The 141,180-nt window shown below is 42.0% G+C and overlaps 3 protein-coding genes and 1 long non-coding RNA gene across 5 annotated transcripts; all 4 read right to left on the bottom strand.

Annotated features, from left to right (window-relative positions):
• Positions 1-20,576: 20,576 nt before the first annotated feature.
• LOC148096859 (stonustoxin subunit alpha-like) lies at positions 20,577-23,170 on the bottom strand. The gene is made up of 3 exons (XM_087834850.1): positions 23,139-23,170; positions 21,315-21,361; positions 20,577-21,166 (listed from the first exon to the last, which is right to left on the bottom strand). Exons 1-3 carry the CDS (start codon positions 23,168-23,170, stop codon positions 20,577-20,579), a joined length of 669 nt encoding a protein of 222 aa, XP_087690976.1.
• Positions 23,171-33,022: 9,852 nt separating this feature from the next.
• On the bottom strand, positions 33,023-34,314 carry LOC148096858 (uncharacterized). Its single transcript, XR_015717071.1, has 2 exons — positions 34,246-34,314; positions 33,023-33,560 (listed from the first exon to the last, which is right to left on the bottom strand). It is a non-coding gene; the product is annotated as an uncharacterized LOC148096858 (long non-coding RNA).
• Positions 34,315-36,585: 2,271 nt separating this feature from the next.
• Positions 36,586-108,438, bottom strand: LOC148096856 (NACHT, LRR and PYD domains-containing protein 12-like). 2 transcript variants are annotated; one of them, XM_087834677.1, is made up of 12 exons: positions 108,376-108,438; positions 107,135-107,270; positions 106,009-106,085; positions 104,038-105,892; positions 102,356-102,532; positions 100,441-100,617; positions 97,902-98,075; positions 89,470-89,646; positions 82,777-82,971; positions 76,908-77,084; positions 47,117-47,293; positions 36,586-36,958 (listed from the first exon to the last, which is right to left on the bottom strand). In XM_087834677.1, the coding sequence occupies exons 2-12, from the start codon at positions 107,242-107,244 to the stop codon at positions 36,763-36,765; spliced, it is 3,492 nt and encodes a 1,163-aa protein (XP_087690803.1). In that variant the 5' UTR covers positions 107,245-107,270; positions 108,376-108,438; the 3' UTR covers positions 36,586-36,762. The 2 variants fall into 2 exon arrangements, with proteins under 2 accessions (XP_087690803.1, XP_087690804.1); XM_087834678.1 differs by lacking the exons at positions 76,908-77,084; positions 82,777-82,971; positions 89,470-89,646; ... (5 more) ...; positions 107,135-107,270; positions 108,376-108,438 and adding exons at positions 49,032-49,208; positions 50,714-52,547; positions 52,664-52,937 and having other exon boundaries at positions 36,606-36,958.
• Positions 61,309-63,808, bottom strand: LOC148096857 (neoverrucotoxin subunit beta-like). Its single transcript, XM_087835448.1, has 3 exons — positions 63,749-63,808; positions 61,909-61,955; positions 61,309-61,760 (listed from the first exon to the last, which is right to left on the bottom strand). Exons 1-3 carry the CDS (start codon positions 63,778-63,780, stop codon positions 61,309-61,311), a joined length of 531 nt encoding a protein of 176 aa, XP_087691574.1. The 5' UTR covers positions 63,781-63,808.
• Positions 108,439-141,180: the final 32,742 nt, after the last annotated feature.

Here is a 141,180-nt window from a genome sequence, read left to right as displayed (position 1 = left end):
AGTGCTCCAGGATGCTAGGGCGCAGTGTTGAGCTTTTGTTACCTCGTGGCTACACAAGCCAGCAAGTACCAACGACCGGATTTGGTGTGTGGTAGTAACAGGTAAATGAACTTTTTAAAAAAAAAATTATTATAATATATATGAGTGCTTGTGTATAAATACACAAACAATACAATATGCTTTCAATTGTGTAATTTAAGTGATCTAGGTAGCTCTGTTTTGAAGTTCAGTTCATGCTAGAAATGTGTTTTGGAGTTTGTACGTGTTTTGTCTTTAGGGGCCACCGCATATATTTATATAAAACACAAATAAAACCACTTTTGTGCATAGTTTTATATTATTGTTGTTAATAAATTAATTAAAGCAACAAAACAAACTGAAGAGCCGGTTCGGAGCCGAAGGACCCGGCTCTTTTTAGTGAGCCGAGCCGAAAGAGCCGGTTCTCTAAAAAGAGCCGGAAATCCCATCACTAGTGTCGCACATAAAGACGCTGTCATAGCCTGTCAGCCACGTTGATTAGCTGCGTATATACGAATGTGAATCGCATCATTGGCTGGACTTTGGGATAAGGTAGCATCGTTCTGATCCCATAATTGTTAAAGTTTTAATTTTTTAATTTTAATTTCAATTCAAGTTAGATTTTCTGTGTGCAGAGACCATGGCAGCAGTGCACAATTGTGCACACACGCAGCTTAGAGGGAACATTGCTCCTGAGTCTACCCTGGGGTGCAGATGGACATTTTTAAATTCAAGTATTGAGTGGCCTTGGAAATTGGTACTTTCCAAAAAATAAATTTTGCAGGGATTCAGCCCACAGATAATTGTATTAAATTGTAATTTTGCTGATACATTTGGTTCGAGTAGTTGCAAACTCAAGTCAGGTTGTAGAGTATAGACTGCACTGCATCTACCTGTCATTAGTACCACATTTAGTCACAATGTCAAAATCACAGGTGAAGTGAATAATCTTGATTATCTTGTCACAATGTTATGTTGTATATTGCTGAAGACAAAGCACATCACCCAAGCATACTCAGTGACGGTGGTCACTTGAACCTGTAAGGAAATACCACTCACCACAAAGAAACATCCCAGGGTTTGGGCCTAGCATCACAATCTGATCATGCAATTGATTTGATTTGATTTATTCATTATTCCAGTGAGTAATCAGATAAAAATACTTGAGCAATAATAAATATTCAAAACAAACCCTTTGTATTTACATGCCATATTTGATTTTATCTTTTTAAAGAAAACATTTTCTTAAATTAAAAAAAACAACAATGGATAAATAATTAATTCATTGTCCATCTTAAAATCCTTCAGGTCAGTGGCTCAGAGTATGTGACCTGGCAGGACGTGGACGTGCAGGCCCTGATGCAGGAGCTCGCTGGGTGCCAGCCACCTCCACCCAAGGAAGAAATATTGGTGCGGGAGAGGACTGGGTCACAGCTGCCCTCGCCCTGGACACAGTTGCAGGGACCCACCAGACACCAGCTGCTTCCACCTGAGAAACGGGCACGGGTACTGAGGAGGACTGGCTTACGATTGTCCTCACCTGGGGAGCCGGAAATGACTGAACACCAGCTGTTCCTACCTGAGGAACTGGTACAGGTGCGTCCGAGCTGCCCAGGGATCAGGGATACAGACGGACAGGGAGAAAGTTCAAGTGGGACTTCAGATAAAAGCAAAGTCTCTTGCGAAACAGTTTTTAGATTCCCAGTCCATACATTCATGTCTGTGACTGATTTGAAGAGACAGAGAGAGCTCCTGGAACACGGAGGCACTAAAACCAAGAAACACCAGGACGGCACAGAGACATTAACAAAATGGTGGCTTCCCTTAGCCAAATTAGTATAAGGCACAGTTCATCCTGTATTTAGTGCCCAGAACACCTCTGTTCTTTGCACTGCTGCATTTCTGTGGAGGGTTTATAAACAGCACTCTAGCCTTCCACATCCCAGGACCAATCGGGGCGATCGGAGCACATTCTTGACTTCCAGGCAGATATTGCTTTGGCCTCTCGAGATCTGTGTTCGGCTGCTAGTCTATTCATTACACCGCTACCATATTCCCACGCTGTCCATCTCAATACTGTCATCGTTACTCTAGTCCAATCATCTTCCTGCCTTCTTCTTTGAGTCACAGCCTCCGTTCTGCATGGTTTAAATCTGTGCTCTCTCTTATTCTCCTTTGAGATTCACATGTGTGTTTAGAGAGCGGTACTAAGAGTCCATGACGAATACAAACAGAGGAACATTTTCCTGGGCTTTTGTCCATTGACTGTCTGTGATTCTCGTACCCAGGTCACACTGCCAGGCCTCTCTCAGATAGTCAAGTGTGGTCGTTCCATCCAGTTGTGACAATGCATTGTGAACTTTTGTTATTAGTCCTTTCTTGAGTGGATCAAACTGAAATAAGTTATCTAAGGCAGAGTCTGGGGGCTGATCTGGAAAAGATGGAAAATGCCTCCTTACAAAGCTTCTGATCTGTAAGTATTTGAAGAAGTCATTACTGTGCAAGTCAAATTTTTCTTGCAGTTTCTGGAATGTGGGAAAACCCTTGTTGATGAATAAATCCTTTATTGAGTGCAGCCCTGTGTGGTTCCATTGGAGAAATGAGATGTTTGAAAGTGATGGTGTGAATGTTGAGTTATTCATGAGTGGAGTTAGTATGGAAGCTTCCTTCCACCCGTAATGTTTCCTTATCTGTTTCCAGATTTTAATTGTATGAGAGACTACAGGATTTTTAAAGCCATGTTTAGGGATAGGGAGAGCTGAATAGATCATAGCCTCTAATGAGGAGGGGTAACAGCTTTCATTCTCCATCATTGTCCAGTCGGCCCCCTTAGTGCACAACCACAACGACACGGAACGAACATTACATGACCAATAATACAGACGGAAGCATGGTAACCCCATCCCTCCCTGACATGTCGGTCTCTGCAGGTAACCTTTCTTGATTCTGGGATTCTTTCTGTTCCATATGAAACAGGATATTAAGGAGTCTAATTTATTAAAAAAGGCTTTATTAATCACATTAGGAATACACTGAAATAAAAATAAGAATTTGGGAAGAATATTCATTCTAACAATGTTTATCCTCCCTGCTAGTGGAATCGGTAGATTGATCCATTTGTCTGTTATTTTTGGTTTCATCATATAATTTAGAGAGATTATGTTCGAATAAACCATAATTATCCTGAGTGATATTTATTCCAAGATATTGGAACTGATTAGAAACCCGAAATGGTAAGGTATTGAAACAACTTGGGTTACCTATTGCTTTAGAGTTGACTGGGAACACCACACTTTTAGATAAATTCAATTTGTATCCTGACACTTCTCCAAAATTCTACAAAATTTCCATGATGACTGGGACTGATTTTGCAGGGTTAGAGATATACAGTAGTAAATCATCTGCATAAAGCGAGACTTTATGTTCTGCTTTTCCCCTTCTGATCCCTGTATATTCGTCTGTTGAGCGCAGTAGAAGAGCTAAAGGTTCAATAACTAATGCAAAAAGCAGAGGTGAGAGAGGACAGCCTTGTCTTGTTGAGCGATTCAGATCGAAATAGTCGGAGTGGACATTGTTTGTTTGTACGACACTTTTGGTTGGATGTAGTTTAACCAGAGAAATAAATTTAGGGCCAAATCCGAACCTCGACCCTGTCGAAGGCCTTCTCCGCGTTCAAAGAAAGCAAAATTTCAGGACTAGGATAATGCTTGTCTTGCGTATAGATAATGTTTAATAGTCTTCTAATATTAAAAAACAGCTGCCTGTTTTTAATAAATCCTGTTTGGTCCTGAGATATAATTGTTAGCAGAACCATTTCCAGGCGTGTTGCCAAAATCTTTGCAAGTATCTTATTATCTACATTAATTAAGCTGATCGGTCTATATGAAGCCGGGTCTAAAGGATCTTTTTCTTTTCTATAGATCAAAGAGAGGCTTGCCTGATATAGAGTCGGCGGTAGGGCTTTTTTGTCCAGCCCCTCATTATATACTTCTAGTAACAGGGGTGAGATATGGTCTTTAAAGGCCTTGTAAAATTCCGAAGTATAACCGTCTGGACCCGGAGCCTTGGAGTTCTGTAAATTATCTATTGCTTGCTGTATCTCTTGTATAGTTATGTGTTTTTCGAGTTGTTCTACTTTCTCTGGTTTGATCACAGGTACACTAAACTTGTTAAAGAACATCTCAAATAGTGCGGGGTTCTTTTTGATTTGATATAAGTCTGCATAGAAACTTTTGAATATGCTATTTAACTCCTTTGGGTCCCTCGTTATTTGTCCCGTATTGGTGAGAATTTCTGTGATCAATCTTGTTGCTGCTTGTCTCTTGATTTGTTGTGCTAGAACTTTACCCATCCTTTCACCCTGTTCATAATATTTATATTTTGCCCTGGTTAGAAGCTTGACTGTTATACATCGATTCTAAATCAGCTTGCAGGGACAGTTTCTTCTTGTGCCGCGCCGTGTGTTGTCTGTCTACTTCCTGTATCTTGTCTTTTATACAACTTTCTTCTTCTCTTTGTTGTTTATTCATTAAACTCTTCCGCGAAATTAACTGCCCCCGAATGTACGCTTTTAGCACTTCCCACAAGGTAGACTTGGTGATATCTGGAGTGTTATTAATTGACAGGTAAAAATCAATTTGGTTCTTAATGTCTTCTATCCCCTGTTTATTTGATAATAAACTATTATCAAATCTCCATATCTTTGTTGTGTGATTGTACCGCATTAGGATTCTGAGCTCTCCACGGGTCAATTATTCCATAATTTCCCATAAATTCCTGGATGGCCTTTGCTGATTTAGATATTTTGGCTGGTCTACTTGATGATCTATCAAGGTTAGTATTTAACACCAAGTTAAAATCACCTCCTATGATTAATTGATGAGTGTCGATATCCGGAAGCTTTGATATTAACAACCGTATAAATTGCTCATCGTCCACATTTGGAGCGTAAATGTTTACTAACATAACTAAATGACCATAAAGTTTGCCAGTTACGATAACATATCTACCCTGAGTGTGTGGTAGTATTTTTGCTGCTGTAAATGCTACTGATTTTTTGATCAGTATGGCTGTGCCTCTGCTTCCTGCATTAAACGTAGAGTGAAATATTTGTATTATCCATTTGCATTGTAATCTGTTGTGGTCTTGTACTTTTAGATGCGTTTCTTGCAAAAAGATTATGTCCGCATTTACTTTTGTTAAGTGAGCTAAAATGTTTCCTCGTTTCACTGGTCCTCTGAATCCCCTACAGTTCCATGTTACAAAGTTGACAAGATTTTGTGGCGCTCTTTCAGCAGAGGTGCCAATAGTTATTAACCGTTACTGAATGGTTGATGGATCTTACTCTGAGCTTTCTAAATGTGATCCTATGAAACTCACAACTTGAACCAAACTAAAGAACAACCTCATGAACTCAAACCAGAACCCTTTCTTCATTTGCAGCAAAACTGAGCTGCAAATGGAAAAGAAAAGAAAAGAAAAACACTTTTTGTCCAGCTTTTCACAGGCTGTAGACATCAGACTTACCGCCAAACTCCTTAAGATTGTTTATTATTATATACTATTCCCTCCCGGGTCATGTTGTTTGTAGAGATGGCACCCACTATCCCTCCTTGTCGGTAGATGTGGCTGGACTCTGGATGTGGGTACTGACAAACTCTGCTTTGCACGGATCTGTGAATGAGTGCTTGGCGTTGTTCACCGTTATAGTCAGCTTCGCGGGGTAGTACAGACTTCCGCAGTTTCCCTTTCACAGGGTTGAATGATGCTCGATGTTTTCTGACCTTGGGATTCATGTCAGGGAAGATGTGTACAGGTATTTCTTTGTAGAAGAGGCGGCCTTTTTCCCTGGACAATCGCAGAATCTTCTCTCTGTCAGTGTAGTAGTGCAGGTGTGATGCCCACAAGTGTATGGTCACAATTGTAAATTTTTTGTGAATTATTTTGATGTAAAAGACCTGATTTTATGGTGGTATTGCACTTTTCATTTAGAGTTAGGGACAATGTAATTGCGTGGCATTGCCACAAGGGGGAGATAGTGGTGAGTGCGATAGGCCGTTGCAACGCTTCTCTGCCTCAGACGAGGAAGAGCCTGCAGACCGAACGCAACTGATGTCTCCTGTCTCTGCTTTTCTGTTAAAAAAACAGGTCAGTAGTTCAAGTTTGCTCGCTGTAATGTACATATAAAGGCAAGAAACCTTTTTCTGACTTAGTTTAAATACCGCGAATGTTGTGTGAGAGTGTGTTTTCACCGATTGAGAGAAAGCTAACTTTACCGCCATTTGTAATGGAAGCCGCCATTTCACTCATAGTCTAAATAGGTAGCTGGTCTTATTACCTGTTTTATTTTGTGACAAATGCAGCTCTTAGACACTTCTTGTATCCTGACATTATTGGAAGTTACAGTTGATTAGGACCTACCCAGTTCTTATGTGTGAAATGTAAATAGTCTGATGTATACTGTTTGTGGATGATTGTAAACTGTTTGTGAGCAATGGAAGAATATTTTTGTTTATTGGTTAAAAATGTAATATATTGTTGAAAAAGTATAAAGAAAGTATAATGGCGACATAAGCAGGTTAATTGCAGTGTTAATGGTGCTGCACAGAAATATTTTTGATGCTAAAATGCAGTAGAATTGGTTACAGATTTACTGTAAAGGACACTCATACAATGATTATTTTGTAAGTTTATTCTTGCGAGAGTGCAAGGTAACCAAAAGGGTTTGAGCTATGGACCTAATTGAATGTGTTTGTGTTGTTAAAAGAGAAAGGTGTGTGTCTGAATGAAAAGAAAAGGACGTTAAATTCTGTTAATAAATCAGACGAGGAAGAGCCTGCAGACCGAACACAACTCATGTCTCCTGTCTCTGCTTTTCTGTTAAAAAACAGTTTAAAAACAGACCCCATCGAAGGCCTGTAACATAATTTTGGTGGCCCGTACGGGGATCAACATGCTACGAGGGCGACTGCTGATCCTTTAATCAACGAACCCGAGACAGCCATCACATGGCAGGCGTGTTGGAACAGCAGACGTGCAACTGAGGCAGCAGCGGGACCTGTGTCGAGGAGGGGAACCCCTGCTGGAGAGGTGACAGGCTGCGTTTTTGAGCTGACTGCACTGTGAGGAGTTGCTAGCCAAAGAACACACAATGGAGGACAGTGAACGAAAAGAACTGGCTTGGCAGATCAGAAAGAGTCTTTATGCACTGACAGCAGAGGAACTCTTCCAGATTGCTACAAACATCACACCAGTACCTGATGTGGACCCCGCAAGTGTAAGACGTGGTGATGAGGAAAGTTGTTTTGATTATGTTTGTGCTTATCTGCGCTGTAAGACATTGCTTGACTTAGAGGATCAGGGGTTTTCACACCTACTGTTGTTGAAAAATGCTATTATTCATCTCATTGATAGTCGTACCGCTGAAGTATCTCACCCTGTAGTCTCAGAGGAAAATGTTGTTACTCTCAAAACACTTAAGCACCCTGAACAGAGTGATGTACTTACCTCAGCTATATTGCCTCATGAGTCTGTTAATCCACAAGTAACAGAGTATGAAATGCTAAAGGCTAACTACGAGGCACTTGGTAAAAAGTTAGCAGATTTACAAGTGACATCCGCAACACAAGACACACCCACCCATCCACAGTCACCCCAGCCTCGAGCTGAGAGCGTGACAAACAGCCGCTCCACCACAGACATGCGACAATCTAAGCCTGATCACATGGTTTCCCTAAGAGACCTGCCATTTTTGCAACGCAGAGAGTTTAAAGTACACGGGGGTCAGGTTGGGGACATTGCATCTGACATTAGCTACCATGGACTGTGTAAGCAGATTGAGGAGGGGCTCAAGGTGAAGCACACAGAGGGAGAGATCATTCAAGGTGTGCTCCGTATTATCAAGCCTGGACAGTTTAAGGACATGTTGATCAGTAAAGATGACTTGACCCTCATTGAACTCAAAAGCTTACTACGTTCACACCTGAGTGAGAGGAGTGGGAGTGAGTTATTTCAGGAATTGTTGAGCACTAAGCAACATGACCATGAAACTCCACAACAGTTCCTCTACAGGATGATTGGACTGAAGCAGAAAGTCATGTTTGCATCCAGGCAGGACAACATGGACGTTGTGTATGAGACACGTACGATCCAAAATGTGTTTCTACGCACCATTCATCAAGGTCTTCTACCAAAATATAGTGACATTCGTAATGAACTCAAGCCACTACTATCAGACTATAGTGTGCCAGATGAAGCCTTGATAAGGCAAGTGAACAAAGTGTCAAGTGAAGAGAGTGAGCGACAGCGAAGACTGGGATATTCCACTCGACAAAAGGTAACACACGCTCATACTGCTCAACTTGAACCTGCTAAAGACACTGAAATGACTGACTGTAAATCTAAGAGTAAGAATAAAGTCATAGAAGAGCTGGCTGCAAAGGTGGAAACCCTGACCAAAGTGGTGGAGTCTCTCACAGCCAGTCAGGCTCGTGAACCTACTTGTCAGTGTGCACACCCAAAGCAGAAGCCCAGACAAACTGCAAAACAGTACGGCTGTCCCAAGTGTATTGAAAGTGGGGCTACTTCATGTACTCATTGTTTTATCTTTGGGGAGACAGGTCACAGGGCAGTGGGATGTCTCAAACGAAGCCAACACAGAAGCTCTAGTTGGCCTCAATTCAATTTTCAATTCAATTTTATTTATATAGCGCCAAATCACAACAAAAGTCGCCTCAAGGCGCTTCATAGATACAGAGAAAAACCCAACAATCATATGACCCCCTATGAGCAAGCACTTTGGCGACAGTGGGAAGGAAAAACTCCCTTTTAACAGGAAGAAACCTCCGGCAGAACCAGGCTCAGGGAGGGGCGGCCATCTGCTGCGACCGGTTGGGGTGAGAGAAGGAAGACAGGATGAAAGACATGCTGTGGAGAGAGACAGAGATTAATAACAGATACGATTCAATACAGAGAGGTCTGTTAACACATAGTGAGTGAGAAAGGTGACTGGAAAGGAAAAACTCAATGCATCATGGGAATCCCCCGGCAGCCTACATCTATTGCAGCATAACTAAGGGAGGATTCAGGGTCACCTGGTCCAGCCCTAACTATATGCCTTAGCAAAAAGGAAAGTTTTAAGCCTAATCTTAAAAGTAGAGATAGTGTCTGTCTCCCGAATCCAAACTGGAAGCTGGTTCCACAGAAGAGGGGCCTGAAAACTGAAGGCTCTCCCTCCCATTCTACTTTTAAATACTCTAGGAACAACAAGTAGGCCTGCAGAGCGGGAGCGAAGTGCTCTAATAGGGTGATATGGTACTACAAGGTCATTAAGATAAGATGGGGCCTGATTATTTAAGACCTTGTATGTGAGGAGCAGGATTTTGAATTCAATTCTGGATTTAACAGGAAGCCAATGAAGGGAAGCCAAAACAGGAGAAATATGCTCTCTCTTTCTAGTCCCTGTCAGTACTCTTGCTGCAGCATTTTGGATTAACTGAAGGCTTTTCAGTGAGTTTTTTGGACATCCTGATAATAATGAATTGCAGTAGTCCAGCCTGGAAGTAATAAATGCATGAACTAGTTTTTCAGCGTCACTCTGAGACAGGATATTTCTAATTTTAGAGATGTTGCGCAAATGGAAGAACGCAGTCTTACATATTTGTTTAATATGTGCGTTGAAGGACATATCCTGGTCAAAAATGACTCCAAGGTTCCTCACAGTGTTACTGGAGGCCAAGGTAATGCCATCCAGAGTAAGAATCTGGTTAGATACCATATTTCTAAGCTTTTCAGCGCCGAGTACAATGACCTCAGTTTTATCTGAGTTAAGAAGCAGAAAGTTAGTGGCCATCCAGGTCTTTATGTCTTTAAGACATTCCTGCAGTTTAACTAATTGGTGTGTGTTATCTGGCTTCATGGACAGATAGAGCTGGGTGTCATCTGCATAGCAGTGAAAATGTATGCTATGTCTTCTCAAGGCTCGCAAAATTTCAAAATCTCTGGTAGCCCTTCGGGCAGGCATTCTTCAGTTTTTGGTAGCCCAAAATAAATATAAGTAGCCCGAATAAAAAAGAAAGCTATTTTTTAATGTTTTGTTTCCTTTACAATATTATACATTAAAGTATAATATTGTAACGGAAACAAAAATTAATCAAAAAAATTGTTAAAATACAAATCACAACAACTGTATAAAAATTACAACCATCAACTCAAATACTTGGTTCAAATTGAACAGAAATTTCTATGAACTGAAAGAACTGTGTAGAACATGAATCAGTCTGTGTCAGATCCTAAATCTGAAATTTCCACTGAAGTCACGGGTAAGAGGTAAGTGGAACCAAGATCTAGGCCATTTGCTTTTTGAAGTTTGCAAAGACTGCTAAATTTTGCCAATATAGTTCACTCTTATAGCACGCTGTTCTAAACAGCTTTTTCAGGAGTTCTTGTTGTGCTTGGTTTATTTTTAGTATGTTTTTTTGCAATTGCTGTTTGTTCTGGGAAAGATACTGCAGACTGAGCATTAATGCATTTCTTGCATTTCTCATGGGTTCTGATGGGGTCTTTCTTAAAATTACTGGTCCCAGTAACAAAGGCGCTTGTCGACTCAGAAATCAAATGAAACTCACAACACACCTGGCAGAACATCATGTTATTTAGCTCGTCATATTCCAGCCACAGAAATTCTTTTGTCCATGAAACCAAAAAACCTGCGCTTTCTTTTTGCCTCATAGTCTGATTTGTCATAATTTTTCCGTTTTGTGGTAAGCTTTTCTTTGGCTTCCCCTTCTTCACCCTGACCTGTCTTATTTGGCTCAGCAGAACTAAAATACCAGCGTAAATCCTGCTGCTTTTACACACATAGTTACATAATGGTCAGCGATTCTTTGCGCACTCAACCTCTCACATGTTTAAGCTTGCTGCGAGAGATTTCACTAGTCGCGTTTGAATAGTAAGCCAATGAGTGATAAGACGACGTCAGAGGAATTGGTGCGCAATTAATCGTCACTCACCAATCAGTACTGCTGCTCCCTACACACCGTTGGCGCGATCGCAAAATGAAAGTGAAAGCAAAAAGCAAGTGCAAATTCAAACGCGATTTCAATATGTCACATATTGACAGTGGCTCATCGATGCCAATGACATAATTACTCAGCTACATTGGCGAAAGAATGCAAAAGCATAGACATATATTTTCCTTCCTACGATAGCCCGACGGGCAGGGCTGAGTTAGATTTTGGTAGCCCGACTGGAAAAATCGCTAGCCCCGGGACGTCGGGCTAGCGATTTTGCGAGCCCTGCTTCTAATGATGCTGCCTAGGGGAAGCATGTATAATGTAAACAGAATTGGTCCTAGCACTGAACCCTGTGGAACTCCATAATTAACCTCAGTGTGTGAAGAGGACTCTCCATTTACATGCACAAATTGGAGTCTATTAGATAGATATGATACAAACCACTGCAGTGCAATACCTGTAATACCTACAGCATGTTCTAATCGCTCTAATAGGATATTATGGGCAACAGTATCGAATGCTGCACTAAGGTCAAGAAGGACAAGCACAGAGATGAGTCCACTGTCAGAGGCCATAAGAAGATCATTTGTAACCTTCACTAAAGCTGTTTCTGTGCTGTGATGAACTCTGAAACCTGACTGAAACTCTTCAAATAAACCATTCCTCTGCAGATGATCTGTTAGCTGTTTGACAACTACTCTTTCAAGGATGTTTGATATGAAAGGAAGGTTGGAGATTGGCCTATAATTAGCTAAGACTGCTGGGTCTAGAGATGGCTTTTTGAGTAAAGGTTTAACTGCAGCCACCTTGAAGGCCTGTGGTACATAGCCGATTATTAGAGATAGGTTGATCATATATAAGATCGAAGAATTAATCAATGGCAGGACTTCTTTGAGCAGTTTTGTAGGAATTGGGTCTAAAAGACACGTTGATGGTTTGGAGGAAGTAATTATTGAAGTTAACTCAGAAAGATCGATTGGAAAAAAAGAGTCTAACTTAACATCAATGGAACTAAGAGTAGCTGTAGATAATATTACATCTGTGGGATGATTATTGGTAATTTTTTCTCTAATGATAAAAATTTTATTTGTGAAGAAGTTCATGAAGTCATCACTAGTTAACGTTAAAGAGATGGTTGGCTCAAAAGAGCTCTGACTTTTTGTCAGCCTGGCTACAGTGCTGAAGAGAAACCTGGGGTTGTTCTTATTTTCTTCAATTAGTGATGAGTAGTAAGCTGTTCTGGCTTTGCGGAGGGCTTTCTTATAAAGCAACAAACTATTTCTCCAGGCTAAATGATGATCCTCTAAATTTGTGACACGCCATTTCCTCTCCAGATTACGAGTCATCTGCTTTAGGGTACGTGTTTGAGAATTATACCACGGGGTCAGGTACTTCTGATTAGAGACCTTAGTTTTCACCGGAGCTACAGTATCCAGAGTCGTACGTAGTGAGGAGGTGAAATTATTAACAAGATAATCGACCTCTGTTGGGGTAGCGTTCAGATAGCTGCTCTGCTCTGTGTTGGTACAGGGCATTGACGATGATAACAGAGGCTGGATTATATTCTTAAACTTAGTTACAGCGCTTTCAGAAAGACATCTACTTTGATAAAGTCCACTCTCCACTGCTGCGTAATCAATTATTGTAAATGTAAATGTTATCAAGAAATGATCAGACAGGAGAGGGTTTTCAGGAAACACTGTTAAATGTTCAGTTTCTATGCCATATGTTAAAACAAGATCTAGAGTGTGATTAAAGTGGTGGGTGGGTTCTTTTACATTTTGAGAGAAACCAATTGAGTCTAACAACAGATTAAATGCCATGTTGAGGCTGTCATTTTTAGCATCAACATGGATGTTAAAATCACCCACAATAATTATTTTATCTGAGCTCAGAACTAAATTAGATATAAAGTCTGAGAAATCAGACAGAAACTCTGTGTAAGGCCCAGGTGGACGATAGATGATAACAAGTAAGACTGGTTTCTGAGTTTCACAGCTGGGGTGGACAATGCTAAGCATCAGGCTTTCAAATGAATTAAAAGTCTGTCTTGGTCTTTCATTAATTAATAGACTGGTGTGAAAAATTGCAGCCACACCGCCCCCTCGACCTGTGCTTCGAGATTTCTGGTAGTTAGAATGACTCGGGGGTGTTGATTCATTTAAACTAACATAATCATCCTGCTGCAACCAGGTTTCTGTAAGGCAGAGTAAATCAATTTGTTGATCAATTATTAAGTCATGTACTAACAGAGACTTGGAGGAGAGAGACCTAATGTTTAATAATCCACATTTCACTGTTTTACTCTTTGGTTCAGATGTGGATACTGTATTGTTCTTTCTTTGTAAATGTTTAAGTTGTTTGTTGCTGGTATTTAGTTTGTTTTTTGTCTTTTTGGAAGCAGACACAGTCTCTATGGAGATGGGTTTTTGGGGGGGTTGCAGGAGGAGAGAAGCTGCAGAGAGGCGTGTAAGACTGCAACTCTGCTTCCTGGTCCCAACTCTGGATAGTCATGTTTTGAGGGGTTTAATAAATTTGTCGATATTTCTAGAAATGAGAGCTGCTCCATCCAAAGTGGGATGGATGCCATCTCTCCTAACAAGACCAGGTTTCCTCCAGAAGGTTTGCCAATTATCTAAGAATCCCACATCGTTTCTGGGACACCACTCAGACAGCCAGCAATTTAAGGAGAACATGCGGCTAAACATGTCACTCCTGGTCTGATTGGGGAGGGGACCAGAGAAAACTACAGAGTCCGACATTGTTTTGGCAAAGTTGCACACCGATTCAATATTGATTTTAGTGACCTCCGATTGGCGTAACCGGGTGTCATTACTGCCGACGTGAATTATGATTTTATTGAATTTACGTTTACCCTTAGCCAGCAGTTTTAAATTTCCTTCAATGTCGCCTGCTCTGGCCCCTGGAAGACAATTGACTATGGTTGCCGGTGTCTCTAGCTTCACAGGTCTGAGAACAGAATCACCAATTACCAGAGTTTGACCCCCAGCGGGTGTGTCACCGAGTGGGGAAAAACGGTTAGACACATGAACGGGTTGGTGGTGTACCTGGGGCTTCTGTTTAGGACTACGCTTCCTCCTCACCGTTACCCAGCCGCCCTCTTTCCCCAGCTGCTTGGGATTTGCCGGGGAACAGCTAGCGGGGCCTACGCTATCTTCGGCTGCACCAGCTACAGGGGCCTGGCTAGCTAAGGGTGAGAGCAGGGTGCAAAGCCGAGTCTCCAGATCAGTAATCCTGGCCTCCAGAGCTGCAAATATGCTACATTTGTTACAGATATCATTACTGCTAAAGGAGGCCGAGGAGTAACTAAACATCTGACACAATGAGCAAGAAAGTGCAGAAGGGACAGGTGAAGTAGCCATGGTGCTAACGGGTCGGCTACGAGCTAAGCTAGCGAAACAGTACAGAGACAGTGAGTGAATACTTGAATACTTGAATACTATAAATTAGGTAGTGAGTACACAGAAAGTGTGCTTCGGATGAAGCACGTGAAGATTATTATACTGTGAAAAAAGAATGTATTTAAAAGTTGTTAATTAAACTGCTAAGCAAATAAGCTACTCAGAAACACCACTGTGTTTGAGCAGGAACAGGAAGCGATACTATACCATAGAGCGAGCGAAAACCAAGTGCCTCCTGCTGATATACACACTCCCAGAACCAGTGGACAGCCAGACCCAAAATCACCAGGTATGTGCTCAGAAGAGTTTGCTCATGTCAGAAGTAGTTGGGCGACCCTTCCAACGAAAAATGCAGACACAGGGGCAAGTGAGAGAGTGGCAGAGCTTGTTGGAAAAAAATGTAAAATCAAGTTTTACATTCATAGCTTTGCAGTGGACTGTTTATTGGAAATGGGTGCACAAGTGAGTCTCATTGATCGCCAGTGGGCAAAAACCTACCTCTCTGACCACAAACTCCGGCCACTGACAGAACTTATTGGAGATAAGGCTCTTAGTGTGCTTGGTGTTAATGGCCAGCCATTCCCCTACGACGGCTGGGTGGGCGTGATGGTGAGTCTCCCAGAGAATAGTGACCCAAACTTGACTGTACAAGTCCCCTTTTTAGTAAGCAGTGTGCCCATGGACTGCCCCCTGATTGGTTTCAATGTAATTGAACAGCTGATACTGGGGCCAAATGCTAGTACAAACCCCATACCCACCATTGTGAGCCTCCTGCACAGCGCAATGAACCTCCAGGATGACACAGCGACGGCACTGGTCAACTTCATCCAGACCAAGCTTACCAGTGATAACGGGGTCAGCCAGAGTGTCCTAAGAGTGGGCCTGCACAATGTAGTAATCCCAGCTGGTCAAGTTAAGTATGTTAAGTTTAAAGTCTCTTCTACAGTTGACATGTCCAACCCCCTCGTGCTCTTTGAACCAACTGAGAGCAACCCACAACTGCAACAGCTTGATGTTGGCAACAGCCTCCTCACAGTTTGTGATGCCAGAGTCCCATATGTCAAAGTACCTATTGGCAAACACACTAAGCACGATGTGACCCTCACCTGCAGAGTAGCCCTTGGAACTATTGAACCAATAGCAGGAGTCATACAAACTGACTTACCAAACCTCGGTGAGCCCAAAGTGACTCAAGATGTCGACTCTGATGTATCTCAAATACCCCAGAAGTGCGGTGAAGATCAAGCAACACAAGAATGGGATCCACCTGTTGATGTTAGCCACCTGACCGAAGACCAAAAAACTGTTGCCAAGAAAATGTTATGGGAAGAGTCAGGGGCTTTTGCACGTGATGAGAATGACATGGGGTGCATTCCCAGCTTGGAAATGACAATAACACTCAAAGACACAACCCCAATCCAGAAATCGTACACCTCAATTCCAAAACCCCTCTATAAGGAGGTTAAAGAGTATATTGAGGACCTCCTAGCAAGAGGATGGATTGTAAAGTCTAGATCTCCTTACTCTGCGCCAATAGTCTGTGTGCGGAAAAAGGATGGCTCCCTAAGGCTCTGTATCGACTACCGTCTCCTGAACCAGCGCACAGTACCTGATCGCCACCCATTACCAAGGATCCAGGACCTCCTTGACACCTTGGGAGGTTACAACTGGTTCTCCATTGTGGACCAGGGAAAAGCCTATCACCAGGGCTTTATAGCAGAAGGATCACGTCATCTGACTGCATTCATCACCTCCTGGGGCCTTTATGAATGGGTGCAAATTCCCTTCGGCCTTACCAACGCACCTGCTGCATTCCAACGCAGTATGGAAGAAATGCTGGCTCCCCTTCGGGATGAGTGCTGCATCCCATACTTGGATGACATCTTGTGCTACGCCAAGACTTTTGAGGAACATGTGGAAGGGCTGAGGAAAGTCTTGAGAGCTCTGCAGAAATACGGAGTCAAACTCCGGCCGACAAAATGTGACCTATTTAAAAGAGAAGTGAGATATGTTGGGCGCTTAGTGTCAGCTGAAGGAGTACGCATTGATCCAAAAGATCTCGAGGCAGTGTACGCCCTGAAAAAGGAGACACCTGCCACAGTGGGAGATGTGAGGAGGATCGCTGGGTTCCTGAGTTACTATCGCTCATATATCCAGGATTTCTCGAGAATAGCAAAACCCATCTATGAGCTTTTGCAACCCAAGAAAACCAAAGAGGAGCATCTTCTGGGGAAGGTTACAGGACAGAAGGGGAAAGGTGCACAGTTACCATCCAAAACACCAGTTGAGTGGGCTGAGAAGCACCAGGGTGCCCTGTGTAAGTTGATTGATATGTTGGTAAACCCCCCTGTACTTGCCTACCCGGATTTTGAGCTTCCCTTTGTCCTTCATACAGACGCATCTGATGAAGGACTTGGAGCCGTTCTCTACCAACATCAGAATGGGAAGCTCAGAGTGATTGGATACGGCTCCCGAACACTGACACCAGCTGAAAAGAATTACAGACTCCACTCGGGCAAGCTTGAGTTTCTTGCTCTCAAGTGGGCTGTCTGCGAGAAGTTCAGGGATTACTTGTTCTATGCCCCGTATTTTACCATCTACACAGACAACAATCCCTTAACTTATGTCATGAGTACCGCCAAGTTGAATGCGGTTGGCTTCAGATGGGTGGGAGAGCTATCAGATTTCAGGTTTGATATAAGGTACAGACCTGGCAAAGTAAATGTTGATGCAGACACCCTGTCGAGGAGTCCCCTTGACATTGACAGATACGTCACTGAATGTACAAAAGAGCTCTCCAAAGAAGCTGTTGCCGCTACTTGGGAGGGATGTGGAGCAGGCAAGCATGGAGATGTTGCATGGATCGCTGCTCTGGCTCTAGCACAAGGTGACCAGCTTGAACCAGTAATCCAAGAAATGGTCACGCCCATTAATTTGGATGAACTACAAAGGGCTCAAAGAGCAGACCCTGCGATAGGTGAGATAATTAAAATGAAAGACTCAGATCAAAAGCTGACAGATGACATGAGACGGAATGTGAGAGGTCCTGCAAGGAAAATGATGCATGAGTGGACAAAGCTGAGCTTAGAAGACGGAGTTCTGTATCATAAGACTGCAGAAAAGCACCAACTAGTCTTACCAGCTAGCTTCAAATCCCTGGTCCTGAAACATCTGCATGATGACATGGGGCATGTCGGGGTAGAAAGAGTTCTCAGCCTGGCGAGGCAACGGTTCTACTGGCCATACATGAGGCAAGACATCGAAGCCTATGTCACGCGGCAGTGCCCGTGCATCAAACAGAAGAAACCGGTGACACATGTCCGAGCTCCCATGTCCGGCATTTCCACAAGCTCACCAATGGAATTGGTTTCAGTCGATTACCTCCACTTAGAGCCAAGCAGGGGCGGATATCAGTATATCCTAGTTGTGGTAGACCACTTTACTAGGTATGCCCAGGCCTATCCAACCCGCAACAAGAGTGGCAAAACTGCAGCTGAAAGGATTTTCAGTAATTATATCCCCAGATTTGGCTACCCTTTAAGGCTGCACCATGATCAGGGGCGGGAGTTCGAGAACGAGCTTTTCCGGACTCTACAACAGTTGAGCAATGTGGGGCACTCTCGAACAACCCCGTACCACCCTCAGGGCAACCCAGCTGAACGCTTTAATCGTACCATCTTGCAGATGCTGAGGACCCTGAGTGAAGAAAAAAAAAGAAAGATGGAGAGAGTATCTCCCACAGATGGTTCATGCGTACAATTGCACGCGTCATGAAGCAACGGGTTACTCACCATTCTTTCTGCTTTTTGGTCGACATCCACGAATGCCAGTAGACCTCCTGTTCAAGTTGGTTACTGATGGAGAGCCAAAAACTGCAAGAGGTTATGCTGAGAAATGGAAAGAACGAATGACTGAAGCTTACAGGATTGCGTCTGGAAACAGCCAAAAGTCAAGTGATCGTGGGAAGAAACACTATGACTGGCACTTGAAAGGAGTGGTACTCCAACCTGGAGACAGAGTGCTAGTGCGGAACCTGACTGAGAGGGGTGTTCCTGGCAAGTTAAGGTCCTACTGGGAGAACACCATTTATGTGGTGAAGGAACAGATCAATGACAGCCCAGTGTACAGAGTGACCTCAGAGGCAAAGGGGAAGAAAGTGCGTGTTCTGCATCGCAATCTATTGCATCTTGTCAATGAGCTTCCTGTGGACTTGCCTGCTGTAAATAAGGGGGACGGGCCATCCGCCGTCAAGAAAAAGAAACCAAAACCAGCTCAAAGAGAGACAGAGTTTCAACCCCACTCTGACACAAGCTCCGATGAGGATGAGAGTTCAATGTATTATGAGTTGAGGTATGATTTGAGGAGTGGAAACAAAGAGGATGCTCTACATACCTGTAACCATACTGTTGGACCCTCAAGGGGAACAGCTGAGTTCAGCAGAGTGGTCAACTGTGGAGCACGTCAGCCAACAGAAGCAACAGTATTGGGGGAACCAGAAGCAACAGATAAATTGAGGGAAACAGGAACGGAACAAGATGGTGGAAACCAAAGCACTGAACTTGACAACGACACGGGAGAGGAGGAACATGAGAGGGTACGGGAATCAGGAGTCACTGAAGTGCCTTTCACAGTCGACGAAGGAGAAGTTGGACTGCCGCTTTCAGAAAGGGCACAGTATACACCTAACGGGACCCCGCCGACTAATGAATCAGTTCTAAGAAGGTCTACTAGAGAACAACGGCCTGTTACACATTTCACATATGACACCCTTGGCCACCCCTCTCTCCGGGTGCATCCATCAGTCAGTTGTGCTGAAGTGCACGAGTCACCAAACACAACACACTACACCATGCCACCATATCCCCTGTTACCTTACTTCCCCCTAGTGCCATATCGCATTCCAACATCTCACTGTGCACACCCAGGCACCTTCCCTGTGTATTATAACTGCCCAATCTATACATGTTAGTACACAAGAAATGTGGGTATGTGGGAAGGGGATGTGATTTGAGTTGTTTGAGTAATGAGTATAATGAGTTTTAAAGGGAAAGAGGTTAAATGTCAGGAGCCATTTTCTTTTTTGTTGGGGAGTGTGTGACGCCCACAAGTGTATGGTCACAATTGTAATTTTTTTGTGAATTGTTTTGATGTAAAAGACCTGATTTTATGGTGGTATTGCACTTTTCATTTAGAGTTATGGACAATGTAATTGCGTGGCATTGCCACAAGGGGGAGATAGTGGTGAGTGCGATAGGCCGTTGCAACGCTTCTCTGCCTCAAGCCTGAGACAGAACGCAACTGATGTCTCCTGTCTCTGCTTTTCTGTTAAAAAAACAGGTCAGTAGTTCAAGTTTGCTCGCTGTAATGTACATATAAAGGCAAGAAACCTTTTTCTGTCTTAGTTTAAAGACCGCGAATGTTGTGTGAGAGTGTGTTTTCACCGATTGAGAGAAAGCTAACTTTACCACCATTTGTAATGGAAGCCGCCATTTCACTTGTAGTGTAAATAGGTAGCTGGTCTTATTACCTGTTTTATTTTGTGACAAATGCAGCTCTTAGACACTTCTTGTATCCTGACATTATTGGAAGTTACAGTTGATTAGGACCTACCCAGTTCTTATGTGTGAAATGTAAATAGTCTGATGTATACTGTTTGTGGATGATTGTAAACTGTTTGTGAGCAATGGAAGAATATTTTTGTTTATTGGTTAAAAATGTAATATATTGTTGAATCTGTTAAAGTATAAAGAAAGTATAACGGCAACATAAGCAGGTTAATTGCAGTGTTAATGGTGCTGCACAGAAATATTTTTGATGCTAAAATGCAGTAGAATTGGTTACAGATTTACTGTAAAGGACACTCATACAATGATCATTTTGTAAGTTTATTCTTGCGAAAGTGCAAGGTAACCAAAAAGGTTTGAGCTATGGACCTAATTGAATGTGTTTGTGTTGTTAAAAGAGAAAGGTGTGTGTCTAAATGAAAAGAAAAGGACGTTAAATTCTGTTAATAAATCAGACGAGGAAGAGCCTGCAGACCGAACACAACTCATGTCTCCTGTCTCTGCTTTTCTGTTAAAAAAACAGTTTAAAAAAAGACCTCATCGAAGGCCTGTAACACTAACTACACAGTCACTGACTCCAAAACTGCCTCTCTACCTGTAAAGTATTTCATTATTTTCAGTTGCATTTGCATATGAAAGGAATAGTGAGCGCAGAACCCAAATCCAGGATAAAGAGGTTCAGTGAATGTGGTGTTGAAGGTGTGGAGGTGGATCAGAGAGTCAGAGGAGACTCTGTAGAAGGACAGAGTGCCAGCAGGACAGTCCACATACACTGCTGCTCTGTTAGAGACAGAGGAGGAGGAGGAGGAGGAGGATGTATTTCTTTTATTGTGCCACACAGAGGAATAATGATCAGAGCAGAAAAGACTCCAGGACTGATCATTTCCACCAAACACACACTCATCACTCCTTCCTTTCCTTTTGATTCCTCTGTAACTCACTGATATCCAAGCCCTCCTCGTCCACTCGACCTCCCAGTAACAGCGACCAGTCAGACCATCTCTACACAGCAGCTGTTCACAAACATCAAATCTGTCTGGATGATCAGGATATGACTGAACCTCCTCCACATGTGTCACCTTCCTGTTGTTGTCAGACAGTTGGAGCTTTGCGTTCACTGTGTTTGTGTCGATTGTGAGTTGACAGGAATCTGATGGAGAGAACAAACACAATCCAGCTGCAGTTATTGATCCATCATCTGTTCATTGATTGACACTTTGATGATGACTCCTGACATGATGAAGATGGTTGAATGTGTGCTGCTTTGTTTTCATGAATCCCATTAAAAACACACTTACACTTCCTCAGACCTGGTCTCAACCATCGGACTTCAGCAGGCTCCACCCTGAAAGGAGGAGGGGGGTCAGAGCAGCACAGTCAGCATGCACACATGGACATTACATGGCTCTCATACACACACTGTTACACACTGATAAAGGAACAGTCCAACATTTTGACACATAAATGTTTCAACTTCAAAAGAGCAAAACTCATAATCACATCACATTTAATCTCCTTTATTAAGCACGATGTCCAGGGAGCATTGACATGTGCCACAGTCAAGGTTCAACACACTGTGACATTCATGCTGTCAGGGAGTGGCTGCATATTAAATGTAAAGACTGGGACTGGCTACAAAAACTGATTCAGTACAGGTAGAGTGCAGCAGCCAGTGCATCAGCAGCGGTCATCACACCACATACTGCTTTCTATGTAAAGGAGCCTTCATTCTCAGATTAGGGCTGTTTGTGACCATAAAGTCTGTCTCACAAGGGCAGCCACTGGTCCAGGCGAGGAGGCCTCCACAGTGGGATGTCTGAGGGTGCAGACATGGGTGAAGTTAGGACCAGGTGCCAGTGGACCTGTGGACCTCTGGAGATAGGAGTTATTGTTTCACTCCATCAAAAGCTGGAGAGAAAGATGTTTATTAATAATCCTTCTAATTAATAAATGCTCTGTAGAGCAAATTTGTTGAAGGTAAACCAACATAAATGATGGAAACAGCATCAACCAATCACAATGCTGCAATCTTGCAGGAGGAGGTTGTGATTTGATGCATGTGATGAATATATTTATTCCTTATTCTCCTAACAGGAAAATTATCTTTTATTTTTGTATATTTATACTAACATAAGTGCATGTAAAGGCTCGTCATCTTGATTTATTTATTCAGAAATGATATCAAACAATAATACAGGGAAACCCTGAATTAAATGACACAATTCTTGGTCATTGATGGTTACAGCTAACAGTGTCTCTGGGACCACTTTTGACAGCATTTGACTGAAGTGCTGGTTGGCTGCAGGGCCACCATGAAGGCTCTTTCTGGAGCTCTCAGTGCTGCAACACATATCCTGCAGTGCAGGCTGCAGGGTAACAGGACCAGTGGTTGTTAGTGCTACATCCACTTTGCAGTCAAAAACACCCACTAGTCTGGGCCTAACACCCAACCGGTGACCCGATTTCCTCCACCAGCTCCATCCCTTTGTTTCTTAATCTCTTCTTTCTGTTGGAATGATTATTTCTTATTATAATTATAATTTTAAGGTTGATCGACCAAAGTTCACTTTGACTGCATTCTATTTTTCTGTTGTTTTCCACTAACTATTATCACAAAGTCCAGAAGATCAATTTGATATTTTAGCACAAACAAGTTTCAGTAGTAAACGCTCAGAAGCAGCAAGCTAGCAGTGCAAAATAGCCCATTTTAGTAGGTGGCCAGTTAAGTTGAGTGACCTAGTAATCCATTTACTTTAAATAATATGTTTTTCTAAGCTGGGGAAACAACTTCCCCCTAATTCTAGTTCATGCTGGGCCAGGCTAAACACGTCCTGGACATGGTCTCTGCACACAGATAAAACTTATAATAAATAATGAGAGTGAAAATGTCAGTTCCTTTCCAGAGATCAGTTTGAACAGGCTGCACCGTTGTTGCTGACAGAGATTTTGTCCTTTGAGACCCCATACAGACATCTACTGTTTAAGTTAGACCAGAAATGGGAAAAATGTTCCTATATGTGTGATTGTTCAAATAACACTGGTTTCCAGCATTAGGTAATCAGACAGAGCCAGTTTCCTCATCTATCAGACACTGTTTGTGGCTGTAACGGCCATCTACATACCTCAGAGTGTCCAGTCTTAGCTGCTCAAGCATCTTCACTGCTGCCTCTCCTGGGTTATTGTAGCTCGGTCCAGCTCTTTCAGATGGGAAGAACTGGAGCTAAAAGCTGAGACCAGAGACTTGCAACCTTCCTCTGTGATCAGGCAGCCTGACAGCCTGCAGACATGACAAATACTCTTAGAGAATAGCAAAATAGCTAAATGCTAACAGGAAATTGCAGCCAAAAATCATGAAGAAACTAAAACAGGAGTTAAAAATAGCCATTAGTCAATCTAAACCTTAGATTGTAAACCTCTAAACCTCATCTACTGAACATTTCAAGAACGCTGACCTGAGTGTTTCCAGTTCACAATATGGACTTTTCAGTCCAGAAGACAAAACTTTCACTCCAGAGTCCTTCAGGTCATTGTTACTCAGGTCAAGCTGTCTCAAACTAGAGGGCTGGGAGCTGAGTAGTGAAGACAGAGTTTCACAGCTTCTCTCTGAGAGATTACAGACACTCAATCTGAAGAGACAATAATGAGAAAAATAATAATGTTAAACTTTCTGGTCTGAACCTTTGAAAAAAACACGATCTAGATAAAATATCATCTCTATAGAGGTTAAATCATGTGGAGGGTTAATTAATCATCAATAATTAATCAATTAGTCATCCATCCATCCATCCATCTTCATCCGCTTTATCCGGGGCCGGGTCGCGGGGGCAGCAGCCTAAGCAAAGAGGCCCAGACCTCCCTCTCCCCAGCCACCTCCTCCAGCTCATCCGGGGGAACACCAAGGCGTTCCCAGGCCAGCCGAGAGATATAATCTCTCCAGCGTGTCCTGGGTCTGCCCCGGGGCCTCCTCCCGGTGGGACATGCCTGGAACACCTCACCCAGGAGGCGCCCAGGGGGCATCCTTATCAGATGCCCAAACCACCTCAGCTGGCTCCTTTCGATGTGGAGCAGCAGCGGCTCTACTCTGAGCCCCTCCCGGATGGCCGAACTTCTCACCCTATCTCTAAGGGAGATGCCAGCCACCCTTCGGAGGAAGCTCATTTCCGCCGCTTGTATCCGCGATCTCGTCCTTTCGGTCACTACCCACAGCTCGTGGCCATAGGTGAGGGTAGGGACGTAGATCGACCGGAAAATTGAGAGCTTCGCTTTTACACTCAGCTCCCTCTTCACCACGACGGACCGGTGCAGCGTCTGCATTACTGCAGCTGCAGCCCCAATCCGTCTGTCGATCTCCGGCTCCCTTCTCCCATCACTCGCGAACAAGACCCCGAGATACTTGAACTCCTCCACTTGGGGCAGGACCTCATCCCCGACCCGGAGTGGGCACTCCACCCTTTTCCGGCTGAGAACCATGGCCTCAGATTTGGAGGTGCTGATCCTCATTCCCGCTGCTTCACACTCGGCTGCGAACCGCTCCAGTGCGAGCTGGAGGCCCTCACCCGATGAAGCCAACAGAACCACATCATCCGCAAAGATCAGAGATGAGATCCTGAGGCCACCAAAGCGAAAGCCCTCCGCCACTTGGCTGCGCCTAGAAATCCTGTCCATAAAAATTATGAACAGAACCGGTGACAAAGGGCAGCCCTGGCGGAGCCCATCACCCACCGGGAACGAGTCCGACTTATTGCCGGCAATGCGAACCAAGCTCTTGCAACGGTTGTATAGGGATCGAATGGCCCGTAGCAATGGGCCAGACACCCCATACTCCCGCAACACCTCCCACAGGACACCCCGAGGGACACAGTCGAATGCCTTCTCCAAGTCCACAAAACACATGTAGACTGGTTGGGCAAACTCCCATGCACCCTCAAGTATCCTCGAGAGGATAAAGAGCTGGTCCAGTGTTCCGCGACCAGGACGAAAACCGCATTGTTCCTCCTGCATCAGAGGTTCGACTAGCGGACGAACTCTCCTTTCCAGCACCCTGGCGTAGACTTTCCCGGGGAGGCTGAGGAGTGTGATCCCCCTGTACTTGGAACACACCCTCCGGTCCCCCTTCTTAAAGATGGGGACCACCACCCCGGTCTGCCAATTAGTCATCATTAAATAATTTATTAAATGTCATTAATGAATTAAGTTCAAAATACTTAATAAATTAAATATATACATCATTGATTTAATGCCATGTAATTTCCAATAAATGAATTTCAAATTGATTGATTTTTAAATATATTTAATTAAACAATTATTGACACATTTAATTAATTATTTAAGAATCCATTTATTTAATTCATTTGGGCCCTTCTAGCCCTGCAGCTGTGCATGTGCTTACATATCCACTGGTATGTATCCTACAGGTATTCTCACAGCAGTGCTGCTGAACATTAAATGACCAGCAGATGTCAGTTCTTCATAATAAGCAGTTAAACGAGGCTTTGTGTGATCTGCCTTTGGGCGAAGCAACTGGCCAGAAAAATTGGACACATTCACAGAGCTTTACCACACCATCACTAGACAACAATGGAATTATTTGAACTAAAAACAAATAATCAGAAAGTCTTCTGCCTGGTCTCGTACCTCTGTGTTTCTGTAACATGAATAATGAGCTGAAATTCTCCTCACGACACCACCGATCAGCTCGAAGGGCCCTCGAGTTTACCTGCATGCATCCTGTTCACCTGTCAGCTGTTTACCACCTGCTGCTTATTCAGGAAACACGCCCACATTACCTGGTGACAGTCACAGTTTAATGTGGGCCGCTGTTTGTCAATATAAAAGAATTTAGTTCCAATATTGTGCACATTGGTATTGCAAACGCACCATATTTTACAGACCATAAGGCTCACTGGATTATAAGGCGCATTAAGCGAAACAAAAATGTTGCATAAGTCAAACTTTACTCAGCTCATTCTTCTTGCTTCCTCCACTTCCGTACCATTGATTCATTAATGTTTAATTCTCTCACAGCTGCTTTATTCCCATGTTGGGAAGGGCGATGGACACTAAGATAACTACAGAATACTTTATAAGTGAACCTGATGCTTTAATAAGGATTTGGGCTATTTGCATTTAAATTAAATAGATTTATTGACAGACATCAATTAAATAAGTAAACGTGTAGCTCAGTAATATAGTTCTGCCACTTATCTGCTCTAATGACTGGAAATCTGATATCCAGTCACCAGCACAGCTTACTCACTTACAGTCACTTACTTCACTGTTTTTGCTCCTGAGCAAATCAGTTTGTTTTAGATTAAAGTTGTTTCATAACTGCATCATTTTACTGAAGTTTAATGTGTCAGCGGAGCACATGTGGAACTGAACCATTCGCTTGTCTTAATTATCTGATGTTTATATGTGTCACACTTTTTTAATCTTTCATTTTAAATTGAAACGAACATTTAAAAACATTTGGTACAATGTGGAAAGAGGAAGAGTATTTCCACCAGGAGCAGAAACGTCTGACTCAGCATGACGATGCTGTTGGTGGATACTGAAGAGCTCAGCCTGTCAAGACAGGATTAGGTCATCGTTTTTAAAAATGTTTATTCAATTATATTCTGAGGCCAGTTATCTGGTATAATTTTTGGAAGTCTATTAAAATAAAAATAAAATCAGATGTGTGGTCTTTTGGTTGTTTTGTTTTTGTTCAATAAGCAGATGTTGATGTTTCAGCAATGCAGTAACTTAAGTTTAAACGGCTTGTTAGAAACTATGAAACACATCATACAGACTTGTGGACATTAGAAGACAACTAATAATCATCATGAATAAGACTAAAGGCAGGAAGGTGTCCTTTATAACTAATAATATTAATAGTGGTTGGCACCTCCAAATTTATATCATAGTCTGTCTGCAGCTGAGACAATACAAACTCAAACTGTGGGGAGAAGATTATATCACTTCAGTTTAAATTGACCTGGAAGCGCCACATTTTCACAGACTTCTTTATTTATAGCATTTTTTAAGTGCTGTATAGATTATACAGTTAGGTCCAGAAATATCTGGACAGAGAGAACTTAATTTCTAATTTTGGTTCTGTACATACACTAAAATCAATTTTAAATGAAACAACTCAGATGTGTTTGAAGTGCAGACTTTCAGCTTTAATTCAGGGGGTTGAACAAAGAAACTGCAGAAAAATGTGAGGAACTAAAGCATGTTTAACACAATCCCTTCATTTCAGGGGAAATGTAGAGGAAAAATTAGAAAAATTAAATAAATTAATTAAATAATAAGATTGTCAGCTGATAACTTGGATGGCATTACCTTGGCCTCCAGTAACACTGTGAGGAAGAGGAGTCTTTTTTGACCAGGATATGTCCTTCAACGCACATATTACACAAATATGTAAGACTGCTTTCTTCCATTTGCGCATCATCTCTAAAGTTAGAAATATCCTGTCTCAGAGTGACGCTGAAAAACTAGTTCATGCATTTATTACTTCCAGGCTGGACTACTGCAATTCATTATTATCAGGATGTCCAAAAAACTCACTGAAAAGCCTTCAGTTAATCCAAAATGCTGCAGCAAGAGTCCTGACAGGGACTAGAAAGAGAGAGCATATTTCTCCTGTTTTGGCTTCCCTTCATTGGCTTCCTGTTAAATCCAGAATTGAATTCAAAATCCTGCTCCTCACATACAAGGTCTTAAATAATCAGGCCCCATCTTATCTTAATGACCTTGTAGTACCATATTACCCTATTAGAGCACTTCGCTCTCGCTCTGCAGGCCTACTTGTTGTTCCTAGAGTATTTAAAAGTAGAATGGGAGGCAGAGCCTTCAGTTTTCAGGCCCCTCTTCTGTGGAACCAGCTTCCAGTTTGGATTCGGGAGACAGACACTATCTCTACTTTTAAGATTAGGCTTAAAACTTTCCTTTTTGCTAAAGCATATAGTTAGGGCTGGACCAGGTGACCCTGAATCCTCCCTTAGCTATGCTGCAATAAATGTAGGCTGCCGGGGGATTCCCATGATGCATTGAGTTTTTCCTTTCCAGTCACCTTTCTCACTCACTATGTGTTAACAGACCTCTCTGTATTGAATCATATCTGTTATTAATCTCTGTCTCTCTTCCACAGCATGTCTTTATCCTGTCTTCCTTCTCTCACCCCAACCAATCACAGCAGATGGCCGCCCCTCCCTGAGCCTGGTTCTGCTGGAGGTTTCTTCCTGTTAAAAGGGAGTTTTTCCTTCCCACTGTCGCCAAAGTGCTGCTCATAGGGGGTCATATGATTGTTGGGTTTTTCTCTGTATCTATGAAGCGCCTTGAGGCGACTTTTGTTGTGATTTGGCGCTATATAAATAAAATTGAATTGAATTGAATTGAATTGAATAACCAGCTTCATGCGACCGCTTATCCTGGTCCCAGTGTTAGGGTCAGTGAATCCAGTTAACAGAAAGATATCCTGGATATACTTGACTGACCTTTTAGACTCAAGATTAATAATCATAACAAAAATTATAGTCTAACATCCAGAAATCTGCACGATGTGTTTCATTATGTCTAACAAGCCTTGTACAGTTAAAGCTAACAGTTACTACATGACTGAAACACCAACATTATCTCTTTTATTAAAACATGCATATTAGGGCTGGGTATCGTCACTCATTTCTAGAATCGATTCGATCCACGATTCCATTCAATTTGATTCAATTTGAATCGGGGAAATTTTGCCTCATACAGTCAGAAATATTATCATTCAGATCATGCATCAGTACATTTCTATATTTTTATATCTATAAAAAGAAATCTGACACTTGCGAGACTTTATCAAAGGTGTGAGCATCACAGCCTTTGTGTCAAAGTAGCTGAAGATAAAACAGAAAAACATGAAGGTTTTCCTGGCCTGGGATTTTATACAAATATTCTGCAGTAGATCAAAAACGAAAGAAAACCATTAATGAACATGTGAACATGACCTGATGCTGCTGACGTGAAGCAGAGCAAAGTTACAGAGGTTTTATTACAGACACAGCTGAACATTTTGCAATTTTGCATCATTTTAAAAAGTTTAAATTTGTTCAGTATTGAACGGCAGAAATGAGGCTTTGTTTTCAGAAGTAAGTAAAAGAAAAAAAAACAGCGGCCGACAGGCTGTAAGAACGGTAGACTTGTGCATAACAAGCAAGCGAATAATGCAGAAAACAGATTTTTAGACGGGAAACTGTTCTTGAAGTACAGAGAGAGAGAGAGAGAGCTGTGCATGAAGTGTGATTTTATCCTGGTGGCAGCAAAACAATCAGAGTGAAGTCATGACGATGTTTATGTGAAGCGTAGTTTGGATCTTCTTTTGCTGCTGGTTCGGTCAATATTGTTTGGAGAGAGATAAACTAACAGCTTTAGAATCGGCGCAAAAAGGGCGTAAACACAAAGCGCCGACCCGCCGAAACATCAGAGTCAGCGAGCTGTCGGCTTTCAGCTCGTGTCCGTGCAGTCAGGTGAGAAAGTCACAGCTCACTGATTCTGATGCGTCAGCGGCTCCGCGCTTTGTGTTTACGTCTCTGTGCAGAATCCGTGTTCCTGCTCTCATTTACTGTTTTAGCTGTTTGGTGGTTGTTGAAATTTTGGGAGGTTTAACCTGAGATTCTGGCGTTTTGGCCAAAATAAATTTATATTAAAAAATCGATTCAGGATTTTAATGAATCGATATCACGTTATCCAAGCCAGAATCGATTTTAATCGATAAATCGATAATCAAAACCCACCCCTGATGCATATACACGGGTCACACTAATTATTGAACCCCCCCCCCCCCCAAAGATCAGATCTAAATCAGACAGGTTTTTGTTTTTTGTTTTCAAAGTTTAGACTTTGCTTCTATTGGACTTTTTATCAGTAACACGTGCTTACTTTTTGCAGGAACAGTTGAAACTAACATAAATAACTCAAGAGCTGATGGTCAGCAGGGGGTTTACAAGTTGTGTGCCACGTTGTCGGCGGTATAAGCTCGACCACTTGCAAGGTGAGCTGGCAGACATCACTGAATTCATCAGAGATGATTAGGTTCATTTTGACAAAGTGAGCAGATATTTAACCTCCTAGGACCTGGCGTCCACATATGTGGACATCACATTTTGGGTTGTTTAGACCAAAATACTCAATTTTGCTCTACAAGGGCCTGATATCCACTTACGAGGATGTTATACTGCCACTGTGCTATCGAAATTTTAGACAAATATCCTCATATGTGGCTCTCATTTTTCTCAGAAACAAAAATTTGGTAAAAAAAGAAAAATCTGGTAATTCTTTGTTTTTACATTCATCAGGTCCCAAACAGCCCAAATATCAAAGAGAAATTAAAAATGAATGCCACGGAGGAGTTCGGGTCTTAGGAGGTTAAAGATGATGCCACTACATTCTTGTCTAGAAGATATTAAAGTGTATTTGGTGACACACAAGAGAGGGTAAAGTGTAAGTATAGTTTGGGTCCACACATGTCCAAACCCTGGTGTGTAGGCCTACTTAGCTTTGAGAAATTGTCATGGGACCGGGGTCTGGGTGACCCAGGGCCTGTAAGAAGTTATGGACATGTGTGTTTTTGGTGCTGCTGTCTCCTGTTTCCATGTTTGTGTATCTAGGTGTGTGTGTGTGGGTGTGTCAGCCAGGAGCCTGGCCACACCTGTGGAGGAGAATTACTCACACCTGCAGCTGATCAAGCCTCGTCAGAGGAGCTACTTAGGAGTGTGGTGGAGCTCTCTCCGATGCTGGATCATTGCGTAACTTCACGTTAGTCTCTTGGCAAGTTAGTTAAGGTTAGTCTGCCGCATTGTGGCGTTGCTGACGGCTGCGTCTTCTTTATTCCCCAGGAGGAGTGTGGAGACGAGAGGGCAGCGAGCACGGGGTGCTCAGACACTGAGGAGCGGAGACAAAGAACACTAACACTGGCAAGAGGACATGTCAGAGTCGGGAACGCACTGGGGATTTATTGTTGTTTGGAATATTTTGCATCACTGTAAATAAATGCACTGACCTCATCAAAGAGTCCAGCATTTGGGTCCTCCTTCCCCTCATCATAGTCTGCCACGCAGGCCGTGACAGAAGAGCCCACTAAAAGAACGCCCACCAGACCAAAGCAATGGTTTTGACTTGATCAGCATTAACCCCGCCCCCTGACTTTGATGGGTGAAGCTGACAAATAAAATGTATTTATGAAAACCGATGCAGGGCCAGGAGTAGCAACGTGAATTAAATAAATACATCATTAAATAATTCATTAAATGTGTCAGTAAAATAATTAAAATAGAAAACAAACCAATAATTGATTAAATATGTAATTAACTCATTTGAATTGTATATAAACAAATAATGAAACATTTTAAATGAAATTAATGGATAATTCATTATTAATACATTTCTTTAATTAATTATGTACATTTTTTTAATTAATTACTGAAATAGTTAATTCATTAGTGATGTCTTTATTTAATACAACCATAAAATTATTGTCTTGTTTACATAAAATCAATTTAGGACATCATTATTAAAGGTTAAATTATGATAATGAATACATGCAACTATAACTGATGACATTTACATAAAAATGAGGATTTCTTGAGCTAAAGCCAAAGTGCTGACTCATTTGGCATGTTACTCTCAAATGTTTTCTCTAATAACAATAACATAATTACACTTTAGCCACAAGAGGGCAGCAGCATTAATATAAGTCGCATGTATATAAAGGTACAGTGATTATATTACAGTGATTTTGACAAAAACAAAACAGAAGTTGATGGCAGTGTGTTTTTCCATGACACGATAATTACGCACACCCCACTTTGCAGTTATTTATTTGTAAAAAATGTTTGGAATCATGTATGATTTTCGTTCCACTTCTCACGTGTTCACCACTTTGTGTTGGTCTTTCACGTGGAATTCCAATAAAACTGATTCATGTTTGTGGCTGTAATGTGACAAAATGTGGGAAAGTTCAAGGGGGCCGAATACTTTTGCAAGCCACTGTAAAGTTCACTATCAGTAGCATCATAGCACCCACCCAGCTGTATAGAAACTCCGTCATGCTAGCTAGCACGCAGTACGAGTTATTGTAACTGACTATAAAAAGTCAGCACAAGGAAAATAAACTCCACCTAAACTTGGTTTATATCTGACCCAGATAGACTGCAGCTCATAACTTCTTACCTGAAGTTCAGCTCACCTGACACTCGAGGCGGCCGCCTCGGGTCTCTGCTCCTCCTACCTCCCCTTTCCCTCATCCACCTGCTGCCTCTGTGGAAGCTCCGCCACGGCCACCACCAAACAACTGACTTATTTTTACACATCGACCAGCATCCGGCCAATCCACCACCTTTCATTGTTTATACCGTTACAAAAAAATAAAAAAACATCATCGGCTCATAAAAACGAAAAATCACCATCGGTATGCCCGATGGCCAGTCCAGCTATGGGCGTGCCATCAGTTAACCCTTCACGTGGCAGCTGTAACACGCGTGCCCAGGGTTGCCGACCCGTGCTCTAAAGCATCTCATTTGGATTCCTGAGATCAAATATATTTTCCTTTGGGTTTGTTTTCTTTCCATTTGTGGCTTTAATGTAGTGTTACATCCTGTTTGTTTGCTTCCATCTGTATACATGTCCAGATTCACTGTTATGTTTCTATTCTTACATTGCTGTGTGATCACTGTTCCCTCTGCTAACTGATTTGACCTTTTGTATCGTACACTGATACTTGTCATATTTGTATCTGCGCCTAAAAGATAAAAATAAAAAAGTTTTCCATGCTGAAACACAGCTCCACCTCCTGCAGTTCTCCCTCTGAACCACTAGATGTCTCTGTTATCTAAATGAAGACGTGCAGCAAAGCAACCACAGCAGCGCTCAGATCACACGTGTCCTGTTATTATGTATAAAAGCATGAAACAGGTGAGACAGGTGGGATCAATATTAATGTTGTGGAAATATATGAAAAAGCAACAGAAGAGACAAAACATTTCGTGTTTCTAGAAAGATCTTTCAGCTCATAGCTGCTCACAGACTGTATTTACAAGTGACAAACTGCAACTCTACAGTACAGCTACAGTATATATCAAATATATTCTGTATTCAAATCTATTGAGTGATGTTTGAAAGTCTTTCCAGGTGAGTTTGATCCAGGAGGGTCTGAAGCCAGAGTCAGACAGAGACTGTGCAGAGACTGTAGAAGGACAGAGCAGCAGCAGAGCAGTCCAGATACACTGATGATCCTCTGTCAGATCCAGAGGGACGCACAGGGATGATGCTGGACTCTACATTGTGTCTGACAGTGGAGCTGTTCTCAGAGCAGTTCACTCTGCAGCACTGACAGTCATCTGCACTTCATTCCTCTGTCAGTCACTGCTGGATGAAGCTCTCCTCTCCACCTCCCAGTAACATGGCCCAGTCAGAGCGTCTCTACACACAAGCTGCTGCTGCTTCAACCTCTCTGGATCATCAGGACACAGCTGCTCCTCTCTCAGCACACACACCGTCCTGTTTACCATCATCACCACCTGCAGAGAGAAGGAGGAAGAGCAGAGGAGATAAACGAGTGTTTCCAGAGACTCTTCATCAGCTGTCAGTCAGTGATGCAGCACATCCAGTATAAAGAGCAGCAGGGACTTCAGGGCTGGGACTGGACTAGGACTCATTGTTGCTTCACTTTCTCTAATCTTTGGATTTTTATTGAAGTTGATGGAAATGTTTTTCCCTCCTAGTTTGAGTTTGGACTTTCATTCATTAGGAGAACCTTGGTGTGTCCACTCTGAGCTCTGTAGGAACCCCAACAACAAGCCCAACAATCCAGATGGACGGTTCCAGCTGTTAACTGGAGGAATTCCATCCAAACATCTGCTCTCACTAAATTCTTCCTCACCTACAGACTGTGTTCTTCACTGCTTTAAACTTGGAAATGAATGCAGTCATTGGTCTGCGTGCTGCTTTGTTCAGAGAGCTGATTGGCTGTTGACAGTGTTTGATCAGAGCGTGTCAGCCGTTTCTATGGTGACCATAAAGGTGACAAAAAGGCAGAAACAGGAAGTGTTTGTGTCCAATCCTGAAGCCTGTCACCGTTCTCCTCTCACAGCTTCACTGAGAAGCTGCAGGTTTACAGGAAACACTGGATCTTTGTTTCATACTGACTGTGTTTAGTACAATACTGCTGACAGCACCACCCACTCACTCCATCACTCTACTGACCTCAGAGTCTCCAGTCTGTAGTCTGGACTCTGCTGAAGATCAGACAGCTGCTTCACATCTGGATACTTCAGGTCGCTTCCTTTCAGCTCCAGCTGTCTCAGATGGGAGGGGTTGGACTTCAGTGTTGCTGCCAGATAATCACAGCTGATCTTTGACAAACCACAGCGCTCCAATCTGTATAAAGAATGAAAGATGTAAGTTTATTAGACAAAGTGCTTGAAATCATTCAGTGTTTCATCATCTGTTCAGAGCTGAAGAAGGTTCAGAATGTAGAAGTTTAGAAAATGGAAACTCCAAACAGCTGAAGCCAACAGGAAGCAGCTTCAAACAGGAAACTGTGCAGAGTTTCAGACTATATGTCCTGATGCAGCCAGTTGGATTTTGGAGATTTGAATCTCTGTTCTGTGACTAAGTCCTTGAATCATTTCTTCCAGTTGGTCCAACAAGACAGACTAAGTATTGGACATGTGTTGTGGCTCCATTAGGGGAGCTTCTAAATGTGATGTGATGGCCCCTCTGGGTCTGTCAGGTCACAGCACTGAAGAGAGCTCAAACTGGGCACACAGTTGTTCCAGTCTGGACCAAAGACTCAATACTGGGACTGAGGGACTGCTTTGACTGCACCCACTGGGACTTTTTAAAGGCTCATGTTCTCACTTAGATCATCGATTTCTACTGACATTTCTTTCTGGGAAAAATGGGGATTACTTTGGAAACAGGAAGTATTTTCCCCAATAAGCAGCCCTGGATTAGTAAATCACTCCAACATGTTCTCAGGCAGAAGAAGCTGTCTTGTTATGAGGGAGAGCGGAAAAAGATTGAGGCAGAGAAACTTGTTGAAAGAGAGATAAAGCAGCTAAAATCAGGTGTAAAAGTAAAGCAGAGGATGAGCTGAATAAAGGACACTCAAGGCTGGCTTGGAAAGGAATGAAGTCCATGGTGGGGATGCAGAACAAGGAGCAAAGATGAATGTGATGCTGAATCAGCAGAAGACTTGGACTCATTTGATTCCAGCTTTGATATCATTGATTTCAATGAAGAGCTTTGTGATTGTAGCAAAGGGCTGGTAGCTCTGAGAGTCCCACTGATGAAGTGTTTGTGTGGAAATCTCTTAGTGGGACCAAAGAGAGAAAAAGCCCTGGTCCTGATGCTGTGGGAGGGAAATGATTGAAGTGTGCTGTGAGGGACTGGGAGATTTTCACACATTTTCCAGTCCTCCTTGGAAAAACAGGAAGTTCCCAGCATATGGAAACAAAGGTTAAGTGTCCGATGGCACTCAGTGATGATGGTGCTGTGGCCCCACCACCTCCACCTCTTTGTAAAGGAACTAACTGTAATCTGAAGCTTCAAATGGAACTAAGACTTCCTCCACTAGGTGGCAGTGTCTGATGAGAAAGTGTTAGTGGAGCTGGCCTGGAGTCAGAAACAGGAAGATGCAGGATTTGGGCTGAAATGGGGAAAAGTGGTTCGCACTAGTGCCTTAAAGCAAGAAGGTTGTAGGTTGAAGCTTGTTGGCCTTTCTGTGGAGGTTGGATGTTCTCCCACAGTCCAATGAAATGCTGCTTAGGTTCATTGGTGCTTCTAAATTGGCTGTAGGTGTGGATGTGAGAGAGTGCTTCTCTGTCTCTCTCTGTTGGCCCTGTGATGGACTGCTCACCTGTGCAGGTGGACCACGCCTCTTGTCCTATGACAGCTAGGGCACAGGCTGCAGCCCTGTGAGCCTAAGCTGAATAAACAGTTAGCAAAAATGATCCATAGATGGCCTGAAATCCCCCAGTTAGCAGTTTGGTAGATAGCTATGACATGCTAATCCCATCCAGCAGCTGTATTCTACCTGTAAGCTGATCCCTGCTGAGCCAAAGCACTTTTTCATATACAAATTACAACCTTTAATAGAAACCTATTGGTCAGCATCTTATTAGCCTGCTGTTAGCTTCATTCCACAGAAAACTGAGAGAAACTAACAGAGTTGATAAAGAATAAAGAGAAATGTGCTGATTTAAAGCCTTTGAAGTGCTTCAGATGATCTCTGTCAACTTCTGTCCACTCATTCATTCATGTAAGCTTTCTAATGCAGCTTTGATCTTCACAGTCTGCTTCATGAAACTCATTCTAACCCTAAATGTCAGAGTGTTCCTCCTTCTCTTTCCCATCATTCATGCTGGCAGTGGAGGAGATTTGGATGTTGGACTGTGTTTTGGATGATGTGTGTATGTTTGTGTTGGACTGCTGTCTGTAAAGCAAACGCACATTTTGCTTTGGATTTCAGTGTCACACAGACTTTAAGGTGGAATGAAGAGTTGGAGAGTTTCAGAGTGAATTATCCAGTGGAGGATTTTTCTTCTTCTTTGAAGGTTTGAAATGTGAACATTGTTCTGCTGCAGTCAATGGACTAAACCAGAGAAGAAGAAAACAGACTTTACCATGAAGATCCTCAGTGTGGATCAGTATAATATCAGCCTGATGTCTGCAGTTTAGTGTCAGCACAACTTTCACATCATATTCATCTCAGCACAACTAAAACATGCTGACTGACCCCAGAGTTTCAAGTCCACATCCTGGACTCTCCAGGAAACCACACAGATGCTTCACTCCTGAATCCTGCAGGTTGTTGTTGGAGCTCAGCTCCAGCTGTCTCAGATGGGAGGGGTTGGACTTCAGTGCTGCTGCCAGATAATCACAGCTGATCTCTGACAAACCACAGTCCATCAATCTGTATAAAGAATGAAAGATGTAAGTTTATTAGACAAAGTGTGAGCTTGAAATCATTCAGTGTTTCATCATCTGTTCAGAGCTGAAGAAGGTTCAGAATGTAGAAGTTTAGAAAATGGAAACTCCAAACAGCTGAAGCCAACAGGAAGCAGCTTCAAACAAACACAACAAGAGAAAAAACTCTGAATGCTTCACATTAAAGTCATACATTTATCATAAAAACAGGACAAAGACTAGAAAAAGTCGTGTTTTTCCTTCCAGGAACCACAAGGCTTCACTTTTAAAGGTGAAGTGTGAAAGAAATGGACTTATTTGAAGTCCAACACCTTTTTCCAGTCACATTATTAAAGCAGACAAACTACAAGCTCATTTTCATTCCAACAAGTCATCTTCTGACCTGGACTAACAACACTGGTCTCTATGTGCAGCTGGCTGTGAGACCAGTGCTCAGGGAGCGTCTACAAAGTGCAACACTGAAAGAACATCACACACTCATTTACTTCCAGCACTTTCACACAAACATCTACTGTCATTATTGTCACCAAACTCTGTGGATCCTTTATTGCAAATTAAAATGGGATCAAATGGTCAGACAAAAGAGGGTTATGAGGAAATATGATGAAATGTTGTGTATTAGCAGAAAGTTATCGAATCATTTTCCTCAGAAACCAAACAAAATGATTGACAAACATGTTTTTACAAACTCAGTGTTGGACTTGGATCAGCAGGATAAGCTGATGTTTAAAGGCATTTGAGTCTCGCTGTATGAGAGTCCAGTTATCACTCAATATTTATGGATGATGTTCTTTCAGTGTTGCACTTTGTAGACGCTCCCTGAGCCTCACAGCCAGCTGCACATGGACCAGCTGACATTACCCAGCATTAGAGGCGGGTGTAAAAAAAATGGATTTTCCTATTTAAATGGTTTTAATTTGAGTTTCCTTCCTGGTTGGCTGTGGTGACCGTAGCATCCGGACAATCAAGTTCTCTCACTAAAAGTCCCACCATTTGCCCTTTATTCTTTTTTTGCATAATGGCAGACCCCGTTTTCGACGTTGCTCGAAAACGTCGAAAACGGGGTCAGGCCGGCGCGGGTGGTTCACAGAACCCGGAGCTGGGTCGCGAATCTCAACGTGATGCGGCTATCACGGAGAGCAGCTACGAGCAGGGCGCGGGCGCACCGCTCGGTGAAGTCACATTTACCAGAGCATTGGAGGTTCTGAAACGGGACATCTGCGACAAGCTTGAATGCAAGATTGATACAGTTACCCATACACTGCAGTCAGAAATATCATCTGTGAAGGCTGAGTTTAAAGCTGCTATAACCACCCTACAGGCCACCGTTAATGCTCAAGGGACCACCATTAAAGATTTGGAGCTTTCAGCTACAACCTGCAGTGACGACCTGACCTCTCTTCAATCTGCTGTAAGTGTCCTAATGGAGGAGGTCAGACAACTGCAAGCTAAATGTGAGGATCTAGGAGGAAGATCAAGGCGCAATAATATTCGCCTAACTGGCATCCCCGAGGGTTTGGAGACTTCTAACCCTAGGGAGTTTATTTCCCATCTCCTGCAAGATCTTCTGAAACTGAATGAAGCAATTCAATTCAATTCAATTTTATTTATATAGCGCCAAATCACAACAAAAGTTGCCTCAAGGCGCTTCATAGATACAGAGAAAAACCCAACAATCATATGACCCCCTATGAGCAGCACTTTGGCGACAGTGGGAAGGAAAAACTTCCTTTTAACAGGAAGAAACCTCCGGCAGAACCAGGCTCAGGGAGGGGCGGGGCCATCTGCTGCGACCGGTTGGGGTGAGAGAAGGAAGACAGGATAAAGACATGCTGTGGAAGAGAGACAGAGGTTAATAACAGATATGATTCAATACAGAGAGGTCTGTTAATTCATAGTGAGTGAGAAAGGTGACTGGAAAGGAAAAACTCAATGCATCATGGGAATCCCCCGGCAGCCTACGTCTATTGCAGCATAACTAAGGGAGGATTCAGGGTCACCTGGTCCAGCCCTAACTATATGCTTTAGCAAAAAGGAAAGTTTGAAGCCTGATCTTAAAAGTAGAGATAGTGTCTGTCTCCTGAATCCAAACTGGAAGCTGGTTCCACAGAAGAGGGGCCTGAAAACTGAAGGCTCTGCCTCCCATTCTACTTTTAAATACTCTAGGAACAACAAGTAGGCCTGCAGAGTGAGAGCGAAGTGCTCTAATAGGGTGATATGGTACATAGGTCATTAAGATAAGATGGGGCCAAATTATTTAAGACCTTGTATGTGAGGAGCAGGATTTTGAATTCTGGATTTAACAGGAAGCCAATGAAGGGAAGCCAAAACAGGAGAAATCTGCTCTCTCTTTCTAGTCCCTGTCAGGACTCTTGCTGCAGCATTTTGGATTAGCTGAAGGCTTTTCAGTGAGTTTTTAGGACATCCTGATAATAATGAATTGCAGTAGTCCAGCCTGGAAGTAATAAATGCATGAACTAGCTTTTCAGCGTCACTCTGAGACAGGATATTTCAAGCACCTCTGTTGGATCGGGTTCACAGGTCCCTTGGACCAAAGCCCAGAGAGGGAGCGCCTCCTCGCCCACTCCTCATTAGAGTCCACTACTTCCATGTCAAGGAACAGCTGCTACGTCTTGCAGGGGCAAACTCTCCTGTACTTTACCAGTGCAGAAGGATCTCCATCTTTCCAAACTTCACACCTGCAGTGGCTAAAAAACGTTCACAATTTACTGGTGTCAAGCGCCTTCTGCACTCTTGTCCTGGGATCAAGTTCGGCCTGTTCTATCCTGCGGAACTGAGGGTGACACTTCCAGATGGAGTTGTACGTAAGTTTACTGATCCTGCGTCTGCCACGGACTTTGCCAATAAGATCCTGGGGGGCCCTGCCTCTCAGGGCACATAAGTGTCTTAGCCCATTGGGCTGATATGTCCATCTTGGTTCATTTCTGTGAAATATTTTATTCTATTTTGTTTTCTCTTTCTTCACTGTTTTTTTTTTATTTTTTATTGTATCTTATTGTATTTTTTTTAAGTAACATACTTTTGTTTATTTGAGGTGAGCTTGATTTATAGGATGTGTCTTGTCCTAATATATTTTCATACAATCCTTGATTTGTCTCTGCCTTGTATTGCAAGGAGCTTGAACTCAACTGGGACTTCGAATGGTTGGGAGGAAGTGCTCAAGGGTGTGTTTGGTGGGGGGTGCGCGCATCTTGTTAGGGAAGATGCTTCAGCATTTAGGGGGAAGTTTGGGTGTTCTCTGTTTTTTATGTTGTACTGTTCTGTACACTGACTTTGTTTTTTCTGTGTTTTTCATCGGTCAGCTTTTGTTTTTTCAATCTATGTTCTAACATGGTATCGCAATTAAATATTAATAATCAACAAGCAGGTCACTCGTTTAAGTTCTGTAGCTGGAATTGTAAAGGTCTGAACCAACCTACTAAAAGGAGCCAGGTCCTCCATCATTTGCAAGTTTTGGGTGCCCAGGTTGTGTTTTTACAAGAAACACACCTAAAAATTTCAGATCCTTTTAGACTTCGTAAGGGGTGGGTGGGCCAACTCTATTACTCTACATTTAAATCCAAAGTTCGTGGTGCTGCTATTTTAACACACAAATCAGTGCCATTTGTTTCTTCTAATGTTATAGTGGACCAGAATGGTAGATTCATTATTGTAAGTGGTAGTATTTTGAACACTAAATTAATTTTTGCCAATGTCTATGCTCCCAATTGGGACGATCCAAATTTTTTTAGCACTTTTTTCACTAGAATTCCTGACTTGTCTTCCCACTATTTGGTTCTTGGTGGCGATTTTAATTGTTGGCTCGGATCGATCCTCAAATAAGCCTGGGAGGCAATCCAACTCTTCCAAAATTATTAATATGTTCCTTGAAGAATTTTCTGTTATTGATGCCTGGCGTTTTCTCAACCCCACACGTAGAAAGTACACCTTTTTCTCCCCTGTTCATCATACATACACTCGTATTGATTACTTTCTACAGTCGACTTACTTCACAGATTCGCTCTTGCTCTCATAGTGCTATTGTCATTTCAGATCATGCTCCGTTGACTCTAGATTTGGCAGTGGAACAAAGTTCTCCACCAGTTCCATGGCATTTGAACACACGCTTGCTGTCAGAAGATAAGTTCATCACATTTGTGACTTCCAAGATAGACTTATTTATAGAGACAAACATTACACCAGAAATATCACCCTCCATTTTGTGGGAAACGTTTAAGGCTTTTATCAGGGGACATATTATATCTTATGCTGGTTTTGAGGCAAATCAAAGGAAAGCAAAGTTATCCGAGCTCATAATACGCATATCGCAATTAGATGAGTTGTGTGCTGTCTGCCCGGCACCAGAGGTCTATAATGACAGGCTGTCTTTGCAAACTGAGTTTGATCACCTGTCCTCTGCTCGGGCTGAAGAGATGTTGTTGAAGTGTCAGTACTCCCAGTATGAGTATGGGGAAAAAGCCAGTAAACTGCTCTCCCATCAGCTTCGTAGTGCAGCAGCTGCACATTCCATTCCTCGGATTCAGACATCAAGCGGTGTTTCTACGGATCCCAGTAACTGTAGAAGAGATCCTGCAAGCTATCAGCAAATTGCAGTGTTCTAAGCGTCCCGGACAGGACGGGTTTCCTGTTGAGTTCTATCGTAAATTTATGCCTAAACTGGCCCTGCTCATGATAAATATGTATAAGCATTCACCAAGGTTATTATCGTTAACGAAAACTAACGAAATAACAAAAACTAGAAGTGAAAAAACATTTTCGTTAACGGAAATAAAAAACAAAAACAAAAAAAGGAAAATTAACTAAAACTGTAATGAGTGTTCACAAAACTAACTAAAATTAACTGAATTTATAGCAAAATGTGTTTAGTTTTCATTGATGTGTGCGTGTCATACAATAGTCTCGGGTGAAAATGAAGTTTAGTTTCCAGATTTTTTTCTTGCTGTCTCATTATGCCAGCAGGTGGCAGTACGTTAGTAGAGTCGTCTGTGTCGCTGCTCCGTCCACGCGCAGAATCATGTCAGGAAAGGTCGGGAGAAAGCGCCACAGTCCAATTTGGGATTACTTTGAATATGACTGTGTTTTGGATAAAGCAAGTGTCTTGTAGTGGAAACAGACAAATTATGAGGGACATTTCTAAAGGGAAAAAAATCCCACAAACCTTAAAGTGCACTTGAAAAGCTCACACAAGAAGGCTAACCTAGCTTACCTTGAGAAGGTAAGGGAGCACACTCAACCCTCATCCCCAGAAAACAGAAGCTAACCCCAGGCAAGGCAGCGTGATGCATCCCGAGACAACAGGACGGGGATATCTACACAACTGTGTGAGTCAATTGCCTCCAAAAAGTTTATCAATTCACTTGAACCAAAATTACGAACACCCGGTGCTGCGAGAGTTAATAGTCTCATTGGGGCCAAGATATACATTTTATAGTTGCCTGGTATCAATGGTTGTTCATCTGCCTTTATTTATTTATTTATTTAAAGAACCCATAGGTGGGAATGTGAGTTGTCTGTCTCTGCGTGTTAGCCCTGCGACAAACAGGCGACCTGTCCAGGGTGCAGTATGGTAGCTGGAATAGCAACATACCCAAGGATGAGCAGAATGACTGATATGATGAAACTGGGATTTTGTTACACTTAATTATTGCAAACACAACTAAAACTATAACTGAAACTAATCAAAACTAAACTGAAACTAAGGATTTTCAAAAAAATAAAAACTAAACTAAACTGGCAAACAATTGGTAAAAACGAATTAAAACTGATATAAAATTGAAAATCTGAAGTCAAAACTACCTAAAAATAAAAACTAATGAAAATTGCAAAACTATTAAAACCCTGGCATTCACTGGAAGTTGGATCCCTCCCACCCTCTCTACTGCAGGCATCTATATCCTTGATCCTAAAAAAGGATAAGGATCCATTACAATGTGGCTCATACCGTCCCATTTCTTTGTTAAATGTGGACTATAAACTCCTTGCTAAACTTTTAGCGATGTGTGTGGAAGCAGTCTTGCCATCTGTAATTAACCCGGATCAAACAGGCTTTATTAAAGGGAGATATGCCTTCTCTAACCTTAGACGTTTGTTTAATGTTCTTTACAATCCCTCAGACTCCAACAGCCCTGAGTTTGGGATCAGTTTAGATGCTGAGAAAGCTTTTGACAGGGTCGAGTGGGGATACCTTTTTTATGTTTTGGATAAATTCAGCTTTGGTAAAATAATCATCTCCTGGTTGAAACTTCTTTATACTTCCCCGCTTGCCGCTGTCAAAACAAATGACACATGTTCTGACTTTTTTCCTCTGTTTAGGGGGATTAGGCAGGGCTGTCCCATGTCGCCGTTGCTCTTTGCAATTGCAATTGAGCCCCTGGCCATATCGCTGAGATCAAACCCAGGTATCACCGGGGTTACTAGAAATGGTATAGAACAAAGGGTCTTCTTATACGCAGATGGTTTGCTTCTTTATATCTCTTTGGTGCTCTCAATACTTGAACAGTTTAGCCTTATTTCTGGCTATAAGCTGAATCTCGCCAAGAGTGAACTGTTCCCTCTGAATGCTGCTGCAGAAATATCAGCACTGCCTTTTCGAGTTGTATCGGACAACTTTACATATTTAGGGGTTAAAATTACAAGACTATTTCATGCTCTTTTCAAGCTTAATTTCGACCCACTTGTGGAGAAAGTTAGGCAGGATTTGGACAGATGGTCTCTACTCCATCTGTCTGTAGCAGGGCGCATAAATACAATTAAAATGAATATCCTCCCAAGATTTTCTTTTCTTTTTCAGTGTGTCCCTGTATTTATCCCAATTTCCTTTTTTGTTAAATTAGACAAGATTCTCTCTGGGTTCATTTGGAACAAAAAAAACCCTAGAATATGCAAGACATATCTTCAAAGACCGAAAAAGATGGGGGGATGGCTTTACCAAACCTTATGTTCTATTATTGGGCATGTAATATTCGTATTCTCAGGTACTGGCTACAGGGGGAAGGCATGAATAATGCCCCGGCGTGGCTGAGCTTGGAGATTTCTTCTTGTGCCTTATCCTCTTTACCAGCCCTGATTTATGCCCAAAAGCAGCCTCTGAGTGCAGGTTTTTATAATAACTCTATTGTCAAAGTCACCTTGAAAATATGGCATCAATTTCGTTGCTATTTTAAGTTGACCTTTTTTTCCCTTCAGTCACCCATTTTGAAAAATCCCTCTTTTCAGCCTTTGTTAGTTGATGGTGCTTTTTATTTGTGGGCCTCCTTGGGTATCAGGTCTTTTTCTGATCTGTATATTCAGAATACATTTGCCTCCTTTGAACAGCTCTCGTTGAAATTTGGCATTCCAAAAAGTCACTTTTTTCTTTTTTTCTTTTTTTTTTTTTTTTTTGCCTGTCCCATTTGGTTCTTTAGCCGTCAGAATTGTTGTCTGAAGACCAACAAGGATACCCAATGGATTTATTTTGCCAAATGGATCACCATGGCATTGCCGTATTGGTCCATTTGATCAACCTTTGTTTTTATTATTTATTTTATTTTATTTTCAGTTGTTACAGACGGGACAGACATGAGTGAAGGATAGGAAAGGGAGAAAGAAAGAGGAAGGAAAAGAAAAACAGAAGGGGAGAGGGACAGTGAGAAAGGGGGGGAAAAAAATATCTCCGGGATCACCTGTTGAGAGAAAAAGAGTAGAAAACAAGCAAAAAAACAAAACAAAACAAAGCAACATACTATACACAACACCATCGCATTAATCTAGCTAAGTGTAAACAGCAGCAAATACCAAATATTGAACGTTGTTGTGCAGCACGCAGGACAGACAGCGCACAATGTGCTTTGAAGTAGCAGCCAAGAAAGGTGTGATTCAAGTCTACGAACAGCGAACACCTGTGTGCACACCTGTGTGGATCGGCACGCTTGTATTCAAATGGTTTCCCCATGTAATGGTCTGCAAGAGGATGTAGAGAGCCATAGCCCTGTCCCCCAGGGCATGAAGCAGGCATGGGGGAGATCCAGGCCCCAGACATCCAGAGGACCCCGAGTGCAAGAGCCCAAGGAGGACCACCGGAGGGGCATCCGTGCCACCTTCATGGGAAGGGCTGAGGATCCCCAGACGAGGGGTCACCCAGTAGCCACCAGGCAGAAACTAGAGGGGGCTGCACCGGCGTGCCCGCCGGCTCCACCAGCAGCCAGCTGTGCCAGAGTGAACCGAGCCGCAGGCACAGAGGCCGGAGGCCCGAGGGCCCTCCGCGCCCCGGAAGAGGCCTGACCGAGCAGCAGGCGCCAGGCCCCGCCAAGTAGCCACCGGGAGTGAGCTGGCACATGACCTGAGCGCCCAGCCCCAGACAAAGTCACTTTTTTCGCTACTTACAAATCCGGAGTTTTGTTAAGGACAAATCCTCCCAGTTCCCATCTAGACCTCCTTGTCATGACTTTGATAACCTTCTATTGCCTCCCCCTTCATCACAGGGCCTGATCTCTTGTCTGCATGGGAGAATATGTTCCTTTGGCAACTCCTCAACCTCGGCTATTAAAATGGCATGAGAGCAGGATTTGGGGTGTGTGATTCAGGATGACTCTTGGGATAAAATTCTTTACCGGGTCCATGGCTCCTCATTATGTGCCAAACAAGGATTGATTCAATGTAAGATTCTGCACCGCGTACACTGGACTAGCCAGACTAGCTCAAATATACCCCAACCTTAGCCCTGATTGCGACCGCTGTCATCAAACACCTGCCTCTCTAATACATATGTTTTGGTCATGTCCATCCCTCAAACAATACTGGATTAATATTTTTCTGACTTTATCAAAGATCATCCAGCTAACCCTCCAACCTGTGCCCTTAACTGCTTTGTTTGGGGTTCTTCCTGATACAGTTGTCTTGCCGACGCCCCAAGCGGATCTGGTAGCATTTCTCACCTTATTGGCAAGATGCAGAATATTGTTATGTTGGAAGTCCCCTTCTCCCCCATCCTGGGAAATCTGGATCAGAGACGCTTTGCATTTTAGCAAACTCGAAAAGATTAAATTCACCCTGCGTGGGTCTATGGCCAAATTTTTTAAGATCTGGCAACCCTTTTTTGACCTTGTTCAGACTTTGCGGTCCCGCAACGCTCCCAATTAGCCAGCTCAGACTTTATTCTATTTTATTTTATCTTATGTTTAAGTATATGGACTCTATTGTGCCTGCGCCTTATGATGGCATTTACTTACCTACTTTATACATATTTCTTTTCTCTTACAGATTTGACTTATCTCTACGACTAAGCTGACCACTCACTATGTTTGTGTTTGTGTGTGTTTTTTTTTTCTTGGTTTGTTTGTTTTGTTTATTCTGTGCCTGTGTGGGGGTGTGGGTCCTGAAACTCTCCACATCTCTCTTGTACACTCAGGAACTGTTATCTTGTACTCCAGGGTTTATTATTCGTATTATTAGATTGGATCCTTTCTTTTTTCTTTTTGTACAAACTGGTACTCCTATAGTTATGAGGTGGGAGTGTATGTTTCATATTGTTTTATGTTCTTCAAAAAGAAAATGGCATATTGTTCAATTTTTCTTTTGTAAAAATGGATGCAGAAAATTTAAAAAAAAAAAAAGCCAGAAGAGGAAAATCTGCTTCATGTGTTTCTGTTTGATCCTCAGTGACTTTGACACAAAGGCCTCTGCTGTGATGATCACACCTCTGATCAAGTCTCACAGTATCAGCTTTGTTTTTATACATATGGATATGTGCTGATAAATGATCAGATTTATAATATTTCCCACTGTCTGCTGTGTGCTGTGACCTTTGACCTGCTAAAGACAGTCAGCTGTGGATTATTCATTGTTGTGTCTGATACTTAGAACTGTGAGGAAGAAGCTACACAGTTAATCAGGGTCCCCTCTCTCTGAATCAGGAAAGGTGGGCAGGCCGCGTGTGGGCCGCGGGCCATACGTTGAGTATCACTGTTTGAAATGTGAACATTGTTCTGCTGCAGTCAATGGACTAAACCAGAGAAGAAGAAAACAGACTTTACCATGAAGATCCTCAGTGTGGATCAGTATAATATCAGCCTGATGTCTGCAGATTAGTGTCAGCACAACTTTCACATCATATTCATCTCAGCACAACTAAAACATGCTGACTGACCTCAGAGTTTCAAGTTTACATCCTGGACTCTCCAGGAAACCACACAGATGCTTCACTCCTGGATACTGCAGCTTGTTGTTGGAGCTCAGCTCCAGCTGTCTCAGATGGGAGGGGTTGGACTTCAGTGCTGCTGCCAGATAATCACAGCTGATCTCTGACAAACCACAGTAAGTCAATCTGTATAAAGAATGAAAGATGTAAGTTTATTAGACAAAGTGCTTGAAATCATTCAGTGTTTCATCATCTGTTCAGAGCTGAAGAAGGTTCAGAATGTAGAAGTTTAGAAAATGGAAACTCCAAACAGCTGAAGCCAACAGGAAGCAGCTTCAAACAAACACAACAAGAGAAAAAACTCTGAATGCTTCACATTAAAGTCGTACATTTATCATAAAAACAGGACAAAGACTTGAAAAAGTCGTGTTTTTCCTTCCAGGAACCACAAGGCTTCACTTTTAAAGGTGAAGTGTGAAAGAAATGGACATATTTGAAGTCCAACACCTTTTTCCAGTCACATTATTAAAGCAGACAAACTACAAGCTCATTTTCATTCCAACAAGTCATCTTCTGACCTGGACTAACAACACTGGTCTCTATGTGCAGCTGGCTGTGAGACCAGTGCTCAGGGAGTGTCTACAAAGTGCAACACTGAAAGAACATCACACACTCATTTGCTTCCATCATCCAACCTGAAGAGGAAACAGAGACGGCTCCCCTTCAAAGTAAAAGCTGCTCCTTTTGGACACAGTATCAAAGAAAGTCTACAGTATAACATAGAAAAGACAGAACAAAGTTTGGGTTGTTTTTAAATTGTGCAGAAATGAAACTACACTAAGCTCAATTATGTGACAGACATTTCATCCCATGTCAGTTTGGCCTCATCCTGGGCCGGATTATCCAGCACACACTCTGACCACAGGCCCAGGGGCCACGCACAGCTGGGCTCCATCCAAGAGACAGGAAACAAACCAACACAATAAGAAAAAGCACCATGTGATCTTCTTACATCTTCAAGACAAACACAGTAAAAACATGAGCATATTTGTTTCCTGATAAAATGATGTGACAGGTAGAACAGAGTAAAGTGGTGGTGTTACAGCCTTTCTCCCCTCTGCTGCCGAGGCTGTTAGTCTCTCCCAAACTCAGCTACAGGACTTCCACATGAATGAAAGCAGCAGAAGTGGCTTTACAAATGAAAGAGGAAGAGGAGAAGAAGAGGAGAGGGAGGCCACCCTGACCATCACTCCAGCTGAAAACATCACACTTCCATTAAAGTTGGTGAGAAAATGTTGAGCAGGATGAGCTGCTGGCTAATCTGGAGGCTGTAGCAGCAGCTCACAGTCACCGTGGATTTCCACTCATGAAAAAGCTCTGGCTGCTTCATTTCTCATCTCATATCAGAGACTTTAAAGCTTCACTGAAGCTGTACTGTGATGCTTCCATATTCCAGTGAGGCCTCCATAATGATTTCAGCTGTTCTGTACACACTGTGTGCCCTGTATGGCTCAAAGTCTCTGCAGCCTGTTTTTATCTGCTATCATCAGATCTTCATCATCCTCATTCACATCCCTCACACACTCTACAGCCTCATCAGCACTGACTTCATCTTCACTGACTGATGGAGCACAACATGAACCTGTGGAGGCTGAAACACTGTCCTGTCAAACATCTCCCCGTCACCACTCCACTTCTGTCAGCCTTTAAATGAACCCTGCTCAAGTCTGTCACTTCTGTTTGGAGCCAAAAGGAAAAACTGTTGTTCAGTCGTTTGGAAAGACAACATTTCTGAAAGCACTCAAACTTCTTCACATTTGTCTTCAGACACATCCTGAACATTTAGGAACTAAAGAAAGTTTCAAACATCAATCAAAGACCTGAAATATAGAAAAACAACAACAGCCGCAGTCAGTGAACGCACCTCAGAGTCTCCAGTCGACAGTTTGGACTCTCCAGTCCAGCACACAGAAGCTTCACACCTGAATCCTGCAGCTTGTAGTTTCCATTCATGTCCAGCTCTGTCAGATGGGAGGGGTTGGACTTCAGAGCTGAGGCCACAACTTCACAGTGAGTCTCTGAGAGTCCACACCAAGTCAGTCTGTGATGATAGAAAATATAAAATGTGTTATTATAAAAGCAGAAAATCTGCATTATAAACACAGACTGAATGTATATGAAGACAAAACAGAGTGAGGTCATAATCTGATGAATCTGCTCTTCACATCTGTGCTTCAGCTCCTCTTACTGTGTTTGACATGACACAACGATTGAGTCTCTCTCAGACCTGCAGACTTTTAATGAGAATCTTTGTTTGGCTTTAATCTGCAGATGAAGGAGGAAGATGGTGTCACATTTAGGCTTCCATAATGTCCACAGTCTGTCACTGAGATCTGATCCAGAGTCAGAGTGAAGACACACATTTGGACTGTTTCCTGTTTTGACTCCAGAACATTTTGAATGAGTTCAGCTCAGTGAAGAGTTCCAGCTGGAAAGATGATCTCTGTTTGCTACCTGCTGTCAGGTACGACTGTTCACGTCCACACGCAGGAAAAACCTGCTGACTGTTACCAAACGGAGCAGAAATCTCATCACTGGACAATAATGATGAATGAACTCAGAGCTGCTGATATCAGATCTGATTTCAGGAACTAAACACAGAAATGATTGGCTCATTTTAGCTTTCTGAGCCATTATCTGCTGGTGTGTCGCTAGTTGGCAGAAAATGATTTGTATTCCTGTTCAGGGCTTCAGTGTTTATGAGTCCAGATCCAGGTGACAGCAAGTCAAAATGATGTCACCTGTCTGTGTCCAGCAGCAGCCTGTATTCACTTTGAATATTGTTATCACCTGACATGGATCAGTTTGTCTTTGATTGGTTTGTAAATGTCACTGTTTCCATTGGACCTGAGTGACGGTACAAAGACAGAGAGGGAGAGAAAGGAGAGAGAGGATGGAGACAGCAAAGAGAGAGCAAACACACACAGGTGAGAGTGGACAGGTGACCAAGGTCAGCAACCAATCAGAGAGCTTCTGTTTGAGCCACAGTCACTGATGATGACTGCACATAAGCATCAGTGTGTTACTCTGATATCAAATATGGATCCTGCTCTTATAATAATGATCATCAGATGATATTATTGTTATTTTGTAGCTGAATACGATGTTTGTGTGATTATCAGTGAAAGCAGCAGTGAGGAGGATGGAGAGAGAGAGAGGACAGAGGGGGAAGTTAGAAACACTAAAAGGATTTTTCATGGATTTTATGGATGATTTGAGTGATTTCCAGCAGGACACTTAAACATGTCAGTGGACGTCCTGAAGAACATATTCACTGATATGAAGCGTGTCACTGAACAGGATCAATATCAGTGGAAACATGGTGGAAACAGCTGTGACTGCATGGATGAGACACACTTCAAATCTGTTCTCCACTCTTGGATTTGGGATCCATGGAGCTGCTGCTGAGTCTGTACGATAAAGGATGGTGTGGAAGGTTGCAGCGTACGGACACAAACACTTTGTGGTTACAATCTGATTTTATTTTCAACATTAAACTACTAACCTACACTGATCAGTGATGTTAATGATCACATCTGGACTCACCCAGCCTTTCTGCAGTTCCTCACAGCTGGAATCAGTCTCTGTTGTCCCCACTCTGATGTTTTGTACTTCTGCAGGTCCAACTCATCCAGAACCTCCTCTGACATCTGCAGCATGAAGGCCAGAGCTGAGCACTGGATCTCAGAGAGTTCCTTTGATTTGTTCTCTGACTTCAGGAACTCTTGGATCTCCTGATGTACTGAGAGGTCGTTCATCTCCATCAGACAGTGGAAGATGTTGATGCTTCTGTCAGGAGAGATTTCATCACTGTTCATCTCCTTCAGGTTGTTGATGACTGTCTGGATGGTTCCTGGACTGATCTCTGTCTGACCCAGCAGACCTACTAAGAGTCTCTGGTTGGACTCCAGACAGAGGCCATGAAGGAAGCGAACAAAAAGGTCCAGGTGGCCATTTTTACTCTGGAGGGATTTCTCCATGACTTTAGCCAAAAAGGCATCCATTGATGGGAAGCTATAAGACTCGAACATGTTTTTGTATTCGTCTCGGAAATTCCCTATAAAACCTTCTACCACCTTTGTCTTCCTGTTGGTGTGACAGTGGAACATGTAGACTGCAGCCAGAAACTCCTGAATGCTCAGATGAACAAAGCAGTAGACTGGTTTCTGGAAGATCACACACTCTCTTTTGAAGATCTCTGTACAAACTCCTGAGTACACCGAGGCCTCTGTCACATCCAGACCACACTGCTTCAGGTCTTCTTGGTAGAACATGATGTTTCCTTTCTCCAGATGTTCAAACGCCAGCCTCCCCAGCTTCAGAAGAACTTCCCTGTCAGCCTCCGTCAGCTCCTGTGGACTCGTCTCATGTCCCTCGTGGTACTTGTTCTTCTTCCTCTTTGTCTGAACCAGCAGGAAGTGTGAGTACATGTCAGTCAGGGTCTTGGGCAGCTCTCCTCTCTGCTCTGTAGTCAACATGTGCTCCAGAACTGTAGCAGTGATCCAGCAGAAGACTGGGATTCTACACATGATGTGGAGGCTCCTGGATGTCTTCATGTGGGAGATGATTCTGCTGGACAGCTCTTCATCACTGAATCTCCTCCTGAAGTACTCCTCCTTCTGGGCGTCAGTGAAGCCTCGTACTTCTGTTAGCCTGTCAACACATGTAGGAGGGATCTGATTGGCTGCTGCAGGTCGGGAAGTTATCCAGACGAGAGCCGAGGGAAGCAGATTCCCCTGGATGAGGTTTGTCAGCAGCTGGCTGACTGATGACTTCTGTGTGACATCAGACAGCAGCTTCCTGTTGGTGAAATCCAATGAAAGTCTGCTTTCATCCAGGCCGTCAAAGATGAACAAAAGCTGAGAGACAGCCAGCTTCTCTGCTGTGACCTTCTGTAATGTTGGATGGAAAACATGGAGCAGCTCCAGAAGACTGTACTGCTCATCTCTGATCAGGTTCAGCTCCCTGAATGAAAGCAGAACCACCACACTGACATGTTGGTTCTCCAAGCCCTCTGCCCAGTCCAGAGTGAACTTCTGCACTGAGAAGGTTTTTCCAACACCAGCCACGCCGTTGGTCAGAACCACTCTGATGGGTCTCTGTTGGTCAGGTAAGGCTTTAAAGATGTCCTGGCACCTGATTGGAGCGTCATGGAGGGCGTCCATCTTGGAAGCTGTCTCCAGCTGCCTCACCTCATGTTGGGTATGAACCTCTTCACTCTGTCCCTCTGTGATGTAGAGCTCAGTGTAGATGGTGTTGAGGAGCGTTCTACTTCCTGTTTCATCACTTCCTGTTTCATCACTTCCTTCAGTCACACGTTCACATCTCCTCCTCAGACTGATCTTATGTTCATCTAAAACCTCCTGCAGACCAACATCTGCTGAAAGAAAGAAAAACAATGAGACTAAAGAGAAAGAAAACTCTTCAATGTCTGAACAACACAAGAAGTCCAGTTTTCAGAAATGAGTCCATCAGCAGACAGATGTTCAGTCTTACTTTGTACACAGCTGCTCTGACTGGCTGTCTGCAGTCCAGCTGTGGTTCTTGATCTTTCTCCACACTGGGGACAGGCCAAGTCTCCTGATGAAGCAGACTGGTCCCAGTATGAGGAGATGCACTGTCTGCAGAACCAGTGTCCACAGCTGGTAGAGAGTGGATCCTTCAGGACGTCCTGACACAAAGCACAGCAGGACAGCTGCTCGTCCTCACAAACACCAATCCTCTTCCTCTTCCTCCCTCTGTGAACACATTTCTTTATCACTAAAATCATTGACTGTTAGTGACAAACATCCAGCTTTGACGACACTGTGCAGAAGCTCTGATGGTGACACAGAAAAGTCAAAGTGGAGATACTTCTGTCCACCTTTGATTAGACTCATTATAAAAAGGAAAACAAAGTTTGAACACAGTCATGTTTCCAGTTCACTGACTTACATTTATTCCATGGACACTCACTCTAACCTGAAGCACAGCTACAACCCAACATTGTTGAGGCCTCATCTCCTCCTTTCCTGACTGTAGAGGTTAAATATGCAACAAGCAACAAATAAAAGAATTTGGTTCATTTCAAAGAAATTCACACGGTGACCAAGTAAAGTAACCGTAGTAAAGGAGACAACATCCCGTTGATGGTGGGATTATTTGAAAGATGTGCTTTAGTCACGTCACCAAATGCAGTTGAAGCACCCGTGGATCCATGTTTGACCATTCTACCACTCTGAGCTCTGCTTTTTAATCATTTTATTATTATCATCATTCATTTATTCATTCTTTGGAGGGGGGCTATTTCCTAATGCCGCCCTAATAAGGTGATGTTCAAGGGGAAATAGAACAGAAACTCTTTCAGTGTTGTTCATTAATAAATTAACAGATAAACTGTGAAGAAGAAAAAAACTGAGATTTAAAGGAGAGAGTGAGAAACTTGATCATCCATCCTCATAATACATGTTTATGAGTATCTGCTGTGACCATACTGCAGTAATAACTACAAGTCTACATTTCTGTGACTGTTGATCAATCACAGCAGGAATCTGAGCTCATCTCTGCACACAGAGCAGCTTCAGCTCTGGGATAAACTGCTCGCTTCACGTCCTTCTCAGCTCACAGACACTCATCCTGATATTTTCCTTTAACATTTGATGGTATGATTCATCTGAGTTTACACTTTACCTGCAGAAATACAGAAAAACAGACCCAAACACCAGAAACCATCAGTTTCACCATGTAGAATATATTGTTGTTTCCTTGCTTTTAATTCAGAGAAAAACTCTGATTTAGATTTTCTCTGTTCTCTTTGCCACAGCCCATCCCAGCAGCAGCTGAAGCAGCTGACTGTCACAACACTGAACAACACTTTAGGAGGAATTTCAGAGGTCAGTAAAGCTCCAGTTTCAACATCAGTTAATTAATCATAGTTCATCATAAATGTTAACCTGGCTGGCACACATGTTAATGTTAGCCATTTAAATATTAGCAGTTAGCTGAGGCCACGAGAAGAAGAGGCCCTAGAAGAACAATGGATGATAACATTAGATTTTCAAGACTAGGCAGAGACGTGTTTTCCTTTACTGTCTCTTACAGAGGAGTGAGCAGATACCAGACGAGGTCACGGAGGTACGGGGAGGATTCGCAGCAGACAGCAAGACTGCCACGTCCATGCGAGAGAGCGATGGCTACGATAATCTCTGTTTTTGTCTCACTATATAATGTTGTACAGCCCATTTGAGGGTTATCCTCTCTGTGAACCAGATGCTTGATTTCACACAGAGGTCCACCAACTCAATTTGATCAGTTATGGGACGATTTACCTCGACAGGCTCCTTCACTCGCTGCTTTTAAACCTCCTTTAAAACACACTTTTACTCCCTGACCTTTGACCCAGTGTGACATGTTGACTCACTACCTCAGACAGCTTAAAAATAGTCTTTTTGTTTTTTGGTGCTGCCTAAAAGAACCGTAAAATATCTGTCCTATATACAGTTATGTTCATATATTTTTGTACTACATCAGGAAACTCAAAAATATAGTTTGTAATATTTTAATCCTTATTTTTAAAACTGTTTTTGTCATTTTTCTTCTCCCATTGCATCAAAAATCATTATTTACACTGAATAAATGAGTCAGCAGCTCTCTTACTTTGTTGCTGCAGGTTCATTACTGAAGTTTGGAAGTAGTTCTTTGGACCGGTCACTCCTCACAGACACACAGCTGGATGCTGCAGATCCTGCTCCATCCTCTTCCTCCATCTTCTTGATGTCAGGGTGCAGTTAGTCTGAGAGGCAAACACACACACTCAGAGGTGCTGTTGTACTGGAAGCATCACACTGACGGGTTTCTAAAGCTCTCATTGATCATTTCATGGAGTTTCTGTGGTAAACACTGTCCTGTGACGTATGTGTTATGGTGAGGGTCATGAGGGCGAACCAGCCCCACTCCTTACTCCTCATATTTCAGCCTGAAGCACAATAACAGCCTAAACCTAACCAGGAGGCTGTAACCTCAAAGGGACTTCATGGTTAGAAATAAAGGTTCAATGAAATGAAGCAGATCATAAAAACACGAGTTCCAACTTTAAAAGAAGCATCCACACGATGACGGCACAGCAGAGGAGCACTTTCTCTAACACACTGATTCAGTTCCACTGACACAAGGACACACACACACACAAGCCTTTATAAGAAACAACACAATCATCTGCGCTTGACTTGTCAATCCAAGTCCTTAGCCCATGAGCCCGCGGTATCACACCACAGATATTCCCTTACTTTGAAAAAATAAAGCCAGTTTTCAGAACAGACCTGATGTTTATGCTACAGCCTGTTTACCAATATAATCAATATCAGATATCAGAGCAACAGAAACCTCGGTGATCAGGACGCTGGGACTGAGAACAGGAAGTGGCTCAAACGTCACAGTTTCATAACGTCACCCTGAACTCCACTCACGGAGTTTCTGTCGCCATTGTAGTTTTTAAAGTCCCGTGATAAAGGCGGGTCTTTCTGTGAATTCGCACGCTCATTGGCTAATAACTTGAGATTGACACATCGTTATCCAATGAGCGTGCGGGAACTTCCGACATAAAGTTGTTTCCTTTGAAAAACCAAAGTCTGATTATTTTTGCCTCCACTGACGGAGCCTGTTGTTCCCGCCACAGAGACAGTAACGTCAGAGCGGTGTTAACACTCACCCTGCCTCAGCACAGCTCTCACTCTCCTCCTGCTCTCTCAGCTAAACGGAGGCTCAGCTAAACTCACTTCCTCTCTACTTACAGGAAACCAGCGCTCAGAGGAGCCGACCGGCCTCACATTTCACCCACAGACACGAACAGCGTGGAATTATTTTATGTCATAAGAAGAAACATATTCATGTTAACACTCACCACCTTCCTGCTGCTGCTGCTCTGAACGGAGGCTCAATACTTTCACTTTCACTGCTGCTCCCTAAACACAGAGGATGCTGGGACTTGTAGTTTTGTCCTTCCGGTGCGGTCTTCCTCTTTGTTTGTTTGTGTTTGTGTTCAAGTTATTTCGATCATGTAAACATCAACAGAACACGTGAAGCCACACAGAGTTTGTATGTCGAGGTGGGTAGGCGGGTTTGAGGGTTTGGGGAGGGGTCAGAGGGAAGAGGTCTCTCAGTCTTGACAATCCACATTGATGGCACAAGAGCATCTGGCTGCAGCCATTAGGCAAGGGTGTGGAAGCTCTCCGTTGTTATTCATAATGGTTGTGGAGATGCTGCAATTCTAATTAAAAACAGCAGCGTTGCCGGAATTGAGATTATGGATAATTTTTTAATAATTAGTCAACTTGCGGATGACACTACTCTTTTCTTAAAAAATGAACATCAGATTCCCCTGGTAAAACAAATAATCACTACATTCTTAAAAGCTTCAGGCTTCAAGTTAAATTTAAATAAATGTGAACTATTGGCATTAAAGGAGTGTCATTCACAATTACTGTACGGTATAAAGGTGAAGAAGGAGGTCAAATATTTGGGCATCACAATTTCAAAAGATCACAAAGTCTTAGAAAAAGTAAATATTTCAGATAATGTTGACAAATGTAAGACAATCCTAAATAAGTGGTTACAAAGAAAAATCACAATTTTTGGAAGAATATTATTAACCAAAATGGATAGTTTATCTAGATTTATATATCCAGCTTACTCTTTATCAATATCAAATAAAGTTATTAAAACAATTAATAGCTTGAATTTTAATTTTATTTGGAGGAATAAGAGCCATTATATATCTAAAGATGATTTGGTTAAACCATACATTGAAGGTGGTGGAAACGCAATTGACTTTGATATAATGAATGGTGTTTTGAAACTTAAATGGTTAAAATCCTTCCTAAATAATCCACACTCCATTTGTTTTTTATACCAAGTAAGGTCTTTAACACACTGGGGGGTATTGATTTTCTCCTAAAGTGTGACTTTGAAATTACTAAGCTACCTGTAAAACTCTCTGAATTCCATAAACAGGTCCTTCTTTATTGGAAAATGTTATTTAAACATAATTTCACTCCACATAATAGCCCAATTTGGAACAATAGATATATACTGGCTGTAGCTCAGGTGGTAGAGCAGGTCATCTACTGATCGGAAGGTTGGTGGTTCGATTCCTGGCTTCCCCTAGTCTGCATGCCAAATATCCTTGGGCAAGATACTAACCCTAAATTGCTCTCCGATGGATCCATCGGAGTATGAATGTGTGTGAATGTTATCTAGAAAGCACCTAGAGAAATGTCCTTGTGCGAATGGGTGTGAGTGGGTGAATGCACAAGTTGTGTAAAGCGCTTTGAGTGCTCAGAAGAGTAGAAAAGCGCTTTTAACCTTCCTTTCATATCAAAAATCCTTGAAAGAGTAGTTGTCAAACAGCTAACAGATCATCTGCAGAGGAATGGTTTATTTGAAGAGTTTCAGTCAGGTTTCAGAGTTCATCACAGCACAGAAACAGCTTTAGTGAAGGTTACAAATGATCTTCTTATGGCCTCTGACAGTGGACTCATCTCTGTGCTTGTCCTTCTTGACCTTAGTGCAGCATTCGATACTGTTGACCATAATATCCTATTAGAGCGATTAGAACATGCTGTAGGTATTACAGGTATTGCACTGCAGTGGTTTGTATCATATCTATCTAATAGACTCCAATTTGTGCATGTAAATGGAGAGTCCTCTTCACACACTGAGGTTAATTATGGAGTTCCACAGGGTTCAGTGCTAGGACCAATTCTGTTTACATTATACATGCTTCCCCTAGGCAGCATCATTAGAAGACATAGCATACATTTTCACTGCTATGCAGATGACACCCAGCTCTATCTGTCCATGAAGCCAGATAACACACACCAATTAGTTAAACTGCAGGAATGTCTTAAAGACATAAAGACTTGGATGGCCACTAACTTTCTGCTTCTTAACTCAGATAAAACTGAGGTCATTGTACTCGGCCCTAAAAAGCTTAGAAATATGGTATCTAACCAGATTCTTACTCTGGACGGCATTACCTTGGCCTCCAGTAACACTGTGAGGAACCTTGGAGTCATTTTTGACCAGGATATGTCCTTCAACGCACATATTAAACAAATATGTAAGACTGCGTTCTTCCATTTGCGCAACATCTCTAAAGTTAGAAATATCCTGTCTCAGAGTGACGCTGAAAAGGTAGTTCATGCATTCATTACTTCCAGGCTGGACTACTGCAATTCATTATTATCAGGATGTCCAAAAAACTCACTGAAAAGCCTTCAGCTAATCCAAAATGCTGCAGCAAGAGTCCTGACAGGGACTAGAAAGAGAGAGCATATTTCTCCTGTTTTGGCTTCCCTTCATTGGCTTCCTGTTAAATCCAGAATTGAATTCAAAATCCTGCTCCTCACATACAAGGTCTTAAATAATCAGGCCCCATCTTATCTTAATGACCTTGTAGTACAATATCACCCTATTAGAGCACTTCGCTCCCGCTCTGCAGGCCTACTTGTTGTTCCTAGAGTATTTAAAAGTAGAATGGGAGGCAGAGCCTTCAGTTTTCAGGCCCCTCTTCTGTGGAACCAGCTTCCAGTTTGGATTCGGGAGACAGACACTATCTCTACTTTTAAGATTAGGCTTAAAACTTTCCTTTTTGCTAAAGCATATAGTTAGGGCTGGACCAGGTGACCCTGAATCCTCCCTTAGTTATGCTGCAATAGATGTAGGCTGCCGGGGGATTCCCATGATGCATTGAGTTTTTCCTTTCCAGTCACCTTTCTCACTCACTATGTATTAACAGACCTCTCTGTATTGAATCATATGTGTTATTAATCTCTGTCTCTCTTCCACAGCATGTCTTTTATCCTGTCTTCCTTCTCTCACCCCAACCGGTCGCAGCAGATGGCCGCCCCTCCCTGAGCCTGGTTCTGCCGGAGGTTTCTTCCTGTTAAAAGGGAGTTTTTCCTTCCCACTGTCGCCAAAGTGCTTGCTCATAGGGGGTCATATGATTGTTGGGTTTTTCTCTGTATCTATGAAGCGCCTTGAGGCGACTTTTGTTGTGATTTGGCGCTATATAAATAAAATTGAATTGAATTGAATTGCTTGTGAGATTCAGGGACACATGGTGCCAAAAACAATTCAGCGAAAAACTTGCCCGAAAATTTACAGTGATGGTAACCGATAACTGGAGGAGAAGATGTCCTTTAAGCTTCTTTTTAGGGTGGGGACAAAGTGAGAGGTCAAGCTGTAAAATTTTGAGCCAGAGCTTGGCCTGTCTGTCGTCCCAATTTTGTTAATCTATCCTTTTGCTGGAGTACTCAGGTTTCCAGGTTGAGAGAAATCCACCTGTATTAAGAGACTAAAACATTCATTTACTATTTTTCTTAAAACATCCATTTGGTTCATCTGCCTAGATTTTACTCTCTCTCATGGTGCATAGTTCACACAGTCAGGCAGTTGCCTTTTATGGGCATGCAGATTTCCAGTCACTCACCCCCAGCAGCTGCAAAGCCGTCTCTCCTATATCAAAACCCAGCCAAACATCAAACATTCACCGTAGTCATTCAAAACTTTATTTGTAATATTATAATCAGCAAAATCAGCGTTTTAATTACAGGCATGTATCATTGTTTGCAAATCATTCTTATAAAACTCAATAACACGCTAAACAGGAAGTCCTCTGTGGGCTTCACAGCAGCCACCTCATTTCCATGTTCACACACCGTGTAAAAATAGCTCGCAGCGCTGCAGCGCGCTGTCGTCACGCACAGCCTCGTTTCACACTCAACTCTATTATTTTATAGCTAATAAAGACGACTTATAATTACAATCACTCTCAGGTCTGAAAGTTTTAGCACCTAACAATTTTGACAAATTTAAGTTAAGGGGTCCAACCGAAGAAAGTCCAACTTTTTTGTAATCAATTAACCAGTATCAGACTCTAACTGTATCTGGCCTCATCTCTAAAGTCCCTAACTCAATTTAAAGTGTCCAAAAAAAAAGCAGATACCGTTCAACACGGTAAGGAGCCTCTAACTCCTAGCTTATTCCAGGATGCCCTGTACCCCACAGTCAAGCCAAACGGAACTAACTCTGTTCGCCGACAGGTCAAGGTCGCGCGTCCGCGGCCAGGAGGGAGCGTAACCTCCGGGCTATGCGCCTCTTGGCTATTGCCATCCTTAGATAATTTATAATACTTTGAAACAACAGTCAACAATCCAAAACAAGAGTATGACTGAAGCAGATGCAACGTTATGGACAATGGAGACTCTAACTCACAACATGACCAATTACCTATCAAACTACCTGGGACTCTAACCCAGTATTATTTTCCTTTATCTTGGGACTCTAACCCAGTATTGTAACTTATAAACTTCAAGTTTCAACACTCATGAGATTTTTCATCAAAATCAAAACAGACACCCATCGGCAACTTTTACTGAATAGACATTTAATTTTATCGTCCAATTCAGCACACTTCGGATAAAATCAACAGGCCTGTGCCTACCTCTTTTATAAAGGCGCCTGTCCACTCAGTTCGATTGCCGGATAATGTCTGCCCGTCTGACCACCTCGGACCGTCCAAGCCTCCAAAACTTCCACCCCAATACCACAGGACCCAAAACTGTTACGGATTCAAATATTGGGGATGGATACAAGAGGAAAACCAAAATAACAACACTGGTCCGGCCGGGTTGAGTCAAACGATGATTTAATGAACACACTCGTGGGAGATGGACACCATACAGCAGACAGCATCAGATCTCAAAATGGTGGAGCCTTGATCAAACTCTTATAGCCTCTAGTGGCCCCCACCTCATCATAAAAGCCTAAACATTCACATTCTTTCTCTCACACAGCGCCTAAGCTACGACCTTGGCTCCCTGTTTATCTGCTCCTGCTGAGATGGGGCAGTATGCTCTGTTCTCTTCCAATCAGACAAATAAGGCGATGACTTTCTGCAAACAGTATTTCTTATAACTCAGCACTATAATGCATCATAAAACAATATCATTCATTCACAATAAATCAGCAGTCTAATGTAATGCAGATCAGTTTAACAAATGTAATAGTTATCACCTTCTTCTAATTCAGGAGAATAATGCAAACTAAAACTACATAATAATTCACAATCTTTAATTAGGGGTCTAACATGGCATAAAATAATATTATAACCCAACAAGGTGGATCAGAGAGTCAGAGGAGACTCTGTAGAAGGACAGAGTGCCAGCAGGACAGTCCACATACACTGCTGCTCTGTTAGAGACAGAGGAGGAGGAGGAGGATGTATTTCGTTTATTGTGCCACACAGAGGAATAATGATCAGAGCAGAAAAGACTCCAGGACTGATCATTTCCACCAAACACACACTCATCACTCCTTCCTTTCCTTTTGATTCCTCTGTAACTCACTGATATCCAAGCCCTCCTCGTCCACTCGACCTCCCAGTAACAGCGACCAGTCAGACCATCTCTACACAGCAGCTGTTCACAAACATCAAATCTGTCTGGATGATCAGGATATGACTGAACCTCCTCCACATGTGTCACCTTCCTGTTGTTTTCAGACAGTTGGAGCTTTGTGTTCACTGTGTTTGTGTCGATTGTGAGTTGACAGGAATCTGATGGAGAGAACAAACACAATCCAGCTGCAGTTATTGATCCATCATCTGTTCATTGATTGACACTTTGATGATGACTCCTGACATGATGAAGATGGTTGAATGTGTGCTGCTTTGTTTTCATGAATCCCATTAAAAACACACTTACACTTCCTCAGACCTGGTCTCAACCATCGGACTCCAGCAGGCTCCACCCTGAAAGGAGGAGGGGGGTCAGAGCAGCACAGTCAGCATGCACACATGGACATTACATGGCTCTCATACACACACTGTTACACACTGATAAAGGAACAGTCCAACATTTTGACACATAAATGTTTAAACTTCAAAAGAGCAAAACTCATAATCACATCACATTTAATCTCCTTTATTAAGCACGATGTCCAGGGAGCATTGACATGTGCCACAGTCAAGGTTCAACACACTGTGACATTCATGCTGTCAGGGAGTGGCTGCATATTAAATGTAAAGACTGGGACTGGCTACAAAAACTGACTCAGTACAGGTAGAGTGCAGCAGCCAGTGCATCACATATTTTGAGCTAATGCAGCGGTCATCACACCACATACTGCTTTCTATGTAAAGGAGCCTTCATTCTCAGATTAGGGCTGTTTGTGACCATAAAGTCTGTCTCACAAGGGCAGCCACTGGTCCAGGCGAGGAGGCCTCCACAGTGGGATGTCTGAGGGTGCAGACATGGGTGAAGTTAGGACCAGGTGCCAGTGGACCTGTGGACCTCTGGAGATAGGAGTTATTGTTTCACTCCACCAAAAGCTGGAGAGAAAGATGTTTATTAATAATCCTTCTAATTAATAAATGCTCTGTAGAGCAAATTTGTTGAAGGTAAACAAACATAAATGATGGAAACAGCATCAACCAATCACAACGCTGCACTCTTGCAGGAGGAGGTTGTGATTTGATGCATGTGATGAATATATTTATTTCTTATTCTCCTAACAGGAAAATTATCTTTTATTTTTGTATATTTATACTAACATAAGTGCATGTAAAGGCTCGTCATCTTGATTTATTTATTCAGAAATGATATCAAACAATAATACAGGGAAACCCTGAATTAAATGACACAATTCTTGGTCATTGATGGTTACAGCTAACAGTGTCTCTGGGACCACTTTTGACAGCATTTGACTGAAGTGCTGGTTGGCTGCAGGGCCACCATGAAGGCTCTTTCTGGAGCTCTCAGTGCTGCAACACATATCCTGCAGTGCAGGCTGCAGGGTAACAGGACCAGTGGTTGTTAGTGCTACATCCACTTTACAGTCAAAAACACCCACTAGTCTGGGCCTAACACCCAACCGGTGACCCGGTTTCCTCCACCAGCTCCATCCCTTTGTTTCTTAATCTCTTCTTTCTGTTGGAATGATTATTTCTTATTATAATTATAATTTTAAGGTTGATCGACCAAAGTTCACTTTGACTGCATTCTATTTTTCTGTTGTTTTCCACTAACTATTATCACAAAGTCCAGAAGATCAATTTGATATTTTAGCACAAACAAGTTTCAGTAGTAAACGCTCAGAAGCAGCAAACTAGCAGTGCAAAATAGCCCATTTTAGTAGGCGGCCAGTTAAGTTGAGTGACCTAGTAATCCATTTACTTTTACTAATATTTTTTTCTAAGCTGGGGAAACAACTTCCCCCTAATTCTAGTTCATGCTGGGCCAGGCTAAACACGTCCTGGACATGGTCTCTGCACACAGATAAAACTTAAAATAAATAAAGAGAGTGAAAATGTCAGTTCCTTTCCAGAGATCAGTTTGAACAGGCTGCACCGTTGTTGCTGACAGAGATTTTGTCCTTTGAGACCCCATACAGACATCTACTGTTTAAGTTAGACCAGAAATGGGAAAAATGTTCCTATATGTGTGATTGTTCAAATAACACTGGTTTCCAGCATTAAGTAATCAGACAGAGCCAGTTTCCTCATCTATCAGACACTGTTTGTGGCTGTAACAGCCATCTACATACCTCAGAGTGTCCAGTCTTAGCTGCTCAAGCATCTTCACTCCTGCCTCTCCTGGGTTATTGTAGCTCGGTCCAGCTCTTTCAGATGGGACGAACTGGAGCTAAACGCTGAGACCAGAGACTTGCAACCTTCCTCTGTGATCAGGCAGCCTGACAGCCTGCAGACATGACAAATACTCTTAGAGAATAGCAAAATAGCTAAATGCTAACAGGAAATTGCAGCCAAAAATCATGAAGAAATGGCATGACTAAAACAGGAGTTAAAAATAGCCATTAGTCAATCTAAACCTTAGATTGTAAACCTCTAAACCTCATCTACTGAACATTTCAAGAACGCTGACCTGAGTGTTTCCAGTTCACAATATGGACTTTTCAGTCCAGAAGACAAAACTTTCACTCCAGAGTCCTTCAGGTCATTGTTACTCAGGTCAAGCTGTCTCAAACTAGAGGGCTGGGAGCTGAGTAGTGAAGACAGAGTTTCACAGCTTCTCTCTGAGAGATTACAGACACTCAATCTGAAGAGACAATAATGAGAAAAATAATAATGTTAAACTTTCTGGTCTGAACCTTTGAAAAAAACACGATCTAGATAAAATATCATCTCTATAGAGGTTAAATCATGTGGAGGGTTAATTAATCATCAATAATTAATCAATTAGTCATCATTAAATAATTTATTAAATGTCATTAATGAATTAAGTTCAAAATACTTAATAAATTAAATATATACATCATTGATTTAATGCCATGTAATTTCCAATAAATGAATTTCAAATTGATTGATTTTTAAATATATTTAATTCAACAATTATTGACACATTTAATTAATTATTTAAGAATCTATTTATTTAATTCATTTGGGCCCTTCTAGCCCTGCAGCTGTGCATGTGCTTACATATCCACTGGTATGTATCCTACAGGTATTCTCACAGCAGTGCTGCTGAACATTAAATGACCAGCAGATGTCAGTTCTTCATAATAAGCAGTTAAACGAGGCTTTGTGTGATCTGCCTTTGGGCGAAGCAACTGGCCAGAAAAATTGGACACATTCACAGAGCTTTACCACACCATCACTAGACAACAATGGAATTATTTGAACTAAAAACAAATAATCAGAAAGTCTTCTGCCTGGTCTCGTACCTCTGTGTTTCTGTAACATGAATAATGAGCTGAAATTCTCCTCACGACACCACCGATCAGCTCGAAGGGCCCTCGAGTTTACCTGCATGCATCCTGTTCACCTGTCAGCTGTTTACCACCTGCTGCTTATTCAGGAAACACGCCCACATTACCTGGTGACAGTCACAGTTTAATGTGGGCCGCTGTTTGTCAATATAAAAGAATTTAGTTCCAATATTGTGCACATTGGTATTGCAAACGCACCATATTTTACAGACCATAAGGCTCACTGGATTATAAGGCGCATTAAGCGAAACAAAAATGTTGCATAAGTCAAACTTTACTCAGCTCATTCTTCTTGCTTCCTCCACTTCCGTACCATTGATTCATTAATGTTTAATTCTCTCACAGCTGCTTTATTCCCATGTTGGGAAGGGCGATGGACACTAAGATAACTACAGAATACTTTATAAGTGAACCTGATGCTTTAATAAGGATTTGGGCTATTTGCATTTAAATTAAATAGATTTATTGACAGACATCAATTAAATAAGTAAACGTGTAGCTCAGTAATATAGTTCTGCCACTTATCTGCTCTAATGACTGGAAATCTGATATCCAGTCACCAGCACAGCTTACTCACTTACAGTCACTTACTTCACTGTTTTTGCTCCTGAGCAAATCAGTTTGTTTTAGATTAAAGTTGTTTCATAACTGCATCATTTTACTGAAGTTTAATGTGTCAGCGGAGCACATGTGGAACTGAACCATTCGCTTGTCTTAATTATCTGATGTTTATATGTGTCACACTTTTTTAATCTTTCATTTTAAATTGAAACTAACATTTAAAAACATTTGGTACAATGTGGAAAGAGGAAGAGTATTTCCACCAGGAGCAGAAACGTCTGACTCAGCATGACGATGCTGTTGGTGGATACTGAAGAGCTCAGCCTGTCAAGACAGGATTAGGTCATCGTTTTTAAAAATGTTTATTCAATTATATTCTGAGGCCAGTTATCTGGTATAATTTTTGGAAGTCTATTAAAATAAAAATAAAATCAGATGTGTGGTCTTTTGGTTGTTTTGTTTTGGTTCAATAAGCAGATGTTGATGTTTCAGCAATGCAGTAACTTAAGTTTAAAAGGCTTGTTAGAAACTATGAAACACATCATACAGACTTGTGGACATTAGAAGACAACTAATAATCATCATGAATAAGACTAAAGGCAGGAAGGTGTCCTTTATAACTAATAATATTAATAGTGGTTGGCACCTCCAAATTTATATCATAGTCTGTCTGCAGCTGAGACAATACAAACTCAAACTGTGGGGAGAAGATTATATCACTTCAGTTTAAATTGACCTGGAAGCGCCACATTTTCACAGACTTCTTTATTTATAGCATTTTTTAAGTGCTGTATAGATTATACAGTTAGGTCCATAAATATCTGGACAGAGAGAACTTAATTTCTAATTTTGGTTCTGTCCAGGGTGTACCCCGCCTCTCGCCCTATGACAGCTGGATTAGGCTCCAGCGCTCCCCGCGACCCTGAAAAGGATAAGCGGAAGCGAATGGATGGATGGATGGTTCTGTACTAGGGGTGCAACGATACACAAAATTCATGGTTCGGTTCAATGCTTTGGTGTCACGGTTCGATATTTATTCGATACAAAAAAAATGTTCATGAGTTTTTAATTTGTAATTTATTAAATTTTCACGGCACATTCTGCACCACATCTCTGTGCATTCATCATTTGTTTGAAGCCAGCTCACCTCCTGCAACCACTTTTCCGAGAATACGCTTCTTTTGTGGTTCGGACTCCTTCTGACATTTCGTTAGAGGTGGAGGAACACCAAAGTAACTGCTTAAAGGAGCTTCTTCGACATCTTTAAGAGTTCTAAACAAATGTCTGTCCTCCTCCTGAAAATCTTATGTACGCAAACACACGTTGCAACTTCTTATCTTGTGCGCGTTTTTTATTTTGACAGCGAATGCGCACCTGCGGACCACTTATGTGCAGCCCTGGTTATTTAGCTCGTCATATTGCAGCCACAGAAATTCTTTTGTCCATGAAACCATAAAGCTGCACTTTCTTTTTGCCTTATAGTCTGATTTGTCATAACTTTTCCGTTTTGTGGTAAGCTTTTCTTTGGCTGTCACTTCTTCACCCTGACCTGTCTTATTTGGCTCAGCAGAACTAAAATATATATCCTGCTGCTTTTACACACGCACTCACATAACGCTCAGCGATTCTCTGCGATCAACCTCTCACATGTTTAAGCTGCGGGAGATTTCACTTGTCATGTTTGCATAGTAAGCTAACGACTGATAAGACGATGTCAGAGGAATTGGTGCAAAAATTATCGTCACTCACCAATCAGTGCTGTTGCTGTCTATACACAGTTCGCGCGATTGCAAAGTGAAAGCAAAAAACAAGCGCAAATTCAAACACGATTTCAATATGTCACATATTGACAGTGGCTCACCGATGCCAATGACATAATTACCCAGCTACATTTCCGAAAGAATGCAAAAGCATTGACATATATTTTTCCTTCCTATGATAGGCCGACGGGCAGGGCAGAGATAGATTTTGGTAGCCCGACTGGAAAAATCGCTAGCTGGGCTAGCGATTTTGCGAGCCCTGTATCTGATTGAGGAATCCCTCATCTTTGGAAAAGAGAGTTTATTACAGAGAAATGTCTCTTTCCAAAATAAAAGCTATACTATACGCTTCTTCTGGGCTATATTCTCAGCAGCATATTAAACATATCAGGTCCCCATAAGGAGAATCATGTGCTAACGGCTGTCTAAATGACTCGGGTAAAGTTTGTAGCATGCGTGCTTGTTGTTTTTGTCTGCTTCCACTTGTCTTTGCACTAGGATGATGTCGGAGTAAATGTGCAGTCATATTCGTTGTGTTCCCACTAGTGCTGTCAGCATTAATCTGAAATGACGTTAACGCCACAACACGGCAAATCTCCATTAACGAGCTACCGCGTGCGTGGGGCTGGACGGCGTCAACACGTTAATGTGCTAACTGCGCTAACGCACTAGTTCCCACCCATGTAATTGAGCATTGCTGGCACATCCGACATACTGTTTTACTTTAGTCCATGACGCGCTTACCTTCAGGGTCATACGTCACATGAGAACCAAAATAGTTCCAAATGCCAGATCTGAATGAGGGTGGGGGAGGTTCAATTTGCCATGTTGCAACGAGAGCTTAGCTTCTGTCTCGCTAGCTTGCCCTGCGCTCAGTGAATCAGCGTTCGACTACTCCGCCTAGGCTGCACTGTCGAACACAGATCCACTGAGTGCTCAACACAGACAGCACCGTCAGAAGGAAAGTTGATAAAATGAATTAAAAATGTTGTATTGTTCGATACATATGCGTACCAAACCAAAAGCACTGTATTGAACGGTTCAATATCGATACGAGTATCGTTGCACCCCTATTCTGTACATACACTAAAATCAATTTTAAATGAAACAACTCAGATGTGTTTGAAGTGCAGACTTTCAGCTTTAATTCAGGGGGTTGAACAAAGAAACTGCAGAAAAATGTGAGGAACTAAAGCATGTTTAACACAATCCTTTCATTTCAGGGGAAATGTAGAGGAAAAATTAGAAAAATTAAATAACTTAATTAAATTAATTAAATAATAAGATTGTCAGCTGATAACCAGCTTCATGCGACCGCTTATCCTGGTCCCAGTGTTAGGGTCAGTGAATCCAGTTAACAGAAAGATATCCTGGATATACTTGACTGACTTTTTAGACTCAAGATTAATAATCATAACAAAAATTATAGTCTAACATCCAGAAATCTGCACGATGTGTTTCATTATGTCTAACAAGCCTTGTACAGTTAAAGCTAACAGTTACTACATGACTGAAACACCAACATTATCTCTTTTATTAAAACATGCATATTAGGGCTGGGTATCGTCACTCATTTCTAGAATCGATTCGATCCACGATTCCATTCAATTTGATTCAATTTGAATCGGGGAAATTTTGCCTCAGACAGTCAGAAATATTATCATTCAGATCATGCATCAGTACATTTCTATATTTTTATATCTATAGAAAGAAATCTGACACTTGCGAGACTTTATCAAAGGTGTGAGCATCACAGCCTTTGTGTCAAAGTAGCTGAAGATAAAACACAGCAAAACATGAAGGTTTTCCTGGCCTGGGATTTTATACAAATATTCTGCAGTAGATCAAAAACGAAAGAAAACCATTAATGAACATATGAACATGACCTGATGCTGCTGACATGAAGCAGAGCAAAGTTACAGAGGTTTTATTAGAGACACAGCTGAACATTTTGCAATTTTGCATCATTTTAAAAAGTTTAAATTTGTTCAGTATTGAACGGCAGAAATGAGACTTTGTTTTCAGAAGTAAGTAAGAGAAAAAAAAAACAGCGGCCGACAGGCTGTAAGAAAGGTAGACTTGTGCATAACAAGCAAGCGAATAATGCAGAAAACAGATTTTTAGACGGGAAACTGTTCTTGAAGTACAGAGAGAGAGAGAGAGAGAGAGCTGTGCATGAAGTGTGATTTTATCCTGGTGGCAGCAAAACAATCAGAGTGAAGTCATGACGATGTTTATGTGAAGCGTAGTTTGGATCTTCTTTTGCTGCTGGTTCGGTCAATATTGTTTGGAGAGAGATAAACTAACAGCTTTAGAATCGGCGCAAAAAGGGCGTAAACACAAAGCGCCGACCCGCCGAAACATCAGAGTCAGCGAGCTGTCGGCTTTCAGCTCGTGTCCGTGCAGTCAGGTGAGAAAGTCACAGCTCACTGATTCTGATGCGTCAGCGGCTCCGCGCTTTGTGTTTACGTCTTTGTGCAGAATCCGTGTTCCTGCTCTCATTTACTGTTTTAGCTGTTTGGTGGTTGTTGAAATTTTGGGAGGTTTAACCTGAGATTCTGGCGTTTTGGCCAAAATAAATTTATATTAAAAAATCGATTCAGGACTTTAATGAATCGATATCACGTTATCCAAGCCAGAATCGATTTTAATCGATAAATCGATAATCAAAACCCACCCCTGATACATATACACGGGTCACACTGCTTATTGAACCCCCCCCCCCAAAGATCAGATCTGAATCAGACAGGTTTTTGTTTTTTGTTTTCAAAGTTTAGACTTTGCTTCTATTGGACTTTTTATCAGTAACACGTGCTTACTTTTTGCAGGAACAGTTGAAATTAACATAAATAACTCAAGAGCTGATCGTCAGCAGGGGGTTTACAAGTTGTGTGCCACGTTGTCGGCGGTATAAGCTCGACCACTTGCAAGGTGAGCTGGCAGACATCACTGAATTCATCAGAGATGATTAGGTTCATTTTGACAAAGTGAGCAGATATTTAACCACCTAGGACCTGGCGTCCACATATGTGGACATCACATTTTGGGTTGTTTAGACCAAAATACTCAATTTTGCTCTACAAGGGCCTGATATCCACTTACGAGGATGTTATACTGCCACTGTGCTATCGAAATTTTAGTCAAATATCCTCATATGTGGCTCTCATTTTTCTCAGAAACAAAAATTTGGTAAAAAAAACAAAAATCTGGTAATTCTTTGTTTTTACATTCATCAGGTCCCAATCAGCCCAAATATCAAAGAGAAATTAAAAATGAATGCCACGGAGGAGTTCGGGTCTTAGGAGGTTAAAGATGATGCCACTACATTCTTGTCTAGAAGATATTAAAGTGTATTTGGTGACACACAAGAAAGGGTAAAGTTTAAGTATAGTTTGGGTCCACACATGTCCAAACCCTGGTGTGTAGGCCTACTTAGCTTTGAGAAATTGTCATGGGACCGGGGTCTGGGTGACCCAGGGCCTGTAAGAAGTTATGGACATGTGTGTTTTTGGTGCTGCTGTCTCCTGTTTCCATGTTTGTGTATCTAGGTGTGTGTGTGTGGGTGTGTCAGCCAGGAGCCTGGCCACACCTGTGGAGGAGAATTACTCACACCTGCAGCTGATCAAGCCTCGTCAGAGGAGCTACTTAGGAGTGTGGTGGAGCTCTCTCCGATGCTGGATCATTGCGTAACTTCACGTTAGTCTCTTGGCAAGTTAGTTAAGGTTAGTCTGCCGCATTGTGGCGTTGCTGACGGCTGCCTCTTCTTTATTCCCCAGGAGGAGTGTGGAGACGAGAGGGCAGCGAGCACGGGGTGCTCAGACACTGAGGAGCGGAGACAAAGAACACTAACACTGGCAAGAGGACATGTCAGAGTCGGGAACGCACTGGGGATTTATTGTTGTTTGGAATATTTTGCATCACTGTAAATAAATGCACTGACCTCATCAAAGAGTCCAGCATTTGGGTCCTCCTTCCCCTCATCGTAGTCTGCCACGCAGGCCGTGACAGAAAAGCCCACTAAAAGAACGCCCACCAGACCAAAGCAATGGTTTTGACTTGATCAGCATTAACCCCGCCCCCTGACTTTGATGGGTGAAGCTGACAAATAAAATGTATTTATGAAAACCGATGCAGGGCCAGGAGTAGCAACGTGAATTAAATAAATACATCATTAAATAATTCATTAAATGTGTCAGTAAAATAATTAAAATAGAAAACAAACCAATAATTGATTAAATATGTAATTAACTCATTTGAATTGTATATAAACAAATAATGAAACATTTTAAATGAAATTAATGGATAATTCATAATTAATATATTTCTTTAATTAATTATGTACATTTTTTTAATTAATTACTGAAATAGTTAATTCATTAGTGATGTCTTTATTTAATACAACCATAAAATTATTGTCTAGTTTACATAAAATCAATTTAAGACATCATTATTAAAGGTTAAATTATGATAATGAATACATGCAACTATAACTGATGACATTTACATAAAAATGAGGATTTCTTGAGCTAAAGCCAAAGTGCTGACTCATTTGGCATGTTACTCTCAAATGTTTTCCCTAATAACAATAACATAATTACACTTTAGCCACAAGAGAGCAGCAGCATTAATATAAGTCGCATGTATATAAAGGTACAGTGATTATATTACAGTGATTTTGACAAAAACAAAACAGAAGTTGATGGCAGTGTGTTTTTCCATGACACGATAATTACGCACACCCCACTTTGCAGTTATTTATTTGTAAAAAATGTTTGGAATCATGTATGATTTTCGTTCCACTTCTCACGTGTACAACACTTTGTGTTGGTCTTTCACGTTCATGTTTGTGGCTGTAATGTGACAAAATGTGGGAAAGTTCAAGGGGGCCGAATACTTTTGCAAGCCACTGAAAAGTTCACTATCAGTAGCATCATAGCACCCACCCAGCTGTATAGAAACTCCGTCATGCTAGCTAGCACGCAGTACGAGTTATTGTAACTGACTGTAAAAAGTCAGCACAAGGAAAATAAACTCCACCTAAACTTGGTTTATATCTGACCCAGATAGACTGCAGGTCATAACTTCTTACCTGAAGTTCAGATCACCTGACACTCGAGGCGGCCGCCTCGGGTCTCTGCTCCTCCTACCTCCCCTTTCCCTCATCCACCTGCTGCCTCTGTGGAAGCTCCGCCATAGCCACCACCAAACAACTGACTTATTTTTACACATCGACCAGCATCCGGCCAATTCACCACCTTTCATTGTTTATACCGTTACAAAAAAATAAAAAAACATCATCGGCTCATAAAAACAAAGAATCACCATCGGTATGCCCGATGGCTAGTCCAGCTATGGGCGTGCCATCAGTTAACCCTTCACGTGGCAGCTGTAACACGCGTGCCCAGGGTTGCCGACCCGTGCTCTAAAGCATCTCATTTGGATTCCTGAGATCAAATATATTTTCCTTTGGGTTTGTTTTCTTTCCATTTGTGGCTTTAATGTAGTGTTACATCCTGTTTGTTTGCTTCCATCTGTATACATGTCCAGATTCACTGTTATGTTTCTATTCTTACATTGCTGTGTGATCACTGTTCCCTCTGCTAACTGATTTGACCTTTTGTATCGTACACTGATACTTGTCATATTTGTATCTGCGCCTAAAAGATAAAAACAAAAAGGTTTTCCATGCTGAAACACAGCTCCACCTCCTGCAGTTCTCCCTCTGAACCACTAGATGTCTCTGTTATCTAAATGAAGACGTGCAGCACAGCAACCACAGCAGCACTCAGATCACACGTGTCCTGTTATTATGTATAAAAGCATGAAACAGGTGAGACAGGTGGGATCAATATTAATGTGGAAATATATGAAAAAGCAACAGAAGAGACAAAACATTTTGTGTTTCTAGAAAGATCTTTCAGCTCATAGCTGCTCACAGACTGTATTTACAAGTGACAAACTGCAACTCTACAGTACATCTACAGTATATATCAAATATATTCTGTATTCAAATCTATTGAGTGATGTTTGAAAGTCTTTCCAGGTGAGTTTGATCCAGGAGGGTCTGAAGCCAGAGTCAGACAGAGACTGTGCAGAGACTGTAGAAGGACAGAGCAGCAGCAGAGCAGTCCAGATACACTGATGATCCTCTGTCAGATCCAGAGGGACACACAGGGGTGATGCTGGACTCTACATTGTGTCTGACAGTGGAGCTGTTCTCAGAGCAGTTCACTCTGCAGCACTGACAGTCATCTGCACTTCATTCCTCTGTCAGTCACTGCTGGATGAAGCTCTCCTCTCCACCTCCCAGTAACATGGCCCAGTCAGAGCGTCTCTACACACAAGCTGCTGCTGCTTCAACCTCTCTGGATCATCAGGACACAGCTGCTCCTCTCTCAGCACACACACCGTCCTGTTTACCATCATCACCACCTGCAGAGAGAAGGAGGAAGAGCAGAGGAGATAAACGAGTGTTTTCAGAGACTCTTCATCAGCTGTCAGTCAGTGATGCAGCACATCCAGTATAAAGAGCAGCAGGGACTTCAGTGCTGGGACTGTACTAGGACTCATTGTTGCTTCACTTTCTCTAATCTTTGGATTTTTATTGAAGTTGATGGAAATGTTTTTCCCTCCTAGTTTGAGTTTGGACTTTCATTCATTAGAAGAACCTTGGTGTGTCCACTCTGAGCTCTGTAGGAACCCCAACAACAAGCCCAACAATCCAGATGGACGTTCCAGCTGTTAACTGGAGGAATTCCATTCAAACATCTACTCTCACTAAATTCTTCCTCACCTACAGACTGTGTTCTTCACTGCTTTAAACTTGGAAATCAATGCAGTCATTGGTCTGCGTGCTGCTTTGTTCAGAGAGCTGATTGGTTGTTGACAGTGTTTGATCAGAGCGTGTCAGCCGTTACTATGGTGACCATAAAGGTGACAAAAAGGCAGAAACAGGAAGTGTTTGTGTCCAATCCTGAAGCCTGTCACCGTTCTCCTCTCACAGCTTAACTGAGAAGCTGCAGCTTTGCAGGAAACACTGGATCTTTGTTTCATACTGACTGTGTTTAGTACAATACTGCTGACAGCACCACCCACTCACTCCATCATTCTACTTACACCAGAGTCTCCAGTCTGTAGTCTGGACTCTGCTGAAGATCAGACAGCTGCTTCACCTCTGGATCCTGCAGGTTGTTTCCATACAGGTTCAGCTCTCTCAGATGGGAGGGGTTGGACTTCAGCGCTGCTGCCAGATAATCACAGCTGAACTCTGACAAACCACAGCTCTGCAATCTGTATAAAGAATGAAAGATGTAAGTTTATTAGACAAAGTGCTTGAAATTATTCAGTGTTTCATCATCTGTTCAGAGCTGAAGAAGGTTCAGAATGTAGAAGTTTAGAAAATGGAAACTCCAAACAGCTGAAGCCAACAGGAAGCAGCTTCAAACAGGAAACTGTGCAGAGTTTCAGACTATATGTCCTGATGCAGCCAGTTGGATTTTGGAGATTTGAATCTCTGTTCTGTGACTAAGTCCTTGAATCATTTCTTCCAGTTGGTCCAACAAGACAGACTAAGTATTGGACATGTGTTGTGGCTCCATTAGGGGAGCTTCTAAATGTGATGTGATGGCCCCTCTGGGTCTGTCAGGTCACAGCACTGAAGAGAGCTCAAACTGGGCACACAGTTGTTCCAGTCTGGACCAAAGACTCTATACTGGGACTAAGGGACTGCTTTGACTGCACCCACTGGGACTTTTTAAAGGCTCATGTTCTCACTTAGATCATCGATTTCTACTGACATTTCTTTCTGGGAAAAATGGGGATTACTTTGGAAACAGGAAGTATTTTCCCCAATAAGCAGCCCTGGATTAGTAAATCACTCCAACATGTTCTCAGGCAGAAGAAGCTGTCTTGTTATGAGGGAGAGAAGAAAAAGATTGAGGCACAGAAACTTGTTGAAAGAGAGATAAAGCAGCTAAAATCAGGTGTAAAAGTAAAGCAGAGGATGAGCTGAATAAAGGACACTCAAGGCTGGCTTGGAAAGGAATGAAGTCCATGGTGGGGATGCAGAACAAGGAGCAAAGATGAATGTGATGCTGAATCAGCAGAAGACTTGGACTCATTTGATTCCAGCTTTGATATCATTGATTTCAATGAAGAGCTTTGTGATTGTAGCAAAGGGCTGGTAGCTCTGAGAGTCCCACTGATGAGGTGTTTGTGTGGAAATCTCTTAGTGGGACCAAAGAGAGAAAAAGCCCTGGTCCTGATGCTGTGGGAGGGAAATGATTGAAGTGTGCTGTGAGGAAGTGACTGGGAGATTTTCACACATTTTCCAGTCCTCCTTGGAACAACAGGAAGTTCCCAGCATATGGAAACAAAGGTTAAGTGTCCTATGGCACTCAGTGATGATGGTGCTGTGGCCCCACCACCTCCACCTCTTTGTAAAGGAACTAACTGTAATCTGAAGCTTCAAATGGAACTAAGACTTCCTCCACTAGGTGGCAGTGTCTGATGAGAAAGTGTTAGTGGAGCTGGCCTGGAGTCAGAAACAGGAAGATGCAGGATTTGGGCTGAAATGGGGAAAAGTGGTTCGCACTAGTGCCTTAAAGCAAGAAGGTTGTAGGTTGAAGCTTGTTGGCCTTTCTGTGGAGGTTGGATGTTCTCCCACAGTCCAATGAAATGCTGCTTAGGTTCATTGGTGCTTCTAAATTGGCTGTAGGTGTGGATGTGAGAGAGTGCTTCTCTGTCTCTCTCTGTTGGCCCTGTGATGGACTGCTCACCTGTGCAGGTGGACCACGCCTCTTGCCCTATGACAGCTAGGGCACAGGCTGCAGCCCTGTGAGCCTAAGCTGAATAAACAGTTAGCAAAAATGATCCATAGATGGCCTGAAATCCCCCAGTTAGCAGTTTGGTAGATAGCTATGACATGCTAATCCCATCCAGCAGCTGTATTCTACCTGTAAGCTGATCCCTGCTGAGCCAAAGCACTTTTTCATATACAAATTACAACCTTTAATAGAAACCTATTGGTCAGCATCTTATTAGTCTGCTGTTAGCTTCATTCCACAGAAAACTGAGAGAAACTAACAGAGTTGATAAAGAATAAAGAGAAATGTGCTGATTTAAAGCCTTTGAAGTGCTTCAGATGATCTCTGTCAACTTCTGTCCACTCATTCATTCATGTAAGCTTTCTAATGCAGCTTTGATCTTCACAGTCTGCTTCATGAAACTCATTCTAACCCTGAATGTCAGAGTGTTCCTCCTTCTCTTTCCCATCATTCATGCTGGCAGTGGAGGAGATTTGGATGTTGGACTGTGTTTTGGATGATGTGTGTATGTTTGTGTTGGACTGCTGTCTGTAAAGCAAACGCACATTTTGCTTTGGATTTCAGTGTCCGACAGACTTTAAGGTGGAATGAAGAGATGGAGAGTTTCACAGTGAATTATCCAGTGGAGGATTTTTCTTCTTCTTTGAAGGTTTGAAATGTGAACATTGTTCTGCTGCAGTCAATGGACTAAACCAGAGAAGAAGAAAACAGACTTTACCATGAAGATCCTCAGTGTGGATCAGTATAATATCAGCCTGATGTCTGCAGTTTAGTGTCAGCACAACTTTCACATCATATTCATCTCAGCACAACTAAAACATGCTGACTGACCTCAGAGTTTCAAGTTTACATCCTGGACTCTCCAGGAAACCACACAGATGCTTCACTCCTGGATCCTGCAGGTTGTTGTTGAAGCTCAGGTCAAGCTGTCTCAGATGGGAGGGGTTGGACTTCAGTGCTGCTGCCAGATAATCACAGCTGATCTCTGACAAACCACAGTCCATCAATCTGTATAAAGAATGAAAGATGTAAGTTTATTAGACAAAGAGCTTGAAATCATTCAGTGTTTCATCATCTGTTCAGAGCTGAAGAAGGTTCAGAATGTAGAAGTTTAGAAAATGGAAACTCCAAACAGCTGAAGCCAACAGGAAGCAGCTTCAAACAAACACAACAAGAGAAAAAACTTTGAATGTTTCACATTAAAGTCGTACATTTATCATAAAAACAGGACAAAGACTTGAAAAAGTCGTGTTTTTCCTTCCAAGAACCACAAGGCTTCACTTTTAAAGGTGAAGTGTGAAAGAAATGGACATATTTGAAGTCCAACACCTTTTTCCAGTCACATTATTAAAGCAGACAAACTACAAGCTCATTTTCATTCCAACAAGTCATCTTCTGACCTGGACTAACAACACTGGTCTCTATGTGCAGCTGGCTGTGAGACCAGTGCTCAGGGAGCGTCTACAAAGTGCAACACTGAAAGAACATCACACACTCATTTGCTTCCATCACACAAACATCTACTGTCATTATTGTCACCAAACTCTGTGGATCCTTTATTGCAAATTAAAATGGGATCAAATGGTCAGACAAAAGAGGGTTATGAGGAAATATGATGAAATGTTGTGTATTAGCAGCAAGTTATTGAATCATTTTCCTCAGAAACCAAACAAAATGATTGACAAACATGTTTTTACAAACTCAGTGTTGGACTTGGATCAGCAGGATAAGCTGATGTTTAAAGGCATTTGAGTCTCGCTGTATGAGAGTCCAGTTATTACTCAATATTTATGGATGATGTTCTTTCAGTGTTGCACTTTGTAGACGCTCCCTGAGCCTCACAGCCAGCTGCACATGGACCAGCTGACATTACCCAGCATTAGAGGCAGCTGTAAAAAAATGGATTTTCCTATTTAAATGGTTTTAATTTGAATTAAGCGATGTTGATTCATTCAATCCTGAATCGAAGTTTAATATAAATGTATTTTGCCAGAATCTCAGGTTAAAGCTCCCAAAAGTATTTCAACAACAACCAAACAGATAAAACAGTAAATGAGAGCAGCTAAACACACAAAGATGGAAACACAGAGCGTGGATCGTTCACTCGACGGCACGTACACGGACACGCCGTCGGGGCTGAAAGTGGACAGCTCACAGATCCTGAAGCTGCAGGTTTCATCTGTCTCCAACCAAAACTGACTGAACCAGCAGCAAAAGAAGATCCAAACTACGCTTTATGTTTGATGAACATCGTCATGAATTCTCTCTGACTTTGACGTTTACTTCCTGCACAGCTCTCTCTCTCTCAGTGTACTTCAAGAACAGTTTACCTTCAAAAATCTGTTTTCTGCATCATTCACTGCTTATTACGCACCAGTCTGCTGTTGTGTTCACTGCTGTCGGCCTCTGAAAACAAAGCCTCATTTCTGCTGTTCAATACTGAAGAAATTTAAACCTTTTAAAATGATGACAGATTACAAACTCTCAGCTGTGTCTGTAATCAAACCTCTGTAACTTTGCTTCACTTCAGCAGCATCAGCTCATGTTCACATGTTGATTCATGGTTTGCTTCAGTTTTTGATCGACTGCAGAAGATTTTGAAGGTTATCTGCTATAAAAAGCCAGAAGAGGAAAATCTGCTTCATGTGTTTCTGTTTGATCCTCAGTGACTTTGACACAAAGGCCTCTGCTGTGATGATCACACCTCTGATCAAGTCTCACAGTGTCAGCTTTGTTTTTATACAATTCAATTCAATTCAATTCAATTCAATTTTATTTATATAGCGCCAAATCACAACAAATGTCGCCTCAAGGCGCTTCATAGATACAGAGAAAAGCCCAACAATCATATGACCCCCTATGAGCAAGCACTTTGGCGACAGTGGGAAGGAAAAACTCCCTTTTAACAGGAAGAAACCTCCGGCAGAACCAGGCTCAGGGAGGGGCGGCCATCTGCTGCGACTGGTTGAGGTGAGAGAAGGAAGACAGGATAAAGACATGCTGTGGAAGAGAGACAGAGATTAATAACAGATATGATTCAATACAGAGAGGTCTGTTAACACATAGTGAGTGAGAAAGGTGACTGGAAAGGAAAAACTCAATGCATCATGGGAATCCCCCGGCAGCCTACGTCTATTGCAGCATAACTAAGGGAGGATTCAGGGTCACCTGGTCCAGCCCTAACTATATGCTTTAGCAAAAAGGAAAGTTTTAAGCCTAATCTTAAAAGTAGAGATAGTGTCTGTCTCCCGAATCCAAACTGGAAGCTGGTTCCACAGAAGAGGGGCCTGAAAACTGAAGGCTCTCCCTCCCATTCTACTTTTAAATACTCTAGGAACAACAAGTAGGCCTGCAGAGCGAGAGCGAAGTGCTCTAATAGGGTGATATGGTACTACAAGGTCATTAAGATAAGATGGGGCCTGATTATTTAAGACCTTGTATGTGAGGAGCAGGATTTTGAATTCAATTCTGGATTTAACAGGAAGCCAATGAAGGGAAGCCAAAACAGGAGAAATATGCTCTCTCTTTCTAGTCCCTGTCAGGACTCTTGCTGCAGCATTTTGGATTAACTGAAGGCTTTTCAGTGAGTTTTTTGGACATCCTGATAATAATGAATTGCAGTAGTCCACCCTGGAAGTAATAAATGCATGAACTAGTTTTTCAGCGTCACTCTGAGACAGAATATTTCTAATTTTAGAGATGTTGCGCAAATGGAAGAACGCAGTCTTACATATTTGTTTAATATGTGCGTTGAAGGACATATCTTGGTCAAAAATGACTCCAAGGTTCCTCACAGTGTTACTGGAGGCCAAGGTAATGCCATCCAGAGTAAGAATCTGGTTAGATACCATATTTCTAAGCTTTTCAGCGCCGAGTACAATGACCTCAGTTTTATCTGCGTTAAGAAGCAGAAAGTTAGTGGCCATCCAAGTCTTTATGTCTTTAAGACATTCCTGCAGTTTAACTAATTGGTGTGTGTTATCTGGCTTCATGGACAGATAGAGCTGGGTGTCATCTGCATAGCAGTGAAAATGTATGCTATGTCTTCTAATGATGCTGCCTAGGGGAAGCATGTATAATGTAAACAGAATTGGTCCTAGCACTGAACCCTGTGGAACTCCATAATTAACCTCAGTGTGTGAAGAGGACTCTCCATTTACATGCACAAATTGGAGTCTATTAGATAGATATGATACAAACCACTGCAGTGCAATACCTGTAATACCTACAGCATGTTCTAATCGCTCTAATAGGATATTATGGTCAACAGTATCGAATGCTGCACTAAGGTCAAGAAGGACAAGCACAGAGATGAGTCCACTGTCAGAGGCCATAAGAAGATCATTTGTAACCTTCACTAAAGCTGTTTCTGTGCTGTGATGAACTCTGAAACCTGACTGAAACTCTTCAAATAAGCCATTCCTCTGCAGATGATCTGTTAGCTGTTTGACAACTACTCTTTCAAGGATTTTTGATATGAAAGGAAGGTTGGAGATTGGCCTATAATTAGCTAAGACTGCTGGGTCTAGAGATGCTTTCTGAGTAAAGGTTTAACTGCAGCCACCTTGAAGGCCTGTGGTACATAGCCGATTATTAGAGATAGGTTGATCATATATAAGATCGAAGAATTAATCAATGGCAGGACTTCTTTGAGCAGTTTTGTAGGAATGGGGTCTAAAAGACACGTTGATGGTTTGGAGGAAGTAATTATTGAAGTTAACTCAGAAAGATCGATTGGAGAAAAAGAGTCTAACTTAACATCAATGAAACTAAGAGTAGCTGTAGATAATATTACATCTGTGGGATGATTATTGGTAATTTTTTCTCTAATGATAAAAATTTTATTTGTGAAGAAGTTCATGAAGTCATCACTAGTTAACGTTAAAGGGATGGTTGGCTCAAAAGAGCTCTGACTTTTTGTCAGCCTGGCTACAGTGCAGAAGAGAAACCTGGGGTTGTTCTTATTTTCTTCAATCAGTGATGAGTAGTAAGCTGTTCTGGCTTTGCGGAGGGCTTTCTTATAAAGCAACAAACTATTTCTCCAGGCTAAATGATGATCCTCTAAATTTGTGACACGCCATTTCCTCTCCAGATTACGAGTCATCTGCTTTAGGGTACGTGTTTGAGAATTATACCACGGGGTCAGGTACTTTTGATTAGAGACCTTAGTTTTCACAGGAGCTACAGTATCCAGAGTCGTACGTAGTGAGGAGGTGAAATTATTAACAAGATAATCGACCTCTGTTGGGGTAGCGTTCAGATAGCTGCTCTGCTCTGTGTTGGTACAGGGCATTGACGATGATAACAGTGGCTGGATTATATTCTTAAACTTAGTTACAGCGCTTTCAGAAAGACATCTACTTTGATAAAGTCCACTCTCCACTGCTGCGTAATCAATTATTGTAAATGTAAATGTTATCAAGAAATGATCAGACAGGAGAGGGTTTTCAGGAAACACTGTTAAATGTTCAGTTTCTATGCCATATGTTAAAACAAGATCTAGAGTGTGATTAAAGTGGTGGGTGGGTTCTTTTACATTTTGAGAGAAACCAATTGAGTCTAACAACAGATTAAATGCCATGTTGAGGCTGTCATTTTTAGCATCAACATGGATGTTAAAATCACCCACAATAATTATTTTATCTGAGCTCAGAACTAAATTAGATATAAAGTCTGAGAAATCAGACAGAAACTCTGTGTAAGGCCCAGGTGGACGATAGATGATAACAAGTAAGACTGGTTTCTGAGTTTCACAGCTGGGGTGGACGAGGCTAAGCATCAGGCTTTCAAATGAATTAAAAGTCTGTCTTGGTCTTTCATTAATTAATAGACTGGTGTGAAAAATTGCTGCCACACCGCCCCCTCGACCTGTGCTTCGAGATTTCTGGTAGTTAGAATGACTCGGGGGTGTTGATTCATTTAAACTAACATAATCATCCTGCTGCAACCAGGTTTCTGTAAGGCAGAGTAAATCAATTTGTTGATCAATTATTAAGTCATGTACTAACAGAGACTTGGAGGAGAGAGACCTAATAAATAATAATCCACATTTCACTGTTTTACTCTTTGGTTCAGATGTGGATACTGTATTATTCTTTCTTTGTAAATGTTTAAGTTGTTTGTTGCTGGTTTTTAGTTTGTTTTTTGTCTTTTTGGAAGCAGACACAGTCTCTATGGAGATGGATTTTTGGGGGGGTAGCAGGAGGAGAGAAGCTGCAGAGAGGCGTGTAAGACTGCAACTCTGCTTCCTGGTCCCAACTCTGGATAGTCATGTTTTGAGGGGTTTATACATATGGATATGTGCTGCTAAATGATCAGAATTATAATATTTCCCACTGTCTGCTGTGTTACGTGACCTTTGACCTGCTAAAGACAGTCAGCTGTGGATTATTCATTGTTGTGTCTGATACTTAGAACTGTGAGGAAGAAGCTACACAGTTAATCAGGGTCCCCTCTCTCTGAATCAGGAAAGGTGGGCAGGCCGCGTGTGGGCCGCGGGCCATACGTTGAGTATCACTGTTTGAAATGTGAACATTGTTCTGCTGCAGTCAATGGACTAAACCAGAGAAGAAGAAAACAGACTTTACCATGAAGATCCTCAGTGTGGATCAGTATAATATCAGCCTGATGGCTGCAGTTTAGTGTCAGCACAACTTTCACATCATATTCATCTCAGCACAACTAAAACATGCTGACTGACCTCAGAGTTTCAAGTCCACATCCTGGACTCTCCAGGAAACCACACAGATGCTTCACTCCTGAATCCTGCAGGTTGTTCTTGGTCGGAGACCAGGATTCAGTACTCAGGTCCAGCTGTCTCAGATGGGAGGGGTTGGACTTCAGTGCTGCTGCCAGATAATCACAGCTGATCTCTGACAAACCACAGCCCATCAATCTGTATAAAGAATGAAAGATGTAAGTTTATTAGAGAAAATGCTTGAAATCATTCAGTGTTTCATCATCTGTTCAGAGCTGAAGAAGGTTCAGAATGTAGAAGTTTAGAAAATGGAAACTCCAAACAGCTGAAGCCAACAGGAAGCAGCTTCAAACAAACACAACAAGAGAAAAAACTCTGAATGTTTCACATTAAAGTCGTACATTTATCATAAAAACACGACAAAGACTTGAAAAAGTCGTGTTTTTCCTTCCAAGAACCACAAGGCTTCACTTTTAAAGGTGAAGTGTGAAAGAAATCAATTCAATTCAATTTTATTTATATAGCGCCAAATCACAACAAAAGTCGCCTCAAGGCGCTTCTTCATAGATACAGAGAAAAACCCAACAATCATATGACCCCCTATGAGAAGCACTTTGGCGACAGTGGGAAGGAAAAACTCCCTTTTAACAGGAAGAAACCTCCGGCAGAACCAGGCTCAGGGAGGGGCGGGGCCATCTGCTGTGATTGGTTGGGGTGAGAGAAGGAAGACAGGATAAAGACATGCTGTGGAAGAGAGACAGAGGTTAATAACAGATATGATTCAATGCAGAGAGGTCTGTTAACACATAGTTAGTGAGAAAGGTGACTGGAAAGGAAAAACTCAATGCATCATGGGAATCCCCCGGCAGCCTACGTCTATTGCAGCATAACTAAGGGAGGATTCAGGGTCACCTGGTCCAGCCCTAACTATATGCTTTAGCAAAAAGGAAAGTTTGAAGCCTAATCTTGAAAGTAGAGATAGTGTCTGTCTCCTGAATCCAAACTGGAAGCTGGTTCCACAGAAGAGGGGCCTGAAAACTGAAGGCTCTCCCTCCCATTCTACTTTTAAATACTCTAGGAACAACAAGTAGGCCTGCAGAGCGAGAGCGAAGTGCTCTAATAGGGTGATATGGTTGGGAGGAAGTGCTCAAGGGTGTGTTTGGTGGGGGGTGCGCGCATCTTGTTAGGGAAGATGCTTCAGCATTTAGGGGGAAGTTTGGGTGTTCTCTGTTTTTTATGTTGTACTGTTCTGTACACTGACTTTGTTTTTTCTGTGTTTTTCATCGGTCAGTTTTTGTTTTTTTCAATCTATGTTCTAACATGGTATCGCAATTAAATATTAATAATCAACAAGCAGGTCACTAGTTTAAGTTCTGTAGCTGGAATTGTAAAGGTCTGAACCAACCTATTAAAAGGAGCAAGGTCCTCCATCATTTGCAAGTTTTGGGCGCCCAGGTTGTGTTTTTACAAGAAACACACCTAAAAATTTCAGATCCTTTTAGACTTCGTAAGGGGTGGGTGAGCCAACTCTATTACTCTACATTTAAATCTAAAGTTTGTGGTGCTGCTATTTTAATACACAAATCAGTGCCATTTGTTTCTTCTAATGTTATAGCGGACCAGAATGGTAGATTCATTATTGTAAGTGGTAGTATTTTGAACACTAAATTCATTTTTGCCAATGTCTATGCTCCCAATTGGGATGATCCAAACTTTTTTTAGCACTTTTTTCACTAAAATTCCTGACTTGTCTTCCCACTATTTGGTTCTTGGTGGCGATTTTAATTGTTGGCTCGGATCGATCCTCAAATAAGCCTGGTAGGCAATCCAACTCTTCCAAAATTATTAATATGTTCCTTGAAGAATTTTCTGTTATTGATGCCTGGCGTTTTCTCAACCCCACACGTAGAGAGTACACCCTTTTCTCCCCTGTTCATCATACATACACTCGTATTGATTACTTTCTACTGGACAGTCGACTTCCTTCACAGATTCGCTCTTGCTCTCATAGTGCTATTGTCATTTCAATTCATGCTCCGTTGACTCTAGATTTGGCAGTGGAACAAAGTTCTCCACCAGTTCCATGGCGTTTGAACACACGCTTGCTGTCAGACGATAAGTTCATCACATTTGTGACTTCCAAGATAGACTTATTTATAGAGACAAACATTACACCAGGAATATCACCCTCCATTGTGTGGAAAACGTTTAAGGCTTTTATCAGGGGACATATTATATCTTATGCTGGTTTTGAGGCAAATCAAAGGAAAGCAAAGTTATCTGAGCTCATAATACGCATATCGCAATTAGATGAGTTGTATGCTGTCTGCCCGGCACCAGAGGTCCATAATGACAGGCTGTCTTTGCAAACTGAGTTTGATCACCTGTCCTCTGCTCAGGCTGAAGAGATATTGTTGAAGTGTCAGTACTCCCAGTATGAGTATGGGGAAAAGGCCAGTAAACTGCTCTCCCATCAGCTTCGTAGTGCAGCAGCTGCACATTCCATTCCTCGGATTCAGACATCAAGCGGTGTTTCTACGGATCCTAAAATAATTAATGACCAATTTCGAGACTTTTGTTCATCTCTTTATGCGTCTGAGTGTGCATTTAGCACTGAGGCTTTGGATTCCTTTTTCAATCATCTCAAGCTCCCATCAATTGATCAGACACACAGTCTTTGGCTGGAGGGACCAGTAACTGTAGAAGAGATCCTGCAAGCTATCAGCAAATTGCAGTGTTCTAAGCGTCCCGGACAGGACGGGTTTCCTGTTGAGTTCTATCGTAAATTTATGCCTAAACTGGCCCCGCTCATGATAAATATGTATAAGCATTCACTGGAAGTTGGATCCCTCCCACCCTCTCTACTGCAGGCATCTATATCCTTGATCTTAAAAAAGGATAAGGATCCATTACAATGTGGCTCATACCGTCCCATTTCTTTGTTAAATGTGGACTATAAACTCCTTGCTAAACTTTTAGCGATGCATGTGGAAGCAGTCTTGCCATCTGTAATTAACCCGGATCAAACAGGCTTTATTAAAGGGAGATATGCCTTCTCTAACCTTAGATGTTTGTTTAATGTTCTTTACAATCCCTCAGACTCCAACAGCCCTGAGTTTGGGATCAGTTTAGATGCTGAGAAGGCTTTTGACAGGGTCGAGTGGGGATACCTTTTTTATGTTTTGGATAAATGCGGCTTTGGTAAAATAATCATCTCCTGGTTGAAACTTCTTTATACTTCCCCGCTTGCCGCTGTCAAAACAAATGGCACATGTTCTGACTTTTTTCCTCTGTTTAGGGGGACTAGGCAGGGCTGTCCCATGTCGCCGTTGCTCTTTGCAATTGCAATTGAGCCCCTGGCCATATCGCTGAGATCAAACCCAGGTATCACCGGGGTTACTAGAAATGGTATAGAACAAAGGGTCTCCTTATACGCAGATGATTTGCTTCTTTATATCTCTTTGGTGCTCTCAATACTTGAACAGTTTAGCCTTATTTCTGGCTATAAGCTGAATCTCGCCAAGAGTGAACTGTTCCCTCTGAATGCTGATGCACAGAAATATCAGTGTACAGCACTGTCTTTTCGAGTTGTATCGGACAACTTTACATATTTAGGGGTTAAAATTACAAGACAATTTCATGCTCTTTTCAAGCTTAATTTCGACCCACTTGTGGAGAAAGTTAGGCAGGATTTGGACAGATGGTCTCTACTCCATCTGTCTGTAGCAGGGCGCATAAATACAATTAAAATGAATATCCTCCCAAGATTTTCTTTTCTTTTTCAGTGTGTCCCTGTATTTATCCCAATTTCCTTTTTTGTTAAATTAGACAAGATTCTCTCTGGGTTCATTTGGAACAAAAAACCCCTAGAATACGCAAGACATATCTTCAAAGACCGAAAAAGATGGGGGGGATGGTTTTACCAAACCTTATGTTCTATTATTGGGCATGTAATATTCGTATTCTCAGGTACTGGCTACAGGGGGAAGGCATGAATAATGCCCCGGCATGGCTGAGCTTGGAGATTTCTTCTTGTGCCTTATCCTCTTTACCAGCCCTGATTTATGCCCAAAAGCAGCCTCCGAGTGCAGGTTTTTATAATAACTCTATTGTCAAAGTCACCTTGAAAATATGGCATCAATTTCGTCGTTATTTTAAGTTGACCTTTTATTTCCTTCAGTAACCCATTTTGAAAAATCCCTCTTTTCAGCCTTCGTTAGTTGATGGTGCTTTTTATTTGTGGGCCTCCTTGGGTATCAGGTCTTTTTCTGATCTGTATATTCAGAATACATTTGCCTCCTTTGAACAGCTCTCATTGAAATTTGGCCTTCCAAAAAGTCACTTTTTTCGCTACTTACAAATCCGGAGTTTTGTTAAGGAGAAATCCTCCCAGTTCCCATCTAGACCTCCTTGTCATGACTTTTTTTTTTTTTTTTTTTTTTTTTTTTTTTCCCGCCTGTCCCATTTGGTTCTTTAGCCGTCAGAATTGTTGTCTGAAGACCAACAAGGATACCCAATGGATTTATTTTGCCAAATGGATCATCATGGCATTGCCGTATTGGTGCATTTGATCGACCTTTGTTTTTATTATTTATTTTATTTTCAGTTGTTACAGACGGGACAGACATGAGTGAGGGATAGGAAAGGGAGAAAGAAAGAGGAAGGAAAAGAAAAACAAAAGGGGAGAGGGACAGTGAGAAAGGGGGGAAGAAAAAATATCTCCGGGATCACCTGTTGAGAGAAAAAGAATAGAAAACAAGCAAAAAAACAAAACAAAGCAACATACTATACACAACACCATCGCATTAATCTAGCTAAGTGTAAACAGCAGTAAATACTAAATATTGAATGTTGTTGTGCAGCACGCAGGACAGACAGCGCACAATGTGCTTTGAAGTAGCAGCCAAGAAAGGTGTGATTTAAGTCTACGAACAGTGAACACCCATGTGCACACCTGTGTGGATCGGCGCGCTTGTATTCAAATGTCATCCTTGTCATGACTTTGATAACCTTCTATCGCCTCCCCCTTCATCACAGGGCCTGATCTTTTGTCTGTATGGGAGAATATGTTCCTTTGGCAACTCCTCAACCTCGGCTATTAAAATGGCATGAGAGCAGGATTTGGGGTGTGTGATTCAGGATGACTCTTGGGATAAAATTCTTTACCGGGTCCATGGCTCCTCATTATGTGCCAAACACGGATTGATTCAATGTAAGATTCTGCACCGCGTACACTGGACTAAAGCCAGACTAACTCAAATATACCCCAACCTTAGCCCTGATTGCGACTGCTGTCATCAAACACATTCCTCTCTAATACATATGTTTTGGTCATGTTCATCCCTCAAACAATACTGGATTAATATTTTTCTGACTTTATCAAAGATCATCCAGCTAACCCTCCAACCTGTGCCCTTAACTGCTTTGTTTGGGGTTCTTCCTGATACAGTTGTCTTGTTGACGCCCCAAGCGGATCTGGTAGCATTTCTCACCTTATTGGCAAGACGCAGATTATTGTTATGTTGGAAGTCCCCTTCTCCCCCATCCTGGGAAATCTGGATCAGAGATGCTTTGCATTTTAGCAAACTCGAAAAGATTAAATTCACCCTGCATGGGTCTATGGCCAAATTTTAAAGATCTGGCAACCCTTTTTTGACCTTGTTCAGACTTTGCGGCCCCGCAACACTCCCAACTAGCCAGCTCAGACTTTATTCTATTTTATTTTATCTTATGTTTAAGTATATGGACTCTATTGTGCCTGCGCCTTATGATGGCAATTACTTACCTACTTTATACATATTTCTTTTCTCTTACAGATTTGACTTATCTCTACAACTAAGCTGACCACTCATTATGTTTGTGTTTTTTTTTTCTTGGTTTGTTTGTTTTGTTTTTTCTGTGCCTGTGTGGGGGTGTGGGTCCTGAAACACTCCACATTTCTCTTGTACACTCAGGAACTGTTATCTTGTACTCCAGGGTTTACTATTCGTATTATTAGATTGGATCCTTTCTTTTTTCTTTTTGTACCCACTGGTACTCCTATAGTTATGAGGTGGGAGTGTATGTTTCATATTGTTTTATGTTCTTCAAAAAGAAAATGGCATATTGTTCAATTTGTCTTTTGTAAAAATGGATGCAGAAAATTAAAAAAAAAAAAAAAGAAGCCAGAACAGGAAAATCTGCTTCATGTGTTTATGTTTGATCCTCAGTGACTTTGACACAAAGGCCTCTGCTGTGATGATCACACCTCTGATCAAGTCTCACAGTGTCAGCTTTGTTTTTATACATATGGATATGTGCTGATAAATGATCAGAATTATAATATTTCCCACTGTCTGCTGTGTTACGTGACCTTTGACCTGCTAAAGACAGTCAGCTGTGGATTATTCATTGTTGTGTCTGATACTTAGAACTGTGAGGAAGAAGCTACACAGTTAATCAGGATCCCCTCTCTCTGAATCAGGAAAGGTGGGCAGGCCGCGTGTGGGCCGCGGGCCATACGTTGAGTATCACTGTTTGAAATGTGAACATTGTTCTGCTGCAGTCAATGGACTAAACCAGAGAAGAAGAAAACAGACTTTACCATGAAGATCCTCAGTGTGGATCAGTATAATATCAGCCTGATGTCTGCAGTTTAGTGTCAGCACAACTTTCACATCATATTCATCTCAGCACAACTAAAACATGCTGACTGACCTCAGAGTTTCAAGTCCACATCCTGGACTCTCCAGGAAACCACACAGATGCTTCACTCCTGAATCCTGCAGGTTGTTGTTTCCTCTCAGGTCCAGCTGTCTCAGATGGGAGGGGTTGGATTTCAGTGCTGCTGCCAGATAATCACAGCTGATCTCTGACAAACCACAGCTCTCCAATCTGTATAAAGAATGAAAGATGTAAGTTTATTAGACAAAGAGCTTGAAATCATTCAGTGTTTCATCATCTGTTCAGAGCTGAAGAAGGTTCAGAATGTAGAAGTTTAGAAAATGGAAACTCCAAACAGCTGAAGCCAACAGGAAGCAGCTTCAAACAAACACAACAAGAGAAAAAACTCTGAATATTTCACATTAAAGTCGTACATTTCTCATAAAAACAGGACAAAGACTTGAAAAAGTCGTGTTTTTCCTTCCAGGAACCACAAGGCTTCACTTTTAAAGGTGAAGTGTGAAAGAAATGGACATATTTGAAGTCCAACACCTTTTTCCAGTCACATTATTAAAGCAGACAAACTATAAGCTCATTTCATTCCAACAATCACTCTAATCGCTCTAATAGGATATTATGGTCAACAGTATCGAACGCTGCACTGAGGTCTAGCAGGACAAGCACAGAGATGAGTCCACTGTCAGAGGCCATAAGAAGATCATTTGTAACCTTCACTAAAGCTGTTTCTGTGCTGTGATGAGCTCTGAAACCTGACTGAAACTCTTCAAATAAACCATTCCTCTGCAGATGATCTGTTAGCTGTTTGACAACTACTCTTTCAAGAATGTTTGATATAAAGGAAGGTTGGAGATTGGCCTATAATTAGCTAAGACTGCTGGGTCTAGAGATGCTTTTTGAGTAAAGGTTTAACTACAGCCAGCTTGAAGGCCTGTGGTACATAGCTGATTATTAGAGATAGGTTGATCATATTTAAGATCGAAGAATTAATTAATGGCAGGACTTCTTTGAGCAGTTTTGTAGGAATGGGGTCTAAAAGACACGTTGATGGTTTGGAGGAAGTAATTATTGAAGTTAACTCAGAAAGATCAATTGGAGAAAAAGAGTCTAACTTAACATCAGTGGTATTAAGAGTAGCTGTAGATAATATTACATCTGTGGGATGATTATTGGTAATTTTTTCTCTAATGATAAAAACTTTATTTGTGAAGAAGTTCATGAAGTCATTACTAGTTAACGTTAAAGGGATGGTTGGCTCAACAGAGCTCTGACTGTTTGTCAGCCTGGCTACAGAGCTGAAAAGAAACCTGGGGTTGTTCTTATTTTCTTCAATCAGTGATGAGTAGTAAGATGTTCTGGCTTTGTGGAGGGCTTTCTAATAAAGCAACAAACTATTTCTCCAGGCTAAATGATGATCCTCTAAATTTGTGACACGCCATTTCCTCTCCAGTTTACGAGTCATCTGCTTTAAGGTACGTGTTTGAGAATTATACCACGGAGTCAGGTACTTCTGATTTGAGACCTTAGTTTTCACAGGAGCTACAGTATCCAGAGTCGTACGTAGTGAGGAGGTGAAATTATTAACAAGATGATCGACCTCTGTTGGGAAAGAAATGGATCAGGTTCACAGATCCCTTAGATCAAAGCCCAGAGAGGGAGCGCCTCCTCGCCCACTCCTCATTAGAGTCCACTACTTCCATGTCAAGGAACAGCTGCTACGTCTTGCAGGGGCCAACTCTCCTCTACTTTACCGGGGCAGAAGGATCTCCATCTTTCCAAACTTCACACCTGCAGTGGCTACAAAACGTTCACAGTTTACTGGTGTCAAGCACCTTCTGCACTCTTGTCCTGGGATCAAGATCAGCCTGTTCTATCCTGTCGGTGGCGCTGTCACTTGGTGTTCGCTCGCTCTGTGATATAGTATCGCTTCCTGTTCCTGCTCAAACACAGTGGTGTTTCTGAGTAGCTTATTTGCTTAGCAGTTTAATTAACAACTTTTAAATACAGTCTTTTTTTTCACAGTATAATCTTCACGTGCTTCATCCGAAGCACACTTTCTGTGTACTCACTACCTAATTTATAGCCAAAGTATTCACTCACTGTCTCTGTACTGTTTCGCTAGCTTAGCTCGTAGCCGACCCGTTAGCACCATGGCTACTTCACCTGTCCCTTGTGCACTTTCTTGCTCATTGTGTCAGATGTTTAGTTACTCCTCGGCCTCCTTTAGCAGTAATGATATCTGTAATAAATGTAGCATATTTGCAGCTCTGGAGGCCAGGATTACTGATCTGGAGACTCGGCTTTGCACCCTTCACTCACCCTTAGCTAGCCAGGCCCCTGTAGCTGGTGCAGCCGAAGATAGCGTAGGCCCCGCTAGCTGTTCCCCGGCAAATCCCAAGCAGCTGCGGAAAGAAGGCGGCTGGGTAACGGTGAGGAGGAAGTATAGTCCTAAACAGAAGCCCCAGGTACACCACCAACCCGTTCATGTGTCTAACTGTTTTTCCCCACTCGGTGACACACCCGCTGGGGGTCAAACTCTGGTAATTGGTGATTCTGTTCTCAGACATGTGAAGATAGAGACACCGGCAACCATAGTCAATTGTCTTCCAGGTGCCAGAGAAGGCGACATTGAAGGAAATTTAAAACTGCTGGCTAAGGGTAAACGTAAATTCGGTAAAATCATAATTCACGTCGGCAGTAATGACACCAGGTTACGCCAATCTGAGGTCACTAAAATCAATATTGAATCGGTGTGCAACTTTGCCAAAACAATGTCGGACTCTGTAGTTTTCTCTGGTCCCCTCCCCAATCAGACCAGGAGTGACATGTTTAGCCGCATGTTCTCCTTAAATTGCTGGCTGTCTGAGTGGTGTCCCAGAAATGATGTGGGCTTCATAGATAATTGGCAAACCTTCTGGAGGAAACCTGGTCTTGTTAGGAGAGATGGCATCCATCCCACTTTGGATGGAGCAGCTCTCATTTCTAGAAATATGGACAAATTTATTAAACCCCTCAAAACATGACTATCCAGAGTTGGGACCAGGAAGCAGAGTTGCAGTCTTACACGCCTCTCTGCAGCTTCTCTCCTCCTGCTACCCCCCAAAAAACCCATCTCCATAGAGACTGTGTCTGCTTCCAAAAAGACAAAAAACAAACTAAAAACCAGCAACAAACAACTTAAACATTTACAAAGAAAGAACAATACAGTATCCACATCTGAACCAAAGAGTAAAACAGTGAAATGTGGATTATTAAATATTAGGTCTCTCTCCTCCAAGTCTCTGTTAGTACATGACTTAATAATTGATCAACAAATTGATTTACTCTGCCTTACAGAAACCTGGTTGCAGCAGGATGATTATGTTAGTTTAAATGAATCAACACCCCCGAGTCATTCTAACTACCAGAAATCTCGAAGCACAGGTCGAGGGGGTGGTGTGGCAGCAATTTTTCACACCAGTCTATTAATTAATGAAAGACCAAGACAGACTTTTAATTCATTTGAAAGCCTGATGCTTAACATTGTCCACCCCAGCTGTGAAACTCAGAAACCAGTCTTACTTGTTATCATCTATCGTCCACCTGGGCCTTACACAGAGTTTCTGTCTGATTTCTCAGACTTTATATCTAATTTAGTTCTGAGCTCAGATAAAATAATTATTGTGGGTGATTTTAACATCCATGTTGATGCTAAAAATGACAGCCTCAACATGGCATTTAATCTGTTATTAGACTCAATTGGTTTCTCTCAAAATGTAAAAGAACCCACCCACCACTTTAATCACACTCTAGATCTTGTTTTAACATATGGCATAGAAACTGAACATTTAACAGTGTTTCCTGAAAACCCTCTCCTGTCTGATCATTTCTTGATAACATTTACATTTACAATAATTGATTACGCAGCAGTGGAGAGTGGACTTTATCAAAGTAGATGTCTTTCTGAAAGCGCTGTAACTAAGTTTAAGAATATAATCCAGCCACTGTTATCATCGTCAATGCCCTGTACCAACACAGAGCAGAGCAGCTATCTGAACGCTACCCCAACAGAGGTCGATTATCTTGTTAATAATTTCACCTCCTCACTACGTACGACTCTGGATACTGTAGCTCCAGTGAAAACTAAGGTCTCTAATCAGAAGTACCTGACCCCGTGGTATAATTCTCAAACACGTACCCTAAAGCAGATGACTCGTAATCTGGAGAGGAAATGGCGTGTCACAAATTTAGAGGATCATCATTTAGCCTGGAGAAATAGTCTGTTGCTTTATAAGAAAGCCCTCCGCAAAGCCAGAACATCTTACTACTCATCACTGATTGAAGAAAATAAGAACAACCCCAGGTTTCTCTTCAGCACTGTAGCCAGGCTGACAAAAAGTCAGAGCTCTTTTGAGCCAACCATCCCTTTAACGTTAACTAGTGATGACTTCATGAACTTCTTCACAAATAAAATTTTTATCATTAGAGAAAAAATGACCAATAATCATCCCACAGATCTAATATTATCTACAGCTACTCTTAGTTCCATTGATGTTAAGTTAGACTCTTTTTCTCCAATTGATCTTTCTGAGTTAACTTCAATAATTACTTCCTCCAAACCATCAACGTGTCTTTTAGACCCCATTCCTACAAAACTGCTCAAAGAAGTCCTGCCATTGATTAATTCTTCGATCTTATATATGATCAACCTATCTCTAATAATCGGCTATGTACCACAGGCCTTCAAGGTGGCTGCAGTTAAACCTTTACTCAAAAAGCCATCTCTAGACCCAGCAGTCTTAGCTAATTATAGGCCAATCTCCAACCTTCCTTTCATATCAAAAATCCTTGAAAGGGTAGTTGTCAAACAGCTAACAGATCATCTGCAGAGGAATGGTTTATTTGAAGAGTTTCAGTCAGGTTTCAGAGTTCATCACAGCACAGAAACAGCTTTAGTGAAGGTTACAAATGATCTTCTTATGGCCTCTGACAGTGGACTCATCTCTGTGCTTGTCCTTCTTGACCTCAGTGCAGCATTCGATACTGTTGACCATAATATCCTGTTAGAGCGATTAGAACATGCTGTAGGTATTACAGTTATTGCACTGCAGTGGTTTGTATCATATCTATCTAATAGACTCCAATTTGTGCATGTAAATGGAGAGTCCTCTTCACACACTGAGGTTAATTATGGAGTTCCACAGGGTTCAGTGCTAGGACCAATTCTGTTTACATTATACATGCTTCCCCTAGGCAGCATCATTAGAAGACATAGCATACATTTTCACTGCTATGCAGATGACACCCAGCTCTATCTGTCCATAAAGCCAGATAACACACACCAATTAGTTAAACTGCAGGAATGTCTTAAAGACATAAAGACTTGGATGGCCACTAACTTTCTGCTTCTCAACTCAGATAAAACTGAGGTCATTGTACTCGGCGCTGAAAAGCTTAGAAATATGGTATCTAACCAGATTCTTACTCTGGATGGCATTACCTTGGCCTCCAGTAACACTGTGAGGAACCTTGGAGTCATTTTTGACCAGGATATGTCCTTCAACGCACATATTAAACAAATATGTAAGACTGCGTTCTTCCATTTGCGCAACATCTCTAAAATTAGAAATATCCTGTCTCAGAGTGACGCTGAAAAACTAGTTCATGCATTTATTACTTCCAGGCTGGACTACTGCAATTCATTATTATCAGGATGTCCAAAAAACTCACTGAAAAGCCTTCAGCTAATCCAAAATGCTGCAGCAAGAGTACTGACAGGGACTAGAAAGAGAGAGCATATTTCTCCTGTTTTGGCTTCCCTTCATTAGCTTCCTGTTAAATCCAGAATTGAATTCAAAATCCTGCTCCTCACATACAAGGTCTTAAATAATCAGGCCCCATCTTATCTTAATGACCTTGTAGTACCATATCACCCTATTAGAGCACTTCGCTCTCGCTCTGCAGGCCTACTTGTTGTTCCTAGAGTATTTAAAAGTAGAATGGGAGGGAGAGCCTTCAGTTTTCAGGCCCCTCTTCTGTGGAACCAGCTTCCAGTTTGGATTCGTGAGACAGACACTATCTCTACTTTTAAGATTAGGCTTAAAACTTTCCTTTTTGCTAAAGCATATAGTTAGGGCTGGACCAGGTGACCCTGAATCCTCCCTTAGTTATGCTGCAATAGATGTAGGCTGCCGGGGGATTCCCATGATGCATTGAGTTTTTCCTTTCCAGTCACCTTTCTCACTCACTATGTGTTAATAGACCTCTCTGTATTGAATCGTATCTGTTATTAATCTCTGTCTCTCTTCCACAGCATGTCTTTTATCCTGTCTTCCTTCTCTCACCCCAACCGGTCGCAGCAGATGGCCGCCCCTCCCTGAGCCTGGTTCTGCCGGAGGTTTCTTCCTGTTAAAAGGGAGTTTTTCCTTCCCACTGTCGCCAAAGTGCTTGCTCAAAGGGGGTCATATGATTGTTGGGCTTTTCTCTGTATCTATGAAGCGCCTTGAGGCGACATTTGTTGTGATTTGGCGCTATATAAATAAAATTGAATTGAATTGAATTGAATTGGAACTGAGGGTGACACTTCCAGATGGAGTTGTACGTAAGTTTACTGATCCTGTGTCTGCTACGGACTTTTGGTCTGATCTGTATATTCAGAATACATTTGCCTCCTTTGAACAGCTCTCATTGAAATTTGGCCTTCCAAAAAGTCACTTTTTTCGCTACTTACAAATCCAGAGTTTAGTTAAGGAGAAATCCTCCCAGTTCCCATCTAGACCTCCTTGTCATGACTTTGATAACCTTCTATCGCCTCCCCCTTCATCACAGGGCCTGATCTCTTGTCTGTATGGGAGAATATGTTCCTTTGGCAACTCCTCAACCTCGGCTATTAAAATGGCATGAGGGCAGGATTTGGGGTGTGTGATTCAGGATGACTCTTGGGATAAAATTCTTTACCGGGTCCATGGCTCCTCATTATGTGCCAAACACGGATTGATTCAATGTAAGATTCTGCACCACGTACACTGGACTAAAGCCAGACTAACTCAAATATACCCCAACCTTAGCCCTGATTGCGACCGCTGTCATCAAACACCTGCCTCTCTAATACATATGTTTTGGTCATGTCCATCCCTCAAACAATACTGGATTAATATTTTTCTGACTTTATCAAAGATCATCCAGCTAACCCTCCAACCTGTGCCCTTAACTGCTTTGTTTGGGGTTCTTCCTGATACAGTTGTCTTGCTGACGCCCCAAGCGGATCTGGTAGCATTTCTCACCTTATTGGCAAGACGCAGATTATTGTTATGTTGGAAGTCCCCTTCTCCCCCATCCTGGGAAATCTGGATCAGAGACGCTTTGCATTTTAGCAAACTCGAAAAGATTAAATTCACCCTGCATGGGTGTATGGCCAATTTTTTAAGATCTGGCAACCCTTTTTTGACCTTGTTCAGACTTTGCGGTCCCGCAACGCTCCCAATTAGCCAGCTCAGACTTTATTCTATTTTATTTTATCTTATGTTTAAGTATATGGACTCTATTGTGCCTGCGCCTTATGGTGGCATTTACTTACCTACTTTATACATGTTTCTTTTCTCTTACAGATTTGACTTATCTCTACAACTAAGCTGACCACTCACTATGTTTGTGTTTGTGTTTTTTTTTTCTTGGTTTGTTTGTTTTGTTTTTTCTGTGCCTGTGTGGGGGTGTGGGTCCTGAAACTCTCCACATCTCTCTTGTACACTCAGGAACTGTTATCTTGTACTCCAGGGTTTACTATTCGTATTATTAGATTGGATCTTTTCTTTTTTCTTTTTGTACCCACTGGTACTCCTATAGTTATGAGGTGGGAGTGTATGTTTCATATTGTTTTATGTTCTTCAAAAAGAAAATGGCATATTGTTCAATTTGTCTTTTGTAAAAATGGATGCAGAAAATTTAAAAAAAAAAAAAGCCAGAACAGGAAAATCTGCTTCATGTGTTTCTGTTTGATCCTCAGTGACTTTGACACAAAGGCCTCTGCTGTGATGATCACACCTCTGATCAAGTCTCACAGTGTCAGCTTTATTTTTATACATATGGATATGTGCTGATAAATGATCAGAATTATAATATTTCCCACTGTCTGCTGTGTGCCGTGACCTTTGACCTGCTAAAGACAGTCAGCTGTGGATTATTCGTTGTTGTGTCTGATACTTAGAACTGTGAGGAAGAAGCTACACAGTTAATCAGGGTCCCCTCTCTCTGAATCAGGAAAGGTGGGCAGGCCGCGTGTGGGCCGCGGGCCATACGTTGAGTATCACTGTTTGAAATGTGAACATTGTTCTGCTGCAGGCAATGGACTAAACCAGAGAAGAAGAAAACAGACTTTACCATGAAGATCCTCAGTGTGGATCAGTATAATATCAGCCTGATGTCTGCAGTTTAGTGTCAGCACAACTTTCACATCATATTCATCTCAGCACAACTAAAACATGCTGACTGACCTCAGAGTTTCAAGTCCACATCCTGGACTCTCCAGGAAACCACACAGATGCTTCACTCCTGGATCCTGCAGGTCATTGAAGCTCAGCTCCAGCTCTGTCAGATGGGAGGGGTTGGACTTCAGTGCTGCTGCCAGATAATCACAGCTGATCTTTGACAAACCACAGTGCTCCAATCTGTATAAAGAACGAAAGATGTAAGTTTATTAGACAAAGTGCTTGAAATCATTCAGTGTTTCATCATCTGTTCAGAGCTGAAGAAGGTTCAGAATGTAGAAGTTTAGAAAATGGAAACTCCAAACAGCTGAAGCCAACAGGAAGCAGCTTCAAACAGGAAACTGTGCAGAGTTTCAGACTATATGTCCTGATGCAGCCAGTTGGATTTTGGAGATTTGAATCTCTGTTCTGTGACTAAGTCCTTGAATCATTTCTTCCAGTTGGTCCAACAAGACAGACTAAGTATTGGACATGTGTTGTGGCTCCATTAGGGGAGCTTCTAAATGTGATGTGATGGCCCCTCTGGGTCTGTCAGGTCACAGCACTGAAGAGAGCTCAAACTGGGCACACAGTTGTTCCAGTCTGGACCAAAGACTCTATACTGGGACTGAGGGACTGCTTTGACTGCACCCACTGGGACTTTTTAAAGGCTCATGTTCTCACTTAGATCATCGATTTCTACTGACATTTCTTTCTGGGAAAAATGGGGATTACTTTGGAAACAGGAAGTATTTTCCCCAATAAGCAGCCCTGGATTAGTAAATCACTCCAACATGTTCTCAGGTAGAAGAAGCTGTCTTGTTATGAGGGAGAGAAGAAAAAGATTGAGGCACAGAAACTTGTTGAAAGAGAGATAAAGCAGCTAAAATCAGGTGTAAAAGTAAAGCAGAGGATGAGCTGAATAAAGGACACTCAAGGCTGGCTTGGAAAGGAAGGAAGTCCATGGTGGGGATGCAGAACAAGGAGCAAAGATGAATGTGATGCTGAATCAGCAGAAGACTTGGACTCATTTGATTCCAGCTTTGGTATCATTGATTTCAATGAAGAGCTTTGTGATTGTAGCAAAGGGCTGGTAGCTCTGAGAGTCCCACTGATGAGGTGTTTGTGTGGAAATCTCTTAGTGGGACCAACGAGAGAAAAAGCCCTGGTCCTGATGCTGTGGGAGGGAAATGATTGAAGTGTGCTGTGAGGAACTGACTGGGAGATTTTCACACATTTTCCAGTCCTCCTTGGAACAACAGGAAGTTCCCAGCATATGGAAACAAAGGTTAAGTGTCCTATGGCACTCAGTGATGATGGTGCTGTGGCCCCACCACCTCCACCTCTTTGTAAAGGAACTAACTGGAATCTGAAGCTTCAAATGGAACTAAGACTTCCTCCACTAGGTGGCAGTGTCTGATGAGAAAGTGTTAGTGGAGCTGGCCTGGAGTCAGAAACAGGAAGATGCAGGATTTGGGCTGAAATGGGGAAAAGTGGTTCGCACTAGTGCCTTAAAGCAAGAAGGTTGTAGGTTGAAGCTTGTTGGCCTTTCTGTGGAGGTTGGATGTTCTCCCACAGTCCAATGAAATGCTGCTTAGGTTCATTGGTGCTTCTAAATTGGCTGTAGGTGTGGATGTGAGAGAGTGCTTCTCTGTCTCTCTCTGTTGGCCCTGTGATGGACTGCTCACCTGTGCAGGTGGACCACGCCTCTTGCCCTATGACAGCTAGGGCACAGGCTGCAGCCCTGTGAGCCTAAGCTGAATAAACAGTTAGCAAAAATGATCCATAGATGGCCTGAAATCCCCCAGTTAGCAGTTTGGTAGATAGCTATGACATGCTAATCCCATCCAGCAGCTGTATTCTACCTGTAAGCTGATCCCTGCTGAGCCAAAGCACTTTTTCATATACAAATTACAACCTTTATAGAAACCTATTGGTCAGCATCTTATTAGCCTGCTGTTAGCTTCATTCCACAGAAAACTGAGAGAAACTAACAGAGTTGATAAAGAATAAAGAGAAATGTGCTGATTTAAAGCCTTTGAAGTGCTTCAGATGATCTCTGTCCACTTCTGTCCACTCATTCATTCATGTAAGCTTTCTAATGCAGCTTTGATCTTCACAGTCTGCTTCATGAAACTCATTCTAACCCTGAATGTCAGAGTGTTCCTCCTTCTCTTTCCCATCATTCATGCTGGCAGTGGAGGAGATTTGGATGTTGGACTGTGTTTTGGATGATGTGTGTATGTTTGTGTTGGACTGCTGTCTGTAAAGCAAACGCACATTTTGCTTTGGATTTCAGTGTCAGACAGACTTTAAGGTGGAATGAAGAGATGGAGAGTTTCACAGTGAATTATCCAGTGGAGGATTTTTCTTCTTCTTTGAAGGTTTGAAATGTGAACATTGTTCTGCTGCAGTCAATGGACTAAACCAGAGAAGAAGAAAACAGACTTTACCATGAAGATCCTCAGTGTGGATCAGTATAATATCAGCCTGATGTCTGCAGTTTAGTGTCAGCACAACTTTCACATCATATTCATCTCAGCACAACTAAAACATGCTGACTGACCCCAGAGCTTCAAGTTTACATCCTGGACTCTCCAGGAAACCACACAGATGCTTCACTCCTGAATCCTGCAGGTTGTCGTTGTTACTCAGCTCCAGCTGTCTCAGATGGGAGGGGTTGGACTTCAGTGCTGCTGCCAGATAATCACAGCTGATCTCTGACAAACCACAGTCCATCAATCTGTATAAAGAATGAAAGATGTCAGTTTATTAGACAAAGTGCTTGAAATCATTCAGTGTTTCATCATCTGTTCAGAGCTGAAGAAGGTTCAGAATGTAGAAGTTTAGAAAATGGAAACTCCAAACAGCTGAAGCCAACAGGAAGCAGCTTCAAACAAACACAACAAGAGAAAAAACTCTGAATGTTTCACATTAAAGTCGTACATTTATCATAAAAACAGGAAAAAGACTTGAAAAAGTCGTGTTTTTCCTTCCAGGAACCACAAGGCTTCACTTTTAAAGGTGAAGTGTGAAAGAAATGGACATATTTGAAGTCCAACACCTTTTTCCAGTCACATTATTAAAGCAGACAAACTACAAGCTCATTTTCATTCCAACAAGTCATCTTCTGACCTGGACTAACAACACTGGTCTCTATGTGCAGCTGGCTGTGAGACCAGTGCTCAGGGAGCGTCTACAAAGTGCAACACTGAAAGAACATCACACACTCATTTGCTTCCATCATCCAACCTGAAGAGGAAACAGAGACGGCTCCCCTTCAAAGTAAAAGCTGCTCCTTTTGGACACAGTATCAAAGAAAGTCTACAGTATAACATAGAAAAGACAGAACAAAGTTTGGGTTGTTTTTAAATTGTGCAGAAATGAAACTACACTAAGCTCAATTATGTGACAGACATTTCATCCCATGTCAGTTTGGCCTCATCCTGGGCCGGATTATCCAGCACACACTCTGACCACAGGCCCAGGGGCCACGCACAGCTGGGCTCCATCCAAGAGACAGGAAACAAACCAACACAATAAGAAAAAGCACCATGTGATCTTCTTACATCTTCAAGACAAACACAGTAAAAACATGAGCATATTTGTTTCCTGATAAAATGATGTGACAGGTAGAACAGAGTAAAGTGGTGGTGTTACAGCCTTTCTCCCCTCTGCTGCCGAGGCTGTTAGTCTCTCCCAAACTCAGCTACAGGACTTCCACATGAATGAAAGCAGCAGAAGTGGCTTTACAAATGAAAGAGGAAGAGGAGAAGAAGAGGAGAGGGAGGCCACCCTGACCATCACTCCAGCTGAAAACATCACACTTCCATTAAAGTTGGTGAGAAAATGTTGAGCAGGATGAGCTGCTGGCTAATCTGGAGGCTGTAGCAGCAGCTCACAGTCACCGTGGATTTCCACTCATGAAAAAGCTCTGGCTGCTTCATTTCTCATCTCATATCAGAGACTTTAAAGCTTCACTGAAGCTGTACTGTGATGCTTCCATATTCCAGTGAGGCCTCCATAATGATTTCAGCTGTTCTGTACACACTGTGTGCCCTGTATGGCTCAAAGTCTCTGCAGCCTGTTTTTATCTGCTATCATCAGATCTTCATCATCCTCATTCACATCCCTCACACACTCTACAGCCTCATCAGCACTGACTTCATCTTCACTGACTGATGGAGCACAACATGAACCTGTGGAGGCTGAAACACTGTCCTGTCAAACATCTCCCCGTCACCACTCCACTTCTGTCAGCCTTTAAATGAACCCTGCTCAAGTCTGTCACTTCTGTTTGGAGCCAAAAGGAAAAACTGTTGTTCAGTCGTTTGGAAAGACAACATTTCTGAAAGCACTCAAACTTCTTCACATTTGTCTTCAGACACATCCTGAACATTTAGGAACTAAAGAAAGTTTCAAACATCAATCAAAGACCTGAAATATAGAAAAACAACAACAGCCGCAGTCAGTGAACTCACCTCAGAGTCTCCAGTCGACAGTTTGGACTCTCCAGTCCAGCACACAGAAGCTTCACACCTGAATCCTGCAGGTTGAGGTTTAAACTCATGTCCACCTCTGTCAAATGGGAGGGGTTGGACTTCAGAGCTGAGGCCACAACTTCACAGTGAGTCTCTGAGAGTCCACACCGAGTCAGTCTGTGATGAAAGAAAATATAAAATGTGTTATTATAAAAGCAGAAAATCTGCATTATAAACACAGACTGAATGTATATGAAGACAAAACAGAGTGAGGTCATAATCTGATGAATCTGCTCTTCACATCTGTGCTTCAGCTCCTCTTACTGTGTTTGACATGACACAACGATTGAGTCTCTCTCAGACCTGCAGACTTTTAATGAGAATCTTTGTTTGGCTTTAATCTGCAGATGAAGGAGGAAGATGGTGTCACATTTAGGCTTCCATAATGTCCACAGTCTGTCACTGAGATCTGATCCAGAGTCAGAGTGAAGACACACATTTGGACTGTTTCCTGTTTTGACTCCAGAACATTTTGAATGAGTTCAGCTCAGTGAAGAGTTCCAGCTGGAAAGATGATCTCTGTTTGCTACCTGCTGTCAGGTACGACTGTTCACGTCCACACGCAGGAAAAACCTGCTGACTGTTACCAAACGGAGCAGAAATCTCATCACTGGACAATAATGATGAATGAACTCAGAGCTGCTGATATCAGATCTGATTTCAGGAACTAAACACAGAAATGATTGGCTCATTTTAGCTTTCTGAGCCATTATCTGCTGGTGTGTCGCTAGTTGGCAGAAAATGATTTGTATTCCTGTTCAGGGCTTCAGTGTTTATGAGTCCAGATCCAGGTGACAGCAAGTCAAAATGATGTCACCTGTCTGTGTCCAGCAGCAGCCTGTATTCACTTTGAATATTGTTATCACCTGACATGGATCAGTTTGTCTTTGATTGGTTTGTAAATGTCACTGTTTCCATTGGACCTGAGTGACGGTACAAAGACAGAGAGGGAGAGAAAGGAGAGAGAGGATGGAGACAGCAAAGAGAGAGCAAACACACACAGGTGAGAGTGGACAGGTGACCAAGGTCAGCAACCAATCAGAGAGCTTCTGTTTGAGCCACAGTCACTGATGATGACTGCACATAACCATCAGTGTGTTACTCTGATATCAAATATGGATGCTGCTCTTATAATAATGATCATCAGATGATATTATTGTTATTTTGTAGCTGAATACGATGTTTGTGTGATTATCAGTGAAAGCAGCAGTGAGGAGGATGGAGAGAGAGAGAGGACAGAGGGGGAAGTTAGAAACACTAAAAGGATTTTTCATGGATTTCATGGATGATTTGAGTGATTTCCAGCAGGACACTTAAACATGTCAGTGGACGTCCTGAAGAACATATTCACTGATATGAAACGTGTCATTGAACAGGATCAATATCAGTGGAAACATGGTGGAAACAGCTGTGACTGCATGGATGTGACAAACTTCAAATCTGTTCTCCACTCTTGGATTTGGGATCCATGGAGCTGCTGCTGAGTCTGTACGATAAAGGATGGTGTGGAAGGTTGCAGCGTACGGACACAAACACTTTGTGGTTACAATCTGATTTTATTTTCAACATTAAACTACTAACCTACACTGATCAATGATGTTAATGATCACATCTGGACTCACCCAGCCTTTCTGCAGTTCCTCACAGCTGGAATCAGTCGACGTCGTCCCTGCTCTGATGTTTTGTACTTCTGCAGGTCCAACTGATCCAGAACCTCCTCTGACATCTGCAGCATGAAGGCCAGAGCTGAGCACTGGATCTCAGAGAGTTCCTTCTCTGATCTGTTCTCTGACTTCAGGAACTCTTGGATCTCCTGATGTACTGAGAGGTCGTTCATCTCCATCAGACAGTGGAAGATGTTGATGCTTCTGTCAGGAGAGATTTCATCACTGTTCATCTTCTTCAGGTTGTTGATGACTCTCTGGATGGTTCCTGGACTGATCTCTGTCTGACCCAGCAGACCTACTAAGAGTCTCTGGTTGGACTCCAGACAGAGGCCATGAAGGAAGCGAACAAAAAGGTCCAGGTGGCCATTTTTACTCTGGAGGGATTTATACATGACTTCAGCCAAAAAGGCATCCATTGATGGGAAGCTATAAGACTTGAACTTGTTCTTAAATAAAGATCTGTTTTTGTATTCGTCTTGGAAATTCCCTATAAAACCTTCTACCACCTTTGTCTTCCTGTTGGTGTGACAGTGGAACATGTAGACTGCAGCCAGAAACTCCTGAATGCTCAGATGAACAAAGCAGTAGACTGGTTTCTGGAAGATCACACACTCTCTTTTGAAGATCTCTGTACAAACTCCTGAGTACACCGAGGCCTCTGTCACATCCAGACCACACTGCTCCAGGTCTTCTTGGTAGAACATGATGTTTCCTTTCTCCAGATGTTCAAACGCCAGCCTCCCCAGCTTCAGAAGAACTTCCCTGTCAGCCTCCGTCAGCTCCTTTGGACTCGTCTCATGTCCCTTGTGGTACTTGTTCTTCTTCCTCTTTGTCTGAACCAGCAGGAAGTGTGAGTACATGTCAGTCAGGGTCTTGGGCAGCTCTCCTCTCTGCTCTGTAGTCAACATGTGCTCCAGAACTGTAGCAGTGATCCAGCAGAAGACTGGGATACTACACATGATGTGGAGGCTCCTGGATGTCTTCATGTGGGAGATGATTCTGCTGGACAGCTCTTCATCACTGAATCTCCTCCTGAAGTACTCCTCCTTCTGGGCGTCAGTGAAGCCTCGTACTTCTGTTAGCCTGTCAACACATGTAGGAGGGATCTGATTGGCTGCTGCAGGTCGGGAAGTTATCCAGACGAGAGCCGAGGGAAGCAGATTCCCCTGGATGAGGTTTGTCAGCAGCTGGCTGACTGATGACTTCTGTGTGACATCAGACAGCAGCTTCCTGTTGGTGAAATCCAATGAAAGTCTGCTTTCATCCAGGCCGTCAAAGATGAACAAAAGCTGAGAGACAGCCAGCTTCTCTGCTGTGACCTTCTGTAATGTTGGATGGAAAACATGGAGCAGCTCCAGAAGACTGTACTGCTCATCTCTGATCAGGTTCAGCTCCCTGAATGAAAGCAGAACCACCACACTGACATGTTGGTTCTCCAAGCCCTCTGCCCAGTCCAGAGTGAACTTCTGCACTGAGAAGGTTTTTCCAACACCAGCCACGCCGTTGGTCAGAACCACTCTGATGGGTCTCTGTTGGTCAGGTAAGGCTTTAAAGATGTCCTGGCACCTGATTGGAGCGTCATGTAGGGCGTCCATCTTGGAAGCTGTCTCCAGCTGCCTCACCTCATGTTGGGTATGAACCTCTTCACTCTGTCCCTCTGTGATGTAGAGCTCAGTGTAGATGGTGTTGAGGACGGTTCTACTTCCTGTTTCATCACTTCCTGTTTCATCACTTCCTTCAGTCACACGTTCACATCTCCTCCTCAGACTGATCTTATGTTCATCTAAAACCTCCTGCAGACCAACATCTGCTGAAAGAAAGAAAAACAATGAGACTAAAGAGAAAGAAAACTCTTCAATGTCTGAACAACACAAGAAGTCCAGTTTTCAGAAATGAGTCCATCAGCAGACAGATGTTCAGTCTTACTTTGTACACAGCTGCTCTGACTGGCTGTCTGCAGTCCAGCTGTGGTTCTGGATCTTTCTCCACACTGTGCAGAAGCTCTGATGGTGACACAGAAAAGTCAAAGTGGAGATACTTCTGTCCACCTTTGATTAGACTCATTATAAAAAGGAAAACAAAGTTTGAACACAGTCATGTTTCCAGTTCACTGACTTACATTTATTCCATGGACACTCACTCTAACCTGAAGCACAGCTACAACCCAACATTGTTGAGACCTCATCTCCTCCTTTCCTGACTGTAGAGGTTAAATATGCAACAACCAACAAATAAAAGAATTTGGTTCATTTCAAAGAAATTCACACGGTGACCAAGTAAAGTAACCGTAGTAAAGGAGACAACATCCCGTTGATGGTGGGATTATTTGAAAGATTTGCTTTAGTCACGTCACCAAATGCAGTTGAAGCACCCGTGGATCCATGTTTGACCATTCTACCACTCTGAGCTCTGCTTTTTAATCATTTTATTATTATCATCATTCATTTATTCATTCTTTGGAGGGGGGCTATTTCCTAATGCCGCCTCTCTCTTACAGAGGAGGGAGCAGATACCAGACGAGGTCACGGAGGTACGGGGAGGATTCGCAGCAGACAGCAAGACTGCCACGTCCATGCGAGAGAGCGATGGCTACGATAATCTCTGTTTTTGTCTCACTATATAATGTTGTACAGCCCATTTGAGGGTTATCCTCTCTGTGAACCAGATGCTTGATTTCACACAGAGGTCCACCAACTCAATTTGATCAGTTATGGGACGATTTACCTCGACAGGCTCCTTCACTCGCTGCTTTTAAACCTCCTTTAAAACACACTTTTACTCCCTGACCTTTGACCCAGTGTGACATGTTGACTCACTACCTCAGACAGCTTAAAAATAGTCTTTTTGTTTTTTGGTGCTGCCTAAAAGAACCGTAAAATATCTGTCCTATATACAGTTATGTTCATATATTTTTGTACTACATCAGGAAACTCAAAAATATAGTTTGTAATATTTTAATCCTTATTTTTAAAACTGTTTTTGTCATTTTTCTTCTCCCATTGCATCAAAAATCATTATTTACACTGAATAAATGAGTCAGCAGCTCTCTTACTTTGTTGCTGCAGGTTCATTCCTGAAGTTTAGAGGTTCTTCTTTGGACCGGTCACTCCTCACAGACACACAGCTGGATGCTGCAGATCCTGCTCCATCCTTTTCCTCCATCTTCTTGATGTCAGGGTGCAGTTAGTCTGAGAGGCAAACACACACACTCAGAGGTGCTGTTGTACTGGAAGCATCACACTGACGGGTTTCTAAAGCTCTCATTGATCATTTCATGGAGTTTCTGTGGTAAACACTGTCCTGTGACGTATGTGTTATGGTGAGGGTCATGAGGGCGAACCAGCCCCACTCCTTACTCCTCATATTTCAGCCTGAAGCACAATAACAGCCTAAACCTAACCAGGAGGCTGTAACCTCAAAGGGACTTCATGGTTAGAAATAAAGGTTCAATGAAATGAAGCAGATCATAAAAACACGAGTTCCAACTTTAAAAGAAGCATCCACACGATGACGGCACAGCAGAGGAGCACTTTCTCTAACACACTGATTCAGTTCCACTGACACAAGGACACACACACACAAGCCTTTATAAGAAACAACACAATCATCTGCGCTTGACTTGTCAATCCAAGTCCTTAGCCCATGAGCCCGCGGTATCACACCACAGATATTCCCTTACTTTGAAAAAATAAAGCCAGTTTTCAGAACAGACCTGATGTTTATGCTACAGCCTGTTTACCAATATAATCAATATCAGATATCAGAGCAACAGAAACCTCGGTGATCAGGACGCTGGGACTGAGAACAGGAAGTGGCTCAAACGTCACAGTTTCATAACGTCACCCTGAACTCCACTCACAGAGTTTCTGTCGCCATTGTAGTTTTTAAAGTCCCGTGATAAAGGCGGGTCTTTCTGTGAATCCGCACGCTCATTGGCTAATAACTTGAGATTGACAAGTCGTTATCCAATGAGCGTGCGGGAACTTCCGACATAAAGTTGTTTCCTTTGAAAAACCAAAGTCTGATTATTTTTGCCTCCACTGACGGAGCCTGTTGTTCCCGCCACAGAGACAGTAACGTCAGAGCGGTGTTAACACTCACCCTGCCTCAGCACAGCTCTCACTCTCCTCCTGCTCTCTCAGCTAAACGGAGGCTCAGCTAAACTCACTTCCTCTCTACTTACAGGAAACCAGCGCTCAGAGGAGCCGACCGGCCTCACATTTCACCCACAGACACGAACAGCGTGGAATTATTTTATGTCATAAGAAGAAACATATTCATGTTAACACTCACCACCTTCCTGCTGCTGCTGCTCTGAACGGAGGCTCAATACTTTCACTTTCACTGCTGCTCCCTAAACACAGAGGATGCTGGGACTTGTAGTTTTGTCCTTCCGGTGCGGTCTTCCTCTTTGTTTGTTTGTGTTCAAGTTATTTCGATCATGTAAACATCAACAGAACACGTGAAGCCACACAGAGTTTGTATGTCGAGGTGGGTAGGCGGGTTTGAGGGTTTGGGGAGGGGTCAGAGGGAAGAGGTCTCTCAGTCTTGACAATCCACATTGATGGCACAAGAGCATCTGGCTGCAGCCATTAGGCAAGGGTGTGGAAGCTCTCCGTTGTTATTCATAATGGTTGTGGAGATGCTGCAATTCTAATTAAAAACAGCAGCGTTGCCGGAATTGAGATTATGGATAATTTTTTAATAATTTGTCAACTTGCGGATGACACTACTCTTTTCTTAAAAAATGAACATCAGATTCCCCTGGTAAAACAAATAATCACTACATTCTTAAAAGCTTCAGGCTTCAAGTTAAATTTAAATAAATGTGAACTATTGGCATTAAAGGAGTGTCATTCACAATTACTGTACGGTATAAAGGTGAAGAAGGAGGTCAAATATTTGGGCATCACAATTTCAAAAGATCACAAAGTCTTAGAAAAAGTAAATGTTTCAGATAATGTTGACAAATGTAAGACAATCCTAAATAAGTGGTTACAAAGAGACATCACAATTTTTGGAAGAATATTATTAACCAAAATGGATAGTTTATCTAGATTTATATATCCAGCTTACTCTTTATCAATATCAAATAAAGTTATTAAAACAATTAATAGTTTGAATTTTAATTTTATTTGGAGGAATAAGTGCCATTATATATCTAAAGATGATTTGGTTAAACCATACATTGAAGGTGGTGGAAACGCAATTGACTTTGATATAATGAATGGTGTTTTGAAACTTAAATGGTTAAAATCCTTCCTAAATAATCCACACTCCATTTGGTTTTTTATACCAAGTAAGGTCTTTAACACACTGGGGGGTATTGATTTTCTCCTAAAGTGTGACTTTGAAATTACTCAGCTACCTGTTAAACTCTCTGAATTCCATAAACAGGTCCTTCTTTATTGGAAAATGTTATTTAAACATAATTTCACTCCACATAATAGCCCAATTTGGAACAATAGATATATACTGATGAACAGAAAATCTATTTTTATTCAAGATTGGTTATCAAAAGGTGTTTGGGCAATTGCCCATTTTGTAGATGAGGAAGGACATGTTCTAGGACATCAAGATTTTTGCCAAAAGTTTAATATCCAATGTTCTAAAAGTAAATTTAATCGGGTTATAAAATCCATTCCATTGTCACTTAAAAACCTAGTTGTAAATGATATAATATATTCTGACATCTCCCCCAAGTTAAGGCAATTATATATAGATGGTATTTGATTTTGTGATGTTAAATGCAATAATAAGTTTCTAAGATCTTCATTAAGGAGTCTTTATTCTCCAAATTTACTTAGACGTAATTACATATTAAAAGATTTCCAAAGGGAAGAAATTGAAAAAATAAGAACTGATTATATCACCTTCCCTATCCCTCCTAAAGGGAAAGAAGTCCAATTTTAAATTTTGAATAAAATTTGCCCGACAAATAGACTCAAAATAGATTCAAAATAGAAAGTGGTAATTGTGTATCTTGTGAAACAGAAGAGGAGGATTTGGACCATCTATTCTTTTTGTGCAATTTTATACAAATATTTTGGTTGGATTTTCATACCTGGCTTTATTCCAGTGGGATTCAAATGACCCCATTTACCTTAAATATGATAATGTTTGGAGTGTTTTTGAAAGAAAAGAAAGCTAATTATGGTGTTAATGTGTTATTAATCTTGTGCAAGCAATTTATACATAAATGTCGTTTTCTTTAAGACCAAACCAACACTAGCTTACTGGAAAAACGACTTAAACCTGTTGGTTAAATCTTTGACCTTAGTTCAAAAGAAAAAAGCTGCTTTTTTTGTTTCCTTTGTGGAAGATTTTGATTTAGTGAGTTAATAATCTGTTAAATTATGTGACCCCATCTTTATATTTTCTTTTTCCTATGTAAGAAAGTTGCTAATATGTAAGGAATGTTTATTCTCTGAATGTGTAATATATGGTGCATTTTCTTTGTATGTTAATATTACTAATAAAAAAAATTAAAAAAAAGCATCTGGCTGCAGCCACCGGAAAGCGCCATATTGCGACCTCCACAGTAACCGGAAACACGTAATTTCAGTTAAATCGACTTTGACAGCGAAAATTAAATTGTATTTTTGTTACTATTGATGCTGCTGATAAATAAATTTGATTCTAATTGTTTTTTAACAATCTGGGTTCATTAAAAAAATCACCATCCCTTCAGCTTGTTTGTGGCCAAAAGTGTCCATGTGTTATGTTTTTGGTTTTTTTTGTTTTTGTTTCTTTGCTACTGTCACGGATTCAAATATTGGGGATGGTTATAAGAGGAAAACCAAAATAACAACACTGGTCCGGCCGGGTTGAGTCAAACGATGATTTAATGAACACACGCGTGGGAGATGGACACCATACAGCAGACAGCATCAGATCTCAAAATGGTGGAGCCTTGATCAAACTCTTATAGCCTCTAGTGGCCCCCACCTCATCATAAAAGCCTAAACATTCACATTCTTTCTCACACACAGCGCCTAAGCTACGACCTTTGCTCCCTGTTTATCTGCTCCTGCTGAGATGGGGCAGTATGCTCTGTTCTCTTCTAACCAGACAAATAAGGCGATGACTTTCTGGAACCGTATTTCTTATAACTCAGCAGTATAATGCATCATAAAACAATATCATTCATTCACAATAAATCAGCAGTCTAATGTAATGCAGATCAGTTTAACAAATGTAATAGTTATCACCTTCTTCTAATTCAGGAGAATAATGCAAACTAAAACTACATAATAATTCACAATCTTTAATTAGGGGTCTAACATGGCATAAAATAATATCATAATCCAACAATTCCCCCTGTTGAGCTCTTTAGACTTAAAGAGCTCACTTACTCCCTGCAATCCAGTGTTGCTGGGTTCATTTCTTCTTACTCCTGAGGCCCTTTGTCCCCCTGTTGGGTGAACCATATGTGAGATGACCTCTGTGTTTGCGCAGTTCAGATGCAAGAAAAACTATCATTACAACAACAATAGTAGGTGCAGATGATACTCCCATCACTCCCCAGTTCTCCCACAGCTTTATTTCGGTGCTACCTTATACCCTTCAAACATACTCAGACTAGAACCTCTGTCCGAGGAGCTTTTAGCCTTTATTTTATGGCTGTAGGCACCAGTGTCTTCCAGTCGGGTGATCCTCTGCTCTTCTTTCTTCAACCTCAGGGGTTAGACAACCCTTCAGTCGTTGCACAGATCAGGGGATTATTCTGCCCCGATTTCAAACAATGATCTGTGTATTCTGGGGTCACAGCTGTGTTCCCCAGAAAAAGGAACAGGAACGTGTCCCCCTTTTGACCGAGAGCCTCTCGAACCTCGTTGGTCTGGTGTTCCTGGATTTCCGCCAACCCCTTCATGGTTATTGCTGTGTTTATGGGATCCATCCTTTTGAGGTAACTAGCTGGAGCCCAAAATGCCATGACACTTGAACCCCGTTGGTGTTTCAGCAGTCACCGTGTCTGTCTCTGCTGCGAAGGATCCTCGTATATCTGTGACCTCGTCTGGTGTCTGTTCCTTCCTCTGTAAGAGACAGAAAACCAAAACACCTCTCTTCCTAGCTCTAACAATCTAATGTTGCTGTCTACTGATCTTTTGGTGGTTCAGAATTGGTTTAGAACATTCAGAATGTCCCAAGGACTTATCCTAATTTAGTGTATGTGTGTGTAAGCGTGTTTGCATTTAGCCCGCTGCACTGGCATTTCCTACACTTTATCAGTCCGGACTATCGCCGAACGAAGCTTATGACCTTCAAAAGACCGAGTGCCAACTCATTATAAGCACATTTGCAAGGTGTGTATGAAAATGATTAAAACCACTCATTCTAATAAAAGACATCAAAAACAAATTACCCATTTTTAATTCTAACATGTGTGCCCCCCCTTTTCAAAAAAATCATGTGTTTCCTTCCGCCTACCGTCCCACGGCTTCCTCTCCAGTGTGGTACTCAGCTTCTCGTGAACACAGGCATTTTATCTTCTAAACGCTATTCAGTTCATTTCAATGATTAATGCTTAAACATGGAAATAATGATTCATGCTTCTCACTGGTTCTCTAAAAAATCTGGAAACCTTTTGGGTCATTATTAGCTTAAGTTTTACCATACCTAAGTTATTAAAACACAAATGAAGTCATAAAAATGTTCATATAACCCTTGTTTGAAGTTAAAACTCAACTCCCCCCCCCCTTTTTGACACATTCCCATGTGTCAATTCAACGGAGCTAGAATTTTAAAAGAAAAGGTTAGTGACCTCATATCTTAGAAAGTATCAGACTTTCTCCTATCCAGTGTCGTTGCTCCAGTCTTGTTATCCTGTGTTAGGGAATGAAATCAATTTAATTGTCATGTTCGATCTGTTCAACTCCTGGCTCCGCCCAGAGCCTGCGTCTTCACAAACTCTACAAACAAAACCGGTATTAATATGAACTTCACTTCAATATGAACTTGTTGACTACTTTTGACACAACAAAGGAACATTCTCTCCTTCTCGAGGACAGGCACTGACTCCCACTCATCTCCTCGAGTCAACTGTCCCTTATTGAGACACAACATTCCAGCTATAAGGTTCTGCCGATTGTTAAGTTGATCTGTGTGTAATGCCCTGAATCAGGTATGCAATGTTAAATGAATGTTGTTTAATCAATGGCCACTACTTAAAACTTAACAAAACATATAACTAAATAAAGATCACAAAGAACAACATGATATCAGTGTTATGTAAGCGCGTGCAGCCTTATATGCTCAAAGTAACTCCACTCCATAGATCAGCCAGTCATAACGCTGACTGTAGCTTTTAACCCTTAATAACTTGAGCACAACTCTATAATGAGCAACAAACTGCAATATGTATAAGGTGATCATGGTTACACCTGCAATGAAAGATCCTATAATTATTCTGACACCTGGAAATAGAAGATTAACATGAGGTTCTAACAATCACTGTAATACAAATGTTAATGTAATGTCAATAGCTTCAATAAATGTTCAATGCAATGCTTGTTATATGATTCTGATGTAACAATAATGCTGATGCTAAAATACCAGTAAAACATCCCCTTTTTATCCCGTTTATAAACTTCACACATAAACATTTATAAATGCCTCTTTTCAATTTTATTTCCCCCTTTATATCCCTTACTGACCACAGCAGGGGCATCTATGTTTTGATTCAGCCATGAATCCAGCTCACCTGATTCATCACTGAGCCCCACCGTCACTGGCATCTGACAGGGTGGTGCTGCATATTCTTCCTTTAATGTCACTATTTTCAATCTGTTAATTAGAGTGTTTAAACATGAAGTAGACTACGTCCACAACAAGTCAATACAGCTGTAAATGTGGCCAATTATCAATCTAGTACCAATCAATAACAAACGACAGCTTTTATTTTATGCATGCTTTGAGTCAACCACTCACCCAGAGGATCTCCAACCCCAGAAAATTCCTTCTCCTCATTTAATGAGTCTGTCCTCCTTCCATGCCCTGGTAACTGGTCCATCCAGAGCTGTATCATTTTGAAATATACATACAACAAGCCAAACCACACCTTGGTCACACCAACCCTTTTCCGCCCTGAAGATGTCCAACGCCATCTTAGTCTGGACTGTCAAAGGTGACTTTAACGCTGACTGTTCCGACAATCCATTTTATAACATTTCCTGGTTAGATTAGCCAATCCCTGCACACTGGAATAAACATAATCAACATGATCAACATTTTTCCTGCGTGTTATTTCACCATCTTATTGATTCCAACGCTCCATCCTTATGTGGTTTGCTGCATTATGTTTATCTAGAACTCCACTCTGTCTCTAAATGTTTGAAGAGTTTTTCATGTTTGGGGTCAAGTTTTAAGAATTTGACCATACGTGAAATTAATGGTGTTATCACCCCCATCGGGGCTTACCTTTCCCACTTCTGATGATATTCCTCCCTATTCTTTGCAAGTACCCCCTTTTGGTGGCGAGAAACTGTTGGTGTGGTCAAGTGGGTGCTGTAAAAACAAAAGCTCATTACAGAACAGTTATCAGTCATGTACTTCATACAAAATTAGCATATATTGAATTTCATATTGATCCTCTGAGTGTAATGGTACATTTTAATTTGAATTTATCAAAGCTAAACACAATAATTTTTCTTTATTTTGCTCTTGTTCTTGTGCAGCACCACATCTCAGCACATGCCCCTGTCGGTTCTATCCTACTTTTCTAAATTATTGACTATTTCAATGGAGAACCTAAATGACGTGGACCAGGGTTTGTCATTACATAACTCTATTTTGAATGTGAAAGTCTGAAAATCCCCCAAAGTCATTTCCCTGTTATTCATAGACATCAATAGAGTTTTTTAGCTTTTCTTTTTCTCTATATAAGTTAATTGACTCTTTACAGTGGCCTGCTATGGTTAATAATAACATGTTCAGTCATGAGTGAAATCAAAGCTTCTCTTCACTTTAGCATTTAACATTCCCAACAATATAATGTGATGCATTAATCGAAACACAGCTAATAAAACACAATTTTCTTAATGCAAACATCAGTAACTCAAAATTAGCAACCAAAGGGTTAAGTCTGCAGTTCACACTCATGTGAAGCTACAGCCTCCCCCTTTAGTCTCTGTCATCCTTCTGTTCCTGCAAAAACAAAACAAAGCAAGACAAAACATCCACCCTTCTTTTACAGGCTGGGTGAATTGTTTGTGGACATTTACTAATCCTAAAGTCGGTACCGTTTTTGTCTCAGTATCAAGTCAGTTAAAACTTTTAGTCGTCAGTCCATCACAGTCCAGTCACATGCATACATTCACACACATTCATACCAGATATTGCTGATAATGGAGTCTCACGCGGAACCTATTCGAGCCTCCATCACCAGCAAGATGACGTCATCATTTTAAAGGGAAAACAGTTGTTTTTTTTGACTGGATTGACTCGCTGCAATCCTTTTAGCCTCAGGACTTGTCATGTGATCAATGTCCCATATAAGTGAATTTCTCCAGAGCCCATTATAATCATGGAGAAAAACACTTTGCGACTGTTTCTAGTAATCATGTTTTATAGCGCTTTAAAGTTCAATCTCTCAGGCTTGGATTAAAGAGCTGATTTGTTAAATCAGGAACTCACAAAATACCAAAATATCACCACCGGTGGATCACTCCTCTCAGATGTTCTTATTTCAGTGCACTGTAACAAAAGCAAAAACAAACGTAACCAATAAAATACTCATATGATAACAAATACTGGGGCCCGTTAGAAACATGTCCAAGCATAAAACCATCTTTCTCTCTCTTAGAGAAAGAAAACAATCCAAACCTCACTGATAAAATCAACCTAGTGTTAAGCAAAACCCAAAAATCAACCAAAACTTCACCAGAAAGTTTTTCTCCGTCCCGGGACAATATTGTGTAGGAATACAGGTACCGTAACTTCTTTTTGCACTGACAAACAACATGTTGGATTTACTTGATTCAATAGTGGACACTGGTTGCACACAAATGTTTTGCTTTGGTAGAAACTTAAACAACTGAGTTAAATCAACACAACCTTTTCATATTCAGTAAACCTGTGCATTTAGAGTTCATAAAACACGATTGAAACATGTTCAGATGGAGTAAGTTGAGCTCCTGGAATATTTTAATTCTTCACAATTCTGTCATTTTATTTCAACACTATTCAATAACTTTTATCCAAATTCTACTTGGTCCCTTAAATACTACATGTTGTCTTCATATTGCATACGGTTCAACAAAGTCTACATTCTGGTTACCATAAAAATTGAATGGGTCTACAACAACTACCATCCTCCTATCTTTATCCTGGTTGCAGGGGGGGCTGGGAAATAACCCTGAAGTGATAGGTTACGAGGCAGGGTGCACCCCGGACAGGTCACCAGTCTATCACCTAGAAACAAACAACCATTTACACTTACATTCACGGATAATTTAGAATCATCAATTAACCTAGCTCTAATAGCTTCATGACTTTTCACTGTGGCAGGAAACCAGAATACCCAGAGAGAAACCACTGCAAACTAACCAGACTGTGGACTTGCACCCAGGACCTTCTTACTGTGGAGCAACAGCACTCACCAGCATGCCAACAATGTAGGAAATACAGGGAAGCTATGATTTCCTGTATTTGAGGCAGAATTATTTTGTGCTTGCCCTTGACAGGTTAATCCACAATAAATAGCAATAGCATGCATGTGGTGTGTGTGTCGTTGTCTGCCTTTTATAACTCCAGTGATTTTCCTGCAATTTGAAATCTTATGCTGTCTTATGAATTCTGTGAGTTCAGCAACTAACCACTCTTACTAGATTGTATCGTGTCATCTCAATGAGAACAAATTAAGTTGTTGAATTTTGTACAGATCTTTAAAGCCTGAGGCAATTGTGTTAAATACACGTGAGATGCTTACGTAAATCCAAGGGCTGGCCCCCTTTTCTTTATTTTTTTATTTTTTTATTTTTTTATTTTTTTATTTTTTTATTTTATTTTTTTTCCCAGTATGTTCCTCCTTCAATTAAATCTCAATCACAAAAATGTGGCGCTCCGAAATAAGGCTCACACCGTTAATTCATCATTTTCACTCTGTACCACTGCTCCTTATCAGGCTGTGTGAAGCACAGTAAACAATTCAGTCGAGGCCTTGAGCCATAAACAGACATCACTCACAGACATTGTTTTCATAACCAAACTGCTTTAGACCCTGTCCCCTAAATCTACACAAATGCCCTCTGGGTGACATGAAATGCATTTAACCAATAAACAATCAATGGCTTCTTGTTGTTGTAACAGATTCTGTATTTGGACGTTTGTGTGCAGCATTTTGCGTATCAGCATAGCATTTGTTAGTAAAGCATTCTTCATTGCATCAGCGTGTGTGTGTATCACTCTTCATTGCACAAACATGTGTGTGTGTGTGTGTGTGTGGATCACTTCTCAGTGAATTGAATCAGCATTTTGATTTGTGTGCGTGTGTGTGTGTCATTTCTCAGTCAATCAACAAGTGCATATGTGTTCATATGTGTGTTTCTCTTGATTCTGAGTCAGTGTATGTAGATGTGTGTTTGTGTGTGTGTTTGTGTTCATCACTTTCCTGTTCTGGTGTTCTGGGTAAACCATGGCCTGAAGCGCGCTCTGGGGTCCTGCCCTCCTCCTTTTCAGTCCGTTTGGGTCCATTGGTGCTGCTGCCCAAAGTTCTCTCCATACTGGTTCTGGCCCCAATTGAGGCAGTCCTTTTCTCCAGTGTCCCGCATCTTCTCCTTGTCCAGCTCCTCCTTAACTTGACCCTTTTGCTTCTGTAGGTCCTTCAGGGTTTGCTCCTGCTGTTGGAGCTTCTCGTCAGGTTTGGCAACCTCCTGCTCCAGCAAGCTCCGGCCTGATTTCAAGTCCTGTATCTGGGACTCTAAGCCTGACTGATGGGTTCGATTAGCAGCCAGCTCCTCCTGAGCCATGCTCAGTTTCTGCTCTGATGCCTTGAGCTCTCACTGAGGGCAGAAACCTCAGAGTCTTTTCCGTACACGTCAGATTGAAGTTTATTGATGTTTTCCTTGCTTTGCTCCACGGCCTTCTGCAGCTCTGCTGTTCGGCTCTTCTCAGAGGTCAGCTCCTGGCTGAGCCCCGACACCTGTGCCTTCAGCTTATGTTCTTCTGCTGCTTTTGTCCAATCTGAGGTGCCTCCTGACCTCAGTCACTACTCCTGTCTCTGGCACGCCCTTTTTGCTGCTCGATCCTCCGTGTTGGTCCGTCACTGTCCTGCACAGTTTTAATGCAGAGTTGTTAAGGTCAGCATTCTTTTGCTCGGCCTCACTTTTCATCCGGGCTTAATAGGCGTCTCGTCACAGCTCTGTCAGCTGAAGCTGTCTGGAAATCTCCCCGTGTGGTGAAACGGGCCTTGGATTTAACGCTCTCCGTCTCCGCTGCATGAGATCTCTTTCCTGCAGCACTGTTGACATTTTCAGGCTGTTGTTGTGAGTCCAGCTGCTGTAGTATTTGGTCAGGGTCACATCAAAGATGGTAGAGGGGAGAGCAAAGATGGTAGAGGGGAGAGCAAAGATGGTAGAGGGGAGAGCAGGAGTCCAGATCAGCCTCGGCTTTCCGGGCCGACAAAGCAGCCTGTAATTAAGCATAAAGAGAAAAAACAAAAACAAAACAAAAACAGACGAACAGGAAAATAATGTTGTTTTGGCTGTGTTATTCAGAGAGGGGCCAGGCCCTGTGTCAGCCTTCTCCCCCCCTTTTTTTGTTTTTTCTCACAATATAATCAAGTCATAACCCACCAAGTTGACAGGACAACACAGGTACATGTTAAAATTCTTAAGATCATGTTTAAAAGCCCAAAAAAGGAATTTTCTTTCATTCAGTAATCACTTGTATTAACCAATCAGAAGAAAACATGTCACAATTTGACTCTTTTAACCACTAAATTTGTTGTTTCATCACTGGTTTGTCATACCAGTGTCTTTCTTTTTGAAGTTAAGTCGTTGTCCTGCAACCCAGAGAGTTTATTTGTTAGTAGTGGATAAACTTTATCATTCAACAACAGGTGTATGTTAAGTTTCGCTGCTTTAACCTTGCTGGAAAATCTTCACGTGTTCATGAATGTAAGCTGTTTCTTCATTGCGTTTGTGTGTGTTTGTGGGTGGGTTATTTTAACTTTTTTCTCAAGCAAGGCATTTCTGTACCACGTGTCTTTCTCATATATTTCTCTGGTTGTGTGTGTTTTTATTTTGTTTCCCAAATTTTGATTTCCCACCTTAAATAACAGCATTCCATGTCTTCAGCCAGGAATTAGAGCTTGCTTGTGAGATTCAGGGACACATGGTGCCAAAAACAATTCAGTGAAAAACTTGCCTGAAAATTTCCAGTAATGTTAACCGATAACTGGAGGAGAAGATGTCCTTTAAGCTTCTTTTTCGGGTGGGGACAAAGTGAGAGGTCAAGCTGTAAAATTTTGAGCCAGCGCTTGGCCTGTCTGTCGTCCCAATTTTGTTAGTCTATCCTTTTGCTGCTGTACTCAGGTTTCCAGGTTGAGAGAAATCCACCTGTATTAAGAGACTAAAACATTCATTTACTATTTTTCTTAAAACATCCATTTGGTTCATCTGCCTAGATTTTACTCTCTCTCTTGGTGCATAGTTCACACAGTCAGGCAGTTGCCTTTTATGGGCATGCAGATTTCCGGCCACCGACACTTACCCCCAGCAGCCGCCAAGCCATCTCTCCCATATCAAAACCCAGCCAAACATCAAACATTCACCGTAGTCATTCAAAACTTTATTTATAATATTATAATCAACAAAATCGGCGTTTTAATTACAGGCATGTATCATTGTTTACAAATCATACTTATAAAACTCAATAACACGCTAAACAGGAAGTCCTCTGTGGGCTTCACAGCAGCCACCTCATTTGCATGTTCACACACCGTCTAAACTAGCTCGCAGCGCGCTGTCGTCACACACAGCCTCGTTTCACACTCAACTCTCTATTATATTACAAAGACGTCTTATATTTACAATCACTCCTTCTTTATCACACAACTCCTTACTCTCCTTTGCCACAGCTGCAACCTCTAATTTTTCTCTGGCCCACTCCCAGGTCGCATGACCTGCAGCGCCCTCAACAACTCCCCTCTCTGCTTCTCAAAAACTTTCCACTCACCCTGCACACCCCCTTTTCTATGTTAGACTTAGAACCCAACATTTTTACCCCACTACACACCTTTAAATGTCACTATTAGTTTGATCAATTTATTTATCATTACTTTGACGCTAATCCACTTTTAATTCGCTTTATTTACTTTAGTTCATTTTCTCCTATTTGATCACTATGATTTCTTGACTATTATTATTTCACAGAAAATCAACTAATCTACTTTGTCTCCCTATTTGTCATCAAGGAATTCACACACACACTCGCAGGCTGGTCACTCGCCCCCACCTTTTCTTTCTCTCTCACACACACGCACATTTTACTCTTCGTTCGTTCCGCCTGTGAACCCGCCCCTCGAGGCTGGCTCACACACACTTCATACTTCTCGCAGTCCCATACAAACTTTCTGCGAGACACTTCTGCTGATTCAGGACAACGCCCTAATCAGAACAAAGAGCGGGTGCCGTCCGCTCTTATACACCTCAACCTAACTAGGACAATTAGGCTCGCGATCTTCAGATCGCGCCACATTTGCCTCACGATTTATTCAAACTGCGCCACGGACTGGATACTGCAGTTTCTCTTCCCCATAAAAATAAAACCAAATTAAACCCCCAATTGACTTCACAGTTTGCAACAATTCGCGACACGACCTCCTGCCGCAATTTCTGCACAACACAAACACTTTTAGACACAAATTATTCAGTTGCTTTAATTGACTCCCGTACTTCAGACGAGACGCCGACTCTAACGGCACTTTCACACAAACTACACACCTCCAACTCTCTTTCTGTCTCTCTTTTTTTTTTTTTTTTTACACCACAGAGTAATACACCCAATTTAGCCCGTCTATCTCTATGTGGCTCCAAATACCCTCTTTATTTAATTTAACACTCGTCAGGGGACAGGCAAACAACAATTTCAACCACTGAAACGAGGAATACAACCTTTTTCAACCTTTTAACCTTATTTAACCTTATTTAACCTTATTTCTCTGACTATTCTTAGAACTCAACCTTTGTTCGCAAAATGTGTCTTGTTCTCATCCAGAATAAAACGTAAACCCGTGATTACACAACCGTTTTCAATATTATTCTGTGGCTATGCGGGAGTCCTCAGTTCCCAAGTCACCACCTCAGCTAACCAGACGCCGCTGGACCTGACTGCGCGTCCACAGGCAGGAGGGTTGCCAACACCATGAACAAAACCAATTTCCACAGGTCCACTAGGTATCAACCTTTGAACCTAAAATGTGTCTTTGCTCTAATGTCCTCCCATTCACACATTAACCGTCACTGTCACCATGTTTATATTTCACACAGAAACACAGCAAGCGCGTCTCACCAACAGAAACACACACAGAAACCTCTGAGCTCACCTTTGAAAATGCAAGCGCACCACAAGCCAGACTCTATTTCACCTCTATTTCAGATACTACACTTTGGCCGCTTTTTGAAAGTTTTTCCACATTTCTTGCAACAGAAGCCAGTCATAGACAAAATTAATTATGTTAGGGTAAAAGTGGGCTGCACTCTAGTCTCAACGTAGAATATTATTAGTATCTTGCTAGAAAATTCCTCTAACACTTGAATTCAGCCTCAACTTATGCTGTTAGTATCTTGCGCCGAACACCAGACACCGACAATTTAATGTGAAAATACGTGTAACCCAGCGAACAGATTAATTTGGAAAGCCCAATATGCACATTTGGTATTCATAATACAACAGGCTGTGCTTACCTTTTTGATGTTTGAGCCGGCTCTCCGTTCGCTTTGTCGCACGATCTCACCACAGGCCAAATCTGCCCCTCCTCAGCACACCAAAAGATCCGGGTCACCGGCACCAAGTTGTTGAATTCTCCCAGTTCTTTGAATCTTTGGGCTGAAGGAAGGACACTTACTCGGTGTATAAATGCTCAATCAACAATCCTTTATTTCCATACAATTTTCACACAATGAGCATAACAACCATCATGATGGGGAGAGATGCAGAGAGGGTCACAGCAAGTCTCAAAATGGCGATGTATTACACAGCTTTTTATAGTTTTCTACTAGCCCCCACCTGGTCGTAAACCTAAACATTCACAGTCTCTCTTATCTGTCATGGCGCCTAAGTTATGACCTTGGGCTCCCTGTCTTTCTACCCCCTACAAAGGTGGGGGCACAGAATGTTGTCTGCTTTTGCCATTACCAAGGTCCTTCGCACGCAACCTTCTCAGAAAATGATTTAAGCAGTCTGACATGACAAGAAAACAGCGTAAAACATTCGGAGCAGATAAATGGTGGCCCCCACTTCTCTAACAGAACCCAAAGGATGGTCACATTATTTTAATCCCCAGAGATATACTTGAACTTTTGTCTATCCTACTAACAAAATATACTGAGACATTTTGTCTAATCATACTATAAGAATATACTGCAAAGGGGGTCATATTCTGTAACCTAAAAATATAAGGAAACTAAGTTACATATTTTGCACACATCCGAGACTAAGGAATACATTTATGTTCTACAGCTGTTTAACATAACTCATCTACCTTGACTATGGGTATAACATAGCCTACTTTAAAATACTGATTTCACAGTACCGAACCGAAAGCACTGTATGGAACGGTTCAATATCGATACGAGTATCGTTGCACCCCTATTCTGTACATACACTAAAATCAATTTTAAATGAAACAACTCAGATGTGTTTGAAGTGCAGACTTTCAGCTTTAATTCAGGGGGTTGAACAAAGAAACTGCAGAAAAATGTGAGGAACTAAAGCATGTTTAACACAATCCCTTCATTTCAGGGGAAATGTAGAGGAAAAATTAGAAAAATTAAATAACTTCATTAAATTAATTAAATAATAAGATTGTCAGCTGATAACCAGCTTCATGCGACCGCTTATCCTGGTCCCAGTGTTAGGGTCAGTGAATCCAGTTAACAGAAAGATATCCTGGATATACTTGACTGACTTTTTAGACTCAAGATTAATAATCATAACAAAAATTATAGTCTAACATCCAGAAATCTGCACGATGTGTTTCATTATGTCTAACAAGCCTTGTACAGTTAAAGCTAACAGTTACTACATGACTGAAACACCAACATTATCTCTTTTATTAAAACATGCATATTAGGGCTGGGTATCGTCACTCATTTCTAGAATCGATTCGATCCACGATTCCATTCAATTTGATTCAATTTGAATCGGGGAAATTTTGCCTCAGACAGTCAGAAATATTATCATTCAGATCATGCATCAGTACATTTCTATATTTTTATATCTATAAAAAGAAATCTGACACTTGTGAGACTTTATCAAAGGTGTGAGCATCACAGTCTTTGTGTCAAAGTAGCTGAAGATAAAACAGAAAAACATGAAGGTTTTCCTGGCCTGGGATTTTATACAAATATTCTGCAGTAGATCAAAAACGAAAGAAAACCATTAATGAACATATGAACATGACCTGATGCTGCTGACATGAAGCAGAGCAAAGTTACAGAGGTTTTATTACAGACACAGCTGAACATTTTGTAATTTTGCATCATTTTAAAAAGTTTAAATTTGTTCAGTATTGAACGGCAGAAATGAGGCTTTGTTTTCGGAAGTAAGTAAAAGAAAAAAAAACAGCGGCCGACAGGCTGTAAGAACGGTAGACTTGTGCATAACAAGCAAGCGAATAATGCAGAAAACAGATTTTTAGACGGGAAACTGTTCTTGAAGTACAGAGAGAGAGAGAGAGAGAGAGCTGTGCATGAAGTGTGATTTTATCCTGGTGGCAGCAAAACAATCAGAGTGAAGTCATGACGATGTTTATGTGAAGCGTAGTTTGGATCTTCTTTTGCTGCTGGTTCGGTCAATATTGTTTGGAGAGAGATAAACTAACAGCTTTAGAATCGGCGCAAAAAGGGCGTAAACACAAAGCGCCGACCCGCCGAAACATCAGAGTCAGCGAGCTGTCGGCTTTCAGCTCGTGTCCGTGCAGTCAGGTGAGAAAGTCACAGCTCACTGATTCTGATGCGTCGGCGGCTCCGCGCTTTGTGTTTACGTCTTTGTGCAGAATCCGTGTTCCTGCTCTCATTTACTGTTTTAGCTGTTTGGTGGTTGTTGAAATTTTGGGAGGTTTAACCTGAGATTCTGGCGTTTTGGCCAAAATCAATTTATATTAAAAAATCGATTCAGGATTTTAATGAATCGATATCACGTTATCCAAGCCAGAATCGATTTTAATCGATAAATCGATAATCAAAACCCACCCCTGATGCATATACACGGGTCACACTGCTTATTGAACCCCCCCCACCCCCCCACCCCAAAGATCAGATCTGAATCAGAGAGGTTTTTGTTTTTTGTTTTCAAAGTTTAGACTTTGCTTCTATTGGACTTTTTATCAGTAACACGTGCTTACTTTTTGCAGGAACAGTTGAAACTAACATAAATAACTCAAGAGCTGATCGTCAGCAGGGGGTTTACAAGTTGTGTGCCACGTTGTCGGCGGTATAAGCTCGACCACTTGCAAGGTGAGCTGGCAGACATCACTGAATTCATCAGAGATGATTAGGTTCATTTTGACAAAGTGAGCAGATATTTAACCTCCTAGGACCTGGCGTCCACATATGTGGACATCACATTTTGGGTTGTTTAGACCAAAATACTCAATTTTGCTCTACAAGGGCCTGATATCCACTTACGAGGATGTTATACTGCCACTGTGCTATCGAAATTTTAGACAAATATCCTCATATGTGGCTCTCATTTCTCTCAGAAACAAAAATTTGGTAAAAAAAAAAATGTGGTAATTCTTTGTTTTTACATTCATCAGGTCCCAATCAGCCCAAATATCAAAGAGAAATTAAAAATGAATGCCACGGAGGAGTTCGGGTCTTAGGAGGTTAAAGATGATGCCACTACATTCTTGTCTAGAAGATATTAAAGTGTATTTGGTGACACACAAGAAAGGGTAAAGTTTAAGTATAGTTTGGGTCCACACATGTCCAAACCCTGGTGTGTAGGCCTACTTAGCTTTGAGAAATTGTCATGGGACCGGGGTCTGGGTGACCCAGGGCCTGTAAGAAGTTATGGACATGTGTGTTTTTGGTGCTGCTGTCTCCTGTTTCCATGTTTGTGTATCTAGGTGTGTGTGTGTGGGTGTGTCAGCCAGGAGCCTGGCCACACCTGTGGAGGAGAATTACTCACACCTGCAGCTGATCAAGCCTCGTCAGAGGAGCTACTTAGGAGTGTGGTGGAGCTCTCTCCGATGCTGGATCATTGCGTAACTTCACGTTAGTCTCTTGGCAAGTTAGTTAAGGTTAGTCTGCCGCATTGTGGCGTTGCTGACGGCTGCCTCTTCTTTATTCCCCAGGAGGAGTGTGGAGACGAGAGGGCAGCGAGCACGGGGTGCTCAGACACTGAGGAGCGGAGACAAAGAACACTAACACTGGCAAGAGGACATGTCAGAGTCGGGAACGCACTGGGGATTTATTGTTGTTTGGAATATTTTGCATCACTGTAAATAAATGCACTGACCTCATTAAAGAGTCCAGCATTTGGGTCCTCCTTCCCCTCATCATAGTCTGCCACGCAGGCCGTGACAGAAAAGCCCACTAAAAGAACGCCCACCAGACCAAAGCAATGGTTTTGACTTGATCAGCATTAACCCCGCCCCCTGACTTTGATGGGTGAAGCTGACAAATAAAATGTATTTATGAAAACCGATGCAGGGCCAGGAGTAGCAACGTGAATTAAAAAAATACATCATTAAAAAATTCATTAAATGTGTCAGTAAAATAATTAAAATAGAAAACAAACCAATAATTGATTAAATATGTAATTAACTCATTTGAATTGTATATAAACAAATAATGAAACATTTTAAATGAAATTAATGGATAATTCATTATTAATATATTTCTTTAATTAATTATGTACATTTTTTTAAATTAATTACTGAAATAGTTAATTCATTAGTGATGTCTTTATTTAATACAACCATAAAATTATTGTCTAGTTTACATAAAATCAATTTAGGACATCATTATTAAAGGTTAAATTATGATAATGAATACATGCAACTATAACTGATGACATTTACATAAAAATGAGGATTTCTTGAGCTAAAGACAAAGTGCTGACTCATTTGGCATGTTACTCTCAAATGTTTTCCCTAATAACAATAACATAATTACACTTTAGCCACAAGAGGGCAGCAGCATTAATATAAGTCACATGTATATAAAGGTACAGTGATTATATTACAGTGATTTTGACAAAAACAAAACAGAAGTTGATGGCAGTGTGTTTTTCCATGACACGATAATTACGCACACCCCACTTTGCACTTATTTATTTGTAAAAAATGTTTGGAATCATGTATGATTTTCGTTCCACTTCTCACGTGTTCACCACTTTGTGTTGGTCTTTCACGTGGAATTTCAATAAAATTGATTCATGTTTGTGGCTGTAATGTGACAAAATGTGGGAAAGTTCAAGGGGGCCGAATACTTTTGCAAGCCACTGTAAAGTTCACTATCAGTAGCATCATAGCACCCACCCAGCTGTACAGAAACTCCGTCATGCTAGCTAGCACGCAGTACGAGTTACTGCAACTGACTGTAAAAAGTCAGCACAAGGAAAATAAACTCCACCTAAACTTGGTTTATATCTGACCCAGATAGACTGCAGGTCATAACTTCTTACCTGAAGCCGGCTCGGGTCTCTGCTCCTCCTACCTCCCCTTTCCCTCATCCACCTGCTGCCTCTGTGGAAGCTCCGCCATAGCCACCACCAAACAACTGACTTATTTTTACACATCGACCAGCATCCGGCCAATCCACCACCTTTCATTGTTTATACCGTTACAAAAAAATAAAAAAACATCATCGGCTCATAAAAACGAAAAATCACCATCGGTATGCCCGATGGCCAGTCCAGCTATGGGCGTGCCATCAGTTAACCCTTCAAGTGGCAGCTGTAACACGCGTGCCCAGGGTTGCCTACCCGTGCTCTAAAGCATCTCATTTGGATTCCTGAGATCAAATATATTTTCCTTTGGGTTTGTTTTCTTTCCATTTGTGGCTTTAATGTAGTGTTACATCCTGTTTGTTTGCTTCCATCTGTATACATGTCCAGATTCACTGTTATGTTTCTATTCTTACATTGCTGTGTGATCACTGTTCCCTCTGCTAACTGATTTGACCTTTTGTATCGTACACTGATACTTGTCATATTTGTATCTGCGCCTAAAGGATAAAAATAAAAAAGTTTTCCATGCTGAAACACAGCTCCACCTCCTGCAGTTCTCCCTCTGAACCACTAGATGTCTCTGTTATCTAAATGAAGACGTGCAGCACAGCAACCACAGCTGCGCTCAGATCACACGTGTCCTGTTATTATGTATAAAAGCATGAAACAGGTGAGAAAGGTGGGATCAATATTAATGTCGTGGAAATATATGAAAAAGCAACAGAAGAGACAAAACATTGTGTTTCTAGAAAGCTCTTTCAGCTCATAGCTGCTCACAGACTGTATTTACAAGTGACAAACTGCAACTCTACAGTACATCTACAGTATATATCAAATATATTCTGTATTCAAATCTATTGAGTGATGTTTGAAAGTCTTTCCAGGTGAGTTTGATCCAGGAGGGTCTGAAGCCAGAGTCAGACAGAGACTGTGCAGAGACTGTAGAAGGACAGAGCAGCAGCAGAGCAGTCCAGATACACTGATGATCCTCTGTCAGATCCAGAGGGACACACAGGGATGATGCTGGACTCTACATTGTGTCTGACAGTGGAGCTGTTCTCAGAGCAGTTCACTCTGCAGCACTGACAGTCATCTGCACTTCATTCCTCTGTCAGTCACTGCTGGATGAAGCTCTCCTCTCCACCTCCCAGTAACATGGCCCAGTCAGAGCGTCTCTACACACAAGCTGCTGCTGCTTCAACCTCTCTGGATCATCAGGACACAGCTGCTCCTCTCTCAGCACACACACCGTCCTGTTTACCATCATCAGCTCCTGCAGAGAGAAGGAGGAAGAGCAGAGGAGATAAACGAGTGTTTCCAGAGACTCTTCATCAGCTGTCAGTCAGTGATGCAGCACATCCAGTATAAAGAGCAGCAGGGACTTCAGTGCTGGGACTGTACTAGGACTCATTGTTGCTTCACTTTTTCTAATCTTTGGATTTTTATTGAAGTTGATGGAAATGTTTTTCCCTCCTAGTTTGATTTTGGACTTTCATTCATTAGAAGAACCTTGGTGTGTCCACTCTGAGCTCTGTAGGAACCCCAACAACAAGCCCAACAATCCAGATGGACGGTTCCAGCTGTTAACTGGAGGAATTTCATCCAAACATCTGCTCTCACTAAATTCTTCCTCACCTACAGACTGTGTTCTTCACTGCTTTAAACTTGGAAATCAATGCAGTCATTGGTCTGCGTGCTGCTTTGTTCAGAGAGCTGATTGGCTGTTGACAGTGATTGATCAGAGCGTTTCAGCCGTTACTATGGTGACCATAAAGGTGACAAAAAGGCAGAAACAGGAAGTGTTTGTGTCCAATCCTGAAGCCTGTCACCGTTCTCCTCTCACAGCTTCACTGAGAAGCTGCAGCTTTACAGGAAACACTGGATCTTTGTTTCATACTGACTGTGTTTAGTACAATACTGCTGACAGCACCACCCACTCACTCCATCACTCTACTGACCTCAGAGTCTCCAGTCTGTAGTCTGGACTCTGCTGAAGATCAGACAGCTGCTTCACTCCTGAATCCTGCAGGTTGTTGTTGTAGCTCAGGTCCAGCTCTCTCAGATGGGAGGGGTTGGACTTCAGTGCTGCTGCCAGATAATCACAGCTGATCTCTGACAAACCACAGCTCTCCAATCTGTGTAAAGAATGAAAGATGTAAGTTTATTAGACAAAGTGCTTGAAATCATTCAGTGTTTCATCATCTGTTCAGAGCTGAAGAAGGTTCAGAATGTAGAAGTTTAGAAAATGGAAACTCCAAACAGCTGAAGCCAACAGGAAGCAGCTTCAAACAGGAAACTGTGCAGATTTTCAGACTATATGTCCTGATGCAGCCAGTTGGATTTTGGAGATTTGAATCTCTGTTCTGTGACTAAGTCCTTGAATCATTTCTTCCAGTTGGTCCAACAAGACAGACTAAGTATTGGACATGTGTTGTGGCTCCATTAGGGGAGCTTCTAAATGTGATGTGATGGCCCCTCTGGGTCTGTCAGGTCACAGCACTGAAGAGAGCTCAAACTGGGCACACAGTTGTTCCAGTCTGGACCAAAGACTCTATACTGGGACTGAGGGACTGCTTTGACTGCACCCACTGGGACTTTTTAAAGGCTCATGTTCTCACTTAGATCATCGATTTCTACTGACATTTCTTTCTGGGAAAAATGGGGATTACTTTGGAAACAGGAAGTATTTTCCCCAATAAGCAGCCCTGGATTAGTAAATCACTCCAACATGTTCTCAGGCAGAAGAAGCTGTCTTGTTATGAGGGAGAGAAGAAAAAGATTGAGGCACAGAAACTTGTTGAAAGAGAGATAAAGCAGCTAAAATCAGGTGTAAAAGTAAAGCAGAGGATGAGCTGAATAAAGGACACTCAAGGCTGGCTTGGAAAGGAATGAAGTCCATGGTGGGGATGCAGAACAAGGAGCAAAGATGAATGTGATGCTGAATCAGCAGAAGACTTGGACTCATTTGATTCCAGCTTTGATATCATTGATTTCAATGAAGAGCTTTGTGATTGTAGCAAAGGGCTGGTAGCTCTGAGAGTCCCACTGATGAGGTGTTTGTGTGGAAATCTCTTAGTGGGACCAAAGAGAGAAAAAGCCCTGGTCCTGGTGCTGTGGGAGGGAAATGATTCAAGTGTGCTGTGAGGAACTGACTGGGAGATTTTCACACATTTTCCAGTCCTCCTTGGAACAACAGGAAGTTCCCAGCATATGGAAACAAAGGTTAAGTGTCCTATGGCACTCAGTGATGATGGTGCTGTGGCCCCACCACCTCCACCTCTTTGTAAAGGAACTAACTGTAATCTGAAGCATCAAATGGAACTAAGACTTCCTCCACTAAGTGGCAGTGTCTGATGAGAAAGTGTTAGTGGAGCTGGCCTGGAGTCAGAAACAGGAAGATGCAGGATTTGGGCTGAAATGGGGAAAAGTGGTTCGCACTAGTGCCTTAAAGCAAGAAGGTTGTAGGTTGAAGCTTGTTGGCCTTTCTGTGGAGGTTGGATGTTCTCCCACAGTCCAATGAAATGCTGCTTAGGTTCATTGGTGCTTCTAAATTGGCTGTAGGTGTGGATGTGAGAGAGTGCTTCTCTGTCTCTCTCTGTTGGCCCTGTGATGGACTGCTCACCTGTGCAGCTGGACCACGCCTCTTGTCCTATGACAGCTAGGGCACAGGCTGCAGCCCTGTGAGCCTAAGCTGAATAAACAGTTAGCAAAAATGATCCATAGATGGCCTGAAATCCCCCAGTTAGCAGTTTGGTAGATAGCTATGACATGCTAATCCCATCCAGCAGCTGTATTTTCTTCTCGTTTGGCTCTCAGCGAAGGCGGTCGCACTTTTCTCCTCTCCTCCTTACCCTTATCTTCCCTGCTTAGCCTCTGTGTCCTTGTCTGTCTCATGTGCATTACTTTCCCTGGAACAGTCTCTCACTGTTGTTCTCTAAAACCTAAAAGAGAATTATGGATTTGATCAACTGGTCTCTGAATGCTATTGACACCCTCTTCTCAACGAGAAGTCTGGGCTCGGGAGAGCCCGAGTGCCCTGGAGGGACTTTCCCTGCCGGATACACGATGGACGGGTGGCAGAACTGGAGGGTCGTGTGCCTGGCGGGACTGTCGATCGAGGACGCTGAAGATATCTACCTATTCGGAACCATGATAACAGGGTTCTTGCTGATCGGAGCTGGCATGGCCCTGACTTATCGGAGAATTGAGAGAGCGGAACCGGCTGTTCAAACCCCCCCAAGGCTGCCCGCTGGAATCGAAGCGACGGGACGAGTCGCGACCTCTCACAACGAACGCAGCATGGTTAACACCTTGGAGACGCTTACAGCTGCTGTGAAGGCTCAAAACAACACCATTGAGCGTATGGTGGGATACATCAGAGAGGGCCCTGCTCAAAATGACAACCTTGAGTGAAAGTTGGATCACATCACAGAACGGATCACTGCAGTTGTGAGGTCTCAGAATCAAAAGAATGACAACACCACGGATCAGAAGTTTGATACCATCATGGGGAGGCTCGCGGCTCTCCAACGGAAGATCGAGAGACCAGCATCAGAGTGTTAAAGATCAGCTTTGAAAATTCTCGTGAGCTGCTCGTATGGAAAGAAAATCAACAAAATCAACAAATTCGGGATCAAAATGCAGACACCACCACGGCACCAGCTGCAGGCCCAAGGCTGAAGCCGGACAAACACTCCCTGATAGCGACTGTGTGATGACTATTCTCCCCATCCCATGCAAGGCCACCTGGATTGGCTGGAGGACTGTTTACTTAGCCTGATAGGGCGAAGGACACTGTCTCAGCTGAACTATGGACACGCACACACATACACTTACACTGATAAGCACTCACTTATCTCCCCTTCCCTTTCCAACGCCTTCGATGCTTGTTGCCTTCGATGCTTGTTACCTCCTGGGAACACGAGGCGGGTCTGGGCCCGCGCGGGCGAGTCAGCGCAGTGGCAGGATGGCTGCTGTGTTGCCTGGGATTACTCCTTATCCCCTACCCAACCCTGTTGCTGGTCACGTTCTCTATAATGTTGTACTGTGGACATTTATGTGCTTTTCTGTGCAGAGGAGTTTTTTTGTTTCCTGTACTCATGCTGTCCTCCTGTAGCCCAGCATGAGTAGAGGTCTCTTTTTTTCCTCTTGTACTTTTCCCATTGTAGTGTCCATTTCAGTGTTTTTTTTCTGTATTGCAACCGTTCTCTGACTTGTATCCCCATGTGATGTCTGTGTTGTGTGTGTAAGGTCGGGGGGCGGGTTCATTCCACTGCAGGGCAACCTACCACTGCATGTGGCGAATAAAATTTGAACTTGAACTTGAACTATTCTACCTGTAAGCTGATCCCTGCTGAGCCAAAGCACTTTTTCATATACAAATTACAACCTTTAATATAAACCTATTGGTCAGCATCTTATTAGCCTGCTGTTAGCTTCATTCCACAGAAAACTGAGAGAAACTAACAGAGTTGATAAAGAATAAAGAGAAATGTGCTGATTTAAAGCCTTTGAAGTGCTTCAGATGATCTCTGTCCACTTCTGTCCACTCATCCATTCATGTAAGCTTTCTAATGCAGCTTTGATCTTCACAGTCTGCTTCATGAAACTCATTCTAACCCTGAATGTCAGAGTGTTCCTCCTTCTCTTTCCCATCATTCATGCTGGCAGTGGAGGAGATTTGGATGTTGGACTGTGTTTTGGATGATGTGTGTATGTTTGTGTTGGACTGCTGTCTGTAAAGCAAACGCACATTTTGCTTTGGATTTCAGTGTCACACAGACTTTAAGGTGAAATGAAGAGATGGAGAGTTTCACAGTGAATTATCCAGTGGAGGATTTTTCTTCTTCTTTGAAGGTTTGAAATGTGAACATTGTTCTGCTACAGTCAATGGACTAAACCAGAGAAGAAGAAAACAGACTTTACCATGAAGATCCTCAGTGTGGATCAGTATAATATCAGCATGATGGCTGCAGTTTAGTGTCAGCACAACTTTCACATCATATTCATCTCAGCACAACTAAAACATGCTGACTGACCTCAGAGTTTCAAGTCCACATCCTGGACTCTCCAGGAAACCACACAGATGCTTCACTCCTGAATCCTGCAGGTCATTGGAGCTCAGGTCCATCTCTCTCAGATGGGAGGGGTTGGACTTCAGTGCTGCTGCCAGATAATCACAGCAGATCTCTGACAAACCACAGCTCATCAATCTGAATAAAGAATGAAAGATGTAAGTTTATTAGACAAAGTGCTTGAAATCATTCAGTGTTTCATCATCTGTTCAGAGCTGAAGAAGGTTCAGAATGTAGAAGTTTAGAAAATGGAAACTCCAAACAGCTGAAGCCAACAGGAAGCAGCTTCAAACAAACACAACAAGAGAAAAAACTCTGAATGTTTCACATTAAATGGTAAATGGTAAATGGCCTGTAGTTGTATAGCGCTTTTCTAGTCTCTAAGGACCCCAAAGCGCTTTACACAACCTGTCATCCACCCATTCACACGCACATTCACACACTGGTGATGGCAGCTACATTGTAGCCACAGCCACCCTGGGGCGCACTGACAGAGGCGAGGCTGCCGGACACTGGCGCCACCGGGCCCTCTAGCCACCACCAGTAGGCAACGGGTGAAGTGTCTTGCCCAAGGACACAACAACCGAGACTGTCCGAGCCGGGGCTCGAACCGGCAACCTTCCGATTAGAAGGCGAACTCCCAACTCTTGAGCCACGATCGTACATAAAGTCGTACATTTCTCATAAAAACAGGACAAAGACTTGAAAAAGTCGTGTTTTTCCTTCCAGGAACCACAAGGCTTCACTTTTAAAGGTGAAGGGTGAAAGAATTCAATTCAATTCAATTTTCTTTATATAGCGCCAAATCACAACAAAAGTCGCCTCAAGGCGCTTCATAGATACAGAGAAAAACCCAACAATCACATGACCCCCTATGAGCAAGCACTTTGGTGACAGTGGGGAGGAAAAACTCCCTTTTAACAGGAAGAAACCTCCGGCAGAACCAGGCTCAGGGACGGGCGGCCATCTGCTGTGATTGGTTGGGGTGAGAGAAGGAAGACAGGATAAAGACATGCTATGGAAGAGAGACAGAGATTAATAACAGATATGATTCAATACAGAGAGGTCTGTTAACACATAGTGAGTGAGAAAGATGACTGGAAAGGAAAAACTCAATGCATCATGGGAATTCCCCGGCAGCCTACGTCTATTGCAGCATAACTAAGGGAGGATTCAGGGTCACCTGGTCCAGCCCTAACTATATGCTTTAGCAAAAAGGAAAGTTTGAAGCCTAATCTTGAAAGTAGAGATAGTGTCTGTCTCCCGAATCCAAACTGGAAGCTGGTTCCACAGAAGAGGGGCCTGAAAACTGAAGGCTCTGCCTCCCATTCTACTTTTAAATACTCTAGGAACAACATGTAGGCCTGCAGTGTGAGAGCGAAGTGCTCTAATAGGGTGATATGGTACTACAAGGTCATTAAGATAAGATGGGGCCTGATTATTTAAGACCTTGTATGTGAGGAGCAGGATTTTGAATTCTGTATTTAACAGGAAGCCAAAACAGGAGAAATATGCTCTCTCTTTCTAGTCCCTGTCAGGACTCTTGCTGCAGCATTTTGGATTAACTGAAGGCTTTTCAGGGAGTTTTTAGGACTTCCTGATAATAATGAATTGCAGTCGTCCAGCCTGGAAGTAATAAATGCATGAACTAGTTTTTCAGCGTCACTCTGAGACAGGATATTTCTAACTTTAGAGATGTTGCACAAATGGAAGAAAGCAGTCTTACATATTTGTTTAATATGTGCATTGAAGGACATGTCCTGGTCAAAAATGACTCAAAGGTTCCTCACAGTGTTACTGGAGGCCAAGGTAATGCCATCCAGAGTAAGAATCTGGTTAGATACCATATTTCTAAGCTTTTCAGCGCCGAGTACAATAACCTCAGTTTGATCTGAATTAAGAAGCAGAAAGTTAGCGGCCATCCAGGTCTTTATGTCTTTAAGACATTCCTGCAGTTTAACTCATTGGTGTGTGTTATCTGGCTTCATGGACAGATAGAGCTGGGTGTCATCTGCATAGCAGCGTAAATGTATGCTATGCCTTCTAATGATGCTGCCTAAGGGAAGCATGTATAATGTAAACAGAATTGGTCCTAGCACTGAACCCTGTGCAACTCCATAATTAACCTCAGTGTGTGAAGAGGACTCTCCATTTACATGCACAAACTGGAGCCTATTAGATAGATATGATACAAACCACTGCAGCACAGTACCTGTAATACCTACAGCATGTTTTAATTGCTCTAATAGGATATTATGGTCGACAGTATCGAACGCTGCACTGAGGTCTAGCAGGACAAGCACAGAGATGAGTCCACTGTCAGAGGCCATAAGAAGATCATTTGTAACCTTCACTAAAGCTGTTTCTGTGCTGTGATGAGCTCTGAAACCTGACTGAAACTCTTCAAATAAGCCATTCCTCTGTAGATGATCTGTTAGCTGTTTGACAACTACTCTTTCAAGGATGTTTGATATGAAAGGAAGGTTGGAGATTGGCCTATAATTAGCTAAGACTGCTGGGTCTAGAGATGCTTTTTGAGTAAAGGTTTAACTACAGCCAGCTTGAAGGCCTGTGGTACATAGCCGATTATTAGAGATAGGTTGATCATATATAAGATCGAAGAATTAATTAATGGCAGGACTTCTTTGAGCAGTTTTGTAGGAATGGGGTCTAAAAGACACGTTGATGGTTTGGAGGAAGTAATTATTGAAGTTAACTCAGAAAGATCAATTGGATAAAAAGAGTCTAACTTAACATCAATGGTACTAAGAGTAGCTGTAGATAATATTACATCTGTGGGATGATTATTGGTAATTTTGTATCTAATGATAAAAATTTTATTTGTGAAGAAGTTCATGAAGTCATCACTAGTTAACGTTAAAGGGATGGTTGGCTCAAAAGAGCTCTGACTGTTTATCAGCCTGGCTACAGAGCTGAAGAGAAACCTGGGGTTGTTCTTATTTTCTTCAATCAGTGACGAATAGTAAGATGTTCTGGCTTTGCGGAGGGCTTTCTTATAAAGCAGCAAACTATTTCTCCAGGCTAAATGATGATCCTCTAAATTTGTGACACGCCATTTCCTCTCCAGATTACGAGTCATCTGCTTTAGGCTATGTGTTTGAGAATTATACCACGGAGTCAGGTACTTCTGATTAGAGACCTTAGTTTTCACCGGAGCTACAGTATCCAGAGTCGTACATAGTGAGGAGGTGAAATTATTAACAAGATGATCGACCTCTGTTGGGAAAGAAAAGGACATATTTGAAGTCCAACACCTTTTTCCAGTCACATTATTAAAGCAAATAAACTACAAGCTCATTTTCATTCCAACAAGTCATCTTCTGACCTGGACTAACAACACTGGTCTCTATGTGCAGCTGGCTGTGAGACCAGTGCTCAGGGAGCGTCTACAAAGTGCAACACTGAAAGAACATCACACACTCATTTGCTTCCAGCACTTTCACACAAACATCTACTGTCATTATTGTTACCAAACTCTGTGGATCCTTTATTGCAAATTAAAATGGGACCAAATGGTCGGACAAAAGAGGGTTATGAGGAAATATGATGAAATGTTGTGTATTAGCAGCAAGTTATTGAATCATTTTCTTCAGAAACCAAACAAAATGATTGACAAACATGTTTTTACAAACTCAGTGTTGGACTTGGATCAGCAGGATAAGCTGATGTTTAAAGGCATTTGAGTCTCGCTGTATGAGAGTCCAGTTATTACTCAATATTTATGGATGATGTTCTTTCAGTGTTGCCCTCTGTAGACGCTCCCTGAGCCTCACAGCCAGCTGCACATGGACCAGCTGACATTACCTAGCATTAGAGGCGGCTGTAAAAAAATGGATTTTCCTATTTAAATGGTTTTAATTTGAATAAAGCGATGTTGATTCATTCGACCCTGAATCGATTTTTAATATAAATGTATTTTGCCAGAATCTCAGGTTAAAGCTCCCAAAAGTATTTCCACAACAACCAAACAGCTAAAACAGTAATTGAGAGCAGCTAAACACACAAAGATGGAAACACAGAGCGTGGATCGTTCACTCGACGGCACGTACACGGACACGCCGTCGGGGCTGAAAGTGGACAGCTCACAGATCCTGAAGCTGCAGGTTTCATCTGTCTCCAACCAAAACTGAGTGAAGCAGCAGCAAAAGAAGATCCAAACTACGCTTTACGTTTGATGAACATCGTCATGAATTCTCTCTGACTTTGACGTTTACTTCCTGCACAGCTCTCTCTCTCTCAGTGTACTTCAAGAACAGTTTACCTTCAAAAATCTGTTTTCTGCATCATTCACTGCTTATTACGCACCAGTCTGCTGTTGTGTTCACTGCTGTCGGCCTCTGAAAACAAAGCCTCATTTCTGCTGTTCAATACTGAAGAAATTTAAACCTTTTAAAATGATGACAGATTACAAACTCTCAGCTGTGTCTGTAATCAAACCTCTGTAACTCTGCTTCATTTCAGCAGCATCAGCTCATGTTCACATGTTGATTCATGGTTTGCTTCAGTTTTTGATCGACTGTAGAAGATTTTGAAGGTTATCTGCTATAAAAAGCCAGAACAGGGGGGCGCGCTGTTAGACACTATGGTGTGAAGACGTGTTTCCCGTGGCTCCGCAAAGCAGTGACAAAAATATTGTTTTAAGAGGCATCCGCACTTTCTATATCAGCCCTGTGGGCTCTAAATAACCCTTTTTGCCGCTGGGCGCCCGCTTGTTTATTTATTTTCACTTTTTCACTCTCTGAGGTCGGGAAACCTATTTTTGACAACTTCTGGGAAAGGCCGCAGGAGTTTCCTTCCTGGTTGGCTGTGGTGACCGTAGCATCCGGACAATCAAGTTCTCTCACTAAAAGTCCCACCATTTGCCCTTTATTCTTTTTTTGCATAATGGCCGTCCTGACCCCGTTTTCGGCGTTTTCGAGCAAAGTCGAAAACGTCAAAAACGGGGTCAGGCCGGCGCGGGTGGTTCACAGAGCCCGGAGCTGGGTCGCGAATCTCAACATGACGCGGCTTTCACGGAGAGCAGCTACGAGCAGGGCGCGGGCGCACCGCTCGGCGAAGTCACATTTACCAGAGCATTGGAGGTTCTGAAACGGGACATCTGCGACAAGCTTGAATGCAAGATTGATACAGTTACCCATACACTGCGGTCAGAAATATCATCTGTGAAGACTGAGTTTAAAGCTGCTATAACCACCCTACAGGCCACCGTTAATGCTCAAGGGACCACCATTAAAGATTTGGAGCTTTCAGCTACAACCTGCAGTGACGACCTGACCTCTCTTCAATCTGCTGTAAGTGTTCTAACGGAGGAGGTCAGACAACTGCAAGCTAAATGTGAGGATCTAGGAGGAAGATCAAGGCGTAATAATATTCGCCTAATTGGCATCCCCGAGGGTTTGGAGACTTCTAACCCTAGGGAGTTTATTTCCCATCTCCTGCAAGATCTTCTGAAACTGAATGAAGCACCTCTGTTGGATCGGGTTCACAGATCCCTTGGACCAAAGCCCAGAGAGGGAGTGCCTCCTCGCCCTCATTAGAGTCCACTACTTCCATGTCAAGGAACAGCTGCTACGTCTTGCAGGGGCAAACTCTCCTCTACTTTACCAGGGCAGAAGGATCTCCATCTTTGCCAAACTTCACACCTGCAGTGGCTAAAAAACGTTCACAGTTTACTGGTGTCAAGCGCCTTCTGCACTCTTGTCCTGGGATCAAGTTCGGCCTGTTCTATCCTGCGGAACTGAGGGTGACACTTCCAGATGGAGTTGTACGTAAGTTTACTGATCCTGCGTCTGCCACGGACTTTGCCAATAAGATCCTGGGGGGCCCTGCCTCTCAGGGCACATAAGTGTCTTAGCCCATTGGACTGATATGTCCATCTTGGTTAATTTCTGTGAAATATTTTATTCTATTTTGTTTTCTCTTTCTTCACTGTTTTTTATTTTTTATTGTATCTTATTGTATTTTTTTTAAGTAACATACTTTTGTTTATTTGAGGTGAGCTTGACTTATAGGATGTGTCTTGTCCTAATATATTTTCATACAATCCTTGATTTGTCTCTGCCTTGTATTGCAAGGAGATTGAACTCAACTGGGACTTCGAATGGTTGGGAGGAAGTGCTCAAGGGTGTGTTTGGTGGGGGGTGCGCGCATCTTGTTAGGGAAGATGCTTCAGCATTTAGAGGGAAGTTTGGGTGTTCTCTGTTTTTTATGTTGTACTGTTCTGTACACTGACTTTGTTTTTTCTGTGTTTTTCATCGGTCAGCTTTTGTTTTTTTCAATCTATGTTCTAACATGGTATCGCAATTAAATATTAATAATCAACAAGCAGGTCACTCGTTTAAGTTCTGTAGCTGGAATTGTAAAGGTCTGAACCAACCTATTAAAAGGAGCATGGTCCTCCATCATTTGCAAGTTTTGGGCGCCCAGGTTGTGTTTTTACAAGAAACACACCTAAAAATTTCAGATCCTTTTAGACTTCGTAAGGGGTGGGTGGGCCAGCTCTATTACTCTACATTTAAATCCAAAGTTCGTGGTGCTGCTATTTTAATACACAAATCAGTGCCATTTGTTTCTTCTAATGTTATAGTGGACCAGAATGGTAGATTCATTATTGTAAGTGGTAGTATTTTGAACACTAAATTCATTTTTGCCAATGTCTATGCTCCCAATTGGGACAATCAAATTTTTTTAGCACTTTTTTCACTAAAATTCCTGACTTGTCTTCCCACTATTTAGTTCTTGGTGGCGATTTTAATTGTTGGCTCGGATCGATCCTCAAATAAGCCTGGTAGGCAATCCAACTCTTCCAAAATTATTAATATGTTCCTTGAAGAATTTTCTGTTATTGATGCCTGGCGTTTTCTCAACCCCACACGTAGAGAGTACACCTTTTTCTCCCCTGTTCATCATACATACACTCGTATTGATTACTTTCTACAGTCGACTTACTTCACAGATTCGCTCTTGCTCTCATAGTGCTATTGTCATTTCATCATGCTCCGTTGACTCTAGATTTGGCAGTGGAACAAAGTTCTCCACCAGTTCCATGGCGTTTGAACACACGCTTGCTGTCAGACGATAAGTTCATCACATTTGTGACTTCCAAGATAGACTTATTTATAGAGACAAACATTACACCAGGAATATCACCCTCCATTTTGTGGGAAACGTTTAAGGCTTTTATCAGGGGACATATTATATCTTATGCTGGTTTTGAGGCAAATCAAAGGAAAGCAAAGTTATCCGAGCTCATAATGCGCATATCGCAATTAGATGAGTTGTATGCTGTCTGCCTGGCACCAGAGGTCTATAATGACAGGCTGTCTTTGCAACAGCGTTTGATCACCTGTCCTCTGCTCGGGCTGAAGAGATGTTGTTGAAGTGTCAGTACTCCCAGTATGAGTATGGGGAAAAGGCCAGTAAACTGCTCTCCCATCAGCTTCGTAGTGCAGCAGCTGCACATTCCATTCCTCGGATTCAGACATCAAGCGGTGTTTCTACGGATCCTAAAATAATTAATGACCAATTTCGAGACTTTTATTCATCTCTTTATGCGTCTGAGTGTGCATTTAGCACTGAGGCTTTGGATTCCTTTTTCAATCATCTTAAGCTCCCATCAATTGATCAGACACACAATCTTCGGCTGGAGGGACCAGTAACTGTAGAAGAGATCCTGCAAGCTATCAGCAAGTTGCAGTGTTCTAAGTGTCCAGGACAGGACGGGTTTCCTGTTGAGTTCTATCGTAAATTTATGCCTAAACTGGCTCTGCTCATGATAAATATGTATAAGCATTCACTGGAAGTTGGATCCCTCCCACCCTCTCTACTGCAGGCATCTATATCCTTGATCTTAAAAAAGGTTAAGGATCCATTACAATGTGGCTCATACCGTCCCATTTCTTTGTTAAATGTGGACTATAAACTCCTTGCTAAACTTTTAGCGATGCGTGTGGAAGCAGTCTTGCCATCTGTAATTAACCCGGATCAAACAGGCTTTATTAAAGGGAGATATGCCTTCTCTAACCTTAGGCGTTTGTTTAATGTTCTTTACAATCCCTCAGACTCCAACCCTGAGTTTGGGATCAGTTTAGATGCTGAGAAGGCT

The sequence above is a fragment of the Neolamprologus brichardi genome, chromosome 22 (genome assembly GCF_056152115.1).
Source record: "Neolamprologus brichardi isolate AB-2024 chromosome 22, ASM5615211v1, whole genome shotgun sequence".
NCBI lineage: Eukaryota > Metazoa > Chordata > Actinopteri > Cichliformes > Cichlidae > Neolamprologus > Neolamprologus brichardi.
This window is presented reverse-complemented; position numbering and strand designations above follow the sequence as displayed.

What these genes read in the sequence shown, in the direction of transcription:
- LOC148096859 (XM_087834850.1), bottom strand. Translation starts at nt 23,170, where the DNA reads ATGCTTGAGCAGCTAAGACTGGACACTCTGAG. An exon ending in CTAAGACTGGACACTCTGAG is followed by an intron (nt 21,362 to 23,138) that starts GTATGTAGATGG and finishes TCCTCCTTTCAG; the next exon opens with GGTGGAGCCTGCTGAAGTCC. An exon ending in GAGACCAGGTCTGAGGAAGT is followed by an intron (nt 21,167 to 21,314) that starts GTAAGTGTGTTT and finishes TCTCTCCATCAG; the next exon opens with ATTCCTGTCAACTCACAATC.
- LOC148096857 (XM_087835448.1), bottom strand. Translation starts at nt 63,780, where the DNA reads ATGCTTGAGCAGCTAAGACTGGACACTCTGAG. An exon ending in CTAAGACTGGACACTCTGAG is followed by an intron (nt 61,956 to 63,748) that starts GTATGTAGATGG and finishes TCCTCCTTTCAG; the next exon opens with GGTGGAGCCTGCTGGAGTCC. An exon ending in GAGACCAGGTCTGAGGAAGT is followed by an intron (nt 61,761 to 61,908) that starts GTAAGTGTGTTT and finishes TCTCTCCATCAG; the next exon opens with ATTCCTGTCAACTCACAATC.
- LOC148096856 (XM_087834677.1), bottom strand. Translation starts at nt 107,244, where the DNA reads ATGGAGGAAAAGGATGGAGCAGGATCTGCAGCATCCAGCTGTGTGTCT. An exon ending in AGGAACTGCAGAAAGGCTGG is followed by an intron (nt 102,533 to 104,037) that starts GTGAGTCCAGAT and finishes CTTTCATCACAG; the next exon opens with ACTGACTCGGTGTGGACTCT. An exon ending in TGTCGACTGGAGACTCTGAG is followed by an intron (nt 100,618 to 102,355) that starts GTGAGTTCACTG and finishes TTCTTTATACAG; the next exon opens with ATTGATGGACTGTGGTTTGT.